Source organism: Dipodomys merriami, unplaced genomic scaffold (genome assembly GCF_024711535.1).
Source record: "Dipodomys merriami isolate MVZ:Mamm:240054 unplaced genomic scaffold, mDipMer1.0.p SCAF_11, whole genome shotgun sequence".
NCBI classification, from domain to species: Eukaryota; Metazoa; Chordata; class Mammalia; order Rodentia; family Heteromyidae; genus Dipodomys; species Dipodomys merriami.
In genome coordinates this window covers 8927178-9055096 of record NW_027202382.1, presented here as the reverse complement: position 1 = coordinate 9055096, position 127919 = coordinate 8927178, and the positions used below count along the sequence as shown (strand labels likewise).

General features: G+C 38.4%; 1 protein-coding gene and 1 pseudogene across 3 annotated transcripts; one reads left to right on the top strand and one right to left on the bottom strand.

The window, feature by feature from the left end:
• Window positions 1–5053: 5053 nt before the first annotated feature.
• Window positions 5054–5491, bottom strand: LOC138816012 (large ribosomal subunit protein uL24-like; annotated as a pseudogene).
• A 3961-nt stretch (window positions 5492–9452) lies between these two features.
• Window positions 9453–91400, top strand: Caap1 (caspase activity and apoptosis inhibitor 1). Of its 3 annotated transcripts, XR_011368909.1 has the most exons (9): window positions 9453–9844; window positions 14827–15027; window positions 17055–17139; window positions 18001–18076; window positions 28475–28548; window positions 86110–86211; window positions 89454–89615; window positions 89940–90090; window positions 90473–91400. XR_011368909.1 is itself a non-coding variant. In XM_070008205.1 (7 exons), exons 1-7 carry the CDS (start codon window positions 9560–9562, stop codon window positions 41531–41533), a joined length of 978 nt encoding a protein of 325 aa, XP_069864306.1. In that variant the 5' UTR covers window positions 9453–9559; the 3' UTR covers window positions 41534–42727. The 3 variants fall into 3 exon arrangements, 2 of the variants coding, with proteins under 2 accessions (XP_069864306.1, XP_069864296.1); XM_070008205.1 differs by lacking the exons at window positions 86110–86211; window positions 89454–89615; window positions 89940–90090; window positions 90473–91400 and adding an exon at window positions 41187–42727 and having other exon boundaries at window positions 14827–14896; window positions 14987–15027; XM_070008195.1 differs by lacking the exons at window positions 86110–86211; window positions 89454–89615; window positions 89940–90090; window positions 90473–91400 and adding an exon at window positions 41187–42725.
• The last annotated feature ends 36519 nt before the right edge of the window (window positions 91401–127919 follow it).

Sequence of the window (127919 nt, the reverse complement as noted above, 5' to 3'; positions counted from 1 at the left end):
TTTATTGTTCCTATATGACAAACTGTTCATTGTTGACAGTTATCATCTGTTTAACTTGTATACTTATTTCATTGTTGGATGCTGTCAACAGACTTGACATATTTCAGGGTCTTGTTTAAGGATTTACTTTAAAACTTTGAAAAATTATGTTTCTTATAAATTTATATATTGAAGATATGTAAAATAATTTCTTGATTTTAGGTCATTTGTAAATCGAAAGTATATTTGATAGTTCATAGTTAGATGAAAAAACAAATTGGTAAGCTATGTTAGATTCAATTCAGGCAAATGTTGCCTCTGATTATAGGTTATAGTTTCTTTTTTTTTCTCATGATATGAAGTTATTTCACTTGTCATTCCAATTTTGACATTGGATTGTTTATTTTTGATCATTTTCACTACAAGTTAGATGTAGTTTCTTTTACTTTACTATTTGCGGTATCATTGTTCATTTCAGTTTTAATATTTGTGAAGTTTTGGTCATTATTTCAAAAAGAATTTTGGAATGTTTTTGTTAGGCAGTTACGCAAGCAAGCACATATTCAACTATGTTATTTAAAAGTCCAGATCCTATCACATGAAATTAGTATTTTTGAGCTCCCATTATGGTATAGGCAGCACATTACACATCTTGACATTTACTCCTCAGGCCAGCTTTAAATGAGAGCTGATATATTTGGTTTCAAAAGTAGACATAATAAAATGGATTCTGATAAGAAAAAAGTGAAGTCAAGAAGACTTAACTACTCAAAGTGCTTACTGTGCTATGTAGCTCCCTAAAGAGAGCAGTTGTTTCTGAACACCCTACCAATGAACACAAAGGAAACTATCCATTAATCTCACAAGTTATTATATCTAAGGTAATTACTTTTATCTTTTTAGGGAGTTGGTACTAAGGTTTAAACTCAGCCTGGTGCTTGCTTAGCTAGTCTAACACTTGAACCATCCTCTGCCCATTTTTGTTATAGTTTGTTTTCTGGTAGGGTCTCTTATTTATGCTTCCTGAGTATCTGGAAGACAGGGTGTTCTGCTGTAACCAGATTATTGGATGAGGTTAATCTTTTCCTAGGCTAGCCTTGAATTGAAATTCTGGTGTCTGCCTCCCTAGCTGGGATTATAGTCATATGCCACTGTACTTGATACATATCACAATTTCTTAATAGACATATTTATTTTCAGTCCTAGAATCAAATTCAGGGCTGCACACATAGCCATGTGCTCTGCCAACTGAGTTATATCCTTAGCCTTGGAATTTCTATTTTTGCCAAGAAATCTTTGCCTAAAATAGTAAGCAGCATTCTTAACATTTACAATGTAAAAATTATAGATTGCCTGTAATCCTAGCTATGCAGGATCAGGGTTCGAAGTCAGCTCAGGCAGAAAAGTCCCTGTGAGACTGACACTCAAAAAATGGAAGTGGAGCTGTGACTCAAAGTGGTAGACGGCTAGCTTTGAACAAGAGCTCAGGGACTGCACCCAGGTCTCGAGTTCAAGCCTCATGACCAAAAGAATTCTACATTTACTTGCCAAAAAGAACTTGGGAAATGTCAAAAGTAAATGAGTAAAGTATAAATAAAAGATCTTGTACCCTGAAAAATTTAAATTGCAAATTCCTAGAGTGTACCTAGCGTTAAATATTGCTTGCTGTTTCAGTTAGGTATTTGTGCTTTAACTTTTTTAACTAGGATTTAGAGTGGCACTCGGAAGTTAAATGACAAAATAGTTAAATCCAGGTCAGTCTGATTCATTACAATACACTGCTTTCTTGCTAATATATCCAGTTTAACACGTAATTATAAGTACAAACTATGCAATGTTTGGACAGCCTTTGAATAATGATTGGTTATGGTACTATTTTAAATGTTTGTAATGTAAAGGGTGGCTAATTGTAAACTGCTTGCTTCCCATCACTGCATGTCTTTATTACAACTTTATTTCATTGTTTGTACATCTTATCAAAAGGAAAGATAATCCTATTTCAATCATATTAATTATTGGTTTAGTCATATTTGAATTTATTTTATTTTTGCCAGTCCTGGGGCTTGAACTCAGGACTTAGGCACTGTCCTAAAGCTTCTTTTGCTTAAGGCTAGTGCTCTACCACTTAAGCCACAGCACCACTTCCAGCTTTTTCTGAGTTGTTTGTTGGAAATAAGAGTCTCACAGACTTTTCTGCCCTGCTGGCTTTGACCTGTGATCCTCAGATCTCAGCCTCCTGAATAGCTAGGATTATAGGCATGAGCCACCAGTGCATGGCCTTTTTTCTTTTCTTTCTTTGTGATATGGGTGTGTGTGTGTGTGTGTGTGTGTGTGTGTGTGTGTGTGTGTGTGTGTGTGTGTGTGTGTGTGTGTCTGATTAAGTGGGCAGATTTGAACTCAGTCTTGAACCCACTAGGTAGGTGCTGTGTCACTTGAGCTATACCCTCAGTGCTAGGTTTTCTTTTAAGGTTTTCTATGATTACCTCCTCCACCCCAATATTAAGGACATCTATTGAGTGCAACACACATAACACCCAAATAAAAACTCTGTAAACTAGGTATTGGCTCACACCTGTAATTCTAGCTTCTTAGAATGCTGAGATCTGAGAATCATGCTTTGACACTAGCCTGAGAAAGACTTTATATACAGTGCTAACCTTGGGTGAAAAATTAAGGTACAGTATACTGGCCTTGAGTGTTCAGACAAGTTAGTAGGACAGAGGTGAGACAGAGGTAGGTTTCTGCCTATGGTTATTTTGTGAGGAAATAAATGATAGACCTTTAGTCTCCTCCCTATAAATCTTGAGAGAGAATTTTCCCAATTAAAGTTAGAAAGAGTCTTCATTCTTTAATAATGAATTTCTAATGTATTTTTGTAGAAAATTATATGCAAGATAGCTATGGCTGTAATTACAGCTTTGAAGATTTTTTCCATTAAACATGTTCTCATGATTTTCCCTTGAATGTTCATACATGAAAATTGAAAGTACAGTGAATATTCAAAGTACAAGTGTTCTCCAGTTTATGATGGGATTTGTTCTGATAAACCTATCAGAAATTGAAAATATCTTAGTCAAAAACACTTGTAAGGGCCAGGCATGGTGGCTCATACTTATAACTCCAGCTTGGCAGACATCCATAGGATCTCCATTTGAGGGTAACTTAGACAAAAAGTTTTCAGGAACCATCTTAAGCAATCAGCTGAGTATTGTGGTTTATTTCCATGTTCTGACTACTCAAGAGGCTCTAGTCTGAGCGCCTGTGGTTCTCGCCTGTAATCCTAGCTATGCAGGATGCTGAGATTTGAGGATTGCCGTTCAAAACCAGCCTGGGGAGAAGTCCGTGAGATTTCTTTGTTATTGTTGGTTGTGGGGCCTGAACTCTGCCTGAGCGTTAATTGTCCCTAAGCTCTTCAGCTCAAGGCTAGCACTCTACCACTTGAGCCACAGCGCCACTTCCAGCTTTTTTTTTTCTGCTTATGTGGTGCTGAGGAATTGAACCCAGGGCCTCATGCATGCAGGACAAGCACTCTACCACTGAGCCACCTTCCCAGTCCCTCCATGAGATTCTTATCTCCAATAAACCACTAGAAAACTGGAAGTGGTGCTGTGGCTCAAATAAGTGGTAGAGCACTAGCCTTGAGCTGAAGTGTTGAGGGACAACACCTAGACCCAGAGTTCAAGCCCCATGATGGAAAAAAAAGAGGCTCTAGATAGATGGATCTCAATCCAGATGGACTAGGTAAAAAATGAATTCTTAAATAATCTTAAGCAAAAAGAACTGTGGCTCAAGCCTGTAATCTTAGCTATGCAGGAAGCTGAGATCTGAGGATCGCAGGTTTGAAGTCTGCCAGAACAGAAAAATCCCTGTGAAACTATCTCTGGTAAACTTATTAAAAATCAGGAAATGGAGCTGTGGCTCAAAGTGGTATAATGCTACCCTTGAGCAAAAGAGCTCAGAGATAGCACCTAGGCCCTGCTCAAGCACTACAACTGACAAAAAAGTAAATAAAAAAAGAAAAGCCAGAGGCATGGCTGAAGTGGGAAGACCCTCAGTTCAAACCCAACTACTGAGTATCACCCAGAATGAAAGTCACATGTAATACATCAAACCTACTGGGCATAATAGCTTAACAGTACTGGTTGTTTGCTGTTGGGCTTGCATGGCTACCTTTGAGCTCTGGGACCTGATAATGCCTATCACCATGAGAAGAATCTTAACACATATCCATAAAATGGCAGATTTTCAGAATTTTTCTTATTTGCCCTATAAATGTCTTCACAATCTTGGCTTTAAACATATAGTGTAAATCAAGGCTTTATGTTTTGGTTATATATCTTTTTGATCTGTTTCTCTAGAACAGTCTATCTTTTAAGAGTCTATTACAAAATAAATACTCCACAATTTTAAATTGTAAAATATTCCTGTAATTTTATAGTAGTGTGTTTAATTGCTTATTAAGTTACCTCAAAAGAACACGTACAAAGACTGGCATTAGAGTCTAATGTGGTGCAAGGCCCTGGGATCTATTCCCAGTTCCACAAAACTAAGCAACCCTTATACCACCCATATTTTTTACCATGTAGTTTTGCCTCATATGAAGCTGTAATCAATATATTGACCAAGGAGAGGGTTTTAAATACATGACAAACTGGGAAAGGATCCAATTTCAAATTCACATGGTTGGTGTTCAGCTTTTTGGGGAGTTATTAGACTGAGAACCATAGTTCCTAGCTAGCTGTTGGCTAGAGGCTATCCTTGTTGTTTTCAGCATGACATTTTGTTTCCTCAGAATGATTAAGGGAGAGAGCATGTAATTGGGACTGAAGTTGATGTAATAACAACTGTAACATCTCATGGTCTGCTAATGGCTAGAGGTAGGTTAATCTAGAGGACTGGGTTATTCAAGGCTGTAAATTAATACCAGGGGAAGGAGCACAGGGAGCTTAAAGAGCACATATGGTACCTTCTATTTCCTACCAAATGACAACTAGATCTACAGCTTGAGAACTTAAGTAGCAAAATAGTATTTTTTTCATTTAAAAGTTTTTTGAATGTTGTATATAACATTACTTCATTCATACATCTTCTCAACTGTTTTCTCCTTATCTTTGCCTGTTTCCTTTCCTACTTGGTGGGATTTGGCTTTCCATTCCAGGATCTTTTTGTGGTCTTTGTCCAGTTTCAGCCTGGTGATAACTACTTTTGTGGGGTGAATGCCCATGTGGACAGTGGTGCCATTGGCCTTTCCCCACTGTACCCATTCAGTGTAGATGGCATACTTCTTCCTATAAACCTGGACCACTTTGCCAGTCGGTTGACCTTTCTAGTGTCCTCATACAACCTGCACCTCATCATCCTTTAGGATCGGCATTAGATCACATATTGTACTTCTGACTCAGCTCTTTGGAAAGAGGGGAAGACAAATTTCCTGTGAATGTGGAAAGGTGCATTGAAATGCCTTTACTCGGTTCTTGTTTCAGTCAGAAGTGACAAAGGGATTGAACTTCATTTTGGCCATTCCTGCTTCAGCAATGGCTGAAGGGGAGTAAAATAGGATATAGGATAAGGTAGATAATGCAAGCTTTAAAGGATGCTCAGGTTTATCTGTAAAAGAGATAATCTGATACCTGCCATAGGACTAAAATGAGGTGCTGAGGCTTTAAACTTACCTGTGAAACACTTTAGTCGCATAGGGAACCCCATAAAATTTTAGACATTTGTCCTTAGCTGGAAGATACACTTAAAGGCTAGATACCTGGCACCTCCAGCACCTCACCACAGGTAATTGGGTTTCTGAAATTGGTAAAAGAGCAAAAATTGACACAAGGTGACCTTGTGTCACTCTTGAGGAACTGAGGTCACCTTGAGGAATTGAGGTCAAAAGTAGCATGCTTGATTCACATCCCCACACAAACCCTGATACTTGGTTTCAAAATATTACCAATTCATTAACAACTAATGTATCTTTAAACTTTGTGACAGACTTGGGCAATTATATATCCTTTCTGGGAGTTTTATTGTTTGTAGATACAGAAGGCCTGGATTCAGTGCTTTTCATCATAACTACACCTTTCACTATCTTCAAATTCATTGTCCAAGGTTCTCTTCAATATCATAGTCTCAAAAATATCTCTATCTATCTATCTATCTATCTATCTATCTATCTATCTATCTATCTATCTATCTATCATCTATCTAATGTGCCATTCCTGGGGCTTGAATTTATGGTATAGGCACTGTCCCTGAGCTTTTTTGCTCAAGGCTAGAGCTTTACCACTTGAGAAACAGCTCCACTTTCAGATTTTTTTGCAGATTAACTGATATGAGTCTCTTGGACTTTTCTGCCCACTGCAATCCTTTGCCTTCTGAGTATCTAGCATTATACGTATGAGCCAGCAGTGCTCAGCTGAAATGTATTTTAAAAAATTACTGTTATTAGGGCTGAATGTGGCTTAGTGGTAGAGTGCCTACTATGCATGAAGCCCTGGGTTCAATTCTTCAGTACCACATAAACAGAAAAACTTGGAAGTGGCACTGTGGCTCAAGTGGTAAAGTGCTAGCTGTGAGCAAAAGAAGCTCAGGGTTAGTACCCAGGCCCTGAGTTTAAGTCCCAGGACTGGCAAAAAAACAAAAATAAATTAAAATATTATATACATCTATACATACATACATACATACATACATACATACATACATACATATATACATACATACATACATACTGATATTAAGTAGTTTTACAAAGGGATTTCAGTTCTATAAGTCAGGTAATGAGTATTATAATGCTTCCTTTGTTCTCCATTTGCTCCCTGAAATAGACTTTAAAAAAACTGCACAGAGGGACAAAAGGTGAACAAAATGCAGCATTGGTATTCAGTAGATACTATGTTGAAAATGAATTATGTAACTTATGGGCAGGGGCAGGATAAGGAAACTGGGAAAGAGCAAAGGAATGACATTGCGCAAAACAAAAAAATGTAGGGGCCGGGAAGGTGATTCAGTAGTAGAGTGCTTGCCTTGCATGCATGAGGCCCTGGGTTTGATTCTTCAGCACCACATAAGTAGAAAAAGTCAGAGGTGGTGCTGTGGCTCAAGTGGTAGAGCACTAGCCTTCAGTTAAAGAGCTGTGGTACAGTGCCCAGGCCCAGAGTTCAGTCCCCACAACCAGCAAAAAAAAAGAAATGTACTCATTACCTGATTTTTTTTTTCGGTCGGTCCTGGAGCTTGAACTCTGGGCCTGGGTACTGTCCCTCAGTTCTTCAGCTCAAGGCTAGTGCTCTACCACTTGAGTCACAGCGACACTTCTGGTTTTCTGGTGGTTTATTGGAGATAAGAGTTTCACAGCTTTTCCTGCTGGCTTTGAACCATGATCCTCAAATCACAACCTCCTGAGTAGCTAGGATTACAGGCATGAGCCACCGGCACCCGGCTCATTACCTGATTTATAAACAGTACTCCATCTGTACATTAATTATAACAATAACAAATTAAAAAATAAGAATTTGTTTCTTTTCCTTTGGTGCCTTTATAAGTAACATGGAACTGGATACTAGTGGCTTAAGCCTGTAATTCTAGCTACTCAGGAGGCTGAGATCTGAGGATGGCACTTTAAAGCCAGGCTGAGCAGTCATGTCCATGAAACTCTTACCGCCAATTAATCACCAAAAAGCTGGAAGTTGAACTGTCTATGGCTCAAGTAGTAAAGAACTAGCCTTGACCAGAAAAGCCCAGTGATGGCACCCAAACCCTTAACTCAAGCCACAGAACAGACAGACACAGACAGACAGACAGACAGATAGACAGACACACACACACACACACACACACACACACACACACACACAAACACACACAAAGTAACACTATTGAATAAAGCCTACACATTAGTACTAGTGAGGAAAAACAAATACTCACATGAACTCCAATCTTCTACAACTCCTTGAAATACACTTTCTAAAAACAAACATCCTGATGATGAGTGAATGATGAGCAGAGACTCCTTTTTTCTCATTTTTTTATTGACATTATAAAGGTGATGTACAGAGGGGTTACAATTTCATAAGAAACTCCCTCCCCCCCATAATTAAAAAGCAGGTGTTCTTTTTTATGATGTTACTGTGGAGACCACCCAACTTTGATAGGTTTATAGGTAGGCCAGAAACAATGGAATATGATGGATATAAAGTAAGCTAGAATTGACTTTAAATCCTCATTCTGTATGACCTTGAGCACAGATCACTTTGCTTAGCCAATTTCCACACACATCAATGATATTTTCTCAAATTGTGATTCTAAGAGTTAAAGGAAATGATATAGAACATATCACTTTAGTATCTCTGCATCTCTTGGTAGAACATGACACTTGACCTCTCATTCATTTTTGTGCTGAAAACTTGGAAAATAGTACCCAGCACATTTAAAACTCATTGTGTGTGCTGAGCACCAATGGCTCACACCTGTAATCATAGTTATCAGAAGGCTGAGATCTGAGGATTGAGGTTCCAAGCCAGCCAGGGGAGGAATATCTCCAATTAACCACCAGAACACTGGAAGTGGTGCTATGGCTCAACGTGGTAGAGCACTAGCCTTGAGGTGAAGAGCTCAGGGACAGCACCCAGATCCAGAGTTCAAGCCCCAGGACCAATAAAAAACGAAAACCAAAAAACCTCATTGTGTGAACTCTTTGAAATGAAGGAGAGATCATGTTAAGCAAATACAGTATATGCTGTATTACTACTCAGCAGACTTAAAATTAATCTGCAGTTAAGAACCTAGGGACTGGGAATGTGGCTTAGGTGTAGAGTGCTTGCCTTGCAAGTATGAAGCCCTGGGTTCAATTCCTTAGCACCACATATAGGGAAAATGTGGCTCAAGTGGTGGAGTGCTAGCCTTGAGCAAAAAGAATCTCGGGTACAGTGCTCAGGCCCTGAGTTCAAGGTCCAGGAATGGGGAAAAAAAAAAAAAAAGAATCTAGCAGGTCATTCTGAGAAATGCTAAAACTACATGCCTGTGAAAAGCCTTTTATAGTGACATTTTGTACGTGGTCTCTAAATACTTATTAAATATGTCCACAAAATGCTCCTAATTTAGGTACGCTGCATATGTGGCTCAGATTTTCAAAGAGAAACTCTTTTTCTCAATTCTCTTTTGTCACTTAGTTTTCAGTATCACCAATGATCATAAAGTACACTTTTAATCGTTCAGGATACTTCCACCTTCCTATATATCTGTAACGTGATGAACACTGAAAAGAGGTATTAAGAAGGCACAGAATTGTTACAAGGTTCCACTTGCTGTCTCGTAGAGGAAGAAAAAAACAAAAATGACCCCCATGGAGACAAGCGACACTAGGGCCCTCGCCTTCAGGCCCCACCTCACTAACACGTTCCTCGAGGAAACGGCTCCGCCTCCGGAAATGGCTCCGACGCGCTGCGCCACGTCCGGAAGTGACGTAACGCAGGCGACGGGCTCAGCCCACCTCCCGCTGCCGCTCGCCCGGAGACCGGGTTCGGTTGCTGCCGAGACGCCGAGATTTTGTTTTTTTTTTTTTTTCCCGGATGACTGGAGTCGAGGGATCATGACGGGGAAGAAGTCTTCCCGGGAGAAGCGTCGTAAACGGAGCAGCCAGGAAGTGGCGCCTTCGCTCACGACCCCGGACGTGGTCCCGGCCCTGGCCAGCAGCGGCAGTGGAAGTACTAGCGGCTGCGGCAGCGCCAGCGGCTGCGGGAGCGTCAGCTGCTGCGGGAACGCGGGCTCCGGCGGCGGCGGCGCGGGCGGCGCGGGCGGCGGCGCGGAGCGCGGCGAGCGCCGCAAGCGGAGGAGCACGGACTCGTCCTCCAGCGTGTCGGGCTCCCTGCCGCAGGTGCGTGCGCGCCGCCCCCGGGGCCTGCGGAGCTGCCGCGCCCGAGGGGCCGCTCCTTCTACGAGGTTCCTCTTCCGGAGTCCCGGGGGCCCTCCTCCCTCGGGTCCTGAACTTCTGTGTGTCTGGGTTTACGAATAAGTCCAACTTGCAGTGTGGTCTTTCCGAGTTTCCTTAGAGAGCCTTCTGAGTCGCCGGGTCACTGTCCTGATGAACCTGACGCTTGTTAAATAGTGTGTGTGTGCGCGCCTGTGTGTCTGTGTCTGTGTGTCTGTGTTTGGTAAATGCTGATTAGCTTCATCGCTATTACAAATGAAAAACAAAATTCAGGTTCAGGGGTGAAGGAACTTTCCTTCCCTCTCTTCCTCCCTTCCCTCACTCCCCCCCCCACCTTTCCTTCCCACCTTCCTTCCCTCCTTCCCCCTCCCCGCCCCCTTTCCCTTCTTTCCTCTCCCTGGAGCCAAGAGTTTGTTAATTTCTCCTTGATTTGAATCCAACGTTTGACCACGAAAGCCATCAATCGGCGGAGATAGCCACCACTTTAAAAACAAAGTTTTATTACTTGTTGTTTTAAAGCTTAAGATTTACTTAAAACTCATTCATCGCAGAAATAAAGGCACAAGTTTGGAAGTCCCTTTTCATACTTTCACATTACTAAATGGTACGCAGCCAGGCACCTGTGGCTTAAGCCTGTAATCGTAGCTGTTCAGGAGGCTGAGGTCTGAGGATGGTGGTTATAACCCAGTCCAGGCAGGGAAAGTCAGTGAGATTCTTTATTTCCAATTAACCACCAAATGCCAGAAGTAGAGTTGTGGCTCAAGTTGTAGAGCTCTAGTTTTGAGAGAGAGGGAAAAAAAGATAAAGGACATATCCGGCCCTGTGTTCTATCTCCTAAGTATACACACACACACACACACACACACACACACACACACACACGCAAAAAGTTGATATGCAGCCTATTTAGATTGTCCCCTTGTTTTAGATTTATGTGCTTAAATTTCTGTACATCAGCTCTACTTAGTTGAGTAATATCACTTAATTAGGATGATTTCTATATATGGTATGTTACATTGTAGCGACTGCCCAGTATTCCATTATATCTTTAGGTGTTCACTTTTTCTTTTTTCACTACACACAGTACCAAATCGAATGCCCTTGCATATATAACGTGCAAGAATTAGCTTTAGGACAGAATCTCAGAAGTGAACTTGCAAGGTCAAAACATATGCACTTAAAACAAAAAAAGCTGCGCACTGGTGGCTGCCACCCCAATACGAGATCTGAGGATTCCAGTTCGATGCCAACCAGGGTATACAAAATCCAAGAGATTTTGGGGGGAGGCTTTAACTCTGACTTCCGGTTCTGCTCACAACTAGCTCTCCACCACTTGAACCACATCTCCACATAACGGCTTTTTTCTGTGATTAACTGGAGATAAGTCTCATGGACTTTCCTGCCTGGGTTGGCCTCAAATTGCAGTCCTCACCACACTGGCACCTGGCTTCTAAGAGATTCTGATTTCCAGTTAACTAGCAAAAAACAAGAAGTGGAGGTGTGGCTAAGTGATAGAGCAAGCAAGCCAAACGAAAGCCTTCAAGAATCCCACTACTAGCCACTAGACAAAATAGTCATGAGTTAGCACCAAATGCTTTCAAATAAAACTTTAGCAGTTTACTGTCCAAACGTAGCATGCCATTGGTTTCTGCATATCTTCACTACTATTGGATATCCATTTTTAAATGATCTGTTAAATTGATGGATTGAATTAACATTGCATTTATTTTAATTTCTATTTTTTGATGAGTAGTGAGCTTGAATTCTTCCATATTTTTGTAATTTGATTCTTGTGCACATATATATATGTGCATATATATATATATATGCACACATACACCTGTTTTTTTTTGGTTTTGAGTCTTTCTCAGAAATCTTACAATCTTTAGGTAAAGTTTTGATTTTAAGCCTTCTTTTTATTGTAGAATATGCTGTAGATGTTAATATAATGTCCAAAATGTACATTCAGTTTCTTTGAAGTCAAAGCTAATATTTTATCTTCTGTTATTTTATTTATTGTTTAGAAAGGTTTTTTTTATTCCAAGATTGTTAAACTGTTTGTATTTTAATACTTTTGAAAATTACAGTCTTAACTGCTTTTATGGCTACAGAACATAAAAGGGCATTTTTAGTTTTATGCTTTCTTCTACCTAGCACATTTTGATACTAATTTAAAAGTGATTTCTCTCAGAAACATGGTTTCAGTGACTTTTATCTTTTCTAGCACTTGTATTTATTCTGTGTCCTTTTTGCATTTTGAGGGCTTCTGATGTGGTATGGGATATTAGCAGTGATAATAGGGAATGTTTTTGTTTCCTCCCTCTGGCCCTGCCCCTGCCCCTGCCCCTACTCCTACCCCTGCCTCTACCCCTACCCTGCCCCTGCCCCTACTCCTACCCCTTTCCGTCCCTTTCACTCTCCTTTGCCCTTTTCCTTCCTTTTTCCCTTTCTCCTTTTTTGAGATTCTGGGTATTTACCCCCTCCCCGTCCCAAACCAGGTTCTTGCACATACTAAGCAAGTGCTCTACCCACCTGTCAGAACATTTCTCATGTGTGTTTGTTATAATTTATTTACTTCTTGTTTTGTAGATACAAGCATTTGAATGCGGGCCTTGCGTGCACTTTGCTTTCTTGCTGTCCTGTCTATTACTACTTGAATTATGCCTCTAGTTCTGCTGGTTAGTTGGCGATGGAGTCTTGTGGTCTTTTCTGCTTTGGCTGACTTTGAATCTTAAAAGCTCTGGATCTCAGCCTCCGAGTACTTAGTATTACTTAAGGCATAAGTCATTAGTAACCCAACGCTTGTCATTAATTTGAAAAGTTAGGGAATGATTAGGTATGGATCAGATTGGGAACTTTCTCCAGTTTTCTTCCTAATTTACTGGGAGTTATATTTTTATCAGATGGCTTTCTGATACATTGATCACAATTTTTCTCCTCTAATCAGATTATGTAGTTTTTCTAAAAGTTAACTGCCCTTGCAGTCCTGGTGTAAGTTGTACTTGATGTGTTGGTTTTGTTTCTTGTATAAAGTTGGAATTTATTATGTTTCATTTTTTGTAAATTTTCTTGAGTTAGATCAGCCTGTACTTTTTATTGTTGGTTGGTATGTTCGAAAATACTTTGTACTGGTCCCTCAAATATTTGTCAGAACTTTTGTTTTATAGGATAAGGTTTTTTTTTTTTCCTTAGCTCTTTCAAATAAAAAAAAAAATAGTTGTGTTTTAAATTTGAGACCTCATGCTTGCTTAGCCTGCTGGCTGGGTTGGCCCTGTACTACTTGAGCCATACCTCTAGCTTGGCTTTTTGTTGGTTATTTTGGGGATTTGAGTCTAATGAGCTTTCCTGCCTGGGCTGGACTTCATTGTGTCTTTGAACCATGATCCTCAGACCTCATCCTTCTGAATAGCTAAGGATAACAGGCATGAGCCATTAGTATGTGGCTTATGGTAACATTTTGGGGAACTGTGAACTGTTTTCCTTCTAAAGCTGCAGTACCATTTTCTATTTCTATTATGTTCCAGTTTTTCTATATCATTATATTCTGAACCATGATATTAAGAGCTGATCTGATTTACTTTCTAGTCTAATTATCATACCTGACCTATATAGTCAAGGGAGAGAATCTTTGTTGTTGTTGTTGGTTATGGGGCTTGAACTCTGGACCTGAACTCTGTCCCTCAGCTCCTCAGCTTAAGGCTAGTGCTCTACCACTTGAGCCACTGCTCAACTTCCAGTTTTCTGAGTGGTTTATTGGAAATATGAGTCTCATGGACTTGCCTGCCTGGGTTGGCTTTGAACTGTGATCTTCAGATCTCAGCCTCCTGAGTAGCTAGGATTACAGGCGTGAACCACTGGCGCCCAGCAAGGGAGATATTCTTGAGGAAATAACTTCAAATTCATATCTGATAAACATCTGGACTTGTTAATTTTATGATATAATGTGGGGTAGAAGAAGGAAAGAGAAGGTAGAGGATGAGAATGTACAAGCAGGTTCTGTTAGAGTTATTCCAAGAAGTTCATATGTCTAGAACCAAAAAAATGAGACCAGGTGGGCCATACTCCAAAAGCCATGTGAAATCACTGAAGCATTTAAAGCTATTGCTGTATTTTAGGGAAGATCATGGTAGTTTGGGCCAGTATTATGATAATAGATTTGGAGAGACTGGATAGAGTTGGGAGATGGGAAGTAAAATCCTCAGAGATGTTTAAATTACTGAAATGATTTGCCTCCTTTTGAGTATTATTAAATTATATATTGGTTTAAAATAGAAATAGCTTATTATAGTATCACTTTATAATACTTGTCATTTGTAACATTTTACTGCCATTTCATTTCTCTATTTAACTGAATGGCAATGCATACATGTATGAAATATAAAATAAACTTAGATGTAAATGGCCACCTGAAGAAGTATCCTAGTTCTTCAAAAGTCTAAAATTGTAGGAAATCTTCAGTGTTGAGAGTATTTTCATTTGTGTGTCTTATATTACCTCTTTTATTTAGCTGTCCTTGAGTTAATTGTAGTGTTAGGAGTAAAAGAATAGTAAACATGAAATATTCTTTTTTTTGGTTGGTTGTGGGGCCTGAATTCTGGGCCTGGGCGCTGTCCCTCAGCTCTTCAGCTCAAGGCTAGTGCTCTACCACTTGAGCCACAGCACCACTTCAGGCCTTTTCTGCTTATGTGGTGCTAAGGAATCGAACCCAGGGCCTCATGCATACAAGGCAAGCATTCTACCACTGAGCCACCTTCCCTTACAGTAGCTTTAGATAAGTGTACAAACAAGACTTTGGGAAATAGTTGATGAAGGATAATTTATCAAATGAAAATATATGATGTCATATATGTTATATAATATTTGCAAACTGTATATATTATAGTATTATATATCAGAGTATTAATAGTTCTTTGTTCTTCTAATTTTAGGAAACCAAATCTCTCTTGCCAACTTCGGAAAAAGAATTACTTTTGGCAGAGCACAGTGACCTTGAAGAAGGTGGACTGGATTTGACTGTGTCATTAAAACCAGTTAGTTTCTATATATCAGATAAAAAAGAAATGCTTCAGCAGTGCTTCTGTATTATAGGAGAGAAGAAGTTACAGAAGATGCTTCCTGATGTGTTAAAGGTACTTTACTACTGTACACATACATAGAAATCAAACATTTTTTGTAGCAATCATTTTACTGAATGTAGTATGTAATTGGATGTTCTCATTTAAAATAAGCATGAAAAGAAATAAGGGAATTTGGAAAAGTATAAATGGCCTTGGATATTTAAAAAATTGTGAAGAAAAATGTATAGTTAAGAAAATTACTGCTGGGCACTGGTGGCTCATGCTTGTAATCCTAGCTACTCAGGAGGCCGAGATCTGAGGATCGTGCTTCAAAGCCAGCCTGGGCAAGAAAGTCCATGAGATTCTTATCTCCAATTAACCACCAGAAAGACTGGTAGTGGTGCTGTGGATCAAGTGGTAGAGCGCTTAGACAGTGCCCAATCCCAGAATTCAAGCCCCACTACTGACCAAAAAAAAAGAAACTTACTGACCTTATGGGAATATTGTTAAATTCAGGCAATGATAGTATTTAAATAGGAGTGTATTCAATTTCCCTTGGTACTTTAAAATACACTGCTGTAAAACAGTGACAGTTTATAATAACTTAATGGTGTTCTTATATGATTATTTCTGAAATCATATAGGGAAGTGCATGTTATTTTAATTTTACAGTTGTAAAAATAGCTATGGGACAAGCTAAGCCCAAGATGAAATACTTGACACATAGGGGCAGGTCCAGACCATTTAAGCCTTTGGAAGAATTACTTAACATATAGGCTACTATTAACATGTAGAACTATTTTTATTTGTTCTTCCATAATAAACATAACTTTGTGTATTACCATCAGATTTCCAATTTTTTATTTTTATTTTGTGTGTGTGTGTCGGTCCTGGGGCTTGAACTCTGGGTTTGGGCATTGTTCCTCAGCTCTTCAGCTCAAGGCTAGTGTTCTCCCACTTGAGCCACAGCGCCACTTCTAGTTTATTCTTCTTATGTGGTGCTGAGGAATTGAACCCAGGTCCTCATGCATGCAAGGCAAGCACTCTACCACTGAGTCACCTTCTCAGCCTCTCTAACTAGAATTTTAAAATTTATTTATTTATGTATTTTTTATGCCTGTTTGGGGTTTGAACTAAGGGTTTGAGTGTTGTGCCTGAGCTGCTGCTGCTGCTTTTTTTTTTTTTTTTTTGTCAGTCATGGAGCTTGAACTCTGGGCTTAGGTGCTGTCCCTCATCTCTTCAGCTCAAGGCTAGCACTTTACCACTTGAGCTCTACAGAGCCACTTCCAGCTTTTTTGTTTATGTGGTGCTGAGGAATCGAACCCAGGGCCTCATGCATGTGAGGCAAACACTCTACCACTGAGCCACCTTCCCAGCCCCTGAGCTTCTTTTTTTTAAAATATTTATTTTCAAATAATTTTTATTAATATTAACTGATTATATAAATTTCACATATTTCACAGTATTGTGGGACAGTAGTACATTTTAACCTTCATAAGGCAAATTGTCATTATCATGGTTTATAAATTCTGTGAATTCTATAAACTGATAATACAATTATTTCTTCCTAACTGTCTGAGCTTCTTTTGATCCACAGATCTCAGCTTTCTGAGTAGCTAGGATTACAGGTGTGAGCCACCAACACCCAGCTTGGAATTTTTTTTACAGTTGTAGTTTTCCAATTTTTTTTCTTTCTTTTTATTTTATTATTATTTTTTTTGTGGGGGTCTGGTCATGGGGCCTGAACTCTGGGCCTGGGTGCTGTCCCTCAGCTCTTCAGTTCAAGGCTAGCGCTCTACCACTTGAGCCACAGCGCCACTTTCGGCTTTTTTCTTTTTGCTTATGTGGTGCTGAGGAATTGAACCCAGGGCCTCAAGCATGCAAGGCAAGCGCTCTACCACTGAGCCACCTTCCCAGCTCTTTTTCTTTTTTATTATTATTGTTATTCTAATGCTTTTCTTTGGGGTTGGTGAGAAGAGGGAAGTACAAGGTGAGAGGGATGAGAACAGGTGATCTTTTGTTTTAGTTTGAGTACTAATTTTCCAGTTTCTATTGAAACTATCGCACATAAATGCAATTAAAAATATCATTTCCTTTAGAACTGTTCAATAGAGGAAATTAAAAAACTATGCCAAGAACAATTAGAGCTACTATCTGAAAAAAAAATCCTGAAGATTCTTGAGGGTAAGAATATTTCTACATTCTGCTAACTTATTAAACTGTGTATACCATAAATTCTGAAGTTTTTTTCTCTTACTTGGGTAATCATTGAAGAATATTTGCTTTTGTGCTGGGTAATACAATTTACATACCAGAATAGAATCTCCTGAAGAGATTTCCTGTATAGTTAAGTATGATATATAGAAATAGTATTTATATATACAGAAAACAACATAAGCTTGTATACTGTTATAAAGTTAGAAAAAATGTCTATGAAAAATACTGTAAAAAAATTACAGGGAAGGCAAAGATGTTTCTGAAAATAATTTTAACAATTTTCTGCTTTATAGTATTTATAGATTAGTTAACTAATACATATTTTTTCAGCTCTACTATGGTTCACATGTAATTAGAAGAATTCCTTGAAATTTGCAGATGCTTATCTGAAAGAATTCTCTGTGATCCTAAACCTTCTAGAATGTTTGATTTCCGCATTTTCTCTTTCAGCTTTCCCTCCCTCCCTCCCTCCCTCCTCCTCCTCCCCCCTCTTTCTTTTTTGGAACTTGCCAAGGAGTTTAACATTTGCACCATAGATGAAACAAACAACAGATACTTGAGGTTCCAGAGAAAAATAATTTAAAAAAATAAATTATTAAATAGATTTTATAACTCTAGAAATAGATTTTTAGGAATGTATATGAATGCATTTTTATATAGGGCAAGGCAATGAAAAAAATTGAAAAACTCATAGTTTTAAATATAAACAATTGAAAAGACTTAACTATAAAGTGTTCAAATGTGTGTTGCTTTTAAAAATGGACCTCTGTTACTAACTGATTTTTACTTTCTACAAGCATGTTTTCAATAGTTTGTTTCATTTATAAGGTGACAATGGTGTGGACTCTGATATGGAAGAGGAGGCAGATGATGGCTCCAAGATGGGATCTGATTTAGTCAATCAGTAAGTTTAAACACTTCCATTTTCACTTCTAAGTTTCTTTGTTATTCCTTTGGAGGTTTTCCTCTACATCAGAGATTCGGTGTTTTAATTATATGAAATAAGTTCTGGTATGCTGTGACGCACAGTAGGATGATGATAGATAATGGGCATGTACTATATATGCCAAAAATCTAAAAGTCGTGAATAATTTTACCATAAATGAATTATAAATGAGGCCAGGTGTCAGTGACTCACACTATAATCCTAGCTACTCAGGAGACAGAGTTTAGGAGGATGGAGGCTAGCCTGGGCGTAAAGTTCACGAGACTCTCACCCAATAGCTCAATGAATGCAGTGATGCAAACCTATCATTCCAGTTACCTTGGACGCTGAGATCAGGAGGATCAAGGTTCCAGGCCAGCCCAGGCGGAAATGTTCACAAGACCCCAGTTCAACAAAAAAACTAGGCACGGTGGTATATGCCTGTCATCCCAGCCATGATAGGGAGCAAAAATAGAAAGTCTAGGCTGGCTCCAGGCAAAAAGCAAGACCTCATCTTAAAAATATTCAGAGCAAGCCAGGCGCTGGTAGCTCATACCTATAATCCTAGCTGAGATCTAAAGAACATAGTTTGAAGCCAGCCCAGGCTGGAAAGTCCATGAGACTCTTTATCTTCAGTTAACCTCCCCAAAAAGGTCAGAAGTGGAGTTGTGGCTCAAGTGGTAGAGTTCTAGCCTGGAGTGAAAAAACCCAGGGATAGTGTGCAGATGCAGAGCTCAAATCCTAGGACTGGCACACAAAATAAAGAAAGAAAGGGGTGGGTGGGGGGAGGAAAAGAGCAAAAAATGCCAGAGGTGAGTAAAGTGGCAGAGTGCCTTCCCTAGCATGCACAAAGCCCTAAGATCAAACCCCAGTACTGAAGAAAAAACAACAACCAGTAAATAAAAAAAGAATTATAAATAGAGTGGAGGCTAGCATGGGCATAAAGTTCACAAGACCCTATTAATTCAATTTAAACGTTGTGTAATTTTTACATGCATGCAAACACAATAACCTGTTAATAGGTTTAATTTGTATGTGTTTATTTTAATGTGTTTATCAATTAAAATACGTAGGATAACTAGAAAAATAAACTTGGTTGCATTTAATTTTTCCCACCTATAGGCTATTGTATGTATTCTGAGCATGTTTAAGGTAGGGTAGGCTAATGTCCATGTTTGGTAGGTTAAGTGTGTTAAATTCATTTTTGACTTAATATTTCAACGTAAGAATGTGTTTGAGTTGGAAGTAACTCCCATCTAAATTGAAGGAACATCTGTACTTGGCAAGCAAGACATAACAATGCTAGATGTGCTTTGGAGATTGAAGAAGGTACCACAAGCTAAGGAGTGTAGGTGTCCTTTTGGGAGATGGAAAATATAAGAAATGAATTTTCCCTGGAGTTGCTAGAAGGAATGCAACACTGGCCCTATCTTGATTCTAGTTCTCTAAGATTCACTTTAAATTTTTGACCTCAGATCTATTCAAGAATACATTTCTTTTGTTTTAACCTATTATATAATTTGTGCACATTGATGTATACACACCTGCTGTGGTGGTACATACCTAGTGTGCTATCATCCACCTGTAATCTCATAATTCATTTGTAGGCTTAACAGGAAAGTATTATAATTGCTTGGTTTCTCTTGTTTTTGTGTGTATGCTAGTCCTGGGTCTTAAACTCAGTGCCTGCATGCTGTTCCTGAGCCTTTATATTAAAGGTTAGTGCTCTGCTACTTGAGCCACAACTTCACTTCCAGCTTTTTGGTGGTTAGAGATGAATGTCATAGACTTTCCTGCTTGGGTTGGCTTTGAGCCATGATTCTCAGATCTCTGCCTCATTAGTTGCTAGGATTACAGGTGTGAGCCACCTGCACTACCTGCTACCTGCTTTGTTTAAAACCTAGTCAGTTAGCCAAAGTTACACATTGGTTGTCTAAAAATATAAAGGGTTTTTTTTTTTTTTTTGGTTGGTTGTGGGGTTTTAACTCTGGGCCTGGGCACTGTCCCTCAGCTCTTCAGCTCAAGGCTAGTGTTCTACCACTTGAGCCACAGCGCCACTTCCAGCTTTTTCTATTTATGTGGTGCTGAGAAATTGAACCCAGGGCCTCATTCATGCAAGGCTAGCACTCTTAACACTGAGCCCCCTTCCCCGCCCAATAAAGCACCTATTTAAAATAAAACTAGGAAAGATTTGGTACTCCTCCCCATCACTGTTGAATAATGGAGATTCTGAAGAGTACCTAATTAGTTAAAACTGGGGTGTAAATAATTCAATAATGTATCTCAAAAGATGAAATGTTAGAATCAAAAGACCTGAAATCCACCTTAAAAATTATCAAGCAAGGTCTTCTAAATCTCACAATGAGGAGAATGAAACTCGGTGATGTTTAATTTTAACCAGCACATCAATAAGAACTGGCAGACTAAATATTAATGTCTCTCACTGTTTTTCCCTTGGTTCCTTTCCTTGCCATTCTTCTTCTTCCACCATTCACATTTTTCATTTCACTCCTCCCTGTTTTTCTTTCATTTCACTTTTTCCTTATAGAAGGATTAGGGAGTTGTTTTTGCCATACTGTATATAAAGTACATTACACAGCATGAGAAAAAAATAACATTTACATTTAAAAAACCCTTTATAAATCCTAGCTCCTCAGGAGGCTGAGATCTGAGGACCGCAGTTCAAAGCCAGCCCGGGCAGGAAAGACTGTGAGACTCCTATCTCCAATAAACCACCAGAAAACTGAAAGTGGCGCTGTTTAACTGACTAGAGCATGCACATCTCAAATGTCAGTTTTCCTTTCATTACTCTTAGTGAAAGTTAGAACCTTAGTTTTGCATGACTTATTTTATCTTTTTTAATATTACTAAATGTTTAAAATTTTTTGAAATAGTTTCCAACATTAAAATAAAAATACTGGCCAGGAGCTAGTGGCTCACATCTGTAATCCTAGCTACTCAGGAGGCTGAGATCTGAAGATCGGTGGTTCAAAGCCAGCCCAAGCAGAAAAGACTGTGAGACACTTATCTCCAATAAACCACTCAGAAAACCAGAAGTGGTACTGTGGCTCAAGTGGTAGTGTGCTAGCCTTGAGCTGAAGAGCTGAGGGACCGCGCCCAGGTCCAGAGTTCAAGCCCCAGGACCAACAAACAAAACAAAACAAAACAAAACACCTGGGCGGGGGAGAGTGAAGGGATAGTAGGAGAAAAACAAAAGTAAGCGTTTACATTGCTCAACAAGGCATGTACTCATTACCTTACTTGTTTAACTGTAGCCCCTCTGTACAGCATCTTTACAATAAAATTAAAAAACAAACAACAAAATGCAGCAGGTTACTGGGCACCAGAGACTCACTCTTGTAGTCCTAGCTGCTCAGGAGGCTGAGATCTGAGGACTGTGGTCAAAGCCAAACCTGGGCAGGAAAGTCTGTGAGACTTCAGTTAATACCAAAAAGAGCTGAAAGTGGAGCTGTAACTCAGGTGGTAGGGTAGTGCCAGGCTTGAGCCTGGGTGCCAGCACCCAGGCCCTGAGTTCAAGCCCCAGGACAGGTACCAAAAAAACTCCAAAAAGGACTGGAGGTGTGGCTTAGTGGTATACCACCTGCCAGCGAGTATGAGACCCTGAGTTCAAAATGAAGTACCACCCTCCAACAATTGAATAGGAATTAGATTTAAGAATTATGCAGATATGATATCCGTAGTTTCTAAATATTTGTATTTAGCAAAAGCTAAGGGATGGTATTGTCACCCTAGAGAAACAAAAAAAAAAAAACAACTATATTGTAGATAGTTGAAAAACTTTAGCATCTATAATTTTATATTGTTTAAAAGCTATTAGCAATGTATCAATACTTGTGAAAGCTAAGAATTAAGATAAACTGTGACAAAAACAATACTTGTAATAATAAGAATAAATAAGATAATATGCAGATCTGGAACTATGAGTGCTATCTCCATCTGGAGACAGGCTGGCAAAGAAGCTTTATTATAGTTAAATAGCACTAATAACGAGAATAGGTATTTGGCTTATAACGTTAGATGATTAAGCTCTAAGCAATGTGTTTGTAATGAAATTTAAGTCTTGAATAGTGCAGTGAGATAATCAAGACTAAAATAATAAAAGTACAAACACTTCATGGAAATCTTAGCACTGCTTTAGAATTGCTTTTGCTAAATATCTTTAAATGAATATACTTTTATTGAATGATATTGAGGGAGATGTCAGTGGAAATGAAGCTGTATTTCCCTGTAGATAATAAGTAACATTGAGATAATTTTGTAGTTTTAGAGGACAGATTCAAAAATCCAGATTCTCAATGTTAGTTATATCACAAAGTAGGTTATTTATGAATGTTGTGGTATAACTTTTCCTAGCCACTCCTAGTTTCTTAGCAGAGTATGGACATGTTCTAAATTGGCTATCTAATTTCTAGTTTTGAATTGTTTTTGAAAAGTGAATTAACTTCTACTTGGATTCCAGTGGCTTATACCTATAATCCTAGCTAATCAGGAGGCTGCAATGTGAGGATTGCAGTTCAAAGCTAGTTAGAGCAGCAAAGTTTGTGAGACTCTTAATCTCCAATTAACTACAAAACAAAATGAAACAACAACAAAACAATTGTGAAGCTGTGGCTCAAGGGAGCACTATCCATGAGTGAAAAAGCTAAAGGAGATTGCCCGGGCCTGGCATTTGAGACCCAATTCTGGCACAAACAAACAAACAAATACATAAATAGGCCTGAGTTTAGGAAATAATGTGTGCAAATTAAACTGCTTTATTTTCACCATATGGTTTAAATATCTCAAAATTTATAGAGAATTGTAAGAATTACTTTAAAATGTCCATTTAAGTTAGTGTTTTAAAAATCTAAAATGTGGGGCTGGGAAGGTGGCTCAGTGGTAGAGCGCTTGCCTTGCATGCCTGAGGCCCTGGGTTCGACTCCTCAGCACCACATAAGAAAAAAGAAAAAAGCCGGAAGTGGTGCTGTGGCTCAGCATTAGCCTTGAGCTGAAGAGCTGAGGGACAGCGCCCAGGCCCAGAGTTCAAGCCCTATGACCGGACCCAAAAAAAAAAATCTAAAATGTGAACAGCTTGTTTTAAAATAGAAAGTATGGTTATTAAAATGTTGACAGGATTAAAAAGAGCAAGTGGGTGTCATCTACTTACTACTTACATGGTATTATTCATTAGACTGAATTAGTTTAATAGTCATGTTTCTTAAATAGTCTACACCCTTCAAAACAAGAATGTTTTTCTGTATACTGTTTATAGTAAGGGTAGGTATTTGAGAGAAGATAAAAGAGTATAGTAAAAGTATAGATGTAATTTTCTCCATCTGTATATGTTAAAGTCCCTCAAAGATATTCAAATTCTATTTGCTAAGTCATTAAATGTTACTGTATCCATTAAAAGGGGACTTTGCAAATATGATTTAGATGTGTATTGAGGTGAGATTTTCCAGGATTATCAGGTTGAGCCTTGAATGCAGTCATATGTATCTTTCACATGAAGTATGAATTACATTTGACACAGAAGACTATGATAAAGGCTGGGAAGGTGGCTCAGTGGTAGAGTGCTTGCCTTGCATGCATGAGGCCCTGGGTTCAATTCCTCAGCACCACATAAGCAAAAAGAAAAAAGCCAGAAGTGGCACTGTGGTTCAAGTGGTAGAGCGCTAGCCTTGAGCTGAAGAGCTGAGGGACAGCGCCCAGGCCCAGAGTTCAGGCCCCACGACTGGACCCCCCCCCCAAAAAAAAAAAAAAGACTATGATAAAAGCGTAGGGAAGCAGTTAGCTTTGAATGTAGATGAAGGGGCCATGAGAATGGGAATAAGACTGTAGCTACAAATGCTGGAGCAGTCAAAGAGATAGTCTTCCTGAAGCATTGGGAGGGAGTGGGGCCCTGCTAAGGCATTGACATTGGCTCAGTGATACATATTTTGGACTTCTTCCCTCCAGAATTGGAAGAGAATAAATACTTGTGTTGCAAATTTGTTACAGCAGCCATAGGAAGCAGGTATACCATGCAAACTTACACACCACCTAAATTCAATCCACATATCTGGTGTGTGGCTGGGAAACGGGGAAAGATTGTTTATGGACTCAAGTTAAGATTCCCTGCTTCAAAGCTAACCATTATTAACAGTTTTCTTGTGTTCTTTTGCTGGGAAATGTTATGCTTTCCTAGAGTGACTGTTTGTCTTTATGTATCTAGTGTGCTATTTACTATCTTACTTATTTGAATTATAAATATACACACATAGCACAATGAGATGCAGTAAGAATAAGTTTACTGCCATTTATCATTCTGCCTTTCTATAGAACAGTCAGAGCAAACCATCCTTTTGTATCCTCCTAGAGGTATTCCATACACTTACAGATTATTGTATGTATGTTTACATGTATATATGTGTATGTATGTATATGTATAACATGTACATATATGTATATACACATATACATAACACATACATGTATATATAAATATATGTTACATATTATTTATATGTGTACATATAATCTACTTACACATATATGCATATATATATACTGTAGACACAAATGGTAGCACATTGTGAGGACTATTCTTTTCCTATTTATTTTTTTTCTATATAACAATATGCCTTATTTTCTTTTTTCTTTTTTCTTTTTTTTTTTTGGGTCCGGTCGTGGGGCCTGAACTCTGGGCCAGGGCGCTGTCCCTCAGCTCTTCAGCTCAAGGCTAGGGCTCTACCACTTGAACTACAGCGCTACTTCCGGCTTTTTTTTTTCTGCTTATGTGGTGCTGAGGTATCGACCCAGGGCCTCCTGCATGCAAGGCAAATGCTCTACCACTGAGCCACCTTCCCAGCCCATATGCCTATTTTCTTAGATTTTTGAAGGCGAGTCAGAAAGATGTAACTTGAAGCTGGGAATGATCCTCAGTTTAGAGCCAACATATAATCAAACCTTTATATTAAAATTTCCTAATATTTTTCATTTGGACAAGAAATTGGTCCTCAGATCTTCTTTAGAAATGTTTTTTAAGCCTTTATTAATTTACATGTGTGGTTGTTCTTAATTAAGTTCCAAAGATCTCCCCAGTGTATTACTCTGATAAAAAAAAAATATCTTGGGGTTGTGAAAATGGATAGAGTGGGTAATTAACTGTATTTGGGTAAAAGAAAATAAATTTAATCAGTGTTAATTTGATAAATTTAGGCATACAGATAGTGCTCTATAATTCAAAACTTGCTTTTAAGTTAATTTGCTTAAAATAAAGAATTGCAGATGGGAAAGGGAGTTAGAAAAATAAAATAGGATTTTTCTTTTGTTTTAAATGGAGGGAAATACAGAGATCATGATGGAACTCTCAACCCAAATTTTCTTTGAGTTCTTTCCTTTGTCCTCTCTTTTCTCTCCTTTTTTTAAATAAAATTTTTATTTAGTTTCAGAGTGTTTGATAGAAGTATTTAAATATAAATTAAAACTACTCCTAGTACTTGTACCTAATTTTACATGAGAGTAAACTTTAATTTTCATAACTAGAAACAAAAAGACAAATGTATATTGAAGATTTATTAGACATTAAGTCATTTTTTATAACACCTTTTCATGCTATTTAATGCTTTAAAAATCAAGTAGATAACTCTCATTTGTAAAATAATTTGAGTTGTAATGTCTACATCTTAGAAAAATTAGCTAGCATAGATTTTAAAAAATTTAAATTTTAAATTAAAAAAATTTAAATCTGTTGGAAACTGTTTCTGGGTTTTGCTTTGCTGTGTTTTGCCTTTCGGTGATACTGATGTAAAAAGTGTTCACCATTTCACTTTTCTGCCACAGGGTGGTACACTGTACCTACTGTCTGAAATTCAATAGCTTGATCAAACCTAACTTTACATAAAACAGAATTTTATAGACATTTATAGAGTAGATAGAAGTTTTATAGAGTATAAACAGATGATTACATATAACAGATAGTCTTTATACAAGAATCTTAATTTTATTTAAAGGATAGTTAATGATATTTGACTAGTTTTTATTATATTTTAGTCCTTAAATGTTTTATTTGGAAATAATCTCAGACAATGATATAGAGTTCTATAAGAAATATCCACATGGCCCTTATATTGATTTATCTATTAACATTGTATTCCATTTGTCTTTCAGTATTCCTGAGTATTTTTAATGAAACATTTGAGGTATAAGTTACATATATCATGACACTTTGCCCTTAAATATTTCTCCAAAGGACGTTGATATTCCATTATATAACCACGAGTATCAACTTCAGGAAATTCAGTGTTACTATTTCAACTTGTTCAGCTTAGTTAAGTATATCTTTTATAACATTTTCCCCTTCTGTTCAGCAGTGTCAGGTCAGTTATAACATGTCATTGTCATGGTTGTTTAGCACGCCCCCCCCCTTTTTTTTTAATGTTGGTGTGGGGCCTGAACTTTGGGCCTGGGCACTGTCCCTCAGCTGTTAAGCTCAAGGCTACAACTTGAGCCACATTGCCACTTCCAGCCTTTTCTGCTTATGTCGTACTGAGGAATCAAACCCAGGGCCTCATGCATGCGAGGCAAGCACTCTACCACTGAGCCACCTTCCCAGCCTTGTTTAGCTTCCTTTAATGGAAATATTTCCATAGCCCTTTTTATTTTATACTACATTAACATTGAACTCCTCTTACTAGAATATTGATCATTTCAATTAGAGTTTGTGTGGTATTCATAATACATATTATACGTTCTGGGCCACAATGCATGGATGATATTTCATTTTCATTACAGTATTACATGTGCTCACTTATTTATGTTCATTTATTTATGGTGGTACTGGAATTTGGACTCAGGATGTAGCACTTGTTGAAGTTTGGTGTTTCATAAACTGGTTTCAGTAGTTAAATTTGTTAACTACTGAATAAAAGCAAACATTTTAATATACTTTATGGGGCACCATATCATGTTTAGATTTTTTGTAAATGTAGCTAAATATATGTAGATGAAGAATGAATTGCCATTCGGAGAGGTATAAAAGCAAACCAAACATTTCCTGTAAAGGTTGATATTTAGATTAACGCTCTCAATAGGTAAAAGTCTCCTTTGTCTGGAATACTAGAAGTGGCACACTTTAATATGATTCCTTGCATTACTTGTTATTTTGCTCCTGAGTTGCCAAGGAAAATTGTTGTTGATTATACCCTTGGGATTTGCCAGTTGTTTGGGTGAAAAAATAAAATCTGAAATAGGTGACTTTAGACAATGAAGAAGTGTGAAGAATTGAGCCAGGGCAATTATAAATCTCTCAAGTGTTAAAATTAATTAATATCAAAGCTATGTAATTCTTTTTTGAGAAAGATTTTACCACATAACCTAGGCTGGCCTGGAACTTGAAATTCTTCTGCCTCAGCCACCAAAGTGCTAGGATTGCTGACATACATCACCATGTCTGGCTCCAACATCAGATGGTTTTGAGTCTGTTTGAATTTGTGCAGTATTAATACAAGCTTTTTAAAGTACAAATTTTTTTTAAAGTACAAATAAACACACAGAACCAATATATTGACTGGAAAGAATATTATAAACTTTTGAAACAAATGATCATAGTCACTCCCCACCCCCTTAGGCTATTTGAAGGATTTATTAATGTTAACTAGATAGAAATTGTTTACTGAGCAGGAAAACTTCCTATATATTTTTAATGTGTTAATCTTAGAGTGTGTATGAAAGTTATGAGGTTATGAGTTTTAGAGAAAGTAGTCATTTCATCTGAATATTTGCACTTAGTTTATTGACTTTTTTGCTGAAAAGCTATTTGTAGAATCAATATTAAGGTGTGCAATGCTGTCTTAAGTGGTATGATGCTGTCTTAAGAAATCATCAGTTTAGTTTTCTGTTTCTGAACTTGGTGAATTGAAACTTTTTTATAATACTTTTAACACATGTACTTTGATTATATAGTATATTGAATATAAAATATGTATTTTCATGTACTGTAGACATCAAAGCATTTGAGGTATGAAATTAGACGAATATAATGTAATTTGAATTCCAAATTCCCATTAAATTTAACAGTGGAACTTGAAACATTATTGCATACTGCTGTGAGTGGTGATTTCTCCCATTAACTGCCCTGCAGAGTATTGGAAGGGAGAAGAAAATTGCCTCCATGTTCCTTCTGGGTTTACCCCTTGATTTTTCAAAGGAATATATTCCTTAAGTTGGTTTGTCGCTGCTGACACTTAGTACATGTTTCTGAGTCTCAGAATGTACTACCTTGTACCTTGGGGCTTACAGGAATCCATTGTGTTTTCCCAAGTGTCTCCCTTATTTCTAGGAACTTGGGCAGTAAATATTTCATTAAAATTTTCTTAATGTATTTTTATTCCTCAGACAAGATACCTGTATAGATTCTACTTCTTCCCTGAGAGAAAATAAACAGCTGGAATGTGTGGAGTTAAAACAAGGTATGGCTTAAATACATAATTCGTTTTTACCTTTTGCCAATGGTAAGTTTACAGTGTTCCATATCACTCCAGATACAGTACCAGATAAAGTTACAGATAAAGTACCAGAGTGATTTATTTGGTCCAAAATAAAAAGAGGAAAGAATCTATCCTTTATTTTATGATATTCTTAGCTACTGGAATAACCTTAGTAATGCTTAGTTGATTGTAGGCATCACCAGAAAGATTTTGTAATCTTGAACAGTTTTTAGTTGAGTAATTTCTGTTATATAGTCTTACCTCTAAGGCACTAAAGTATATATTAACTGAGTAGCTTAGAGTTATAGGTGTAAAAAAGCCAATAACTTTTGTTGTTTTTGTTGTTGTTTGCTTGCTTGCTTTTTGAGACAGGGTGTTTTGTAGCTCAGATTAGCCTTGAAGCTCCAGTTCTTTTGCATATTCTTCCCAAGTCCTGGAAGTTACAGGCCTGTAACTTTTACAGGATAACCTTTTCCCCCAAGATATTTACTTTGTCCTCATTTAATTTCTTTCTTGAAGAAATAAAGTATTAAGTTTAAATTTATCTTAGCCTTGTAGATTAATAGGAATAATCTTTTATATGCCTTTTGGTTCTCATCTCTACTAGGAAAAACTCAAGAGTGTAAGAAGTTATTTTTACAGCTACTCAAATATCACTTCACATTTTCCCATTTCCTGTAAAATTAATTCAAAGCATCAAGTATCTGTTGCAAATAAGAGGATTGAGTTTTCTGCTATGCATACATCTAATCTTTGATGTCTTAGGATAGTTTTTATAAAACTAACCATAGGAAAGAGAAGCAGATCGACAGACTTTTAAAACTGTAGTCTGTTATTAATGCTTAATAAGGTAAAAATGTATAATTTATATGTACAAGGAAAAAGCCCTAGATTAATATTTCTAATGGTCTTGGGAATTATTTATGCTTTCCAGAAGTTCTTTTATATTAGTCTCAAAAATAGCCAGACAAAATGTACTATGATTACTTCTGAGCAACTCCACAACTCAGATTTTGTTTGACTGGCATGTTAAATATTAACACTTTTTTCATATAACTTAATCACATAATTCCTCCTATACTTCATGTATAATTAAACAGCACTGTTTCTTTTGTTTCTAAATGATTTTGTATCAAGCGGTATGGATAGTATGCTGTTATTTCATCTGGGGAGAGACTTAGTCATATAAAAGATATAAAAGACTGTAATGAGTCAGGTCATTCCCATTCCAATGGAAAAAGGAGTAGAGACTGTATTACACAAGTTAGCTAAACCTGCCTTCTTAGGTAAGATAGTTTTCTTGAGTTAAGGTACTCAAGAGTTTTATAGACCTCCCTTCCTAGTGTCAACAGCTTAGTTTCTGTGATTTTCTTGTGGTACCTTTAATTATTTGTTTGTTTTTTTTTTTTTTTTTGGGGGGGGGGTGTTCCGGTCGTGGGGCCTGAACTCTGGGCTTGGGCGCTGTCCCTCAGCTCTTTAGCTCAAGGCTAGTGCTCTACCACTTGAGCCACAGCACCACTTCCAGCTTTTTTCTTTTTGCTTATGTGGTGCTGAGGAATTGAACCCAGGGCCTCATGCATGCAAAGCAAGCACTCTACCACTGAGCCACCTTCCCAACCCCACCTTTAATGATTTGGAAACCAGTCATGGAGGTACAAAGAAAAAAACCTCAGAGTATGCCAGTGTCGTAAGTCCAGGCCTTTAATGCTTTCAATCCTATAAACTACAGTAAGGATCTCACACTAATTACCTCAAGTCTTAGTAACACCTATGGCATCAAGGAGAGAGGGTCAAGAACTGATATCAAAGTTTGCCACTTTTGATGGCAGTTTATGATCAGTTATTCTTAGCCTGTAATAAAGGCTTAAATTAAGTTTCAACTTCTACATAAATTAAGAGAGTAAGTCAATAATAAAATGACTAATATGTAAACATTGCATAATGGGATAAACATAACTCATCTAGAAGGTTTATTTATACAGAATATCTTTCATATAAATACTAGCATAGTTGTAATCTGAACCAGATAGTAAGTAACTTGTATGGAGTTATCAAGATGCTGAGGTGTCAGGAAATACAAATCTTAGCAAGTTAAATAAAGATCATTCCTTTTTTTTTTTCTTTTTTCTTTTTGTCAGTTATAGGGCTTGAACTCAGAGCCTGAGTGTTGTCCCTGAGCTCTTGCTCTATGCTCTACCACTTTGAGCCACAGTGCCACTTCTGGTTTTCAGGTGATAAATTGGAGATAAGAATCTCATGGACTTTCCTGCCTGGGCTGGTTTTGAACCATGATCCTCAGATCTCAGCCTTCTGAGTAGCTATAGGCATGAGCCACCAATGCCTGGTTCAGTCCCTTTTTTCTAAATGAACAAATGGTTATCTGTTTGTAACATGCAGAACTCTCAAAATGTTACACTGTTTCTTTAACTTTTCTTGCATAGTTAGCTATTCTTCTCACAATGAGCTTCATAAAAACAGTAAAATGGTCCTGTGAGTGCATTGGCATTTAAATAGCTTGACCATTTAAGAAAATTCGTTGAAGCTTATTGAGTACTAAAATGACCTTTTTTGTTCAGAAGACCAGAATATAAAGTAGCATTGGATTTTCATTTTGTTTTTTTATTTTGTGCTAGTCACAGGCATGAACTCAGGGCCTGTGCACTGTCCCTGAGCTTCTTTTGCTCAAGGCTAGTGCTCTACCACTTGAGCCACAGTACCACTTCTGGCTTTTTGGTAGTTAATTGGAGATAAGAATCTCAGATTTGGGGCTGGGAAGGTGGCTCAGTGGTAGAGTGCTTGCATCCCATGCATGAGGCCCTGGGTTCGATTCCTCAGCACCACATAAGCAGGAAAACTGGGAAGTGGTGCTGTGGCTTACGTGGTAGAGTGCTAGCCTTGAGCTGAAGACTTGAGGGACAGTGCCCAGCCTGGAGTTCAGGCCCCATGACTGACAAAAAACCCAAAAAACTCAGACTTTTCTGCTTAGCCTGGCTTTGAACTGTGATTTTCAGATCTTAGCCTCCTGAGTAGCTAGGCTCATATAGTTTTATATTTAATATATTTGCTAAGCAATGAACAACCTTCCATCTAATTTTAAAAAATTTCAGAAATTAGTAAGGCATCAGTGTTTTCCCGTCTAGCAGTATAGTATGACTGACACATGAAAATTAACGTTATTTATAATATTTATGATGTAAAAATACATAAATATATTACGTCTTGGAAATTGTCATTAAAAAAATCTTTAAACTGTAAGAAATGACTGAGTTAAGTTTAGATATTTAGATTGGAGAAAGAAATTGAGTTGAAGTTTCTAGTCATTATTATACAATATTTGAAGGGTTGTCAAAAGAAGAGTGATTTGTTCTGCATGGTCCCCAGGAATAAAAATGGAATCATAAGATAAAATTATCATTGGACCAAAAATTTTGGATCCATTTATGTCAAATTATCAGAGCTGTCAGCCCTCTAAGTGAAATTCCTATTGCCAGTGGTATTCCAACAAAGATTGCATACACCAACACCTGGTGGTGCTGTTGTACAGCATATTCAAACAGTACTCTGGGGTTTGGCCTTAATCTTAAAGTTGCTTTCAAACTGGAAGAATTTGTAAAGACTAGTGCCTAGCAAATTGTTTGTACTTGGAAGAGTGCATACATATATAAATTAATATTTTTGTTTATTTTGTACCAGTACTGAGGCTTGAAGTTGGCCTGAGTCCTGTCCCTGAGTTTTTATGCTAAAGGCTAGCACTCTACCACTTGAGCCACAGCTCCACTTCTGGCTTTTTGATAATTAATTGGGGATAAAGAGTCTCAAGGCCTCTTCTGTCCAATCTGTCTTCTAACCTCAATCTTAAGATATCAGTTTCCTGAATAGCTAGGATAACAGGCATGAGCCATCAGTATCTAACTAATAGATATTTTCTTAAATTGTTCAATGGAAGCCAAGTGAAATATTCAAACTTTTTTCTGTTACCTCTAGATTTTAAACTTCTATTAAAGAAAGGATGCTTTATTTAGCTTATAGATTATTTGATGGTTCTTTGAAACATTTTCATTTGAATATAGTCATTAAGTCTAACCAGTCATAATGTAATCATATGCTATATAAAACGATCAAAGTTTCCAAGCCATTTACTACATTTTACTGTGAATCCTATATATTATTTTTTCATTTGAAAATTATTCTTCCTTATTAGAGGTATGCAGAACATAAAATATACATATAAAGTTTTGTTTTGGTTAGGCATACATTTTGTATTGACAATGATCTAGTTAGCTGGGTATGAGTGGCTTATGCCTGTAACCCAAGCTATTCAGGAGGCTGAGGTCTGAGGACAGTGGTTTGAAGCCAGCCTGGGCAGGAAACTGTGAGACTCATCTCCAGTAAACTACTCAAAAAAAAAGAAGTGTCGCTGTGGCTCAAGTTGTAGAGTACTATCCTTGAGCACAGAGAGGCTCAGGGACAGAGCCGAGGCCCTGAGTTCAAGCCCTGGGACTGGTGCGCAAAAATAAATAAACAAATAAACAAACAATTTAGTTGTCTTCTGCATTTTTATTTTGGGCTTCAAGTTTATGAGTTGGTTTATTGCTAGATGGCTTTAAAATTGACCTTATTAAACTGAAGCTGTATGGTAGAGCACAGCCTAGCTTCATGTAAATGGTCCTGGCCTAGGTTATCTCCAGAACTAAAATATTTTTTTTCCGGCTGGGAAGGTGGCTCAGTGGTAGAGTGCTTGCATGAGGTCCTTGGTTCTATTCCTTAGCACCACATAAGCAGAAAAAGCCAGAAGTGGCACTGTGGCTCAAGTGGTAGAGCATTAGCCTTGAGCTGAAATGCTGAGGGACAGCGCCCATGCCCAGAGTTTAAGCCCCTACTTTCTTTTTTCTTTTCTTTTTTTCCTCCTAGAATTTTACTGGGAATTGATGTCACATTTCCTGTACTGTTGTCTTGTAGGAGACACTTTCATTTGACAACCAGAGCTGTGTTGCTCTGTTACATTTAGTTCCAGTATATCTTGGAATAGAAATAGAAATCAATTGTGAATTTGAGTTTTAACACCTCTAATCCAGTCTGTCCACATCTGAAGTATCAATTCATCTACATCAGTAGCAAACTTAGATCAAGCTACAAGTCCTCCTTTGGTTTTTTGAGACAGTTTCTTACCATGTTCCCAGATTGGACTGGAACTCACTGTGTGGTCCATGCTGGCTTTGAACTAAAAATTCCTCTGCCTTACATTCAGTTCTAAGGATTAAACCTTGGGCCTTGTGCTGGCTAAGCAGTCATTTTAGCATTTGAACTATGCTCTAGCCCTTTTGTTTCTGAGACGGGATCTTGTTACCTTTCTGATTATTGACTTATGATCCTCCTGCCTCTGCAGGTATGAACCAGCAGCATCTGGAACCATTGGATTACTTTAAAGTAAATCCCAAATATATTCAGTTAATTGATAAATATTTTAGTACAGATGGTCCCCAATTTGCAGTGGTTTGATTCTGTGATAGTGTTAAAAATAATTTGTATAGAATAGAAAGCCATACTCTGTGTGTGTGTGTGTGTGTGTGTGTGTGTGTGTGTGTGTGTGTGTGTGTGTGTGTGTGTGTGTGTGTGTGTGTGTGTGTGTGTGTGTGTGTGTGTGTGTGTGTGTGTGTGTGTCCACATGCGCACACGACAGAAAAAGGGATGGGGGAGAGGAGAAAGAGAGGAGAGAGGAGAGCTTGAATCCAAGGTTGGGTTATTGTCCCTGAGCTTTTTTGCTCAAAGCTAGCTAGCACTCTATCACTTGAACCATAGCTCTACTTTTGGCTTTTTGGTAATTAATTGGAATAAAAGTCATAGACTTTTCTATTTAGGCTTGGCTGTGAACTGTGATCCTCAGAGTCTGGCCTCCTGAGTAGCTAGGGATTACAGGTGTGAACTACAGGAGCCTGGCTGGAACCATACTTGGAATCCAGAATTTTGACCTTTTGCAGGGCTAGGGACATAGTGATGCCCAGTATAGAGCTGTTTGTACTGCCCAGCCAATATAAGTGTTCACAGCATATTTAAACAAGGCTAGGCTAAGCTTTTTAGGGTTCATATGTTAGATATATTAAATGCCTTTTCAATTTATGATATTTTCAACTTATGATAGGTTCATCTGTATATAACTACATTGTATGTTGAGGAGCATCTGTAGTGTGTAACTTCAAAATAAGAGATCCATCTATATGTATCTCTGTTGTCTTTTCTTTGCAGTTTATTTCTTTTAATTTTTTAAATTAAAAAAAAATTTTTTTTTTGGGTCTGGTTGTGGGGCCTGAACTCTGGGCCTGAGTGCTATCCCTCAGCTCTTCAGCTCAAGGCCAGTGCTCTACCACTTGAGCCACAGTGCCACTTCCGGCTTTTTTTCTTTTTTGCTTATATGGTGCTGAGGAATCGAACCCAGGACCTCATGCATCCAAGGCAAGCGCTCTACCACTGAGCCACCTTCCCAGCCCTGCAGTTTATTTCTTGAGACTGAGTTTTTTTGTTCTGTAAAATTTTTTCACTTCCTTGATTGTAACTGTTTATTCCTTCGTCTCTTATGTTTTCTGCAAAGTAGTAGATTTACAGGCTTGATAAGTTTAAAGTTGGGGACATGGCTCTAAGAGTAGGATACCTGCTTTGCAATTACGATACCCTGAGCTTAAATTAAAATGTTGCTAGAAAATAAAACCCCAGTTATTTACTTACTTGAACCTGTTTTGAACAAATTCAAGTTTGAAGTTTTTGGCAAGAATATTTAGAAGCACTGTTGTGTGCCCCCATGAGGAAGCACAGAGTATAACATTTCCACTTTTTTGTGATCCTATTCTTATTATCGTATATTGTCTGTTATCACTGATGAAAATATCCCTGTTCTCCGAAGTTAGTTACTATGGTTTGTCTCCCCAAAAGTTTATGTGTTGGACATTTAATCCTTAAATTTGTTAATAGTATATGGCATTGAGCCTTTGGGAGATAAATGAGGATTAGATAAGTCATGAACGTGGAGCCCTCTGTTTCTTCAGTGGGTTCTTGGCAGGGAAGGGAATATATAATATGTATGTGCCATCTTTAGCAGAAATTCAGACAGCAGTTTACTCCCTGTTGACTTAATATAATAATTCATTATCAAGAGGTTTCACAGGCATGTTGTCATTCCGAAAATTAGGCAATCTTCCTCCCCTCCCCTCCCCTCCCCTCCTCTCCCCTCCCCTCCTCCCCCTTTCCTCCCTCCCTCCCTCCCCTCCCTCCCTCCCTCCCCTCTCTCCCTCCCCTCTCTCCCTCCCTTCCTTCTTCCCCTCCTTCCTTCCTTCTTTTGTCAATTGTGGGGCTTATATTCAGGCTTGGGTGCTGTCCCTGGACTTTTGTGCTCAGGATAACATTCTACCACATGAGTCACAGCTCTACATCTGGTTATCTTGTGGTTATTTGGCGATGAGAGTTTCACAGTCTTGCCTGCCTGGGCTGACTTTGAGCTGTGATCCTCAGTTCTCAGCCTTCTGAGTAGCTAGGATTACAGGTGAGAGCCACTAGTGCCTTAGATAATCTCTTATTTTATAAACAAGAATAGTTTTTTTGTCAGGCTGAACTATTAGCAACTAAAATATTTTATAAGCACTTTTAAGTTTAAATTGCTGGTATAATTTGAAAGTCCTTTTGAATTTGTTAAACTCAAAATATTTGAAGTGTGATTAGTAATTCATATATGTTTGTTTGCTTTCATTGGATATCCTACATAAAACATCTAAGAAAAATCAAATCTGTGACTTAGCATATTTCCCTTATACATAACTTAGAGGATCCATGCTGCTTTCAAGCACTAAAATTGGTTATCAATATAGGTATTAGTAGTAAAAATATAGGTATTGCATTAAAAATTTTCCCATTTCATAGTATACTTTCATTTGTACCAAAGTATATTACTTTTAAAAGCAGAATTCTATTGTTATTATTAAGGAATTGTACATAAAGTTTACAAAAGTCAGATAATGAGTACAATTCTTTTTAACATTGTCACTCCTTTTTTCACTTTCTTCCACTTCCCTCTCTCATCTCTGCCCATAAATAACCTAGTTCATTTTTTACATAGTGTATATTGGATACTATGATTTAATTTGTTCACCTTCCCTCCCTCCATTTCTATGCTTCCTTTGCCTTCCAAAATGACAAAAAATAAAAACAACATCAATAATAGCAGCAACAACAAAAAGTATATTAGTTTTAAAGTGATTTGGTATGATATAGTTTGTCTTCCTTTCAGTGTTAAGAATTGGGAGTGTTCTGTGTAGAAGCCAATATTTTGTCTTCGTGATTTTAACCCATGTTCATAACTATGGCTCATTGAATAATATAAAAATATTTCTCCAATCAATTATTTCATGTATTCATCTGTTTTAGTGGTGTAGTAGAGTGGTTATTGATTCATATTGCTGTCTAGATACTGATTCTAGATGGACTATTTAAACTCTTTAGTACTCGGTAGCAGAGTTTTGGCTGTGAAACAAGTTGGCAGAACAGCAGATAGAAGGAAAACAAAAGAGAAATGGTGAAACTAGAGTGAGCAGCATTGGTAAGCATTGGCAAATAGCTGGTTGGAGTATCAGCTGGAAGAGATGAATGCTTGAGAAAACTCAGCACTCTTTACTACCTTTTCCTTTAAATCTTAAAGTCCTTTAATCTTTCCCCATATGCTGTCCACTTCATTTTTTCATTTGTGTTGCTTTTCTCTGAAGTGCTGTAAATGGTATGTAATACTTTAGAGGTCATTCATTTACCTTAATGGAGGAGCAAAATTAATAGAAAGTATGTATCATAATCTCTTGTTTCTTTGTGAATTGTATCAAGTTATTTTTAGTATTTCTCTTCCAAAAGGACAGTAACTCTTATTTGCTTGCTTTTTCCTACACTGCTTATGATTACAATGCTTTTTATATTTCATAGTTCGAACTTTATTACTGTTATTTTAAATTGAAGTTAAAATATTTTCAGTCAGCTATATCTATTTCATTTTTCTTGTGAGATATCAATAATCTTATGTCATATGTACATCAAACAAATTTTTTTCCTTTAGGGCTGTAATGAAGCTTGAATGATTAAGTAGTATTAAGTATAATATCTTTGTAAAGTGAAAACACTTACTTAGTTCATGTAAATCATATTGTGTATTACTTCTAATTATTGAGTTTTTTTAACTTTCTCAGAATTAATTCTAAAGCTTTATTAAAATAATCACATTATTTGTATTATCTCAGTACTAATTTGATTTTATTTAAAAGAATAAGGATAATTTACGTGTGTGTGTGTGTGCGCACGCGTGCGCGCACGCGTGTGTGTAGTGTGTGTGTGTGTGTGTGTGTGTGTGTGTGTGCGCATCCTCTGGGGCTGGAACTCAGGGCCTGGGAGCTGTCCCTGAGCTTTTGTGCTCAAGGCTAATGATCTACCACTTGAGCCACAGCTCCACTTCTGACTTTTTGCTCATTAATTGGAGGTTAAGAGGCTCATGTCCAGGCTGGCTTTGAGCCACAATCCCCAGATCTCAGCCTTCTGAGAGTAGCTAGAATAACAGGTGTGAGCTATGGGCTCTTGGGAATAATTTACCGTTTGATGATTATTAGTGTTACTCAGAATCAGGGCTGTGTGAAAGCTTGGTTCAGAAGGACAGAACATGACCACACTGAAATTGTAAGGAATTTGAGACATTTGGGGTTAAATAACTTCTTTATTAAAAAAAATTATGTTTTACATTCTATACTTTGAAGGTCATAATTGATAGGAAACTCCCTAAACTTTCTACTACTAATAATGAGAGTAATTATCTTTGAAAATATATTTATATGTTTGCAAATGATGCTTTAACAAGTAGTATCAGGGCTGGGAATGTGGCTTAGTGGTAGAGTGCTTTTCTAGTATGCATGAAGCCCTGGGTTCAATTCCTCAGTACCATATAAACAGAAAAAGCCGGAAGTGGCAATGTGGCTCAAGTGATAGAGTGCTAGCCTTGAGCAAGCTCAGGGACAGTGCACAGGCCCTAAGTTAAAGCCCCAGAACTAAGTTAAAGCCCCACCCCCCCAAAGTGATTCAATATGATGAAAATTAAACAGTAAAAAGATCTGATTATCCTATAAGACCTTCAAGTAATTTTATACATTGTTTATGATAAATCATTTCAGGTGTACAATTTACAACATTTTGGCATATGTAATCTAATAATGGACAGATGGAATCTATGAATGCCTTCTACAGTATTGTGTTACAGAGACCTCAGACCATTTGGATTTTTGGATAATTCTGAATGTAAACAGAAAGTACCAAATTTACAGAGCACTGTTTCTTTAGTAATAGATGTACTGTTATTGATATAAAAATGAGTAAAGCAAGGCCTAAACTTTTGTCCCTAAAAAGTTTGAAGCACACTCATACAAATGAAAATGTCAGCCGGGCGCTGGTGGCTCACGCCTGTAATCCTAGCTACTCAGGAGGCTGAGATCTGAGGATCGCGGTTCAAAGCCAGCCCGGGCAGGAGAGACCGTGAGACTCCTATCTCCAATAAACCACCAGAAAACTGGAAGTGGCGCTGTAGCTCAAGTGGTAGAGCGCTCGCCTTGAGCTGAAGAGCTGAGGGACAGCGCCCAGGCCCAGAGTTCAAGCCCCACGGCCGACAAAAAAAAAAAAAAAATGAAAATGTCTTGTCCAGGTATTTCTTCTTGAAATATTGAGACTGTGTATGTAAATCTTTTGATCCTACCTCTTATGCTGATAGCTTTATATAAAAAATAATATTTTGTAAGTTTGGAGCAGAGTCTTTTTAGCTGTAGCTCATCAACAGAATATTAAAAAGCTTAAAAATGATCAAAATAGTATTTGAAAACTGACTTTTCCCTACTCAGGGTGGAGGGGGTAGGAATACATTCTGTTATCACAATTTTCCTTTGGCAGAAGTATTGTAAATGAGTTTACTCTTATGAAAGCCAACATTAAAGAACCATTCCAAGCTAGGTGCATGTGGCTCACACCTGTAATTCCAGCTAATCAGGAAGCTTATATCTGAGGATTGAGATTCAGAGCCACTCTGGGCTGACTCTTAATTCCAACTAACCATACCACAAAAGCACCTAGAAGTAGAGCTGTGGCTCAAGAGCTAGAGTGCCAGCCTAGAGTGAAAAAGGACCTTGTCCAGGCTCTGATGTGTGCATGTGCATGCATACGCGTGCACACACACACACACACAAATTATTCTTTAAACAAAAATTATATTAGGGGTTGCAAATATAAATAATAACAAATAGTACTCAAAGTTGTAAATTTGTCCAAAGTTGGGTAATATCCACCCACATCAAAACTAAGGTGATTGAAAGTCATGAAGTACATTTGTATTCAGTTTCTTAGCATCAGTTACAGAACTTTTATTACAGATACATTTTTTAAAATGATGATGTATTATTATAACTTCATTAATTAAAATCCCCTTTATAAGATTTACTTTATTTTTGAAAATAGCTGTAGGCATCCTCTTTAATTCACTGATTCAGAACCAAGTGTTTATAATAAAATGAAAAGCCCGGTGCTGATGGCTCACACCTGTAAAATCCTACCTACTCAGGAAGCTGAGATTTGAGGATCCTGGTTCAAAGCCAGCTCCAGCAGAAAGTCCATGAGACTCCTATCTCCAATTAACCACCAAAACACTGGAAGTGGTGCTGTAGCTCAGTGGTAGAGGGCTCACCTCGCCTGAAGAGCTCAAGGACAGTGCCCAGGCCCAGAGTTCAAGTCCTATGACTGACACCCCCCCCCCCAAAAAAAAAAAGCCTGGTGCCAGTAGCTCACACTTACAATCTAGCTATTCAGGAGGCTGAGATCTGAGACTCAGTTTCAAAGCCACCCTGGGCAGGAAAAGTTTGTGAGACTCTCACCTCCAATTAACCACCAGAAAACCAGAAGCAGAGCTGTGACTCAAGTGGTAGAGCACTAGCCTTGAGCTGAAGAGTGCAGAGACAGTGCCCAGGTGCAGAGGTCAAGACCCATGATGGACAAAAAAAAAGAGAGCGGAAGTGGTGCTGTGGCTCGAGTGGTAGAGTGCTCGCCTTGAGCTGAAGAGTGCAGGGACAGCGCCCAGGCCCAGACCAAAAAAAGAGAGAAAGAAATAGCATGAAAAAATTGGGTATAATAGTGCAGTGTCCAGCTTGTTGATACTATTTTTCCTTTTAGTTCATAATAAGCTATTTTAAGTATCTTCTAGAATGAAAATTTACTTGTTAATAATACTCTATCCAAAGGGTGCCTAAAGACACCATGGAAGTGTTACTGTGATAAAACCACTGTGATACTTTAATTAGGAAACTAGAGAATGGGAACTCTAGATGGTGTACACATTTTCTAGTGCTTCTTTGTTCTAAATTGGAATGACACATACATTAGGATTTCTATGAAATTCAGTCTTGAAATTGAAGCTTCAGGGAAGCAGGAGGTGAAATGGGTACTATGGACTTCATGACAGGAAGTGGGTCAAAGCAGCCATGTAGTCACAAACAGCAATGGTATTTTGACCCAGGGCTTTCAGGTTACATGGTTCTTTCCTCCCCCTTTTTTGTTTGTTTGTTTGTTTGTTACAGGTAAAGGGGAAGATAGTGATGTACTCAGTATAAATGCAGATGCTTATGACAGCGACATAGAAGGCCCATGCAATGAAGAAACTGCTGCTCCTGAGGCCCCAGAAAATACAGTCCAAAGTGAAGCAGGTCAGATAGATGACCTGGAGAAAGATATTGAAAAAAGTGTGAATGAGATTCTGGGACTGGCAGAGTCTAGCACAAAGGAACCAAAGACAGCCACCCTGACTGTTCCTCCACCAGAAGATGTTCAGCCTTCTGCTCAGCAATTGGAGCTGCTGGAACTTGAGATGAGGGCAAGAGCAATTAAGGCCCTGATGAAAGCTGGTGATGTAAAAAAACCAGCCTAGATATTTCACTTCACTTTGAATTGTTGGTGTGCTTGAATGAAGCCATGTCATGTAATTTTGTATCTGAAATTTCTTTTTGGTCTTTTGTGGTGTTTCTCATGTAACCCTTATTAGATAAATTCATCTTAGGTCTGAAATACTTTTTTTTAAAAAAATCTTTTATATTTTATATGTATGTCTAAATTCATGGCAAATATAATTGGATAGCCTGATACTTTTTTAGATGATTATTTAGCTATGTCTGCAAATGAATCTTTTAAAAGCCATTAGGAAAGAGTCCTAGGATTCACCCCCCCCCCCTTTTTTTTAAACTATTTTGGCCAACACACCCAAATGCTTTAAGAAAGATTGATCAAGCATGTTTATCTTATGGCTACCTATATTTTGCGACTGAAGGTTAAAATTATTGCTCCTAGATTTCTTAACAATAAAATTTAGTTTTGTGTAAATGTACTTTAAAATACGCCTAATTTTGAAGATGCCTTCTATGGATTCAGACTTCCTGGTTCAGATTGAGTAACAGTTTGCATTATAAGTCTTAGAGCTCTGAGATGGTTGTGAAAAGTTGTTTTGTGTGTGTGTGTGTGTGTGTGTGTGTGTGTGTTTTTTGTACAGAAAAAAAGACCTCAATGTATGGCATTTTCCAATAATGCAGAACTATCTGCCCATGCTTAATTCCAGCAGACAAACCATTCTGACAGGTGTTTGATCCTATTGGGCTCTTGGTTTCATCATCATCATCATCATCATCATCATCATCATCATTATTATTTATTTTTAATTAAAAAAGGAACAAATTTTCATTCACATTCCAAAAAGCTACCGGGAAATGCTGAATATTTTATTATAAAGGGTTTATCTGACAACATTGCTTAAAGATCTGATGTGCTATAATTCAATGAATTAAAGTAATAAAAAACTATAATTCTGGATCTGAAGATTTGATACTTTTCCCAAAGCAAAATTAATTTCAGGAACCTTTCTTTTATAAGTTGATGTTAAAATTAATTTTGTATAGTTTTTGTAAACAGCATCTTGCCATAAATATAGATGCTTTTTCCCAGTACCAATTTCAATGTTTGATACCAAAATAGAATTAGGCAGGGTCTCTTAGTTTAAATAAATTAATTTTTTTCTAAAATATAAATCTGGACTTGTTTTGTATTTGATAACAAATGTAGTATATTTTATTTGTAAGCCATTCTATATTGTATGCCTATTACTTACACAAGGATTCTCCTTATACACAACTTGAAGAGATTGTGTTTTATTAGCTAACTTAATTATGTTAATTTTAGAGAATTTTCTCAGTGGACATAGAGTTAATGGACATTAATGAGTTATTGGTGTTGCAGAAGAAAGTTTTATTATTTATTCCTGAATATGTCTTTAACCATCTCTGTTTTTCCTCTCTGAATCTTTCTAATGAAGCGTAGAAGCCTCTGTCATTTGAAACACTTCTTTTAGACTAGTAAATATGGGTATAATCCCAGTAATTCTCATTGTTATTGCTTCAAGATGAAAAAATGATTATAGTAAAATATTTTTTCTATTACTCCTTAAACTAAAAGTTAAATAAAGTAGTACAGAATAAACAGTAGTTCCTACAAATTATAAAACACAGTAGATGGCATTGTGTGATTTAATATCCAAGAGTAGAAAAACATTCTGAGTATTGTTAGGTTAGTTACCACTTTCATGAAGTATACTGTTTGTCTCCTCTATTTAGTGTACAGAATGGGTTAAAGGACATTTGATTGGAGTGGATATGTGTGAGATAGAATGCACTGGAATGAATTAAAGGTTACTTTGATTTTTACCTTATCAACTTTTTATCTTACTGTTCATATTGAAAAACTTGAGAGCTTTCCAAAGATGCCTGGTTTTAAAGAATAGGAATAATTTTATTTTAGTGCATATTGATTAGATGCTGCTATTTAAATAATCAGTTCACAGGTACTATTGAAAGCCTCTAGGTCTTTAATCTCATTCAGATCTTAAACACAGTAATGTTGCAGTATAGATTTTGGTGTGGAATAGACTGATAAAGATACAGGTGCTGCTGCTTTTCATGCATCAATCTTTCCTGTTAAGGTAAGGAAAATGTTGAGGCCACATTTGGGTAGTAAGTATGAAAACACAAAAACGGCATCCATTTAATGTGCTATCTAACTAACTTTACCCAAATCTTCTTTTTGTTTGTGTTACTGGGGTTTTAAACTCAGGGCTTCATGCTTCCTAGCAGGCAATTTACCACTTGGACCATGTTCCTTTTTTTCCCTCTGTTGGCAGGGTTTGGACTCAGAGCTGGCTTGATTGCTTGGCTGGTACCCTGTGACTTGAGCCACATCTTTACTGCCATTTATTTATTTATTTATTTATTTACTTACCTACTTATTTATTTATTGAGATGAAGTCTTATGGACTTCTTTGCCTTTCGTTGGCTTTGAACTGTGACTCTCTGGATCTCAGCCTCTTGAATACCTATGATACAGGAATGACTTCTGATAACTGCCTTTTTTTTCCTTTTTTTGAGAAAAAATCCTATGTCATCAGGCTGTCCTTATTTGGTTGGGGCTGGTCTTAATCTTACCGTCCTCCTATTTCAATCTGCCATGTGTTAGGATTATAGGTGTCTCCTGGCTTTGACCCAAGTTTTTCTGTGGTGACTGGTAATGGGCCCTCTCTGCATTTATGAGCAGTAGTGCCAAGGAGTAGGCCATAGCTCACTTTTTGACGTTCCTTAGTATTTAGACATATCTTGAAAACTAGATTCCTTGTAAAACATTGAGATTATGAAGAATGACCCAAACAAACCTTTACATCTCTTCGTTGATCACTACCAATTCCTTAAAATTACCAGGCATCATATCTTTTCCTAAGTCTTTCTCCCCAAACATATTTTCTGCAGAGCTCTAGATCGTAAGGCATGATATCTGAGTTAAAGTGTTCTGAATCATTTGAACAGGAATACAGAGTACAGTAAAGTATATATTTTTCAATGCCATTTTCAAGGTAGATATAGAAGGGATAAACCTGAAGTTGGGGCCAAGTATTTGTGCAGCCTTTTAAAGACCTAGTTGTGTCTCATAAAAGAGGAAGAACAGAGTTCAGATACATACTTCCTTCTTTTTAAACTATTTGCTTTACTTATTTATGTAGACAGTGTCTTGCTTAGTGGCTGGCCCAGTTTGTCCTTGTCAAGGTCTTGCCTCAGTCTTCTGAATGTTGGGATTCCATCATGTCCAACTTCTGTTTAACTTTTATTCTTTGCTTATTTTTTTATTGTTTTTAATGAAAATAGATCTTATTGCAGTTATCAAACAGTGCTCCCCAGGGTATGTATAGAGGATGATAGCATATATAAAAAGGGTGATGGCATTCTGGTTGAAGATGAATCACACATAGTTTAGTTTGTGAAAATAACCTTAATTCTAATAACATCAATATTGCTTGCTGGATGATCACAAAACAAGTATTTCTGGATGCAAATATTCCTTGCATGTAAGTAGACTTGTTGGGTATACCATGAGAAGTTTAGTTAGAGCAAGAAATGTTCATTCAAACAAGGAGACACATTATTCAGGCCAAGGTTACAGAAGAAGATAGCTAGTATGTATCCAGGATGCTGCTTTCAGATCTCACTACATTGGGATTAAGGAACAGAAGGCCAAGGTTTGGAAAAACCCAGAAACAGCTAGTTTGAATGAGTTTTGATTTTATTTTCCACCTCAGATCTTAAAACTTAAAAATACTTGGTTTTCGGATTTCCATTTTTTTCTTTTTTGCTGGTACTGGGCTTGTACTCTGGGCTTGGGCACTGTCCCTGAAGCTTTTTCAGGTTGAAGCTAGTGTTCTACCACTTAAGACAAAGCTCCACTTTTGGTTTTTTTTTGGTGTGTGTGTGTGTGTGTGTGTGTGTGTGTGGTGGTGGTTAATTAGAGATAAGAGTCTCCTGCCTAGCCTGACTTTGAAACACAATTGTCAGATCTCAGCCTCTTGAGTAGGATTACAGTACCAATGTCTGGTAGTTTTTTTTTAATTATTATTATCTTTAAGAAATTGTACCAAAGGGTTACCATTCACTTAGACAGTTTATGCATACAATACATCTTTATCACTATCATCCCCTTTATCATCTTCATTCCTTCCAACCCTACCTGTCCCCTCCTGTTTATTTATTTAATTATTTAAGTTTTATTAGGTCTGAGACCAGGACTTGAACTTAGTACCTCATAGCCTGCTTAATATTTTAAAAGTAAAAGATCAGGGATTTTTTTTGTTTTATTTTTTGGTGAAAAAGTTGAAGTTAGCTTGGGCACTGTCTCTTTTTCGCTGAGGCCTAGTACTTTACCCCTTCCACAGCTTCACTTTTGGTGGTTAATTAGAGATAACAATCACACAGACTTTCTTGCCCAGGTTGGCTTTAAACTGTGATCCTCAGATCACAGCGTCTTGAATAGCTAGAATTACAGCTGTGAACTACTGGCATACAGCAAAGATCTTAGTTTTAAACTTCAAACTTGGTCCTTATTTTTCCATTTTCTCTGTATGCTCAAGTAGATTTTTTTGGGGGGGGGTGAGGACAAGGCTTTTTCTATCTCAGCAAACTTTATAAAGTTGTGATCCTGCTTGAGCCTTTAAGTGTTGGATTACAAGCATGTACCACCAAGTTTGGCTATAACCCCTATTATTTTATTCTATTTTATTTATTGTTTTGTTTTTTGTTCTAGTACTGGGGTTTGAATTTAGGATCTGGAGCTGTTCCTTTGTTTTTGTCCCAAGGCTGGCATGGCATGCTGCCATTTGAGCCACTGCTCTATTTCTAGCTTTTGGTGGTTAACTGAAAACAAAAATCTCTTAGATTTATTTGTCTGAGCTAGCTTTGAACCTTGATTCCCCAGCCTCCTGAGTACCTAGGATTATAGGTATGAGCCAGTAGCACCCAGCTTAGACCCCCCCCCTTTTAAAACAAAAAACTATTAATGAATGTCCCAATAAAACTCAAATACTTTTTTTGGGGGGTATTTAATAATTATGCTTTGTGTTGCAAAAAAGAGAATGTGGGAGTTAAGAGCATAGGGTTCTGATTCTGCCCCAACCAGCTGTAATCTGGTTTAAGTAACTATAAAATGAGAGAAATAAATTGTTAAATATATAATACCTTTTGGTTAAAATAATCCAGAGTTCCAATATAGAGCACTGTGAAATTTATGGAACATAGAATCTTTTTTTGTGAATGTGCCAGTACTGGGCCTTGGACTCAGGGCTTCCCTTAGCTTTTTCACTGACGGATAGCTACCACTTGAGCCACTTTGAGCTTTTTTCTGGTTAATTGGAAATTAAGAGTCTACTCAAATTTGTCTGCCTACAAAAGATGGTGGCTTTGAATCACAATCTGATCTTCTGATCGCAGCCTCCTGAGTAGCTAGGAATATGGTTGTGAGCCATATTAAATTGAAGGGTTTGTCTTCGTTATTCTCCTCACCCTTGAAATTCAAAATGAAGCAATCCATTCAATCTGTCTTTGTCCCTTGATACTGCTTAGTCTGAGCAATCATCAGATTTTTTTTCTCCTACCTATTATAATCTTCATTGTCAATGATCCCTTGGTAAGTATAATAGTTGAATTACTCATTTTGAACAATAAACTTAGGTCATTATTAATCTGATGTTTTATTTATTTCAAAATGTTATATAAATGATTTTAAGTTAAACAAGATTCCCCCCCCCCACACACACACACATACAAAGTTTATTGTGAAAAATATCACTTTCCTTTCTTTTTAGGTAACCATTTCAGATCTTTTAGTTGTGTCTTGTATTTATTTTACTGTTTGATGGCATTTCAGCTGTAGGTTTTATTTATTGATCTATTTAGAAATATGAAGGTTGAGCTCTAGTTTGTCTATTTCTCTCCTAAACACATACCTTCCTTCTTCATTCTCATATCATGAAATTATTTCTATTAGTGTGGCTTGAACTTGAAGCCTCATGCTGGGCAGATGCTTTAGCCTTTGAGCCTTGCCTTCAACCATACTGTTGATTTTTTTTTGGGGGGGGGGTCTGGTCCTGGGCCTGAACTCTGGGCCTGGGCGCTGTCCCTCAGCTCTTCAGCTCAAGGCTAGCGCTCTACCACTTGAGCCACCTTCCCAGCCCCATACTGTTGATTATTTACTGTTGATTATACTAGTTTGATAATAGAATTACTATTCACAACTGTGCTATATAGTAGCTCTATATTACAGTCTTTGGTACAATGTTTGTTTTAAGATTCTTGGAGCCAGGCACAGTGGCTCAACCCTGTAATCCTAGCTACTTAAAAGCATAGATTGGGGGAATCTTGGTTTAAGGCCAGCCTGGGCATAGAGTTTTTAAGATCCATCTCAGTCAGAGGTTGTTGGGGTGGCTTGTGACTTGTCAGTGCAGGAAAGCACACGTAGGAAGACTTGTAAGCAGAGTAGCTAGGATATAAAGTAAGATCTTGCCATGAAAAAATAACCATGACAAAGCAGGGTGCTGGTGGCTCCCACTGTAGTCCTAGCTATTCAGGAGGCTGAGCTCTGAGGATTGCAGTTCAAAGCCAGCGAGGGCAGGAAGGACATGAGATTCTTCAACAAAATTACTCAGAAAAAGCTGGAAGTAGAGCTGTGGCTCAAGTGGTAGAACACTCACTTTGAGGAAAAGAAGCTCAGGGACAATACCCAGGCCCTGAGTTCAAGCCCTAGGACACACACAAAATAAACATAATAACCAAGACAAAAAGAGGTTGAAGGCATGACTTAGGTGGACTCAAGTGGTAGAGAGCCATATTAGTGAGTGCAAAGCCCTAAGTTCAATCTGTTACTGTCAAAAAAGAAAAAAAGAAAGAGATATTTAGAATTAGTACTTGGCTGTATTCCATTTTGTCAGTGTTCTGTGTAGTCAATTTATACGAAGGCTGACCTCTGTAAGTGTAAATCTCTCTTTCCTAAATTCAGACACATTGTCTAATCTGTCATATTTTCTTCTAAGTCATTCCTCCTGGAGTTGTTAGTCTCTAGGTAAAGCAATAGCAAAATAATTTGTTTTTATAGGCATATTTTGTTGTCAGTTGAAATATTTTTTAACACAAAGCAGGTTATAATGATAAAAATATACAACTATAAATTCAGAAGGGCCTGCATTTTTATTTTTATTTCTTTTGCCAATCCTGGGACTTGAAGTCAGGCCTTGGGTATTGTCCCTGAGGGGGGTGTGTGTGTGTGTGTGTGTGTGTGTGTGTGTGTGTGTGTGTGTGTGTGTGTGTGTGTGTGTGTGTGTGTGTGTGTGTGTGTGTGTGTGTGTGTGTGTGTGTGTGTGTGTGTGTGTGTGTGTGTGTGTGTGTGTGTGTGTGTGTGTGTGTGTGTGTGTGTGTCTGTGTGTGTGTGTGTGTCTGTGTGTGTGTGTGTGTCTGTGTGTGTGTCTGTGTGTGTGTGTCTGTGTGTGTGTCTGTGTGTGTGTGTGTGTCTGTGGTGTGTGTGTGTGTGTGTGTGTGTGTGTGTCTGTGCAAGGCTAGCATTCTACCACTTTAACCACAGCACCACTTCTGGCTTTTTGCTGGTTAATTGGAAATAGGATTCTATGGTCATTTCTGCCTGGCTTCTAGGGATAATTCTCAGAGCTTAGTCTCCTGAGTAGCTAAGCTTATAGGCATTAGCCACTGGCTCCCAGCTTTTTTTTTTTTTTAAATAGAACTTACTGTGTCACTTTTAAAAGAGACAATTTGTATTTGTTAATTACTCTTCCATTTTAGCATCTCTTCTCTTGGATGGATATATATATATATATATATAGTTATATATCCATAAATATCCATATATATATATATATATATGCATACATACACATATTTTTTGGTCAGTCATAGGGCCTGAACTCTGGGTCTGGGCACTCTCTCTCAGCTCTCAGCTCAAGGCTATAGTGCTCTACCACTTGAGCCACAGTGCCACTTCCAGCTTTTTTCTGCTCATGACCACATGAGCAGAATCGAACCCAGGGCCTCATGCATGCAAGGCAAGCACTCTACCACTGAGCCACCTTCCCAACCGATCTGGGATATATTTTTTTAAAGTTCAGAAAAGAATGAGAACTCTTGTCAACCTATTCCCAATACATTCAACATGGAATTATTGAGTTTCTGTTTCTAGTGTAATGATAATATTAATGGAAATTTGGTTTGATCAGTCTACTGTAATATGTTTTCAAGAAAAACTAAAATCTAACCAACCAAAAAAACCTCTTGCCTGAAAAGAAATTCTGGAAGCATCAGTAAGCATATTTTTATGTCTTTAGTGAAAAAGGCAACTTGGTATAGTTGATACCTGTAAAGCGATTCTTTTATTGTTAAGCTCCTATACAATAATAGCTTTTTGTGGGATTTTTGTTGTTTGCAAATATGGAAGAAAGAATATGGTATCAACAACACTAAGATATCAAATTACAATTTGATAATAAGGTCCTTTGACTTATTTGTGATTATGTAAACCTTCATGTTTATTTCTACGATAAATCTGCAATATGTAGAAAGAGAAAAAAAGTTAATGCTCCCTATTTACAGCCAAATTTAAATGTTAAAATACTGAATTTTTATGTTGTTTTCTGTTTTATAGTTCTTTCTTGCTATTAATATTAAAATATGTAAACAGAATAGTATGTATTCTAAAAACTGGAAAGGTTTCTGTTGTGCACTAATCTTACTGCTGTCGTCACTGGAGAAAGAACCAAAGACTGCCTGGTAATGAGAATGTGGAGAATCAATAATAATCCTTTGTTTTTAAAATACATGTTCATATAGTCAACTTTTTTCCAGTATACTTATGATGTCATCTTTTCACACATACTCTGTAGGTGCAAAATTGCCTTTGTCAGAATTGAAGATCACTAGCCGGGTGCTGGTGGCTCCTTCCTGTAATCCTGGCTACTTAGGAGACTAAGATCTAAGGATCTAAGGATCATGGTTCAAAGCCAGCCTGGGCAGAAGAGTCCCTATGAGACACTTATCTCCAATTAACCACTCAAAAACTTGAAGTGGTGCTGTAGCTCAAGTGGTAGAGTGCTAACCTTAAGCACAGAGAGGCTGAGGGACAGTGCCCAGCCTCTGAGGTCAAGCCCTACAACCGGCAAAAAGAGAGAGAGAAAAAGAATTAAAGATCGCTGTTGCCAAGATAAGAATTTTAACCCGTGTGTCACATAACTTACTGCTTTCCATGTTCAGCAAATGAAATTATCCCTCCATGATACAGAGTATGCTTACATGAACCTATGGCAACCCTAAGAACATGGTTTTCACAGCTCCACTCATCTATGAATTAGTGCTAATTGATATTTTAAAAGTTTGCTTGGCCTAACTAAACAATCTGTAGTTATTTTTTTAGTCTCTAAAATGAACCTTTACTAGAGAGCATTGATGTAGAGTTCATGAACTCAGTTTGAGAGGAAATTTGTGAGTCATCAGCATTAAATACATTTATTACTAATTATTTGCCTAAATTACTTGTGAGAGATCACAAAATTGAAATTTGAATGGTTGGTATATTTTAAGCTTATGGGACCTCAGGTGAGTAGAAAGGGGTGAATGTGAGCCATGTTTACTTGGTTGCTCTAGCGGCTTTGAGGCAGCCCTGCTGGACCAGGCTACTGCTAGTCTTCCTTCCCTTTCCCTTTCCCTTTCTCTTTCTCATTCTTTCTCTTTCACTTTTTTTTTTTGGTACCGGTGCTGAGAATTGGATTGAGTGCTCTCACTTGACTGTTTTTCACTTGAGCCATACTTCCAGTCTGGCTTTTTTGCTGATTCTTTTGGAATGGAGTTCCATGGACTTTCTGCCCTGAGCTGGTGTCAAAATATCTTCAGATCTCAGCCTCCTGAGTAGCTCACATTGCAGGTGTGAGACACCAGCCTCACTCACTCACCTCGTTCCTAATTCCTTCCTGTCCCATTTTCTCACCCTTTAGTTTCTTTAACTGATCATTGACCATAAAAGTTTTTTTTTTATTTCTTTTACTCATAACTTAGAAATTTAGAAAAATAAGATAGATGCCATCAGCCGAACTTCAAAGCTTATTTTTGAATCTTAAGTAGATAGTTGAATATTTTATACTTGTAGAACTGATAGATTTTTTTGCATGAAATCTACCTTCAGATACCCACCAATTTAATGATAATTGTGTGTAGTTTTCAAAAATATTTCTTTTGAATTATTGATTTTTTTTCTTTTTAGAAAGGTTATAGTTTTGTGTGTGTGTGTGTGTGTGTGTGTGTGTGTGTGTGTGTAATCATGCCACTCCCCTCATCCTCCACAATCATTTCAGTACATGTGATCACTCAAATATTGTGTTATTTTCCTCCTACCTTTTTCTATCAACCTGAGGGCACAAAAAATAATGACATTTTGACTTTTTGAAAATTATTAATTCCTAACTTATTTCACCATTTTTATGTGTTATTGCAAATAACTTGGACAAAAAAGAAAACTATAGAGATGAATCCTCCTGCCTATAATCTGTTGTTATGTCTTCTCTAACATTTAAAATCACCTGCTAAACACGTTATTGGAAAGCAGACACTTTTTACTAATCAAATTATATGTTTATGCATATATGTATATATACTTATTATGGCACTCAGTGCTGGCAAGAATATAAAAAAAGGCAAACTATAATCTGGACTGAGAACATTTGCACAAATATGAAAGCCATAAGAATGATACCTATAAGATTTCAAGACCTCCTACAGAGAGTGAAGAATGTAGAAAGTCTTAATTCCTACAATTATAAGTTGACTGTAGTTGCTCAGAGAATGTTGGAGGTGAGAGAGTGCTGAGAGGTAGCGCAAAGGAAGCACAGACAGCAAAGAGAAATGACAGCTGACAGGGGGAGAAGTGTCAGCCATAGTGACGAAGCTCTTGGAGACATAAGTTGCACATGGTAGTTTTATGTAAGTATCATAATACATTACAGTTGATACTTCTTTTTGTGGTGTTAAGGATCAAACTTGGGGTCTTTTGAATTCAGTGACCAAAAAAATTCTTGTTTCATGCCAGGCAGTACTCTACCACTGAGATACATCCCCCCACCTTTTTTCTTTTATGTTACTTTTAAAGTGATGTACAGAGGGGTTACAGTCAGGTAATGAGCGCATTTCTTTTTGAACAGTGTCTCCTCTTCCTTCATTGTCTCCCAATTTTCCCCTCCTGACCATCCCCACAAATTGTATAGTTCATTTTCAACATAGTGTCTAGTGAGTATCACTGCTTGTCTTTGTTCACTCTTTGTCCCACCTTTTCTGTGCTCTACCTTATGCTCCCCAAAACAGATAAACTCACAAGACAAAAGAAAAGAAAACCAGTGACAGAGGGGTAAAAAAAAAATCCCCAAATAAAACTATAACAAATAAAACTCTGTTTCCATTTCTTGGAATTCATTTTGATAAACATCATTTCATATAATCATATCACATAGCTATTGAGCCATTGTCATCCTCTCCTAAGAATATTGTTTCTATCCCTTGTTTTTGAAACGGGATCTCACTATGTAACTAAGGCTTGCTTGAACTTGTTATGCATTCTAGGCTAGCCTACTTGTGATTCTGCTACATATCAGTCTGTAAGAAATGGGGTTCATGCACAATTGCATACATATAAGTTTTGTTGTAAAAGTGTATAAAAGAGGGCTGGGAATGTAGCTTAGTGGTAGAGTGCTTGCCTAGCATGCATGAAGCCCTGGATTCGATGCCTCAGTACCACATAAACAGAAAAAGACAAGTGGCACTGTGGCTTAAATGGTAGAGTGCTAGCCTTGAGCAAAAGAAGCTCAGGGACAGTGCCCAGGCCCAGAGTTCAAGCCCCAGGACTGGTTAAAAAACAAAACAAAACGAAGTATAAAAGATACTGTTTGGTATGGGATAACTATGGAGAGCTGATTGGTTTTTGGATTATTGGAATAATGAGGCATCATGAAACTTTTGGAAACATTGTTATATATGCTTACATTTAATTTTACTCTTGGTTCCAACCACATTCTTAGGAATTATGTTTTGTTCACTGAAACAGTAGAATAAGACTTGTACACTGTGATACATAGCATTTAATGCATAAAATATGTTTATCACTGAAAGCTGAAACCAGTCCCAGAACTAGTATGCTATTTTTGATACTTTAAAGGTAGAAATTCAGTAGGGAATGTAGTAAGGGCTGACAGACTTTTATTCTTGGTAGGGGTCAGTAGCACATTTAGTTAGCCTGCATTGCTTCAAGATGCTCTTGACAGATTCTGGAATTTTTTTTTCAGTAAAAGTAATTGCCATTATGATTCAGATACCTAATATTAACAGGATTCTTTCTCCCTGTGGCTGAGTTTAGTAAGATGATGAAAAGCCTGTGACTGAAGTGAAATAAATATAATAATATACCTAGCATAGTATAGGTACCTTATCTGAAAGACTTCCCTAATTCTGTAGTTAAGAAACTCCCTAGATTTGCTGGCTCAGGCTTCCTCACAAGTCAGTGCAGCACTACAGTGAACACTGTCAGCGTGCCTTAAAAAAATTCCATTTGTATTCTCCCAAAAGGAAAAGTCTCAGATTATATTTTCATAAATGGTCCCTGAAAACATTTAAATCTTAACTAGTCAGTGCAATGAATCTTTTGTTGCAAATGTATAAAAACAACACTTTGGTAAAATAAAAACAATAAACTTAAAATGTACCTTCTAAATTTTGTGTCATGCTTTTTTAAAGTATGGGGCTGGGGAGAACAGAGACTTGGAAGATTTTTATATTTAATTGAACTAACAGCATATGCTGACAAGTAATAAATAACAGTGATTTGCAGCGACTAAATAAATTGGTTTTCACAAGCAATGATTCATCTTCTGTCTTTCATGGCCATCAGACTAAGAGACAGCTTTTTTGTCACCTTATAGGGAAACAATTTGATGGCATAGCATTCCTTTCCATTCCTGCATAGCACTATTACCTTCTATTATAGATGCACCTAAAATGTTTTAGTTGAGTGATTTAATTGTTTTCATTTACGTAAAACATTGTGTATTATTTTGTAACTGCTTAGGTATGCATTTGTAGTATTCTGGCAGAATGGTTTTCCTTTCAATTTTTTTCTTTGCCTATGAGTTACTTGAAAGTGTGTTATGCTGGCATTGCTCTTCACTGTACAGGATCCTATTGGTTTGTGTTTATCACGTTGTTGTTATGTCATTCATATACCATAAAGTTCACCCCATTAAAGTGTACTTGTCCAATTGGCTTTTACAGAGTTGTGTATCTGTTAACATCGACTTAACTCCAGAATATTTTCATTATCCTGAAATGATACTTTCTACTCAGGGCAGTCACTTCCCAGGCCTGCTTTTCCCTCATCCCCTAGCAACCAGTAATATACTTTTTGTCTGTATGATTGTGCCTACTCTGGACTTTTCATGTAAATGGATCATAAAATAGGTGCCTTTTGTGTCCAGATTCTTTATTTTCAAGGTCCAACCATCTTGTCACATGTATCTGTTCACTCATTCCTTTTTATTGCTAAATAATATTCCACTGAATTTTCTTGATTTCAGGTTTTGTGTTTATTTTCATTTTCTTCCTAGCCCTTTCATTTGGGGTCACTGAGACTCTTGGAGTTGTGAGCTAATTATTTTTATAAAATTTGAAAAACTTTTGGCCATAATTTCTTCAAATATTTTATTACTCTTCTTTCTTTGGCAACTGCAATTATACAACATAGTAAAAAAAAAATTTTTTTTGTCAGTCCTGGGGCTTGAACTCTGGGCCTGGGCACTGTCCCTGAGCTTCTTTTGCTCAAGGTTAGCACTCTACCACTTGAGCCACAGTGCCACTTCTGTCTTTTTCTGTTTATGCGGTACTGAGGAATCGAATCCAGGGCTTCATGCATGCTAGGTAACCACTCTACTACTGAGCCATATTTCCCAGCCCTGATAGTAAAACTTTTTAGCATGTCTCACTAATGCTGTCTTTATTTAAAAAATTGCCTTTTCTTTGTCTTTTAAGTACACCACCCTTATTCTGAATCATTGAACCTACCATTCATTCCATCCAATGTATTTCTCATGTATTTCACATTGTTATTATCGTTTTAAGAGCTTGTCTTTTTGAGATATAGAAAGCAGTTTTAATGATTGTGTTTAAAAGTCTTTGTCTTCTTATCCTAGCAGCTGTGTCAGTTCTGAGCTTGTTTCAGTTGATTAGTTTTTCTTATGATGAGCCAGTTTCCCCTCATGATTTTCTAGTTTTTTTTTCTTTTTACAAGTCTGGCAACATGTGATTGAATGCCACATATATTTTATTTTGCTGGGTACTGGGTATTTTTATTTACTATAGATAGGCATGAGCCTTTTTACTGAGCCACAATTAAGCCTCTGTACATAGCTTGATCCTCTTGATGCACTTGAGAGAGGATCCACTTCCAAACCCACTTGATTTGGACAAGTTTTAGTTTCTGGTGGGTTGTAATTTCTAGGCCTTAATCGCTCACTGGCCATTGGGTAAATGCCTTTCCTTATTTTCTTGTTGTCATAAAGGAACATGCCTTCTCCCTTCCATTAGAGTTAACAAAGAAGAGAGCAGGCAAGATATTTACCCTGTCTTATCTTAAGATAAGAAAACATAAAGAAGTGGTTTTGTCATGTCCACCATTTTTGCTGTAGTCTATATATTAAAAGTAATCTATTAGATCCAGCCCATTTTTAAAGGAGGAACCTATGCACAAGAATATCAAGGGACGGGCTAGGAATGTGGCTCATAAAAAAAAAAAAAAAGCCAGAAGTGGTGCTGTGGCTCAAGTGATACAGCGATAGAGCTCTAGCCTGTGACAGTGCCCAGGCCCTCAGTTCAAGCCCCAGGACTGGCTAAATAAATAAATAAATAAATAAATAAATAAATAAATAAATAAATGTGTATATATATATATATATATATATATATATATATATGCCAAGGGGGTGGACTTAATAATCAGCTTGTGGGGGCCCTTTGTTCTACCCAGATAGAAATCATGAGCAGGCAAGGAGATGCTATTTAGTATTGAGTACCCACAGCATAGTAGTTGGACTGGCAGACACAGAAGCTTACAATTCCATGCTGTCTTGAGATCTGAAGGCCTATTATTCTAGGCTTTAGAGGCCAGAGATGTAACTACTAAGTACTCAAGGTAGAAGGTAGAGGCTTATTGCTCTGGGCTTACCACTGGCACTAGCATTCAGCAGCTGTGATTATCCTTGGTTCCAGCATCACTGAGCAGCACCAAGAGACTGCACTTCTGGTGTTATAGCTCCTGGGTAGCCTTGGATGTTGGGACCCTCAGCTCCAACAGAGGCTAGTGATGAAGCTCTCACTCCAAGGATGTCCAGATACCTGGCCCTTGAGGCTTGGTATATCACTGAAACTCTTCCCTCAACCAAGGGCTCATAACCTCTTATCTGTGCTCAACTGTTCTACTTCCTATCATTTCTGTCTCTGGCTGTTCTATGGAACTCTGCAGCTTCCCTTTGGCCACTCTTACTGCTCCTGCTGCTGCTGCTGCTGAACCTTTGCAAATGCTTCTGTTCCCCCCTGTTCCTTCTACCATCTCTTCCTGTTACTAGTGTAGCCCCCTCTGCTGATGGTAAAGATCAAAAGTAGACAAGAAAAGATGACTTGAGAAAATATTTTTAATGGCCCTAAGGTTGCAACACAAGGCCACAGCCCAAGAGGTCTATCTCCTAGCCAACTCAAACCAAGCAGGATAGCCTGCTTATATAGCCCAAAGTGGATGTCTTCATAGGGTTTTTGTACCAGTCATGACACCACCTTCCATACAAATATGGATCGTGTTTGTACCAACCATATACTTCTCCCAGGAGAAGAATTTCTCCTTTGGCCCGGGTGATAGACTTTTAACAAGGTTTGTGGACAACAAAAAGTGTGGGACAAGCTGTTTGAAATGGTTTGAAATGGTTGTGCCTGAAAATAGTGGATCTAGAGGTAGCCTTCGTCATCAAGAACCTGTAATTACCCTGTAACTTCCTCTAGGAATCAGTGAGTACAGTAAGGTTGGCTGCTGAAGAAAGGCTGTCCTCTGGTTAGGGAAGGGTCTAACAGCTGTAATTGGGAGGTCAAATTGCTCTGTCCTCCAAAATCTTAGCTCACTTAAAAAGAAAAGGTAAATATTAAAGAGGTGCTTACAATAAAGGCCTATCATTAACCTTAACATTGTTTTAATAATATTTAAGAACATTCTACTCTTATCCAAGTAACCATAGACAGAGTTGGGTCATTTCATCTACCTAAGGCATTGGTAGCCATCTTCTTGTTGCTATAAGTAACCAAAATGGCATTATACACAACTTTGGTTTATAGTACATATCAGAATTCCTCTCCTCTTCCCTTCCCTCCCCTCCTTTCTCCACCCCTCTCCTCCCCTCCCTCTTTCTCTTCTACTTCAGCAATGACACCATTTTCTGAGTAGTTTATGGCAAATAAGAATCTCACAGACTTTCCTGACCAGGCTTGCTTTGGACCAATATCCTCAGATCTCAGTCTCCTGAGTAGCTAGGGTTATACTTGTGAGCCATCAGCACCCAGCTACCAGAGTTTGTTTTCAATGAGAATTTTCCTTTGGCTAGTTTATTCTGACTTCTGTTCAGAATAACAGAAAAGTACTCTCTAGGCTGTTTCTATAACATGTTTTCTAATAAGGATGCTTTGGGTCAAGCATACTCTATTTAGGAGACAAGACTTGATCTCTCCACAGCTATTTACCCTAGATTTTTTCCCATTGCTTTACCCTTTGGAGCAAATAATTATCTTTCTATTTATTTTATATGATAGATTATCTCATTCTGGAAATATACTCATTCTGTGTTTCGAAGAACTAGAGAAGTAAAATGTAGAAGCATTCTCCACATTCTGTTCTTATGCTGGAAGACCTTTGCTTGTATATGAGCAGAAGTTGTAGCTGTCAGCTAATAGTGTTTCTACCACTCTCATTGTTTTTAGCTGTGTTTGGATTTAGAACATTTTTTTATTGTGAAAATACTGTACAGGGGGTTACAATTACATGGGCAAGATAATGAGTACATTTCTTATCAAGCATTGTAGCCTCCTCCTTTGTTTCCCCTTCCCATCCATTCCCATACTCCCCCCGCCCCCCCACCCAATCTTGTCTCTCATTTTCTCAAAAACAGATAATTGATGCTGCTAGTAAAATTTTAAGAATCTCTTGAAAGTCTTCATTTGCAATGAAATACTATATTATCATCTGTTTTGCTTAGTGTTCTAGGTAATGAATTTTTAAAAAGACTTGAAATGATGCATGCTTTTGGCCTATATTAATCATCAAAGAAAAATTACTGGGGAATATATGTACAATTCTATGATTGTTTTCTAGTTATAAAATAATGTTTATTTTGTACTGTTTAATACGAAGGCAGATGGTTAATAACTCCTGTCTGCAGCCATAAAAGTAATAAGTGTAAATGTTTTTTTTTTTAAATCAAGTGGACAGGTGGGCAATGACTCTATTACCATCTTTGACTGGGAAGCAGATTTAAAATAATATGAAAATATTTAGAAAGAATTTCTTGGTGATGAAGCATAGTCCTTATCTGTGTTACAGCAATATTTCTTTGTTCTTCCTGGAAATGCTGAAGTATGAGATCTTTCTTTTCTGTAGTGGATGGTCCTCCCTTTTACCCAGGAAGAGATTCTGTGGCCCTTCACTGAGTCAGCAGTTATTTTGACTCTTACTGAGTGAACAAGAAAAATACATACCCCTCAGTGCTGACTGGCTAGTAATTTCTGGAACATGATGCTACAGTTCCTCATAAATAACAGAGTAACAGAATCACGGAGAATTTGGCAGAGATCAATCTCTAGATGGATGAGTTAGTCTGTAAGCAAATAGCTCCTCAACTTCTTTTGACTTTTAAGGATGTTCTGTATGTTTTCTAGCCAAGAGTCTTGACTTTCAGTGAGTCCCTAGAGATCATAAAATTTTTACAGACTAACAAAGATGAACAGAACAGCCAGTAAGCATTGCTGTATGAGTACATTGTGTTTTAAGTGGGAGACAGGGAGGGCATCCATACACTTTCTAGAATATTCCCTTAACTTACTATAGTTTTTTAAGATTCTAATTCATTTAATTCTCATTTAGTTTTAATTATTTCTTTCCATCTACTGGATTGGGGTTTAGCTTGCTGCTCTTTTTCAAGGAGGTTCAGATGTCTCATTAAATTATTGGTTTCAAATCTCTCTAATTTGTTGATGTAGGAACTCAGAGCTATAAACTTGCCTCTGAGTACTGCCTTTGCTGTGTCCCACAGGAGCTGGTAATTTTTGGATTTCCTTTCTAATCTCTTCCATGACCCACTGGTGATTCAACACTGTGTTGTTCAGTCTCCATGTGTTACAGGACTTTCTTTGGTGGCTTTTGATGTTGAGTTCTAATTTTATTCTCTTGTAGTCTGAGAGAATGCAGGGCATAACTTCAGTGTTTCTGAATTTGGACAAGTGTGCTTTGTGACCTAAAATATAGTCTATTTTGGAAAATGGTCCATGTGCTACTGAGAAAAACATGTATTCTGATGCTGCTGGGTGAAATATTCGGTAAATGTCTGTTAAATCTAGTTGATCTGTGCAGTTGTTTAGATATACGGTTTCTCTGTTGAGTTTTTGGCATGTTGATCTATCTTGTGGGGATAGTGGTGTGTTAAAGTCCCCAACAATTAATATCTTTGGGTCTATGTGAAATTTGAGGGAAAGTAGTGTTTCTTGGATGAATTTGGGTGCTCTGTTGTTTGGTGAATAGATATTTAGAATTGTGATATCCTCCTGAAGGAGAGATCCCTTAATTAGTATGTAGCTACCTTCTTTATCTCTTCTTATTAATTTTAATTTGAAGTCTATTTATCTGATTGCAACTCCTGCTTGTCTATGAGGGCCATTTGCTTGGTAGATTTCATTTCAGCCTTTCACTTTCAGAATGTTTGTTTTTATGGGCAAGGTGTGACTCTTGAAGGCAGCAGATAGAAGGATCTTGCTTTTAATCCAACTAGACAGTCTGTGTCGATTAATCGGAGTGTTAAGTCCATTAATGTTGAGAGATAGGACTGAGAGGTGTTTGGTAGTTCCTGCCATGTCACCACCTTCTTGGGGGCTTTGACAACTGTGTTCTTCCTATGATTCTTGGATTCTCAGTTTGGGTGCAGTTTCTTGGCCTTTATTGTGTTCTTTTTGGTTTTCTATGTGTAGGGCATCTTTAAGTATCTTTTGTAGGGCTGGTTTGGTATAGATATATTGTTTCCATTTTTCTTTGATATAGAAGTTTTTATTTGACCTTTGGTTATGAAGGAGAGTTTAGCTGGGTACAGTATTCTTGGTTGATAGTTGTTTGTCCTTAGCGTGTGGCATACATCATTCCAGGCTCTTCTTGCTTTAATTATCTCTGCTGAGAAATCTGAGGTTATTTGAATTGTTTGCCCTTTATATGTGATTGATCTTTTCTCCTTGACAGCTTTAAGGATCTTTTCCTTGGTCTGAATAGATCCTGTGTGGATTATAATGTGACAGTGGGATGTCTTGTTTTGTTCTGGTCTATTTGGGGTTCTAAAAGCTTCTTGTATCTGAATAGGCCTATCTTTTTGCATGTTTGGGAAGTTCTCTGCTAGGATCCTGTTAAATAAATTTCCTAGACCATTAACTTCTTTTTTTTTGTTTTGTTTTGTTTGGTCTGGTCGTGGAGCCTGAACTCTGGGCCTGGACCTCAGCTCTTCAGCTCAAGGCTAGCACTCTACCACTTGAGCCACAGCACCACTTCTGGCTTTTTTCTTTTTGCTTATGTGGTGCTGAGGAATTGAACCCAGGGCCTCAGGCATGCAAGGCAAGCACTCTACCACTGAACCAACTTCCCAGCCCCTAGACCATTAACTTCTGTTTCTAGTTGCTCCTCTACACCCATTATCCTCAGATTAGGCCTTCTGATAGTGTCTTCTAAATTTTGAATAGATCTGTCATATTTTTTGGATTTCTCTTGGATAGTTGTATGCGTTTTCTCTATAGTATCTAGGCTGTCTTCAATTCCCGATATTCGATCTTCTGCATGGTTTAACCTACTGTGAAAACTTTCTACATTGATCTTTATTTCCTTTCCTTCTAATTGGTTGGCTTTGATAGCTTCAAATTTTTTCCTGGAGCTTTGTTTTAGATCTTGTATGGACTTCTCCCATCCAAGTACTAACTAGGCCCGACCCTGCTTAGCTTCCAAGATCAGACGAGATGGGGGCGTTCAGGGTGGTATGGCCATAGACAAGTATGGACTTAATTTGGTGTTCAGTTTTTATTCTCAAATCCCTTTTCTTGACTGGTTATAGTTACATTGGACTCCCTTTCCTTCTGATGGGCTCCATTCAGCATGCCCTTTGTGGTCTCCCTGTATTCCTTCAGCTGTCTGTTTATGGATTCCATGAACGCCTCTATTGATCTTTGTCTATTCTTATCCCTCTCATGCAATTCCTGTATTACTCTTTGATTAGCTTCCTCCCACTTATGCAATTCCTGTATTTCTCTTTGACTGTTCTCAGCTGCTCACACAATTCCTGTATTACTTTTTGACTGTTCTCAGCCTTGCTAATACCATTCCTGTATTAATCTTTGATTAGCTTCCTCACATGAGAGTCCTGTATTAATTTTTGGTTAGTCTCATCATGTTTGCAAAGTTCCTGTATTGATCTATGGTTAGCCTCGTCTAGCTCCCTATCATGCTCACATTGAGTCCTTTGCAGGCTTTCAATCTTTTCATTCACCATGTTTACCAGTAGTGTTTGTAGAGCTTTTTTGGGAACTCTCCTCTGGATTATTCATTAACTGTTCTGTCACCTGATTATCATGAGTGGGAGTTGAGATACCTGGACTTGCCATTTTTCTTGTGTTTCTCTGGCTTGTTCTGATAGAACACTTGCTCATGCTAGAATACTATTTTAAGGCAAGCATCAACCAGAGTCCTGTAGTTTCACAGTCAAAATGGCTGCAGATACAATCTAGTTCAATGGATACAATCTGTTCAACATCAAACAACTATAGATTAATGGGCTAAAAACAACAAAGAGGGATTCAGCAGACCAGAAATTAATTAATAGATTTAGGGAGAACTGTGGGGAAAAATAGGATTATAGGGATGTGGAAGATAAAAGGAAAGAGTGAATTTAACCAAGTCCTAATCTCAGAGAGGAAATGGATAGAACAGAATGAAAGGAGAGAGATAAAGAAACAAGAAAAATGAAAAAACAAAAATTTAAATTAAAAAATGAAACACTTGAAAATCATGTAAGTATAAAGAAATAATAGTGATTGAAGGAAAGGATAGGATGAGAGGAGAGAGATAAAAAGGAAAAATGAAAAAATAAATTTAAAAATGGAATTCTTAAAGATTAAGCATAAAGAAATAGTACTGGTCTGGGAAGGTGGCTCAGTGGTAGAGCGCTTGCCTTGCATGCATGAGGCCCTGGGTTCAATTCCTCAGCACCACATAAGCAGAAAAAAAAAAAGCCAGAAGTGGTATTGTGGCTCAAGTGGTAGAGTGCTAGCGTTGAGCTGAAGAGCTGAGGGACAGCGCCCAAGCCCAGAGTTCAGGCCCACGACCAGACCCCCTGTCCCCCCCAAAAGAAATAGTACTACTATTAAAGAAGTTAAGCCTAAGAGGTTGTGAATTGAGTAATCAATTTCTGAATTAAATATGTACATCTACTAATCGATGACAACCGATATATATCTGGGGATAAGCAGAACAGCAATTAAGTATTAAAAAAGAAAAAGGACCAAAAAGTTAAGAGATTAAAAAAAACAAAACAAAACCACACACACACACACACACACACGAAATAAAAATTGTGAAAGAAAAAAAAGAAAACAATTTTTTAAAAAATTAAAAAAAGGTAGGAAAACAAGTTATTTGATTTTTTTTTGGGTGGAGGGGGTGGTGGGAGATCTTGTTTGTTTTTTTTTGGGGGGGGGGTCCAGTCATGGGGCCTGAACTCTGGGCCTGGGCGCTCTCCGTCCCTAACCAGTCTCTTGATGGAGTCTCCATTTTGCTTGTGGTGTTTGGTTTTCATGTGGCTTGATTGGTTTCTTAAGTCAGTTTGTTTGAATAGGCAGAAAAAAAGCTCTGCTTTACCCAGGATTTTGTGATCCTCCTCCCAGGCTAGTTCAGTGGGAGGGAGATCTGCTTTGAGTATCACAAAAGAGGGAGATGGCTGTTTCCTCTATCTGGAGTTGCTGTGTTGAGGCTAGGTTCTGGGTAGGGTTGAGGGCTATCGGCAATCAGTAGCTTTTCCCTGAAGGGCTACCTCCTGAGATACTCACAGAGCCCAGCCAGGGGCCATTTTCGGGACTTATGTTAATGAGTTTCTGTTGTCTTTTACCCCCTCCTGCTGTTGGGGCTGCTGTCGAGGCTGTAGTGGGGAGGGGCAGCCTCTGGCTCTGTTAGCCCAGTGAAGAAAGTCCCTCTTATGGAAGCAGAAGCAGAGCTTCCTCTGCCTGGGAAGGGTAACTTTTCCCTTGGTGGAGCTGAGCGGGACAGGTCAGGTCAGGTCAGGTTCCTGTGACCTGGTGAATGGCTCCTATTGTTTTCTTCCAAGGCCTGAGTTGGAGCTAGCTACTTGACCCTGCCTTTGTCAGTATCAAAGATGGAGTTCTTCTCCAGTGATGGGGGAGGGGCTACCTTCTCACTGCTGCTCTGTGAAAAGGGGTGAGGTTGTCTTGAGGGTACTTACCCAAGCCTATTGGTTTCTGGGCTGTCAGTCGGGTCTGTGATCAGCAGGATGAAGATTTCTGCTCCTTGTCAGTTCTTGCTGGTGGTGAGTAGAATCCGCTTGCATACCACATCTGGTGCCGCCATTGCTGGCGCCACTGCTGGGACACTGGCAAGTGCTCAGATCTGTCTCCTTTGACCAAGCTGCCTGGAATTTTCCTCTCTGGCCAAACTCTCTGTACTGTGATGGCACACTTGGTGTAATTCCCTAGCCTAGGGCTGTTCACTAGAATACTAAAACTGCTTTCTATGCCAGAGCTTGTTTACGGTCCAGTTTAGCCTCTGCCATCTTCCTCCAGACTCAACAAATCTTTTTTATTTGCACACTTGTATTCACTGTAGCATTATTTATAGTAACTAAGAAGTAGAAGCCACCTAAATATCCATTGATGAACAAAGGGTAAAGAAAATGGGGGTATGAACATAAATAGAATATTATTTAGTTTTTAAAAAGGGAAGTTATCATAGATCACTGCAGGAAAACACTTGGAGGACATTGTCCTAGTGACATTAAGCCAATTACAAACAGCAAATACATCTCCCTGTTTCCCACTTAAGACACAGTATGTTTGAACACCAATGCCTAGTGGCTGACTGGTCTGTTAGCCTTTTGTTAGTCTGTAAAAATTTTATATCTCTTGACATGTGAAAAGTCAAGGGTCTTTTTTAGAAGAAATATGGAGCATTCTTAAAAGTCAAAAGATGTCAAGTAGCTATTTACTCACAAACTAACTCATTCATATAATTCCATTTTTATGAGCCATCTAGAATAATCAAACTCACAGAGACAAAAGGCAGAGTGGTGGTTCCCAAGACTACCGAAGAGGCAAACCGGATTGTGTTCAGTAATGTGGAATGAACTGTGTCACTCCAAAATTCAATGCTGAAGTCTTAATCCCCAAAGGCATTGTATTTTCAGATAAGGCTTTTAAAAGGGTATTTCATATTAAATGAGGCATAATTGTGGGTCTTACACTCAATGTCCTTATATGCATGAGAGATAGGAGATGCAAAGTAAAAAGAACAAGCCATGTGAACACAGGAGAACATGGAATCCCCAAGCCAAAGGAAGAGCTTGGAGAATGTAGACACCTTCAAATTGGACCTCAGCCTCCATCCTGGAGAAAATAAGGCTCTGTTGTTCAGGATGCCCAGTCTCTAGTATTTTGTTATGGACCCCAGAGCATATGAATACAGAGAATTTCAGAAAACCAGACTCACATGGACAGTGCTTGTTTTCTCTCCTGCATGTAGAACCTACAGGTTTAAAAAAAAAAAAAGACATGAAAGAGTGGAGACTGGGAAGAGAGGTCTAGGAGTTGTGTGTATGGAAGAGTGGAGACTGGGAAGAGAGGTCTAGGAATTGTGTGTATGGGGGTGTATGGATATGATTCATGCATATACATATATGTAAAATCTTAATAAGTTTGTGTGTAATGAGTATAATCTCTACATCTAATAACAACAGGAGAGACCTACAGCTCAGATAGCCCCTTTAGCATTCTAGAGAGAAGTGGCAATTTTCTGTTGATCTGGTTTTTGGTTATTTTGTTCTGTTTTGCTGGTCCTGGTACTTGACCTCCAGCCTTGATGCTGTCCTTGAGATTCTTTTATTGAAGGCTAGTGCTCTACCACTGGAGCCACAGCACCACTTTGGCTTTTTATGAGTAGTTTATTTGCTAGTTTTTCTGAATAGTCTTTCCTGCCTGGGCTGGCTTTGAGCTATGATCTTCAAATTTCAGCCTCCTGAGTAGTTAGGATTACAGGTATGAGCCACTGGCTAATGACTAACAGCAGGATTTTATGGCTGTGTGTATGTGTTTGTGTGAGCATGCACGCATGTGTGCATGCATGCAGTATTAGGGTTTGAGATTTATGCTTGTTAGACAAGAGCTCTACCACTCAATCCACCCAGCCCTTTTTCTTTGCCTTATTAATTTTTTAAATAGGGACTTACGCATTTCATCTAGGGCTAGATTCAGCCCACAACTATTCTACCTATTCTTTCTGTGAAGCTGGGATTACAGGTGGCTTGTTTGAGATGTGGTCTCATTAACTTTTTACCGAGGCTGACATATATCACAATTTTCCTAATCTAGTTCCCAAGTTGCTAGAATTATAGTTATGAGTCACCAAGACTGGCTTGACCAAGAACTCTTTATTATAGTAATAAGCCATGACAATTATTTAAGGGATGTTTTGTTTGTTTAACTATTTTTCATCTTTTCTGTTAACTTGGGATTGAACCCAGAACATTGCATTTTCTAGACAGGTGCTTTGCCACTGAGCTACATTCATTTGGAGAACTCTGAGGATCTGAAGTAGAGCAATCCAGATGCAGAAAGTATTAGAGAACAAAACCCAGAAGTTAAGTATTGTCTCTCTCCAACCTTCTCTTTCTCTTCTCCTTCCCTCTTATAAACTTTTCTTGAAGTATAAAGAGAATCAGATCATCTGATATTTTCTATTGATTCTAGAACTAGAAAAGGCTAGGAGTATACCTGTAAAGACTGAAGTTAGAAATTAAGAAATACCAAGCTGGGCACTGGTGGCTCATGCACATAATCCTAGCTACTCAGGAGGCTGAGTTCTAAAAATCGTGGTTTGAAGCCAGCCCAGGCAGGAAAGTCCGTAAGACTCTTAATTCCATTAAACTACTCAGAAAAAGTTGGAAGTGCTGGGTGTCGGTGGCTCATGCTTGTAATCCTAGCTACTCAGGAGACTGAGATTTGAGGATAGCAGTTCAAAGCCAACCTGGGCAGGAAAACCTGTGAAACTCTTATCTTCAATAAGCCACCAGAAAAACTGGAAGTGGCGCTGTGGCTCAAGTGGTAGAGCACTAGCCTTGAGCTGAAGAGCTAAGGGACAGTGCTTAGGCCCAGAGTTGAAGCCCCATGACCGACCAAAACAAGAAAGAAAAAGAAAAAGCTGGAAGTGATGGTGTGGCTCAAGTGGTAGAGTACTTAGCCTTGAGCACAGAGAGGTTCAGGGATAGCACCCAGACCCTGTATTCAAGCCCCAGGACCAGAAAAAAAAATTAAGAAATATCTAAATAAGTTATTGTCATCTTTAATGTCAGCAACTTTCTCCCTTATTTAGCTTATTTAGTGTGTTTTTACAAAGTGTGGTAGTGTTTAGCTTTGCATACCTTATCTTGTCTCCTGTCTTGGTTCTCCAACCATTAACTATAGTTAATTTGGACATAATTACTAAAATTGCATAATCTCAATTTTTGAGACTGTAACGGGTTACCAACAGCTGTACGAAGTGATTGTGGTGAGATCTGAATGAGTTTAACATGAATAGGGCCTGGTATGTAGACATGATCTTTTGGAAGCTATGCTTGAACTTGACCACTTGACCACTTGAGCTATGACATTTTGCTGGCTAATTGAAGATGAGAGTCTATTTGACTTTTCTGCCCAGTTTGCCTTTGAGCTATGATCCTCAGATCTTAGCCTCTTGAGCAGCTAGGATTGCAGGTATGAACCACTTGAAGCTTGATTTATTTATTTTAGACGATTCTCAGATAAGTTTGGTACCCAACTAAGTATAGATCAATGAACTCTATAAATTTTTGGAATTCTGTCCATTTTATTATTACTGTTATTATTATTATTATTATCAGCAGCAGCAGCAGCAGCAGCAGCTTAAAGGCAATGTAGTAAGACAGCTTATGTTAACCAGTTCTAGAACTAGTTTATCTATACGTTTGGTCTTAAGCTAAATTATTGGAGACATTTGTGTTGCCTTTTAAAAAAATATATATTTTTAGTATCTTTAAGTCGTACAAAGGGGTTACTATTCAACAAACCAGTTTATAAGTACAATACATATGATTGGTGTTACACCTTTCATCATTCTTTCCCAGCCCTCCAATGCAATCCCTCTTTTTACATTGCTTTTTTATACCTCGCTTTCTAGAAGCACTGAACTCATCTGGTATAGACTCATATGTGATCAAGTTCATTCTGCCTTGATTCATTTATCACATACTATATGCAGAACAGTAGTAGGTGCTCCTAGTCAGTTAGAAAGGCAAAAGTACCTGCTTGTGGCACTTAAGAAATTTAAGCTTGTTGGTGTATTTCTAAGAAGTAAGCAATTAACCTTTGCTGTAATTGTAACTTGAAATTTAATAAATGACTCAGTAGTTGCCATAGTCACTTGTTGCCATAGTCACTTAAGATATACTTTTTTCCCATTATTTCTAACACTTTTAAGAAAGTTTCAAATACACGGCTTCTTTTAATTGGGTTGTTTGTGAAGGACTTGCCTCTCCCCTGTTGGCCCCTTCTTTCTATGTATCCAAAGATGGGTTATGAAGGATTGACTCTCACCCCGTTTTCCCAGGTGCATACAGATACAGAAAAGCCACCAAAGATATGTGCAGACTGTCTGATGCAGGCAGGGCAGTCTACCTGAGCCTAGCTGTAAACGTTCCATTGTGGGCCCAACAGAAAAGTCCCCACCTCCCAAGACCTACTGGCTTTTTCATTAACCTCTGCCTTCTTGTTCAGACCTCATAAAAACCCAACTCCTGTCCCATCTCTTTGCACAGTCACCAAGCCTGCAGGAAGACTGTGCCTCTCGCTGTTATATCAATACACAGTCCTACTTATGGGCGATCAAGTCTGGCCTGTTTCCTTCCTTTCTCCTCCATTTTCGTAGCAGTTTGTCTTCCCATTGTAGTGTCACAGCTCTTTCCATGATTCCAGTCCTTTGTCAGATACACGTTTTGCCAATATTTCTTTTAAAGTATGGTTGCCTTTTCCTTTTCATTCTTCAGTGAGCAAAGGTTTTTAGTTTTGATGAAGTCTCATTCATATTCCTGTTTCCCTTTATGATTTTTGCTTTCTGTGACCTAGGAACCTATTCCTTCTTTGCTAAAAAGTATTTATTATTTTAGTATGTATATGTAGGAATATTTATTTCCCATTTTATTTCCATTTTCACTATTACACAGAATTTTCTGAGAGTAGATCTTCTAAACAGTTTTAAACAGTTAAAATTTCATCTATCTATCAATCTATCTATCTAAGCAACTAAATGAAATATAATCAGGTTATAAGAATGCTATTATGTGTCATTTCTAAGGAAATACTGACTCATTGAAGAGAACAGACCATCATCCATAGTTTTGGTTGGTTGTCAAGCATGTAGTTTAAGAATCCTTAAGTCTTCTCTGATAAAAGCTCAACCTTGACTTTAGAAGGCCGGGGAAGGAATGAGACTATTGTGTGCACCATGTAATAAAGAATGTTGAGAAAGCAGTTATACCCATGCCCCCATGCCTTGTCTTGCTCAGGGAAGCAGGGAGGAAAATTAGAGAAGAAGCCACATCCTCCTGCATATACCTCAGGGTCCCAGTTGTCTTCACATCTGTTCCTTCAGTCTCACAACTTCAGATCAGATAGAAGACAACTTTGGCCACACTCCTTCCAGCAAAGATTATGACTTGTATTCTTTAGGAGGCTGGTTCCCAGCTGTCACATCCGTAGAGTGTAACACACTGATGAGTGAGCAGGCCCTCTGATAGTCTATCGAAGTGAGCGATGTGGTCCATTTAAACTCTCACATAACATTTGCTCTGAAAATGGAGTTTTGCAAGGTTTCCACTTAAATAACTGTGGATTAACTTTTAGTATGGCCAACACAATAGAAGCTAAGCAGAGCATTCAACCCCAATGTGTGTTTGTTGCCACAATTCAGCCTTAATACACTGCAGAATGCTTCCTTTGAAATTTGCAACACTATTTACCTTTTAACATCTAAATACTGAGAGTATTTGGCTATTTGTTTAAGCCATACTCCTAGGCAGTGTAGGGATATATTTTGCCAAAATGAAGCTTTCTCCTGTAAAAGGCTACACTGGCACAGTCAAAATGTGCTCCTGACTTACACAAACCATAGAACACTAGGAATCTGTGTGTGTGTGTGCGCGCGCGTGCCTTCCTATTGGTGATAGCATTCTATGTTGTGATAACTCCCACCAAAGTTTTTTTTTTATGAACTTAAAAAGTTTTTAATATAAAGGTTATATTATCAACAAATGCTTGTTTGAAAGAACCAAATAGGATTTTGGAGATTACCCTTCTTTAACAATGCCTTAAATTTTTATCTCCATATCCATTCCTCCTTGCTTTCTTTCTCAAGACATTATGGTTTATTGTGTCTCCATGAGGTACCTTGCATGTGATTTACACAGTGAATGGTCCTGCTTTCAGAGTAAGTTAATGATATAATATCCCCATTTATATTCAGAGCAGTCAACACTTTCTAGCTCTCAGAATAATAAAAGCACCTGCATTTAATATACATGGAAGAATGGGGAAGCAAATAGCAGATAAGGCACAATCAGGTAAGTGTAATCAGATAAAATATCACAATATTATAGTAGATCAGCATCTGGTAATGACTTGAATTTTGAAAGACTGACAAACTGCATCGCCTAAAGCAGCCAGGCACCTCATTCAGCACAACTCTTCCCAGAGCTGATTGCTCCTCTCATGTGCTTTCTGGTACATTAAGTAGGTAGAGTTTCTTACTTTAACTCTTCTAAAACTACACGGTGCCATTGGAAAAACACTAGCAATATTCCTTTTTGAGCCCAGATTGGAAAGAAAAACAAATGACTTATTTCTAAAAGCAAAACCTTATATCTCTGCATTTATCGCAAATTGATCCAAATCAATTTTTATTAAAGAAACAAAGCTGGGTGGCTCATTCCTGTAATCTTAGCAACTCAAGAGGCTGAGATCTGAGCATCATGGTTCAAAGCCAACCCCAGGCAGAAAAGCCCATGAAACTTATAGCCGTAACCACCTAAAAACTGGAAGTGGATGGAGCTGTGGCTCAAGTGGTAGAGAGCTATCCTTGAGCAAAAAAGCTGAGGGACAGCACCCATGCCCTGAGTTCAAGTCCCAGGACTAGAATAAACAAACAAATGTTGCAATATGAAGCAGAGCTTTCATTTCTACCTCTATACTTTGCCTGCACAGTGTTGACATTTTGTTCTTATTTTCGTGAATATCAGAAGAAAACTATGCTATTGGAAACAGATTGTTCTCAGAGGATGTCCTGGGCCTAGGAAGTTGGTAAACCTAGCTGTGCATCTCAGTCTTGGTGGAGCCTAAAGGATCAGCACCACATAGATTGGTAGACGCTTTCAAATTGGCCCAAGTCAGAATGAAGCATGTCTGGTTTGTAGAGTGGAATTTAGCAAGTTTCTTTTTCACTTAAGTTATTCTTTGTTGGAGGCCAGTGATCTCTTCATTGAACCCATTTCAGCTTCCCAGGTAGTGCCAGTGAGTGAGGATCCTGGTACAGTGGGACTGGGGTAGACATATGCCCAGTCAACACTGTGACACAATGTTGGCATCTTCAATCACATCAGGCCCAACCCTCTTCCAAAGAGATTGGGATTTGCCTTTATCTGATGCAGGTGAGTTAGGATATAAGAGAATGGCATTGACAGCTGCATCCTCTAAGAAGGGCTCTGTTCACTCTCTTGCTCCTCAATTTTATGCTGCTGTTTGCTGTTGTAAAGGTGACAGCCCTTATGACGATGAAGGTGATGAAATAACTGTTGCTTTTGGAACTATGGTGTGTGTGTGTGTGTGTGTGTGTGTGTGTGTGTGTGTGTGTGTGTGTGTGTGTGTGTGTGTGTGTGTGTGTGTGTGTGTGTGTGTGTGTGTGTGTGTGTGTGTGTGTGTGTGTGTGTGTGTGTGTGTGTGTGTGTGTAATTGTTCTTAAAACATCTCTTCTCCACCTGTCTTGCTTGGACTCCCATGATAATATACCTTAGATTCTGTGACTGAAACAATAGCAATTTATTTTCTCACAGTTCTGAAGGCTGAAGGCTGAGATCAGGGTGATAGTATGGTTGGATGCTGGTAAGGCCTCTCTTCCTAGATTTCAGGTAGAGGTCATCTCACTTGTGTGCCCCATGACCTCCTTTTGTGTCTCCAAGTGTAGAAATGATAAGAGCAAGCCACCCCTAGTGTCTTTTCTTACAGTTATACTAACCTCATCATCAGGGCCTGACCACCATAACCTCATCTAAACAGATTCCTTGTCAAAGACCCTATCTCCAAATACTAACACAAGTAGGGGCTAGAACATTCTATAAATGAATTTTGGAGGGGACACAATTCAGACTACAGATCATTTAATTGTATTTTTGTGGCAAAGTTAGTAAGGATGAGACAGAGTGCTATCTTCAAAAAGGTGGATATGAAGAATATTAGTAGTTCAGTGTATAATGGAGCAATTATCAGTTGACCTGAGGTGTTAGAGTCATGTTCTTCTCTTCACTCACAACCACTCATCCCTGTTGCACCTACTTTGGGCTTATAGAGGTTAATCAGAGGAGAAAATGTTTGTATCAGGAATTAAGAGGGGGGGGACTGCAACTTTCAGAATGCTTATGGTGTCAGAAATCTCTTGTACTTTCTTTTCTTTTTTGTTGGAGTGTTTGAACTCAGGACCTAGTATTTGCTAGGGTGGCACTCTAGCACTCTAGCCACACCTCCAGCATTACTTTGTGCTAATTATTTTTGGAAATGGAATCTAGCCAATATTTCTACCTGGGCTGGCCTCTAATCTCCCAGTCCCCCAGATCTTAGCTTCTTGAGTAGCTATGATTCTTGTACTTTCTATTATACTTTCTACCCTTGTTGTTACATGGATTGGTCACTCATTTAGAAATGATATATTAACCCATAGAGGCAAATTTATTTAACCAAGGAAATTTTCAGTTATGTTTTGAATACCATGGTTGCCAAGACAACTGATTTTTCAGAAGATTTCTTATAACAAGAGTAGAAAGCAAGAACGAGTTTATGGAGAATCATGGGTTAATTACAACACCCTGTATCCCAAGCATTCCATTTTGTATAATTTTTTTTCTTTCACTTAATCCATCATTGAATGCTTTGGGGAGATGGGTTGAGATTTACATTTTACAATTGAAACAGTGAGCTTCTTCAAGGTCATGAGATGAGATCTAGATTATCAATTTAAGCATGAATTGCACAATATTGAAAGCTGAAAATGCCTTCCCCAACAGCTTTTAAAAAATATCTAGTCTAAAAGGAACAACCAAAGAAGCCTGTTATCATTTTAAGTTGTCATTTTGTAAGTCTGGGCTGTAAAGAGCAATGTTAGCGACACTAAAAAAAGAAAAAAAAGTATTGCTATCTGATTTGTGCTGATTTGTAGCATGCAGCTTAGATAAGGCATGATTAGCATTCTTTCACCTTTTAACTTAAAACATTTCTGCTTCTGCATGAAACTACATAAAGAAACATTTCATAAGTAGAAGTGGAGAGAATGCCATCAGCCCAATTGGTTGTTAGTTCAACCTCCATTCTTCAATCTTCAGTGTTCTCTTCTTGGAAGGGATGCTGATACAGTAAATAGTAACAGAGCTATCTAACATATGGTCTGAGCTTGATCATCCTGGATACTAAGATACAGGTTGTATTAAAGTATAGCACAACTGTGTTGTAGTTGAGTGTGAAGCATAAGCCTTTCTAATTTAAGACTGAGGCTTAGGCATTTTGCCTTTATCATCCCATTTTGGGTTTTTGAAGTACGGATCTCTAGAAATGATAGTGGGAAATAGACTGAAAGCAAATACTGGGAGATGTGTGGCTTTAATGACATTCATTCTTTTTTGTTTTGCATTCAACATATTTCATTATGATTTTCAGTGTGACTTTATTTTTAAACATTGGTTATACTGACATTGAGCAGAAGTGATCAGGGAATTAGTTCTAACTAATTAATGTAATATTTATTTTTTATTAAAAGTTTTTTTATTGTGAAAATACCGTACAGAGAGTTTACAGTTACATGAGCAAGGTAATGAGTACATTTCTATCAAGCATTGTTACCTCCTCCTTTGTTTCCCCTTACCATCCCTGCCCTCCCATCTCAACCCTCCCCCTCCCCGCCAAAGATGTAAAGTTCGTTTTTCAACATAATGTCTTGTACATCTCATTGTTTCAATGGGTCCACCTGTATCCCTATTTAAACAATTTGTTTTTTCCCTTCCCCTCCCCAAATTATACCAACATCAAATACAGTGAAAACAGGGGTTATACCATGGGGGCGGGACATACAAAGCAACAAAAAAATCATCTTATAAATATGTTAGATGGGCTGGGAGGGTGACTCAGTGGTAGAGCACTTGTCTTGCATGCATGAGGCCCTGGGTTTGATTCCTCAGCACCACATAAGCAAAAAGAAAAAAGCCAGAAGTGGCGCTGTGGCTCAAGTGGTAGAGCGCTATCCTTGAGCTGAAGAGCTGAGGGACAGTGCCAGGCCCAGAGTTCAGGCCCCATGACCCGACCCAAAAAAAAAAAAATGTTAGAAACAATAGCAAGAACCAAAAACCATTTGAGTCCTTATCTTGGGGTTCATTTCACCTAGCATCAACTTATCTGACCGTTTCTGCTTGTCTCAGACGTATACTACTTATTGCAAATAAAGGAAACCATGGGACCTATGTTTCTTTGCACCTGGCTTACTTCACTTAATATAATTTTTCCAAGTCTTTCCATTTCCTAACAAATGGGGCAATGTCATTCTTTCTGATGGAGCCATAGGATTCCATTGATCCATTCATCTACTGAGGGGCATCTGGGTTGATTCCATATCTTAGCTATGGTAAATAATGCTGCAATAAACATAGTTGTGCTATAGTTGGTAGCTTTAGTATGGTCTTGTTTGTGATCATTCAGGTAAATGCCCAAAAGTGGGATTGCTGGGTCATAGGGGAGCTCTATGTGGAGTCTTTTGAGGAACCTCCATACTACTTTCCAAAGTGGTTGAACAAGTTTACACTCCCACCAACAATGCAGTGGGGTTCCCTTCTGTCCACATCCCCTCCAGCATCTGTTGTTATTAGAGTTCTTGATTATAGCCATTCTCACTGGGGTGAGGTGGTATCTCAGTGTTGTTTTGATTTGCATTTCTTTTATGGCTAGGGAGGTTGAGCATTTCTTCATGTGTCTATTGGCCATTCTTATTTCCTCTTCAGAGAAGTTTTTCTTTAAGTCTTTACCCCACTTATTTATTGGGCAGTTGTTTCTTTGAGGATTTGTTGTTGGGGGATTTAATTTTTTGAGTTCCAAGTATATTTTAGATATGAGACCCTTGTCTGTTGTATGGCTAGTGAAGATCTTCTCCCAATCTGTGGGCTTTCTATTGATCTTGCTAGTTATGTCTTTTGCCATGTAGAATCTCTGCAATTTCATACAATCCTATTATGACATTCATTCTTTTTTTGGGGGGGGTCCGGTTGTGGGGCCTGAACTCTGGGCCTGGGCGCTGTCCCTCAGCTCTTCAGCTCAAGGCTAGCGCTCTACCACTTGAGCCACAGTGCCACTTCTGGCTTTTTTCTTTTTGCTTATGTGGTGCTGAGGAATCGAACCCAGGGCCTCAGGCATGCAAGGCAAGCGCTCTACCACTGAGCCACCTTCCCAGCCCATGACATTCATTCTTAAAGAAGGTAAAAATTACCAGCTTGAAAGAATTTGTGATTACTTCCTAATGACTGAATATATAGGTCTTTTTCTCTGCGTATAATTTACATTGATATATATATATATATATGTATGTATATATATATGTATGTATATAGGCGGGGTGGCAGGGGGGCTGGTCCCGGGGCTTAAGCTTTGGGCCTGGGTACTGTCCCTGAGCTTTTATGCTTAAGGCTAGTGCTCTATCACTTGAGCCATAGCACCACTTCTGGCTTTTTGTGGTTGATAGTCTCACAGACTTCTGCCTAGCTGGCTTCAAACTGTGATCTTTGGATCCCAGCCTCCTTAGTAGTTAGGATTACAGGTGCAAGACACCAGTGCCTGGCTTGATTATTTTAAGTGACCAAAAACAAAGATTCTTAATAGTTACCTTTGTCAACTAGATTTGAGTACTATACTATGACCAAGGGAAATGCTTGAGTTTTCCTTTCTTTCTTTCTTTTTTTTTTTTTTTTGGTTGCTCATGGGGCCTGAACTCTGGACCTAGGCACTGTCCCTCAGCTCTTCAGCTTACGGTGAGCACTCACCACTAGAGCCACAGCACCACTTCTGGCTTTTTCTGTTTATGTGGTGCTAAGGAATAGAACCCAGGGCTTCATGCATTTAAGGCAAGCACTCTACCACTGAGCCACTGTCCCAACCCCTTGAGCTTTCCTTTCTTAGTGCATAGTCAAAATCTAAACTTGGTACATTGCAAGCTTCTGGAATTAGAAAAGATTAGATCCTCCAATCTATCAGTTTGGGCCATCTGTTCATGGGAAGCCACTTAACTTTCTGCTTCAGCTTTCTCTTTTTAAAAGCATGCTATATCTCCTGGCAGGCTAGATGTCTTGACTTTTGCTTTGAAGGTAGTTTGATTCTCTGTGGTCTCTCCATAATATCTAATCTGATATTATAATATCTAATAGTCATTGATACCAGAAAGTTATAAATTTCCAAGCCTTGGAGTGGAAATACTGCTGCTAAAAGGTTAAGGGAAACCCTCTGAGTCCCAAAGATGAGAATGATCTTAACACATAGCAGAGATGTCTCCAACCAGAGATACTGGCCCTGAGAAATGGGCCCTGGACCTCGTTGGCCTTACCATCGGATAACAAAATAACTAAAGAAGCAAAGAAATACTATTTTTGTGCCTGCTTTAATAATAATCTATTCATTGTGTAGCTTGTTTCTACATATTTATCAGAGAAACTTGTGATTACGTAATAGGTTTAAATATTATCCAGTAAACTATTGTTATAACATATCAACAATAAATGAGTAAGTAAGTAAATCTAAACATATGGCCAGGGAATCATACTTCATTGGGGATAAGATATTGTTAAAATACTCAAAAGATTAGTAGAGAAAACCCATCTGAAAAAAATAGTAACTTAGCTGAATAATGAGTTACAATTAACATATTCTACAAATCTATCAATACTATGGCTCAGCATGTCCTGTTCTTCTCTGAAATTAATAATGACAGATACCAAGACCCTATTAATATTTTAATAGTCTAATAGGCACCGTCAAGCATGCAGCAGGGAAGAATGTAAATCAGTGGTGAGGGATGCCTGGCCATCTCTCATGTGGGAGAGCTTTGCTTTCTTAACCTCAGCCTATATTTTGTCCCATTTCACTACCCACTTCCAGCAACAGCCCTGCTTTTGAAGAAGAAGGATGTGATTATGCATAGCAAACCTCATAGAGTATTTAGGATACTTTAGGCTCACTATGTATTTCAGGAAATTCTAATGTTCATATTATTGTAAATCCTCATGCTCTGTTATTTGAAAAATAGTAGAAACTTTTGCATATGGTGGCTCATGCCTGTAATCCTGTACGAGGCTGAGATCTGAGGTTCACAGTTCAAAGCCAGCCTGGACAGGAAAGTCTGTGAGATTCTTATTTCCAGTTAACTACCAAAAAGCCAGAAATGGCATTGTGACTCAAGTAGTAGAATGCTAACCTTGAACAAAAAGTTCAGGGACAACACCTAGGTGCTGAGTCCCAGCCCAGGAATAGGAAATCTCTCTCTCTCTCTCTCTCTCTCTCTCTCTCTCTCTCTCTCTCTCTCTCTCTCTCTCTCTCTCTCTCTCTCTCTCTATATATATATATATATATATATATATATATATGTGTATATATATATATACATATATATATATATATATATTTCTATCCGTCTGTCTGTCTATATCTATGGAACTTTTACAAAGACTATAACTGGGAGTTTAAAGAAATAGATTTGTTCTTATTCTAGTCTTGGCAGTCCCCTTGTTCCAGTATCATTTCCAATTGTTTCTCAATAGAAATGATATAATGTATGTAGACTACTAGAATACTTGCTTACAGGAAACAATAAAACTGAATGAGAGAAAGGAGTGGCATTGTCCAAAAAGAAAGGTACTCATTACCTGAGAATATTTATATAGCTGTAACCCCTCTCTCTATACATCACCTTTATAATAACAATAAAGAATAAACATTATAAAAAAAACTAAATGAGGAAGTGGCGCTGTGGCTCAAGTGGTAGAGCACTCGCCTTGAGCTGAAGAGCTGAGGGACGGCGCCCAAGCCCAGAGTTCAGGCCCCACGACCGACCAAAAAACAACAACAACAACAACAACTAAATGAAAGGAAAATCATAATTACTACATGTAAAATACTTAGAGTGGTGTCCAGCCCAAAGTAGGTCCTATTTTTTGAGCTTTTTTGTTTGTTTGTCTTTTTTTTATTCTGAGAGGTCCATCTCCATAGGACACTTGCTTTGCCTTCCTGAGTGGGTCATGATATATATATATATTTTGCATATTGCATGTGACTTGCCGCGGGTAGAGTTTGGAGTTGAAGATATGTTAATAGTTCTCTCCTGTAGGAATATTCCCATATAATTTGATACTAATAGAGATTGCTCTTCAGAGATGCAGGGTGGCTCCTCGGACGCTGTTAGTTGTTTTTGTAGAATCATTAGTCAGAGACCATATGAGACCAAGAGAAATAATGGTACCAATATGGAGTGTTTCTCAGTTGAAATTCCAAATCTAAATATCACAACTGAGCAAGATGTAGGAGGTGAGGGTAGAAGGAGAAGCCAGTGGCAAGAGAGACATGATTCCAGAACAAAAGTAGAAGAAATGGATTTTTATAAATATTTGATTGATTGATTGATTCATTCATTTATTTATTTATTTATTTCTAAGAGGCCAGAGTCACTATGCTCACCCAAGACTAGTAGGTTTGGTAGTAGCTCCTGGAATCAGCACAAGATCAGACTTTGTTTTGTTCTTAGAGAATTCTTCTGTTTTTTGCCAGTGGTGACTCATTTTAATCATTTGATTAAACTTGAGGGTTTTTTTCTTGTTTGTTTTTACTTTACTACTAGTTTTCCTGACTAGGATTAGGATCTTTCTTTCCACAAACCCTACCCAGTTCCCACATTAAATTTTTTCATAATTTCTGGTCATTGTGAGAGTTTCAGGTCTCACCAACTCTCAGGAAACCTTTGTGCCAGGCACATATTATTGGAACAGGTCACCTTCTTGCCCATGCCTGTTGTTCTAACTTTTCTTTATGCTCTACTCCAGCATCAAACCAGTGAAGCTTTCTTTTCTTTCACATGTCCATTCAGTTCTATTCTCTTTAATTCCATGACACACTGAACAAAAGTGTATTTATAGGATTATTCTGATTTGTTTTTCTCAGGATACTCTATAAGGCCTTGGTGACAGGGTCTGCGCCCTTTGTTTTTCTATGCCTCACACACAATCGGTGCTGATGGGACATTGTGGAACAAAATATTCAGCACGTTTTCTTTGGCAAAAGAATACCTCAAAGTCATTAGGAACTTCTGATATGAAAGATTAATATATAAAAAAAAGTGTTCGTGCAGGGTGCCAGTGGTTCATGCTTGTAAGTCTAGCTAGTGAAGAGGCTGAGATCTGAGGATCCTGCTTCAAAGCCAGCCCTGGCAAAAAGTCTGTGAAATTCTTATCTCCAGTTAACTACCAAGAAGCTGGAAGTGGAGCTGGGGCTCAAGTGGTTTGCGCTAGCCTTGGGCACAAAAGCTCTGGGACAGTGTTCGGGCCCTGAATTCAAGCCCCAGGATTGGCATGCACACACAAAGTGTTTGCAGTTTATAGTATGCTTTAAAGCTTAAAGAGCTTCATATGTTTAATAAATGTGAGTAAAATAATTGACTTTGTGATGGTAATGGGACAACTTGGCAGTGGCATGGTGATGAGAAACTATAAGATCATTGGTCTCAACATAACAACTTGTACGTCTCGTTGTTGCAATGGGTCCACCTGTATCCCTATTTAAACAATTTGTTTTTCCCTTTCCCCTCCACAAATTATACCAACATCAAATACAGTGAAAGCAGGGGTTATACTGTGGGGGAGGGACATACATAGCAACAAAGAAATAATCTTATAAATGTGTTAGAAACAATCGCATGAAAGTAAAAAAAAAACATTTGAATACTTATTTTGGGGTTCATTGCCCTAACATTAACTTAACTGACCTTTCTGCTTGACTCAGACACATACTAGTTATTGCAACCACTTTGGAAAGTAGTATGGAGGTTCCTCAAAAGGCTCCACATAGAGCTCCCCTATGACCCAGCAATCCCACTTTTGGGCATTTACCCAAATGTTCACAAACAAGACCACACTAAAGCTACCAGCACAACTATGTTTATTGCAGCCTTATTTACCATAGCTAAGATATGGAACCAACCCAGATGCTCCTCAGTAGATGAATGGATCAAGAAAATGTGGTATATATACACAATGGAATTCTATGCCTCCATCAGAAAGAATGACATTGCCCCATTTGTTAGGAAATGGAAAGACTTGGAAAAAATTATATTAAGTGAAGTAAGCCAGGTGCAAAGAAACATAGGTCCCTTAGTAGGGGAGGAGGAGGGTTGGGTGTGGATGGTGGGGGGAAGATGGCATGGGAAAGGAAAACAAAGGAGGAGGCTACAATGCTTGATAAGAAATGTACTCATTATCTTGCCCATGTAATTGTAACCCCTCTGCACAGTAGTTTCACAATAAAAAAATAAAAAGAAAGTGGGTGAATTCCAGAGGTATAGATTTATTAGTGCTTGATTATAGAGATGAGTATACAGACAAATGGAGAGAGGAAGGATGGGTGAATACTGCCATAATATTCAATGTACCCATGTGTAAATAGAACTAGGTAAGTGAGAAGATGATTGGAGTTGGGAAAGATGGGGGAGAGCAATGGAAGGGGTGATACTGATTAAGATTCATTGTACTCATAAACTGACAATGTTGAATTGGAACAAAGGGTTGGACAATGACTTAAAGACAATAAACCATTTTTTGATGAAAAGAAAAAAAAAAGATCATTGGTCTCGGGGTTCATAAGCAGGAATTCCAGGCATAGTTCTAGGAAATTTACGCTTTTTGTTCCTGATTCTTTTCATCTTATTAAATAGACAGGTTGAAGTAGTCTTAAATAAATTCCAGGTCCTTCCAGCCCTGAAATGTACTAGTATGAGGTGACTTACTGCCAAAACCCCTAGTCTTTTTAGCCCAGATAAAGATATTCCAACAGTCCTTGTACCTATCAGATTTAGGGTTCTTTAGTGCTTTTCCTTTGTTTCCTCCTTTTGTAATCATCCCCCATTTCCCTCTAGTCCTGTGGGGTTTGTCTTGAAGCTGCAGAATATTTTGAACACAGTATGGTGTTCCATGGCTCTCCCGTTCTTCCTACAGTGCGACTTTGTTTCCCTCTCCACTGTCTGCCATTGCTCATTAAACCTCCCCTCTCCAGCCACCCCCCATTACCAACTGGTTTGCACCATTTTCAAGGGCTTTTGCCTCATCTTCATTTTTGGTGTGAAAGCTATATTGGGCCATTACACCATCAACTCATCTTCCTTTTATATATTTACTTGGAACTCTCCCACTTTTAATATGGTAACAGTACTAAGTACTGTTTACTGAATGTTTATTATTATGGGCCATTATTCTGATAAGCATTCACTTATGTCTCCAATAACATCTCTGATCCTTTGCACTGTTCCTAACCAGTAGTTATGGTAATTTAAAAAAGGAAGCACTCTCAGAATGTTTAAGTAACTTGACCAGAATGTCCACTCCAAATTAATGCAATTTTCAGCTTCGCATACTTAGGTCTTATAAAATCATTGGAGAAAAAAAAAAGGTCCTGTGCAGTATTCTAGCATTCTGAGAATACCTTAAGCTTTCAAGGTTGTTTTTTTTTTTTTAAACATCTTTGTTTACTCTACTTGTTTGGTTGGTAGATGAGGTTTAGTAAGATTGCAGCTCAATTTTATTAAGAAGGAACATGTGTTGAGTTGTCTTTTACACTTTGGGATCAACTTTAGCATTCTCAGAAAATTTTACTGAGATTATAGTCTTCCTTTTATAGTCCTGCTAAAATCACTGCAATCACTTGGTGGCGGCCGAGGTTGGTTTAACAGGAACATGCATGGGGTGGCTCATGACAAGAGCTTCAGAGAGGGACAAGCTGTTACTTTGGGGACTAAATCCAAGTACCTGAATATTTTTAGCTTATTTTCTTGGACAGGCTATGTAATGGACACTTTGAATTTTGTCTTTGAGCCATAAGAATACAGAGATTTTTCTCATTCTTTCAACTTATGCTGTTCATTTATTATTGCATTACCATTGTATGGCATGGACAGTGTCACGGAAAACTCAATCACAGAAACTGAGGTTGTATAAACATAGTTCCTTGTTTAAAATTATTATTATTATTTTTTGGGTCCGGTTGTGGGGGCCTGAACTCTGGGCCTGGGCGCTGTCCCTTAGCTCCTCAGCTCAAGGCTAGCGCTCCACCACTTGAGCCACAGCGCCACTTCTGGCTATTTTTTTCCTGCTTATGTGGTGCTGAGGAATTGAACCCAGGGCCTCATGCATGCAAGGCAAGCGCTCTACCACTGAGCCACCTTCCTAGCCCTTAAAATTATTTTTGGCCACTATATTTTTGCTAAGGTAAGCCTCAGTGCTAATCATTTTTCTTTGTCTCTCTTACTACATGACTTTACCATGTATTAGCTCTTACTGGAAATCCTATTACTTTTTGGTTTTGTTCCTCATTGTCCTTAGGTAGGTCTCTTTGGACAACTTTAAGGGTATAAACAACTCTTTCTTTACAATTTGCACTCTTAGCTGTATTCTATCTCTTTCTTGAGCCATATGGTTCTTAATGTGTTCACATGGCAAATGTAGGTGGTGTGAATGAGGAGTAGTGTGAGTACAAGTAATTAGTGTGCAGTAGACACTGGTGAGCTATCCTAACTGTGAGTACAGAGAGCAGCATCCTATTTCTTTTCAATTTGAACAATAAGGAAAAGAAGTGAAATTAAGAAGAGGGTGTCATTTTAGGCTTGAGTTTTTACAAAGAACTACAATAGTTTTAATGATGCCTTTAAATGTTTTTGTTCAGTATTCCTTATGGGTAAAAAAATCCAAGGCTATAATGTTACAAACTGGTTAGACTCTTTTCTTTTTTTTTTTGGTCCAGTCGTGGGCCTGAACTCTGGGCCTGGGCGCTGTCCCTCTTCAGTTCAAGGCTAGCGCTCTACCACTTGAGCCACAGCGCCACTTCCGTTTTTGTTTTTTTTTCTGCTTATGTGGTGCTAAGGAATCGAACCCAGGGCCTCATGCATGCAAGGCAAGCGCTCTACCACTGACCCACCTTCCCAGCCCTGGTTAGACTCTTAATATTTTTGCCTTCTCCATGATGAAACTTAGATAGATACTTAGTTGCTAAGTCTAGCCATAATTTTCCCAGTCTCTGTGTTTTGTTAAATTTAGTCAGTTTTGACCAGAAATGACACAAATTGACATTAGGAAATATTAAATCAGTTTTCATCTTAACCTTCCTCATATTGTAATCTTAGTAATCTTGGTTTTGTCTTCAGTATTGTCAGTATTACTATTATTGAGTAAATATGAAGAAAATTTCATATATTTGGGCCTTAAAATATGTGAGACTGTGAATCCGTCTACTAAATACATGGCAGCAACAAGTAGATTCATTATGTTATTTTCATAAGCATCTACTACATACAAACACCATGCAAGTGGGGCAAATATGATTCATATATGTACAAGTTTGGTGATTATATTGAAGGTCAGTCAAAAGTCTCTTGCCTCTCATACTCTCTGTATAGGAAATATGAGGAAACTGGCTCCTAAAATTAAGAATCTGTCTTTTTTTTTTTTGTCTTTGATTTGTATACATATATGTCTTAGCCAGAAGAGGCAAGTATCCTTCTACCCTGTGTGTTTAAGGTTTAGGTTGGTTTTGTTCAGTGTCTTCCTTGTAGTGAGTTCTTTTTTCTTAAATTTAATTTTATTGTCAAGGTGATGTACAGAAGGGTTACGGTTACATACATAAGACAGTGAGTACATTTCTTATTAAACTTGTTACCCTCTCCCTCATTCTTCTCCCACTTTCCCTCCTCTCCAAATCCCCCCTCCCCACGTTGTAAAGTTCATTTCCAACTTAGTGTCTTGTGAGTATTGCTGTTGCATTGGTTCACCTTTTGTCCTTTGTATCACCATTTAATTGTTCCCCTTTCCTTCCCTAATTCAGATAAATGTATCCTTGTATTGAATTCTTTTTTTTTATTTATTTTTTAATTTTTATTTCATTGTAAAGATGCTGTACAGAGGGGTTACAGTTACATGAGTAAGAAAGATAATGAGTACATTTCTTGTTGAACATTGTTATCCCCTCCTTTGTTTCTCTCCTACTATCTCTTCCCTTCCCCACTTACCCCACTCCTCCCCTACCCTGAAGTTGTAAAGTTTTTTCCAACATAGTGTCTTGTGAGTATCATTGTTGCAATGGGTCATCCTGTGTTCTTGTTTCAGCATTTTGCTATTTCCCTTCCCCTCCTCAAATTAGATAAATGTATATACAAAATGCAGGGTACCAAAATCAAATAGTGACAACAGGGGAAGAACATACAAAAGAAACAAAAAAAATTTACATAGTACATCAAAACAACAAAGACAAAGAAAACCTCTGTGTCCATATCTTGGGGTTCATTTCACTTAGCATCATCTTGTATGGTCATATGCACATAGCTTTTTGGCTTTTCTTCTCATTTGATAAAATTATCCTAGACTTAAGAATTTTTTTTTTTGGGTCCCGTCGTGGGGCCTGAACTCTGGGCCTGGGCGCTGTCCCTCAGCTCTTCAGCTCAAGGCTAGTGCTCTACCACCTGAGCCACAGCGCCACTTCTGGCTTTTTTTCTTTTTGCTTATGTGGTGCTGAGGAATCAAACCCAGGGCCTCTGGTATGCAAGGCAAGCGCTCTACCACTGAGCCACCTTCCCAGCCCTGACTTATGAATTTTTATCCTCTCCTTGACCTCTGCCTCTAGAAAGACCCTTATGTTGTCCTTGGGCAAAATTTTCTTTTGTCTTACATTGAATTGCTGCATCCTTCTTTGTGAATGCATATCATTGTTAACTGGGCGGTTGGTATGACCAGTGTTTAGTCTATATTTACTTCTTTCCACTCATAGGCTGTTCTGGCTTTTAAGAAAGTAAGAGAGTAAGTTTCTTTATATTTGGATGCAGTTGAAATATAAAAGCTTAACTATAAGACATGAATCAAATGTGCTGTGCAGACTAATCTATTATTCGGGTATATCTGAAACTATATGAATTAATCTTAATCATGTCTATTCTTTCAAATTGCATATCTTATTATTAGAAATACTTTGAGAGCTGAGATGTAATCTCCTAAATGAAGGAATAAAAATAAGAGCAGGATGAGCCAGTAACCATTTTTCTTCCTAAAAACTTGAAATAAATGGAAACCAAGAAATGTTAGACATCGTTAAATAAATCAGAGGTCTTATGACATCTCTGATATTTTATTAACAAAATTTTGATTTGATTTATCTATTTAAAATAACTAGCAAGGTATTCTCTAAGTGCTAGAACATAAATTACAAATGCAAACCCTTGATTTATGTTAATAGTGGATAACGTGTAGGGCATGGTGAGCAATCACAGAGTTTTGCAGTGTTCCTTGAAGCAGGGATAAAGTCATAGAAAAGTACTGAAGAAAGTACTGCCTGTGGCTCCATTTGCTGATATATAGAGGGTGTCTTCTCAGGAATGATAAAATTGTGATGATGTGAACTTTCATTTCTCTTTCAGACATTTCCAGATCGGGGCAGTTCTAAATGTGTGCATGGATTTCTGCAAGGATAACATAGAATTTTTTTTTGTTTTTTTGATTTTTGTTTTTTATCTACCCAGGTAAATCTGGTCTTTTTTTTTTTTTTTTTTTTGTCAGTTGTGGGGTTTGAACTCTGGGCTTAAGCACTCTCCCTCAGCTCTTCAGCTCAAGGATAGCACTCTATCACTTGAGCCACAGCGTCACTTCCAGCTTTTTGTTTATGTGGTGGTGAGGTATTGAACCCAGTGCCTCATACATGCAAGGCAAGCACTCTACCACTGAGCCACCTTCCCAGCCCTCTCGCTGATCTTTTACTGTAACAATTACACTTCTATATTTCTCAAAACACATTCAGCTCCTCTAATTTCTAGACCATGTACAATGTCTGCAAAACTACCAATTCCCAATTCTGTTCTATCTCAAATAAACTTTCTGGACTGCTGAGAATTACAACAGAGAAATCACATGGTTATGCAAATTGGCACCACTCTGTGTTTTCACATTTAGTTTCAGGAACTTTTGTTGGGTTGTATAAAGCAGCCATCCTGCTGTTTCTCCTGGTTGCTCCTTTCTGATCCTATAGGTCTTACCTACAGTTAAATACAACTGCCTTGGAGAACTTTTCCCAATCTCCTTGTCCCAGTAGGTTCTCTTCTTTATCCAGTGCCCTGTTTATTTCAGACACTTTCTGATCTTTATAAGTGTGTGTACACACAGGCACACGCACACGCACACACGCATGTGTGGGTACTACAGCTTGAACTCAGGGTCTAGGCATTGTCTCTAAGCTCTTTTTTTCAAGGCTAGCACTGTATTACTTGAGCCTCAGCTCTACTTCTGACTTTTTGAAGGTTATTTGGAGATAGGACTATCATGGACTTTCCTGCGCTGGCTCGCCTCAAACCATGTCTTAGATCTCAGCCTAATGAGCAGCTAATATTATAGGTGTGAGCCACTAGTGCCTAACTATAATTCTATTTACTTGACTTATATTTGTCCCCACAAGTAACTTATTATACATAGGGAAAGAACCTATTTTGTTCATTGCAGTAGAAGTACATTTCCGGCATACAGTAAGCACTCAGGAAAAATTATTGGATAAATGAATAAATTGTAAGATTTCATTTGAAAAGAAAAGCATTGCCTAATTTAAAAAAATGTAAGCAGCATTGCTTCAAAGGAACATGACTGGAAGCCCAAGAGCTGTTCTTTTAGAAGCTAGGTTGCCTTCTTTTTCATATGAGCTTCTTATGGGTAGTAGACTTCTACTACATGTGGAAGTCACAGCTGTGAAGTCTCTTTGTCTTCCAGTGAAACAGGACCAAGCTGTGCTGCAGGGTGCCACAGGAACACAGCCAAGGTGAAGGGTGATTCCCAGAGCACCCAATGTGCCTGAACCTTTTCCCCACTCAAGAAGTCATATTGGAACCGGGCGCTGGTGTCTTATGCCTGTAATTCTAGCTACTCAGGAGGCTGAGATCTGAGGGTCACAGTTCAACGCTAACCCAGGCAGGAAAGAAAGTCTGTGAGTCTCTTATCTCCAATAAACCACTAGAAAACCCGAAATGGCACTGTGGCTCAAGCGGTAGAGCGCTGGCCTTGAGCTGAAGAGCTGAGGGACAGCGCCCAAGTCAGGAGTTCAAGCCCCATGACCGACAAAAAAAAAAGTCATATTATGATGAAGTGAGCGAGGGTGAGTATAAGGTCTTACAACATCTACCTTGAATCAATGCTAATTTATACTAAGAGGCAAAATCAAAGCAATTACAAACTTTAGAGTGTCTTTTTTAGTAACAATGAATTAATTATATGCTGTACATTTTACAACTCATTAATACATATCAGTATGTCATTATGTTTTTTTTTTTTCTGTGCCTATTCTGGGGCTTGAACTCAGGGTTTTGGACTTTTGCTTGGCTTTTTCTGCTGAAGACTAGTGCTGTACCACTTGAGCCACACTTCCCATTTCTGGCTTTTTAACCTGTTAACTGGAGATAAGATCCTTAGATCTCAGCTTGCTGAGTAGGTAGGATTACAGGTGTGAGCCACCAGTGCCTGGCATGATGTAGTCTTTGATTGTGTGTTTTAGCAATTAGTATCAAATCTTTGGGGAGTATTTTATTATTTACATAGCCTTTAGAAGAGAAGAAAATGCATATAATTAAGAGAGTAAAGAGGCTCTCTTAGATATAATAATACAATAAAGTCTATATTGATACTTGCTAGGTATTGCCTTAGTAGCCCTGTCTTTCAAATTAACATTAACTGTATTATTTACAGTAGCCCTGTCTTTCAGATGAACATAAATGTAGTATTTAAGCAGAGCTATATAAATGCAGATATCAGACAGCTTTGGCCTAAAAATGCAATTTTACATGTTTCAAATAAATTTATCTCTAAAATATTTTCTATTGTTCATCTAAAATGCAGTTTGGAGTGATTTATAAGCTTTTGCAAAAAGGAGAAAAGAAATAACAATTCATTTTGATATCTCTTAGTGTCTTCTTTTACAAGACAAGTCAACTAGACTTAGTCAAGAACTGGTCTATGAGCCGGGTGCCGGTGGATCACGCCTGTAATCCTAGCTACTCAGGAGGCTGAGATCTGAGGATCACAGTTCAAAGCCAGCCTGGGCAGGAAAGCCTGTGAGACTCTTATCTCCAATTAACCACCAGAAAACCAGAAGTGGTGCTGTGGCTCAAGTGGTAGATACACACTAGTCTTGAGCTTTAGAACTTAGAGACAGTGCCCAGGCTCAGAAGTTAAGCCCCATGACCCACCAAATAAAGAAAAAGAATAACTTTTCTTCTGCTGCTATGACTCCTACTATGACTTGGTATATTTAGAACATTTTGTTTTAAAAAAATATCCTATACCCACAGTTACAAAGATAGTATAGAGAATTACCATATATCTCACTCCGCCTCCACTTTATATAACTATGCAATATTTATGAAAACTACCATTACCATTGGTATATTACTATTTACTAAGCAGTAAACAATAAAAAGTACTTTATAAAAACTCAGAATTTACTTCGGTTAGTATTTAGGTATAATTATTAACATTAACATACATCACATATGTTTTAGGATCAGACCACATGCTTAGTTTTGAATCCATTCTTTAATCAGTTAGCACATATCAAGTATTACCCTACGTTGTCTTGGTGTTTAGCTTGTGCATATTTTTTTATTATGCGAACATAGTTCTAGTTAACATGAACAGATTATTCAATGTTTGTTTCAATTTTTCCTATTTCAAATGATATTCTTGTGATTTTCCTTGCACATGAACTTTATGAAATTTTGTATTTTTATAGGCAGATACCAGGGAAGAAGGCACGATGTGAAGATCTAAGGATTTCCCTTTTGTTTTACTTTTAATTCAAGAGGAACACATTTAAATGATACTGCAATCTCTAAAACTGAAAATGAGAATCTTCTCCTTCTCTGGTGGACTGACTGCCCTGAGGGGAAAAAAGGTACAGTGAGATCTCTGGCTCTCACTGAGCTTGTGAAGCAGAAATGATTAGCAGGATGCTCATGTTAAAATGCAGCCCTACACCTAAGCCTTTCACAGGTGTTCAAAGTTCCACCAAGTTCTCAGGAAGAATATTACAGCCCCATTATCTTTTGATTTGTTACCAAGGTTGGCATTGCCAGAACATTTTCTGTGGTTGTGATTGGCCATTTTTATTTTCCAGATTTTATTTGCTACTCCTTTGTCACTGAAGAATAAGTTTTATTACTGAGTAACAGATATCAACACTAGGGAAAAGTACTCTGAATTGTTCCTTGTCTTCTAGAACAGATCATTTATCTTTTCTGAGACCTGAGAACTCAAGAGCCAACACCTGTCAAGCTGCAGGCAGCAAACACTCATCAGCCAGGAAGCAGAATCAGAGAATCTGCTGAGTTAACTGACTCCCAAAGCTACATGCCATATGGCTGGACATGGTGAGTTCTCTATTGAAGTAAGAGCATACTCTTTCCTTAAGAGTGTGTGAACAATGGAAAAAATCAAGGCCTCTGGGTTTAGACCTGGGTTCAAATACTGGATCCACGATCTGCCAGTAGGTAGCTCTTTGAATTTATATGAGAGTAATTGAGTTCTGAAGCCGAGCTTTCCCAACTATGAGAGTTCTGTACAGGCTCTTGTAATACTTGTATAAAATGTGAACATGTGTGATACAGCACCATAGCACCATTGGAGAAATATCTTCAATGTTCCTTCTTGCTGGTTGAACATCTTTTGTTTTAAATGTGGCTGTTTGTGATCATGAAAACATAAGTATCAATGGAATGAATTAAATGTCTACTTAATTCTTTCCTCCCCCAGGGTTGCAGTCAACAGAAACCAGCTCTGGATAGAATTTCTTGGCCAAACACTTACATCCTGAAACCAAAGAGTTAAAAAAGCCAGTTGTTTGGTGGACCAAGGAGGCATGGAGCTGCGGGGAGCACAGAAGGAGTGTTATGGACCCTTTCTCTGGATTTGTAGTCAGATGCCTTGGCTCTGGAGAAGAAGGGAGGGTCACATGGCATAGCAGGGCTGCTGGGAAATCCTTGTCTGTATTGGGCACTTCAAAAGGCAAGGGGATTGTTGGAAGTTAGATATCCCCAGTGTATTATAAAGGAGACACATGGAAAATATTTACATGATGAAGTTTCAGAACTTTAGCAGAAATGTTTAAGGTTTTATTGAGGAATAATTGGCAGGCAATAAACTACATCTTTTTGAAGGGTACAATTGATCATGTATGTGTATGCCCACCTGTGAAACTACCACTATAATGAAGATAATAAATCTATTAACCCCAGATACTTCCTTATGCCCTTCTGCCAATCCCTATGTAGCTATCAAACTGCTTATGTCACTGAAGACTGAGAAATTTATATAAATGGGATCATACAATATGTACTCTTTTGCATGATTTTTTTTCACTTGGCATAATTACTTTGAGATACAAGTACATATTGTACGAGGTATAAGTATAGTCATTTGAAGAAGGCTATAAAAGCTCAGGTTGGACACACAGAAATTCTCTTATTACTTATAATAACCATTTTTCTGTAAAGTTTCCACTGTGGTAGGTTTCTATGAGTCACAGTGGCTACTGGGGAAATTTGATGTAAATTTGACATCTGTTTTGCCCTAAAAACTTTTCCAACACCTAGCTTTGTCTGGATGCCTCTTGACGGCAGTATTCAAAATGTGGAAAATTCACCAAGGTTTTATTGATTTAAGAAATACATAATTCTGTTTCCTCATAATAAATTAGAACAATTGTTTTCTTAATCCGATGGATCTCAGTTTGAATCACTCTCCTATTTCTTAAATTATGTGATCCTGGGCTAGTTACTAAATGCTTTGAGGTTTGATTTCTTCAATGCATTGAGGTTTCTCTTCCCAGTTTATAAACTGGGAATAATGTACTAGTTTGTTGTCTTAAGGGTTAGTTGATGTATATATAGAGTTTTCCACCATGTCTTTTACTTGCTGAAGTCTCATACCATAAACCCATAAACCACCAATAATGACACATAACCAAGTAAGAACAGGTATGCTAAGCTTTGTGCTCACTACAAAGCTTGAAATACTAATTCATCACTAGCTGATAGCTTGTATCCCTTGGGGGGACTTATTCTCTCCCTTAAGAAACAGTAATCCAAAGGCAAATGATGACATTTATTTCTATAATAATTATTAGGAAGTAAATGAAATATTTGTCCTTATAAATATTAGAAACATTCTGTGGAGAAAAGATGTAGGGCTACGGTTGAGCCCTATCAGTTGAGTTTCCATATGGAGTTTTAGAGTTCAATGATGAGATATGCAGGAATCACAGAGTGTAAAGGAATCAAAGTAAATGTAATAAAGAGCTCCATGGAGTGCTGTTACTCATGCTAAGATGACAAACCCAGCTGTGTTTGCAAGCCTTGAAAAGCTTATCAGACACCCACACTTGGCATGCTCCTGCCATTCTCTACTTCCTGCCAGGCTACCAGCTTTCCCCAAGCCTCTGTAAGTGCTACTTTGTTACTTCATCCTATTGGACGTTTTGGAAATATGGTCAATGTTATCTGTCAGTACTTGGAGACTGGGCTGAAGTTTCCTCCAAGCACTTGGCTGTAGGAGAGACAAAGCAGCATCTCTACTGGGTTTCTCCAGCAACTTTGCTCTGGTCATCTAGTAATGAGTTGTCTCTGCAGAGGAATCCTAAAATTCTACTGGTTGATACCGATGCCACCACACAAACTTCCAAGAAGATTGACACTGAGCACAAAAGTTCTTTTCCACTCGTATTTAGAGCAATGGAATCAGACAATCTTTGTTTTCTTCTAGCTGTGACTATTTGAGTAGAAGGTCACTGGGAGGTCTGTCTCCTACAGCACAATTTAAATGGCTTCCAGTTTTTCTGGCTTAATCTCTGAGCCCCCAACCCCTGTCCACCCCTGCTGGGACCAGAGGACAGTTGAGAGGTCAGAGGACTGCCTGTGTCTTGCTTTTTTAAGTCCAAATGTTGACACGTGTCTTCTTTGTGTGCCATTGTTGTTTGACCCTATCACTTTTGTAGCATAGAAATAATTTTGCTCTGTCATAATTTAACATAAAAGTAAGTGTGTAACACTTTCAAGCAAAGCTTAAATCTCCCTGGCATCTCTTTGTGTTGTAGAATTGTTCTTTTGTATCATTAGTGTTTAGTTCTTAGTGACAGGAGGTCTTGCCTTTGTTATAACACATCTATCACTTCTACAAGTCTCTGTTGACTCATTCTAGGTTAGGAACTGTGCTAAATGCTTCAAGGGTGAATCTTCCAGACCATCTCAGTCTCATTGCCAATATAAGCATGAGGGAAGGAGGTAAAGTGTGAAAAATGGTTATTATTTAGCATAGAATAAAAATACAAAATAACTTATTAGAGTAAATTAGCATTATGTGTTTATGTTTTGACCCTCTGCCCCTTTAGGGGAAGAGTCCTATTTATCTTTGAGACTTAGCATGAACAGAGATTTGGGGGCTTAGTAAGTATTTAATAAATCTTGGTAAAATGTGTGAGTGACTGGCCGGTTGATCTGAATATCCTTAAGAGTTTACGATACAGCGTAACTCATTAATGTCAAGTAGAAAATGGAGCTTTAAAGTATCTGTATGTGTATGTATGCATACGCGTTCATGTGTTGCTCCTAAGACCTCCTACTCTGAGCTGTTTCGCTTATGGCGGTACCTCTGTTTTGCTTGAGCTGTATGTACCTCTAGTCCAGCATGGTCTGGTTAACTGGAGCTTTACAGATTTCTCTGCTCAGGCTGGCTTTGAACTACAACCCTCAGATCTCAGCCTGACTATCTAGGATTACAGTCATAAGCCTATAATCTGACTATATGTTCCTAACACAAACACGAACAATTCCTCTCATATGATCATGTAATCAGATTATCCTAGAACAATTAGAGCCCTGCTCTTGGGAATATGGAAAAAGAGAAATGTGAGTAACACAGTGACGGTAGATTTTCTGGTTTTTTTTTTTTTTTTTTTTTTGTACAGGAAAATCATCTCAATTTCAACCTCATTTCCATTTTCTGTTTTACTGGGGAGAATGACCTTGGAGGAGAGAGAACTACACTCTGAGCAGATAGAACATCCTTGGCTACTGCCCAGCTCCACCACGGGAGCACAGAGGAGAGCCCTCTGATGTCTCCTGAATGATTTAGCTTTATTGCTATTGTCTCTCCCCAAATTGCCTTCAGGATGAATGTTCCAGCCAGGAAGCATAGAGAAGACACCAGCTTCCCAAGCACCTCACAAGATGCAGATGCTCTTTTTATGGAACATCCCTCACTTTGACCATTAATGGGGGCTGTATTTTGTACCTTACAAAGAGAAAATTACACTGTATTAGAAGTTCTGCATTCTGGCTTAAGCAGTGAATTAGATGAGGGATTCAGGCTGGGTGCTTTCCTACTGGGCATAATACTCAATTTATTTTCATTTACATTAATTTCTCTACATCACTGGCTGCACAGACATTAAACTGTTAAATGCAAGCAATTCCCCATTGCTTGACACAAATAGAAGTGTTTAATGAATAATAATAAAAAGAAGCCTATGGATGAAACCAATATACGAAATTGTGAGAATGCAATTTCCCATTGCATAGACTTAGGAAACTCCTCTCTCCCTCTCCTCCTTCCTTTCCTTCTTTATTCCTTCCTTCCTTCCAAATTTTCTTTGAAAAGACAAAATAACTACGTTTAAGTGGTGCAAAACAGAATAGAGCAGTATTGTTAACCCAAATAATAAAAAGCATGGATGTGAAAAATCTTTATGGAGGATTCCATGAGATTAACCAAAACAGTAATGACAACAATAATCAGTCTAACTCCTTTTGTGGTTGCTGATATAAAAGAAAGTTTTAATTTATGAATTTCAACTACATTGATCTTAAACCCTGCTTCCTTCATTGGCCTGCTAGTACTGGAGTTATGTCAGGAAACAGAAAGTGGCTTGTTTGAATTAACACTTTTCTCCAAAGCAACCATTTCCTTGGGTTGCCTGTAACAGGAACAGAATCTTAAATCCCTTGTCAAAATGGGTATCACCAAGCTTGGTGCCAGTGGTTCATACATGTAATCCTATTCTGGAGGCTGAGATAGGAGGATCATCACTGGAAGCTATCCCAGGCAGACAAATATAAGAGATTCTTATTTCCAGTTAACAACCAAACAGCCAGAAGCAGAGGTGTATGGTTCAAGTAGTAGAGTACCAGTCATGAAGACAAAAGGCTAGTAAACAAGAGTATGAGGCCCAGTATTGGCACCATAATTGGTAGATTCATACCCTCATAGTTTTATTACCACTCACCAACTTTACTGTATGTTGTGGTATTGTGAAAGAGGTGAGGGCCACTGTAGAAGCAGCCTCCGTTCTTCATGAGCAGGATAACGGCACAAAATTGTCTTTCTTTTTTTAAAAAAATTATTGTAAAGGTGATATACAAGGAGTTACAGTTACATAAGTCAAGTGAGTACATTTTCTTTTGAATACTGTCACTCCCTCCCTCATTCTTTCCCAGTTTTTCCCCTCCCAACTTCCCTCCCTGCAAATTCCTTATCACAAATGAGTAACAAATGCCTGCTGTTCATGATTATTTCCTACTACCTGGCAGTAAATACTGAAGTACACAAAATACTTTAAAAAAAGAATCGGGGAGGAAGAACAATAGCATGTCAACAAAAGCTGTTTATCTTTTTTTTTCCATACCATCCAACTTTCTATTATAAGCAGATTTTATCTTCCATTGGAAAATTATGTTCCCCATTGTTTCCATGGTTTCTTTGTTCAAGCTCACATCGATTAAAATTTTATATATTGGTTTTATTTTTCTGTGTGTGTGTGTGTGTGTGTGTGTGTGTGTGTGTGTGTGTGTGTGTGTGTGTGTGTGTGTGTGTGTGTGTGTGTGTGTGTGTGTGTGTGTGTGTGTGTGTGTGTGTGTGTGTGTGTGTGTGTGTGTGTCCATTCTGAGGTTTGAACTCAGGTCCTGGGTTCTGTGCATGAGTTTTTTTGCTTAAGGTTAGTGCTCAGCCACTTGAGCCACAGCTCCACTTCTGGCTTTTTGGGGGTTAATTGGAGATAAGAATCACACAGACTTTCCTGCCTAGGCTGGCTTTAAATTATGATCCTCAAATCTCAGCTTCCTGAGTAGCTAAGATTACAGGGGTAAACTGTAATCTGCTCTATCAGTGCCTGGCTTCAAGTTTCTTTTTCTTTTTTTCTGTCCTTTACGAATTTTCAATTGAGGAAGAAAGGAGTAAATACCTTTGAAAGAAAGTGTATTAGTTTCTTATCAATGCTATAGTAAATTACCACAAATAGCTTAGCTTAGTGGCTTAAAGTAAGACAAATTTATTTATGTATCTTTTACTCCTGGACATTACATTTTTGAAATAAATCTTAGGATGCTAAAATCAAAGTTTGGGTATGTCTGCTTATTTCTGGAGGCCTTGAAAGAAGAATCTTTCCTTGCCTTTTTTGTGGCTGCTCATATTTTTTTTGGCTTGTGGCTCTTTCCTCCATCTTCAAGGTACATGATTCCTATCACTGCTTCTGTTATATTACTATTTCTCCTATGAGGACCCTTGTGATGATAGCAGATATGCCCAGATATCCATCGTACTCTCCTCATTTCAGGATTCTTAAAAACAACTGAGCTAGCTGGGCGCTGGTGGCTCACACCTGTAATCCTAGCTACTCAGAAGGCTAAGATCTGAGGATCGCAGTTCAAAGCTAGCCCTTGCAGGAAAGTCTGTGAGAACTCTTAGCTCCAGTGAACCACCAGAAAACTGGAAGTGGTGCTGTGGCTCAAGTGGTAGAGCGCTAGCTTTGAGCTGAAGAGCTGAGGGACAGTGGCCAGGCCCAGAGTTCAAGCCCCACATCCAAAACAAAACAAAACAAAACAAAAAAACATCTGAGCTAGAACTGGGTTTCTGGACTCCACTACTTGGGAGGACCACAGGGGCAAGGCAGAGAGACTTTGTAAATAAATCTTGCAAAGCCAATTTACTGTAGTAAGGCAATTCATGGGGGAGGGGTAGCATTCATCTTTCTGTAAGGTACTTATAGAAGAAATGAGGGGGAAAAAAAGAACTGTGCAAGGAAAATCCACAACAGTTTCTAAGCTACCTGTGCAATTCCTACAGATCATAAACAAATTTGACAAATGATACTATCAGGATATTTAAAGCATTTGGACCTAATGTGAACCCAGGATTTGACATATCCTACCAAAAAAAACCCAAATGGCTACATCTAGTGATGAAAATCTATTCAGTCATCTTCTCTCAAAATCTGTAAAAGGCCAGAAATCTAGTCTAAAATTATTCTGAGTTCTGTTACTGTTTAAAGGCATCAGAAAGAACTGCAGCTAGGATTTACTCCTTGATTCATAAGTGAGCTTTTTTTTTCTTTCTCCAGTTTGGTACTAAGATGTACCAAGAAGAATTTTTTAAGCAAAAAGGTTTAAATTATTATTTTGTTGCAAAAATGCCACAGGTTATTAAAATAAGATCAGGAATGGCTATAATCAGATTGCATCTATTATTAATGAGGTTCTGCCTTAATATGATCATTATAGGTATATGCCATACACCTAGAAGCTATCAGCTAACATAAGATCAACCTGGAATAATGAGTTGCTCGTGTGATATTTTTCTTCTGTGAAGGGTTTTACCTATAGGGTTGCTTTTTTACTATTCTTATAACAACAATAATGTAGCATTTTAGACAGCCACAGGTTTAAGTTTTATTTGTAATGTTTACTGCTTAACAGTGTTACAGTTACAATTTGCTATAGAATCAACTCAGAAATATATTGAAAACTGTTATTACTACTCAATGATCTCAGTGCTAGAAAACCTCATGACTTTCTATAATATCTGTGGGCAGGTACATGTGTATGTGTATGTGTGTGTGAGAGAGAGACAGGGAAGGAAGAGGGGGAAAAAGGAAAGGCAGGAAGGCAGAATCAAAATATGATTACGATTGTAGGTTGATATATAAAGACATTTTAGAATATTTTTCTGATATAGAATTTTTTAAAAGTTTTTTGTGCTGGTCCTGGGATGTTTACTTAGAGCCTGGGTGATGCCCTGAGCTTTTCTTTTGTTCAAGGCTAGGACTCGACTACTTGATTCACAGCTTTACCTCAGGCTTTTTGGTGGTTAATTGGAAATAAAGAGTCTCATGGACTTTACTGCCTGGGGTTGGCTTTGAATTGTAATCCCCAGATCTCAACCTCCTGAGTAGCTAGGATTACAGGTGTGAGCCACCAGAGCCTAGCTTACAACACCTTTAACTACAATCTCTCTTCTTCTCTAAGGTATAAGCTAAAAAAAAGCCATAAATGAAAAGTCAGAAAAAATTCTGCCTTTGCATATAGAAGCAGAGAAAGAGAAGGAGGGAAGGAGAAAAAAAGAGGAGGGAAGGGAAAGAGAGAAGAGGAGAAAGGAAGGGAAGAGGGAGTACATTCTGAGTAGTGTAGCTTCCAAGACCATCCTTTTAGCAAGTTATTACAAATGGTTGTGCTGAGGCTTGCTCACAGAGTCCTATTTAATCCTTAATGCAGTTGGATTCTACAGGATACCATTATCTGGGAACCAGATTAGTCAAACACCAGTGTCAGGTATGAGAATGACTGCAGAAATAGGGGGCTACTCAGGTATCCAAGTGCCTGACCATAGCAAGAATCAGTCCAGGAAAGGTCACTGGATGGCTAGGTCACTGTTTCACTGCCCTCTCATTTCACTGTGGGGATCCAATTCCTCATAATCTGCTCACTCCCAACTCTGCAGTATGACTTCTGCTGTGCTGACCTGCTTTCCGGGCAGTCCTCAGTGAGCTCTGCATTATTCATCACATGCCATCTCCTGGTAGCACTTAGTGGTATTGGCGGGTGATTGCCTCCCGATTTTTCCTCTCCTTTGGCTTCCTCAGTATAGGCTTTCCTGGTCTTTTCCCTGCTTTTCCTTCCTGGCTTTGGTGACTGTAGTCTTGTCTGTACCTACTAATGAGATATAGATTGAATTTCATTCCATTCACTGGATGCTCCACTTGAACAGGGCACAACAGCATCTCAACTGCACTGCAGTATTATATAAACCCCACTACTGGGGTTTGAACGCAGGGCCTCACACTTGGCTAGGTAGACATTCTACCACTTGAGCCACATCCCCAAGCCCCTTTGTGTCTGACTAACAGGTTAGAGTTTCTTGTTTTTAACTCTATTTCAACCTCAGATTGTGATCCTTGAATCTATAGCCTCATGTGTAGGTAGAATCAGGCATGTATCACCATGTTTGTTAATTTAAGAGAGGCCACACTGGTTTTTTGCTGTCTGGCATGTCCTCAAACCCTAGTCCTCTGGAGCTGGCTAGTTTCTATCCTGACCTTCCCTTGAGTAAAGACCTACTCTTCCTCTGATTTCTTCAGAATGGAAACACCTTTGTCTTTCTTTGCACTTGCTAGCTTCTGTTGGTTCCTGTTTGATCAGGTATTATGGCTTTAGATCTCTCCCCTCATTTGTAGCCTTTCACTGTGTGGGCAATGACAACAACTCCTTCACAGGTGTCTCTCTGCCTCTGATCCAGCCTTCGTTGCTGGTAGACTTTGTATAACACTCCTAGAATCATCACCCTGATGGTCGGTAGCTTCACAGAGTTTCTTTGTAAACAATACCTGATCATTTCCTTAGCTTCAGTGACTTTATCTGGTAAGTTGCAAGATTTAAGGTAGCTCTGATGTCCAGACTTGGTCAGATATTTTATATGTAACTAAGATATGAAGGATGGGCTTTTCACTTGAGTTCTTAAAAAAATCTTACCAATAATTGTCTGGCCTCAGGTCTAAATAGGGATCTCAGTGCTTGGGCCCCTCTACCTTGGGACTTTGCCATTTTCTGGGTAATTCAAGCTCTAAAATCAATGATGCTTAGAAGATAAAATATATTCTATTAAGAAATAGGACGCTGGGCCATTTTCTGTGGGGTAGACTATGTGAAAAGCCATTTCCTTATCTATAAAATAAGGAGGTTTAGTGAGCTCTAGGGTCCATTCTCCTGTGAAAAGCTAGTGTCTCCTCAGATACTAATATGCTAAGTTGGTTTAAAATGATTTATGACAAAGACACGTTTGTGTATATGTTCTTTATAATTATAGTTTTTCTTTGAAGTGGCCATGAATATGTATCTCTCAGATCTCTGAGCACAGGTAACATAACTACTAATGTTCTAGTTGCTGGCTTTGGAAATCTACTACTGTTTTGTCCTGGCCAGACATCCCAAAGCTGCTATTGCTTAGTGAGTGATTTTCCCCTGTGAGACAGAATCCTGATTGGTGGCTGAGGCTCCAGTCCTGCCCATCTGCCCTACCCTAACTTCCCTCAGAATCTCTCCTCTTATTTACATCTGACTGTTGTGGGCCTTTTCTGGCTCCATCTTCATTTTCTCTCACACTCTTTCCTCCAAATAAAGTTTTCCTGTGATTGGTGACCACTTTTCAGAGGACTTGGGCTAATATGTATCCTGTAATAAGAAAGTTACCGTTACTTAGGAAAGAAAAGGGAACTGTGGCTTGGTTTTAGCATTGGTACCGTTGAATGTGTTCTCGACAAAACTCAGGTGTTGAAACATAGTGGGCAATGGGATAGTATGAAGAGGTGCAAGCTGTTGGAAAATAATTAAGCTCCTCCTTTCATGAAGGGGTGGGGGCCCCTGTTAGAGAGGCTTCAAGGAGCATTTGATGTCCTTGCCTTCCACCCTTTGTTTTGTGAGGACACAGCGTTTTCCTCCCCTGCAGAAGACATAGTGTCAAGGCGCCATCTTGGAAACAAACTGGATCCTTACCAGACCACAAAGATGCTGGCTTCTTAATCGTGGACCTGATGCTGGCTTCTTAATCGTGGACCTCGAAGCCTCCACCACAGTGAGAGACACATTTTTGTTCTTTGTTCCTTGCTTAGTTTTAGTTATATTGTTGCAGCAGTGCTGACAAACTCAAGCAGAATTTGTACACTGCTGTCAGTTTTGCTGATTCTCTTTTCTGTAACAAAGGCATTAATCAACTTTCTTTTTCTTGCAAAATTCCCTATAAACAAATACTTCATGTATGTATAAAAATAGTTTTATTGTTAATGTTCATAGAGTTAAACTTTGATGTAAAACTTGAGGTTTTTGTATCTTTCTTTATTCACAAGCTTTGTAGATTAGAATGATGATGCTTATTGTGAATGTCAAATTGTGTTTGTGACTTTAGCTAAGTATAACTACGTCACAGTACTGTGAAATTTATGTAATTACTTAATCTCAGTAAAGAAATCTTTGGGAAAAAAAGAAAATACACATGTAAAAAGAGAATAAAATTGCCTGTAATATCTCACCTCCTATTGAAAGGTTAAAGTTTGAGGCAGTGACCATCACATGTTGCTTGTTTCTGTCTAGCAAAGCAACACATGGTGGTAATCAAAACACCTGGTTGATTGTGTGCCTATATAAGACCTACAAATCCTGAGCTCGGGGCTCTCCTCCTAGGCTCTGCTGTGTCGGACAAGGCCCGAGCTGCAGCCCATTTAAATAAAACAGCTGTAGAGTCTGACTCTCAGTGGTCTTCTTGTGGGGGGTCCTGCAACCTTGGCATTACACTATCTGACCCTTCCTTTGGGGCCTTTTCTACAAGAAGTAATTCTTTTACAACAAGAAAAAGAAAAAGTGAGGCATAGTGCGATGTAGTAGAAGAGTTGACCAGCACTTGCAAAGGGCTGCATTAGTAAATATTTTAACTTTCTTGGTCATGCAGACTCTGTTGCAGCTTTTCCAGTCTATTCTGGGAGGGTAAAAGCGGGCATGGCAAAACAGGAAAATGAGGCTGTATTCCAATTGGAAAATCAGGTGTTGTCTAAACTTATCCTTGGTCCCATAACTAACTGACCCATGACTGATAAAAGATCTCTTAAAAAGCTCAGGGAAATATATTTTGAGATGTTAGTATATTATGCACTAAGCATTCTGGTGATATAGATAACATGGATTTACTTACATTATTGGTTACATAATTTCATAATAAATTATGCATCATTTCTAGGAACGAAGAACCTGAAAAGACCTAATCAATGGCTATGGGAGAGTTTTTAGAGTGTATTTAAAAAATCACCCAGTGTGACCTGTAGAAAGTAGCAGAGGGACTTTTATAAAGTGGTGGCTAATTCAGAGGTTTCTACCAGTGTCCAGGGAACAGTGTCTTGCTCACCTCAGGGGATGGGCCAGAGAGGCAAACCATCGAACATGGGAGAAGCTCATGTTTGTCTGGAACTTTCAGATGAAGAGCTAGCTGAATAACAAAGCTAACAGCTCCATTGTGTTCCTCGGTTATTGTCAGGCATGAGTTGAGTAGGTTGCAAACCCTTCCTAAGGTGCTTTTCCCACTTAATTTTGTGGCTGCACAAACTTTCATAACAAATAATGAGTTGGGGCTGTAACCCAAATGTTATGGACTCTACGTATCTGGAGAGGCTGCAGAGTGAGCCTTTGCATTCTAATGGCCTGCTTAGCCCGGCACGGCTGGCGAGGCCAGCAAGGTTGTCTTGGCTCTGAGAGGGATTCTACAGAAATTTGAGGGGAGCCCACCAGAGAGCTCCTTGGCCTCACCGCCACCCTTCCTGCTCCACAGAAGTGATTTTTCTTCAAGATTTGACAGCTCCTCCTGGGTCAGAGTGAATTTGTCCCTCAGCTAGAATTCCGACTGTGTCTGTCTTGATTTGAGTGTTGAAGGGTAAATTCTTACCTTGGAGTCCTATTATCAACACCCATGCTCACATTGCTGTTTATCCACAGAAATGAACATTGACTACCTATTCTCCAGCCCATCTGTGGCCATGGCACTGTGCCTGACTCCTGGCCGGGCAGGTTTATGACTCACGAGAGTTTCTGTGTGCCCTGTTAGAAGGAGTAGCTGCTAAAGGAAGGAAAAGAAGGGAGTGGGGATGGGAAAGGAGAGGCAGACAGCCACTTTTTCTTGCATTTCCCTTTATGTCAGCAGATAGACCCTGCTTTTCTCAGAGTCAAGTCCTTTAGAAAACCCGCACATGGGAGCTAGACATGTGCCTGGATAATGAATGTTGGACTCTGGCTCCAAGCTTTCCCTGGTCATAGACAGACAAAGGAGTCAGCACCATAGCTATGAAAGAATATAGTGGAAAAAACAGATTATAAAGTGATAATGCCTAGTGGTGTCTGTATTTGTGTGTGTGTTTATATTTTTTGGATGATTTTCATTTATCTTTTTTTTTTTTTGCCAGTCCTAGGTTTTGAACTCAGGACCTGGGCAATGTCCCTGAGCTTCTGTGCTCAAGGTTCATGCTCTACAATTTGAGTAACAGTTCCATTTCTGGATTTTTGGTGGCTAAGAGTCTCATGGAATTTCCTGTCTATGCTGGCTTCAAACTGTAACCCTTAGATCTCAGCCTCCTGAGTAGCTAGGATTACAGGCATGAGCTACCAGAACCCAGCTGAAGAGAAAATTTCTAAGTGATCTGTTAATCAATTAATTGGTGCTGGCTAAATTCAGATTAGGACTTCAGGACACTAAAGACTAAAGACTAAAGAAAGGATCTGGAAGCAGAGAATGGGGTAGCACAGCAGTGTGTATTTGTGCGTGCACATGCACGCATGTGTGTGTGCACGCACATGTGTGTGTGTATGTGTGTGTGTAATGTCAGTTCTTAAAGAACCGGGGTTGGGGTGGGAGGAGCTTTTAGGTGAGACATAGCAGGATCTAAGTACCCACTCTCCCCTCCTTCTGGAGGAGTTCATTTTGGACTGCTCTCATTTTGGACTACACAGAAACCTTCTGTAGGCAGTGATCAGTTGTTTTACCCAGTGGGATGTCCACTGGTACCCTGCAGAAGGAGCATGGGCTCTTGGAAGATGAGAATGTTCTCAGCACTTAGAAGAGAACCAGGTTGATGGAGATGCTTAAAAGGTTCTCTCCATTCCTCCTTGCTTTTTTCCTTTTCTTTGTCCTACTGTGTTATTTTTTTTGGTAGTAAAATATAGATACTATAAAAATGTCCATTTTACCCATTTTAAGTGCACTAATGCATTAGCATTAAGCACCTTCTCATTGTTGTGCAGACATCTCTACCCAGCCAAGCACCTCTTCATCTTCCAATAATGATGTTAAATGCCTACTGACAAGATTGACCAACCCATCTTCCCCCCACCCCCATTCTATATTGTTTATCAATTTGCTTAGTCTATGTACTTCATATAAATCGAATAACTTGACTTTTGTCATTTGTGACTGGATTGTTGTAGTTAGAAGTTCATCTGTATTGCAAATATTTCTTCTTTTAATCCTTTCTATCCATTCCAGGATCCACTTGTCTTCTGTCTTGTCCCTTGCTCTGCCTAAAACATAGTGGGCTGTTACATCACACTGTGAAGCCCTTGCCTGTAAGACACATATGTCAGCATTTGTCAGAAGTCCTTCCTTATAGAGTTGGGTTAAGTTTTCATGTCTGTTTTATCCCATTGTGTTCCTCCATACATCTGTTGATGGGCACTTAGCTGTTTCCATTCTTTTGGCTACTGTGAATCATGCTGCGATGCACATGGGCATACAAACATTTGTTCCAGATCTGCTTTCAGTTCTTTGAGTATGTGCTTACAAGTGTGGTTGGTCAGAAAACTGCTTTTTCAGTGTGAATGTAGCTGTCAACGAGGAAATGACTTGCAAAGGGAGTCATCACTGGAGTTACAAGTCTAAGTGTAGTTGAGGAACTATGCACCCCTGATTTATTGAATTGGGATCTTTCTTGGGGACTGTGGATATCTGTACTCATAGGTCTTCTCAGGTGATTTGATGACCATCTAGGCTGGGACACCACAAAGCTGCATTATGAAGGTCTCACTCTATATTAAAATAAAACTGTGGTATTCTTCCTACCCACAGGGATTTTATTTTTTACAAAATCCTTCATTGTTTTCCAGTCAGATAGGAAATAATTTCACTAGATCGATGTCTAATTCTCCAGAAGTCAAAGTGCTAAACCAAATTATACCTACTTGGTAGGTGCCGGTGGCTCAACCTATAATCATAGCTACTAGGAAGGCTGAGAGCTGAGGATCTCATTTCAAATCCAGCACAGGCAGCAAAGTCTCTGAGACCCTTATCTCCAATTAGCTACCAAAAAGCTGAAAATAGAGCTGTGGCTCAAGTGGTAGAGTACTAGGCTTGATACAGAAAGCTAAGGGACAGCATCCAGGCCTTGAGTTCAAGCCTCAATACATCAAAACACATCACCACAACAAAACACATCAAAATACATCACCACAACAAAACCAGAAAGGAACAAAGAATTATGGAGATGGGTTGCATCACAATGTGGAATGTACTTTAATCTATAGAACTGTATACTTCAAAATGCATAGATGGTCATTTTTACATGCTTGTATATTACATATACATTTTAACATACTTAAAAAATAAAGAGTTCTGGAGTTAGGAGTTTTATGTTATTCATGTTGCATATCTAGCCATATTTATGAGTCAACTGAGAACCTGAGGCAGTTTCTTTAGAGGAAGAACACCATCTACACTACAACAGGTGGGAAATAGCTTCATAATTTTTAGATTAGCAGACTTTCTGCTAATGTCTTCCTAATTATCATCTAGACTTAGCATTGAACTATAATTATTATCAGTTAATTAGACCTTAAAATGTATCTTTGATAACACCTCTGGCATTTAATTATGTAACTGGTAACTTATGAATGTTATTAAGGGAATATATGGCTACAGTAAAGTGTAATTAGATCTCATTTTTGTTTCTTGATATCATTGATTAGGGTAATAGTTTTGGAATTTTTGTAGCTTATTTGAAAATGGTCACATTAAATTGATAGTCTTTAAAACAAGCATGCATTTTAACAAATACTTTTTAAAGCATGTTAAAAAGAGAGGCTATAAGAAAAGAAAAAATGGGTAATCATTTTGATTGCATTTAACAAGAGTTTACAATAAATAGTTTGTTCTCAAAACCATTTTTTAAAATCTAAAAACAAATAATTTAAGAATTTGTGTCATAAAAATGAATTCCTGCTGTTGGGAAATAGAAGAAAGGAACTAGCACACTATTTTGGTTATTACAAAAGTAACAAATACATTTTTCTAAAAGTTGTATACATTAGCCAGGTGCCAGTGGCTCATACCTGTAATCCTAGCTACTCAGGGGGCTGATGTCTGTGGATTGCAGATCAAATCCAGCCCAGGAAGAAAAGTCTGTGAGAATCTTATCTCCAAGTAATCACCAAAAAAGCTGTGGAGCTGTGGATCTAGTGGTAAAACATCAACCCTGAGAAACAAGCTCAGAGACAGCACTCAGGTTCTAAGTTCAAGTCCTATGATGGCACCAAAACAAAGCACATGCAGTCAATCTTCTTATTAAAGAAAGAATCTCTTTTAGAGCATTATGGTTAATTTCATAATTTTGTAGGAGAACTACAGGTTAGCTAGAAATCACTTCCCTCTAGTAGGACTAGCTGATGGAGTCTAAGTCCCTTCAGGGCAAAGTCCTGTCCCTGTTGCATCTTAATATCATTTACAGCTCCTAATGATGTGGTCCTCACAAGCTGGGTACCTAATGAATATTCACTATCTGTTGAGTTAGAGAGCTTGGGGATATGAAGGAAACTCTGCTTTATGCACTTGCTTTTGGAAATTGGGACAATGAAATTCTGACATGGGAATTTGGAGGTTCCAGAGGAGACTAAATGAATAGGCATAGCAGTACAAAATGGTGACCTGAACAGACAGGAGAGTCAGGTATGCAAAGAAGTGATAGGATAGGAAACGTAGTTCGGTGTGTGTGTGTGTGCATGTGTGTGCATGTGTGTGTATGTGTGTGTATGTGTGTATGTGTGTGTATGTGTGTATGTGTGTGTATGTGTATATGTGTATGTGTGTGTGTATGTGTGTGTGTGTATGTGTGTGTGTATGTGTATGTGTGTGTATGTGTGTGTGTGAGTGTAATGGGACTTGAACTCAGAGCTCAAGCTCTCACTTGGCTTTTTTAACTAAGGCTGATACTCTACCATTTGAACCACACACACCTCTGCTTCCCATTTCTAGATAGTTAATTGGAGATAAGAGTCTCCCAGATTTTCTGCCAGGGCTAGCTTCAGACTGTGATCTTCAGATCTCAGCTTCTTGAGAAGCTAGATTTATAGGTGTGAACCACCAGAACCCAGCTATATTTTAAATTTTAATTTATATAACTAATTTATCATGGGTAGATGGGTCAGTTTATACACTTTTAAGTCCATGTCCTGATTTGTAATAAAAATATGATAATGCCAGGCACTGGTGGCTCACACCTGTAATCCTAGCTACTCAGGAGGCTGAGATCTGAGGATCACAGTTCAAAGCCAGTCTGGATGGGAAAGTGCATGAGACTCTTATCTCCAATTAACTACTAGAAAACTGGAAGTGGTGCTGTGGCTCAAGTGGTAGAGCCCTTGTCTTGAGCTAAAGAGTTCAGAGACAGTGCGCAGGCCCAGAGTTCAAGCCCGTGACTGACAAAAAAAAAAAAAAAAGAAAGAAAGTAAAAGGTAAATTGGCTGGAATTTGGGGTAGTCTTTGAAGTTTAACATAGATATGGAAGCTTACTGCTGAAAGACACAGAGAATAAAAGAAATAATTATCCAAAAACCATAGAAATACATGCATCCATGAATACCATACACATTTGTAAATATGATTCTCACTTTTCAATTGAGACTAAATGAGAAGAGATTAAAACTTTTTGTTGTTGGTGGTGGTGGTGGTCATGGGGCTTGAACTTGTCTTGGGTGCTGTCCCTGCGCTCTTCAGCTCAAGGTGAGCGCTCTACTGCTTGAGCCACAGCACCACTTCTGAATTTCACAGAATAGCCATGGTCCTGATGGCTTCCTTTAAAGAAGATTTCTAGTTATGCACAATTTAAGGGACCAGTAGGGAAAACAATCCCCAAGATTTTATCCAATACAAGCAGCCTTGAGTTGGGTGTTTGTGTATGATTAGTGATTCTTTTGCTGAAATGAGCGCTTCTTGGGATGGACAGCATGTAGACAATCCGTCTGCTCCAAGAGCTGTGCCAGAGGCTGAGGGCTCAGTGAAAAGAAAGCTGAAGGAGGGGAGATCCTAGTATAGAGATCTCTGAAACTGTCGCTGCCTGAAAATGGAGCAAAGAGCAAACATTGTCAAGTAGGCAGTGGCATTGTGCTGATAAATTGATCTGTTGAATTAAAACCCTTTTGTACAACTACTTAAAATAATAATTTTTATTTAAGAAAGCATGGAGTTGGTGTTAATAAATGGTAGCTCACTCATTTTTCTCTATCCCTGAAAAGAGAAACCCATGGCAAATAAAATAGAAGCAAAATCAGAAAGACCAAAATGTTTAACTCAGGCTGTGGCTGCACTTGGGGAAGAAACTACATTTGCCCTGAACCATGGAGATGAATTTTTAGAAGACACACTCTGGCCTTGAGTTGAAGCTTCAGTACTCAAGCGTGCCTGTATGCACGCATGTGCACACACAGAACTTTAGATGGTATTCAGTAGTCTAACAAAGAGGATAGAGTGGAGACACACTAACATTAATATTTCCTGCTTATGTAATCTGGCTTCTGCCCTCTGGTGCTGATGGTGTCAAGTTATCTTATATCTCACAGAAATTCTGTCCCATATCTAGAGTTGAGTCAAGTGTTGGTATACATTAAACGTGCACCTCTCCAAATCAAACATTGCTGGGCATTTTATGACAGATGAGGTGAAGGGACAATCTAGAGACCGTCTACACAGGCGGAGTGACTTCACCTTTTAATACAAAGCATCCATTTCTAAGAACCCATTGCTGGCAATTTGGTACAATTGAACTTCATCTTTAACCTTTTACTGTGATTTATGTGATTAGGCCACTGGAGGAAGTGGCTTTCCACAGCATGATTAAAACACTTTGAGGAAATCATTTCTATCTTCAAGTACCTTATGTGCACTATTAAAATTTTCTGCCAAGTGTTTGTCCTTTGTCATCAAAAGAAGAGCCAGGAAATAGAGCAACCTTGACTTTTAAACATTGTCTTGGCAAAAATGAAAGATCAGAAGACAGCAGGGTCAAAGTTGGGGCACTAGTCTTTAGCATAGCTAGATGTCAACAGACACCCAGAACCGGGGCACCTGAGATTCATATTTCCATTTACTGAGATTTGTTTTTTTCCTTAAAGTTGGGGGGGAAAGTTAAATTTCACCCTGCAAGAACTCATTTTCTTTTTGGCAGTAAGGAGGTTTGAACTCAGGTTCTTGCAAACACTAGGTAGGTAGTACTGCTGAACCACACCGTTAGCCATTTATTTATTTATTTATTAAGCACTGGTTGCAACACTGAGCGAGGGGCCAGGTTGAGAATTCCCTGACCTTCTCAAATCCAATTCAGACTAATTTTAGGCCCCTCACTCCCATTCTTCTGCTGTATTTGTCACCTTAAATGATGTGCAGAGGGTCCAAATTAGTCTTCAATGTCAGTGAAGTCTACAAGCAATGTAAGTTGTCACAATATATTTAGGCAATGTATTTTAGAGAGGAGTGTTATAAGAATACAGGCGAGTGTCCTGAGATTTGTTAACCTGAAGGGGCTAAATTGTCGTGCTGAGCTCTGCTGCTCTTTACCATTTTCTTTAGAGAAGTGGGATCTCCTGCCTGGGTTTCATTGCATTACATATCATCAAGGAAAAGGATACTCCTTTCTAGAGGGAGTAGGTTGTTGGTGACCTATCTGGAGTTCATTGGCTCACTGAACAGTGATTAACATTTAAAATGTATGCAAACTAGACTTCTAATTAAAGTCCAATAATGTAAGACTTTGAACCTATTCACTGCCTTTGGAAATAATCATAGATGCCCGCTGCTTATCATGAAAAAGTCATTATGGCAAATGACCAACTCCCCCACCTTCTCCTTTCCACCAACTGCAAAAGTGATTCTCCATTGCAAAGGATTTGCAAATGGTGCGTGCTGCAGAGTCAAATGTCTCCCGCTAGCTGTAATTGTTATGCAAATTAACTTGATTACTAGGAGAATAAAAATTACAGAGCTCCTAGCACAGGTGAATTTGCAAGCATGAACCAAATTAGGGGAAGGGTGGGCATTGGCTTTGAGCTGAGTGGTCATCCTGAACTCTACATGGCAGTGATACGAAGGAGCAGGAAGCATCCCTTCCCTGACCTTTGCTGACTAGGGGAGAGTGGGAATCAGTAAAACTGAGGGAGCAGTGTTACACCATTATAGTCCTAGCTAGTGTGGAGGCTGGAGTGGGAGGATTGCTTGCTGGAGTGCAGGAGTTTGAGATCAGCCTAGGTAGCACAGTGTGATCCATCTCAACAAGACAAACTCAAAAGAGGTCAGAGGATAGGAATGGCCAGGAGTTAGATATTAGTTGCAGATTGAAAATTCTGTAAAGTTGTTTGCTGAAGGAGAGAGAAAATCTACGTAACAGAGACTTAGTAGGACAAAAGAAAAACAACCCATTAATTATTGTGTACTAGACAAGACTTTCCTTATTCACACACACACACACACACACACTCACACACACACATTACGAAGTAGGTTACAGTAATTTCCAAATTAGTAATATGAGGTAAAAGTTGGCTATACATGTCTCAGGGCTAAGTTTCAACTCTATATGATTTGAAAATTCATGATGTTTTCCACCTCCAAGTTGCTTCTTAAAATTGCTTTAAAAAGTCAGGCACCAGTGGCTCATGCCTGTAATCCTAGCTATTCAGAAGACTGAGATCTGAGGATCAAAGTTCAAAGCCAGTCCAGGCAGGAAAGCCCAGGAGACTCTTTATCTTCAATCAACTATTCAGAAAAATCAGGAAGTGGCACTGTGGCTCAAGTGGTAGAGTGCTTGCCTTGAGCACAAAGAAGCTCAGGACAATGCCCAGGCCGAGTTCAAGCTCCAGGGCTGGCAAAAAAAAAAAAAAAAGCTCAAAAAATGCACCCTTGGAAATGAACTTTTAGAGTTCATTTGTGTTATGATTTAGATATGAAATTTCTCAAAAGGTTCATATATTGAACCTTGATTCAAGCTGGTGGCATTATTGAAGGTGATTGGACCACAAGTGGCACTAACACCATCAATGGGTTAACCCATTGATGATGTCATAGCTTATACTGAAGGAGCTACTAGCAGGGTTGCCTAATGAAAGGAGGCAGTTTTAGAAGGCCATCGCCATGTCCTCCTCTCCTCTCCCACCCCCGCCTTTTTAATTTTTATTTTTGTCAGTCATGAGGCTTGAACTCGAGGCCTGGGCACTGTCCTGGAGCTTTTTTGCTCAAGGCTAGAACTCTACAACTTTGAGCCACAGCTCCACTTTTGTGAAGTGGTTTATTGGAGATAAGAGTGTCACAGGACTTTTCTGCCCAGGCTGGCTTCGAACTGAGATCACAGCCTCCTAAATAGCTAGGATTATAGTCAGGGACCACCAACATCTTCCCCCCTCCCCACCTTTTCTTTCCTTTTAAAGGAAAAAAAATGTCTTACCATCTCAGAGGATTCCATTTTTTGGTTGCTTGGCCTGGACAGGACATCATGATGGTAGAAGTATGTGGCAGAAAAAAAAAAAATCTTCCCACTTGGTGACCACTAAGCACAGAGGGAGACAAGTAGACAGGAATAGCATACCCCTAAGGACCCCATTCCAGGGTCCTAACTTTTCCTGCTAGGCCCCACCTCTTAATATTTCCAGAACCTCCAAAAGGAGCACACCAAGCTAGGAACCAAAAATTCAAAACAGGAACACAGAAGTGACATTTCTCTTCCTTCCTCTTCTCTCCTCCTTCCTCTTCCTCTTCCTCTCTCCCTTTTCTCGGCTTCATAGGTGCCATGAGGTGAACAGCTTCCCCCTTCTTCCATGAAGTTTCTGCCTTGTCACAACCCAAGAGCAATAGAATAAAATTTCTGAAACCATGAGCCCTCCAAAATGTTTCTTCCTGTAAGTTGATTTTTGTTCAGGTATTTTGTCACAATGATGAAAAAAATAAAACCGAACACATCTGGATTTCAACACCACACAGACAGTCATGTGGCTGCCATGGCTGATGCAGCTATTGACATGACTAGTACACCATAGCTCTAGAAGGGAACCCAGGGAGCTGTGTGGTTACAATGAGGCTCAGAAGAGTTCTTCAGTGTAGTTATCAGAATCTCTTATCATAGTCCATGTGGTAGATGAAGGATGGGCAACTTAGTATTTACTTGTTATAAGCAAATATTGACATGTGAAGAGTAAATAGATTTATTTCCACCTTTGGGAAACTATCCATTTGATAATGACATTTAAGGAATTTGGATGATTTTGGGGGGAGTTATGAACAAAAATGTGATGGGAACATCTTTGTACTTGTTGAGAATGTCCTCTCTCTACTTTCTCCTCCTCAGTTTTTGATAATCACTATTCCAATCTACTCCTATGAGATCAACTTAATATTTTTGTCTTCACATACAAGTGAAAACTATGCCTATTCCTTTAACATTGTACCTTCCAGTTCTATCCATGTTGCAATCAATAATGAGATTTTATTTCATTTAAAAAATTTTTTTTTTAGTACAAAGGCTTATATGCTAGGATCTTGCATTCTAGGCAAGTATTACACCCCTGAACTATACCCCTAACCCTCTCTCTCTTCATGGCTGACTATTTTATATATCTCTGTCTGTCATCACATTTCTTTATCCATTCATCTAGCAATGCCAGCCTAATGTTGCTGTCATGTCTTGACTGTATGTTGCAGTAAAAATGATATTCTACATTTTTTTTTGGTGGTCCTGAGGCTTGAACTTAGGCCTGAATGCTGTACCTGAGCTGCCTCTGCTCAAGGCTAGTGCTCTACCACTTGAACTACAGCACCATTTATGGGCTTTTCTGAGTAGTTTACTGGAGATAAGTGTGTCACAGACTTTCCTGCCTGGGCTGGCTTTGAACTGCAATCCTCAGATCTCAGCCTCCTGAGTAGCTAGGATTACAGCTAGGAGCCACGAGCGCCAAGCCAGATGTTATCTTATTACACAAGCAATGTCTTCTCTACCAGAGACCTTGGCAGCACACAATGTGCATACATGTCCATGTCCATACCTTACCTCACCTGTGGCTCCTCCTAGGGGACAACTTGACAAGAGACTTTTTTTCCTGCACTCCTGATAAAATAGTTGTTTTATTATCAAGTAAAGATTACATAGTTTCTGATTTGTTCATCTTTTGTCTTTTCACTATTCTATTTATTACATTAGTCTACTCAGGAACAAATGAGAAAACTTGATTTATTTTTTAACCTTTGGCTTGTATCACGAAGGCCTGTGTCATGGAACCCAACACAATAATATGAATACTCTTATCAATGATCAAATAACATTCTAATGTGAAAGATTTAAGTCACATGACTCAGACAGGCTCAGTGGTAACAAAATATACAGGGTAGTAAAAGGGCCAATATTTTATTTTAATTTCTTTTTGTGCAACTAAACAATGGGGACTCCATTTGTTTGTTTCTGTGTATTAATTGTATTTATCATCAATCAGATATCTGGTTGATATCTGTCAGATATCTGGCGATAGAACTCAGTACCTTGCCCTTGTGTATTCTGCCACTGAACCACATTCTTAGCCCTACTACTGTTCTCTGGTAGCTGAACTGCTCCATAAGCTAAGGGCAGTTTAGGACAGAGTCCAAACTGTGGATCCAGGATTTCTGGGCTCAATTTCTAAATCTTATACTTGGCTGTTATAAGATTATGGCATTCTGGAAATTGGATTCCCAAAGAATATCTGGGCCCTTACCCTGGAATGTATAAATGTTACTACCTTCTATGGAAAAAGCATCTTTGCAAAACAAGATAGGTTAAGATTCTGAGATGGCATCATCCTAAATTTTCCGAGTGGCTCCTAATTGTAATCACATGTATCCTTTTATTGATAGGAGCTAAAGGAAATTTGATTAACACAGATGAGATGATGTGAAAACAGGACAAGTTTAGAGCTATGTGGCCATAGACCAAGGAATGCCGGCAACCAGCAGGTTCTGTGGGAGATAGAGGATGAATTCTCTCAGAGAGCTTCTGGAGAAAGTGTGGCCCTGCTGACACTAATTGGCCCAGTGGTGCTAATTTTGGACTTTTGTCCTCTAGAAATGTAAGAGTATACATTTCTGTTGTTTGAAAATTACTGCTGTTGCTTAAATAGACAGTGTCCCCCAAAGGCTAATAATGTGTTTAAGTTTAGTCCCCAGCTAGTGGTGCTATTTTAAATTACTGCTTGTGGCATTGAGTAAAATTACATTTATGTATTCACCCTACATCTGTGTGTGAATTTAATCTTCACAAGATCTCTATAAGGTGGATATTATTCTTATTCATATCTCTCTATATAATATGCTAATTACATATCTATGTTTCTCTTGAACATTCTACACACACTCCAGGATGACAGAAGACTCTAAGGCCCCAGGGAATAGTAGCATCATAAATTATGAGAGACCTAGCTAGGTCCCTTATTCACTAACTGGAAACACCAGCATGATATTGATATATAAATAGATAGTTATTTCTGTCTATTGTAATCATGAATTTAGTGACTTATTTTTACATTAATGATCATCACACTAACAACCTAAAAGTTCTTCACACATGCAGAAAATGTAAAGGGCATCAACTCTTTTATTTTCCACATCCTGTCTCTTGTTTATAGGAGAGTCTGGCAGGGAAAAAGTTGTTGATGCATGTCCTTGGATAATTTTAATCTTGAACTTATTGGAAAAGAAAAAAATGAGCATAAAAAATGAGCATTGAATCCATAAAGGCCATTTCAAAGAGTCCCTTTTCCGATTCTAGTTGCATTCTAATTAATAACATGGAGCATTAGCAAACTAAGGAGCAATTATTAGCTATCAGATTCTGGGTTTAGGAGAGAAATGGCAGGGTAGTGTGCATAATTTTTACATCATTAAAAATTAAATCCCGTAAGCATAATGACTCAAACACCAGTCACTGACAGTATCTGCAGATGATAAACTATGGTGGGGAGGAATACAATTTGCTAAGTAATAATGCAGTATCTTTTGAATTTAGACAGAGCTTTTCCCCCAAAAGACAAAAAAGGTATTTCATATCAAATTATTTTTAGTCAGAATCAGCAGATGAACAACAATAGTTACACAATCGCATTTTCTTCTATATTCAAGTGCACAGAGGCTAAGAGTTGTATAGAAAGCTTAATATAGGAAAATTCCTTAATGTGTCTATTTTATAGAAAGTAACTTAATGAGAAGATAACGGATTTCATTCTGAGATAGATCCAGGTTTGAATCTTAGGTGCACAACCTTACTAACTGTGAATCTGAGCAATTTTCTTAATCTCACACGTTTTCAATCATATGTCAAAATGCAGTACAGCCCCTTGTCTATGAGAATAGAGTTAAAGACCATTAGCACTGGTGCAGCAGCTGAAGCTTAGTGAAGCTTAGTGAACGCTAAGTCCTTCCTACCTTCTTTTCTGTGTGATGATGTCCAGCTCTCTCCCTGCTGCCCAAAGTCATGCTCACAGCAGAGATTGAAATCGACTGAAGTCTTCCAGGAGATCCTGAAGACCTCCTTGTGAGACCCCTGAGTGCTAAGCCAGCCACTGATACTAGCATGGACAGCCTCTGTGGAAGCGGGGGGCGGGGGTTGGGGGGGGTAGGGAGGGATGTGGGGTATGGCGGGGTGCAGGGAGGAACTGCTGAGACTTCCATGGGCGAGAAGAATCACTGCCGTTTATGCCTGTTGGTCTGCTTTTACCCTAGGACTTCTTGTAACTCCCTCAGTGGTGATTATCAGCTTTCAACAAAATAAAATGGAGCTTAAGTCTGAGACCCCCCTCAGAGGATTAATAATGTACTAACCAGAAGAAGCCCATTGGTTTTATGGAACTTACACCACTGCCATTCTCACCCTTGACCACACACACAAAAAGCCAATTTTAGAAAAGAGATTAGGCAGAATGAAAGAGTTCCTTCCAGGCATTCAAGATTTGAAGAAGTCTTAGGGGCTTCTAAAGAACTTAGCAGGGTAAGAACCAAAAGAGAGAAGATTGGCTTGAGACGGAAGGGATCAAAACATTTTCTGGATTCTGGCATTCCCACTTTTTTTTTTGTCATTTGTCTAGCTTGCATCAGTTCTCTGGGTTTGGATTTTATCTTTCATAAAATGATAATGAAGGATAGATGTTACCCAGATGTTTTTACTTATTTGGTTCATGTCTTGAACCTATTACATTCAATACCTAACTCACCAAGTGTTTGGGAAATTCATTGCTGGAGGTTTAAAAATAGAGTTCGGTGGGGGGAAATGATGCATATGTAATGAGATATCTATTTTGTTGTTGAGGGACTCAGGGTAAGAAGCTAGGGAACAGATAACCATTATATTCTGTTAAGAGAGTTGATGTAGAATATTGATATAGTGAAGTTGAAGTTTGCTATGTCCTACCCAAAAGAAATGACATAAAACCATACAAACTCACTCAAAGGATCAAGTAGAAAGATTATTCTTCCATTTGTAAGAGTGTTTATCTCCCTCACAATTTCTGTAGCAATATAGTAAATATAAATAAATAAGTGGGTTTTAAAAAATAAGGACAATTCACCAAATATTTTATATATATATATATGTACACACACACACACACACACACACACACACACACACACACACACACACACACACGGAGATAACTACAAAAGCTAGAATTTGATACCCCTAACTACATATGACTTTTCATGTAATGATGAGCCTAAGTGCTTTATCAAACAGTAGATCACAGGAAAAATTGAAAGTAGAGTGCTTTTAGAATGAAAGAAGGTTAGGCATGAGGACACTGCCTGAAACCTTTGAATACCTCATATCTCGTTGTGTCTTTGAAGTTTTGTTTTTCTATTCTAATATTAATGGAGAGACAGAAGACTAGAAAGGGGCATATGACCAAGTTTATACTTTCTTGCTCAGAATGAGAAAATAGCAGATTTGAAAGGTTAAAAAAAAGAAGGAATTTGGAAATAATGGAACAAAGAAGATTGACAGCTGCGATAAATGGAGGTCTTACTCATTCCCTTGTTTTTACCCAGTGCATATTTATCAGGGTCCTATTATGAATCAAACCCTAAAAACCTCACAAAGGGGAAGCGAATGGGCAAAGAGGGACTTATTGTCTATTGAAGAGAGGTGTGACTTGACGTGGAATTATTTTAGCAATATGTTGATTTCTAGCAAGCAAGAAAATGAGGATGCGGGTGAGACTGTGTAGGTGTCAGGATGTGGGGGTGTGTGGAGAAGATGACAGCTCCCAATGGCACAGAAGAGAAGCGAAGCAGGAATGTTTTAAAGAAACATGTCTAGCAATGAAGATAGGCTGTCTGAAAGAAGGGGGAATGAATATGGTTAACATGGAATTGACTGGTTGAAGGCATTATTATGGTGATTGCACCTGGAATTAGGCATCATGGAGGAGTTATTGAGAATGATTTAGAGCTACAATGGCACAATATAAGTTGTCAAGAAGGAATGTATTTATTCTCAGTAAGGAAAGAGCATAACTCTTATGTGTTATAAATGGAAGAAATAGAACCTACAGAAAGTAAAAAGGTAAAAAGAACCACATTTTTTTTAGAGGGGGGGGAGGGAGAATCTTCTTACGTTTTAGTTGTTTAACATAGATAATCTCATTAATCCTGACCACACTAAGGGTGTTTTACATGCAGAGAAATGGAAGGTCAGAGAATTTTCAAGTAATAATGGGTCAAGGTCACACAAGGGGTGAGTGGTAGGAAGGAGATTGCAGCCTCAGTCTATGTGTTAACAGTCACCTAGAAGAGTGAAACCAACACTAATTAATCTAACAGGATTGAATAGTAAAAACGACATGAAACATGTTAAAGGGAATGGGTTGTAGTGTAGTGGTAGAGTGTGTGACTAGTATGTCTCAGACCCTGGGTTTGCCAGCAGGGAACACCTCCTCCAAAAAGTGTTAAAAGAATTACAAGTATATTTAAAAAAAAAAAAAAGACTTCATGGGAACCACAGAGATGATAACTGCGGGAAGTGATGACTAGTCATCAGGTTGGGAGAACAAAAGGAGGAGTTTCTAATGATCAAGCCTAGAAGCCTGGAGGAAGAGTCACTTGGGTTGGAAACCCAAGCCCATTGGAGAGGGTGCCCACTGCTGGCTCTGTGGTATCTATGAGAATGTGAGTTGAGGCTGCTCCTGGCAGTGCTGGGGAAAAACTGCAAATGGGAGTCAACTGTGCATGCTAGGACAAGTTTTCATTGTCAGGGTGATACATCAATGTAGGGGTGATGTTCAAAGGGATATGAAGCCAAAAGGACCAGTACGTTCTTTTCTTTCTGTCCTCTGTTTTTTTTTTTAGTGCCCCCTGTTGGCAGAATCTAGCAGAAAGCTACTAGCAAGTGAGCAAGGCAATCCCACTTTAGGATGAGGAAATCAGTCTACAGTAGGTCTGAAGCAGGGTCTGTACTTTGAATGATTGCAATGAAGAAGAGAAGCTGAGATACACAAGTTCATTATTACCCACCCCCAACAGTTTTGAAGGGTTTTATGTTTAACAGAAGGCACAGCAGATTTTAATAGTGGTTGTGAAGACTGGGACCTGAGTAGCCAAGATTCACTGATTTCTGCAAATTAATGGAAGCTTGAAACTACAGAAGGACATATAGCTTTAGAATTTTCAAGTATATATAGAACAGCTCTAGTTGGGTGTGGAGTAAAAACACATATTAATTGCCCTGTGTTGTGAGGTAGAAAAAAAAAGAATTGTTTAGCTGCCGAGGATGCTCTTTTATTAGAACATAAGGACAATTAGTTTTAAAAGCATTTAAAACTCAGAACATATACTTTTCCTTCTCTTGGCCAAATGTTTCCATTTTCCAAAAGAGAACAAACCCACTCCCCTCATTTTTTAAAGAACAACACTTGTGCAAAAGCAAATGCTCAACAGGAATTAGGAAAGAGAAAACATCCCGCAAACCCATGGGAATGACAATCCCTGGTTAACTGTAAAAAATGGGGAATGTAATTGAGACAGATGACCAGATTTAGGAAAAATAAACCTCACCATTAAAATCTAATTAAATATTTGCATTTCAGCATTAAGTTTCCTCTCCAAAGTTTTATAAACAGCAGGGTGACAGTGAAGATTATTGACTATAATTTGCCAAAGTTTTTTAAACTAAATTAGTTTTGTGCAATGTATGGGAGGTTTACTCCACTGCACTTAGCCAGTGGCTGCTTTATTATTCTTTTTAAAGTGAATCATTTATAACTGTTCTCAGAGATCTTCTATCAGCCACTTATCTCCTTCAACTGGACTTACGATGCCAAGGGATAAAATGAATTGCTGGCTAATATTGTGAGAATTAATCAGACCACAACAGCAGGAGAGTAATGACTTACTTACAGTTAGGTATTTGCATTTGGCAGTAAAATCACAACAAAAATATAAGGATGTTTAATCTTGGGCTTCAACATGAACACAAAGACATGTTGGCAGTGCCAAAAAATAAAAAATAAAACCACCTTGAAGGAACTGTATTTTAATTTTGGGTGATCCCTAACCTGAGGCATTATTTCAGAGGAGAAAGATATTTGATATAAAGATTTTTTCCATTCTGTAGTACTTTTGAATCGAACTGGTATAGCTTCTTGAGATTTCTTCCTTTCTTTATTAAAGACCTTTGAAGTGATGAAGTGAGTCTTTTCTCATCTCACCTTTCTCCAAAGTCTGCCAGTACTGTTTAGTTCTGTTTTTGTTTTATCCCATCACACCACAATAACATAGAAGAAAGGAGAGCAAACCCCTAAACAAGGTGGTGGGAATATTCCTGTTCAAATGATTTCATATACTGCCCCTTTTGTTTCCTTAGAGTCTAGTATCATCAAGGAATAAGATTAGTTTTGCAGTTGCTATCTAAGAATCAGAAAAAGTGTACAATGAGAAATTCTTGATTTTAGTACACTTTTTTTTTTGTCAGTTGTGGGGCTTAAACTCAGGGCCTGGGTGCTGTCTCTGAGTTTTTGCTCAAGGCTAGTACTCTAAGCCACAGCTCCATTTCTGGTTTTCGGTTGGTTCATTGGAGATAAGAGTCTCAGGTACTTTCCTATCAGAATTGGTTTTGAACCACAATTCTCAATCTCAGTCCCCTGAGTAGCTAGGATTACAGGTGTGAGCCACCAGTGCCTGGCTTTAGTTCTCTTTTGAATGTGTTAGAGATTATTCCTATGACCAGAAGCCACACACTTACATCGATTCACCCACAGCTAGTATGCAATGGCAATCACTACTCTGTTCCGGTTATTTGTAGAAATGCAGGTGTCCTCTTTAGGACACCTGGCCTTTGCTGGTAGCATGCCCATCTATCTAGATAAGTGCTCCTGTTCACAATACTCACATTCATAGTTTTCCCTTTGGGAGGGTCATATGATATCATGCCAACCATGTAGACCTCCATTTGAATTTCATTTCCTGGTCAATTAAAGGCTACTTCTTGGTCAGGTAACTTTACCTCTTGGAACTTTATTTTCTTTGAGAGTAAAATGAAGACAGTAATCATACCTTGAGATGCCCCTCAAAAGTTGCCCCAAACTAAGTGACTTAAAATTTACATTCACACAATCAGGAGACTGAAAGTATGTGATTAATGTGACAGGGTTGATTCCTTCTGGAGACTCTAGCCCCTTCCTAGTTCTCTTGGATACAAACGTTCTTGGCAGTTCTTGGTATGAAGCTATGTTACTCCTATCTATTCCTCTGTCTCACACGTGAATGCCTGGTACCTCCTTGTGTCCTCTTCTTTTTAAAAGAAAGACATCATTTGGCTCAGCACTGGTGGCTCATGCCTGTAATTCTAGCTACTCAGGAAGCTGAAATCTGAGGATCTTGGCTCAAAGCTAGTCTAGGAAGGAAAGTCTGTGAGACTTCTATCTCCAATTAACCAGTAAAAAAGCTGGAAGTAAAGCTGTGGCTCAAGAGGTAGATTGCCAGCATGAGTGAAAAAGCTAAGGAACTGAGTTTAAGCTCTAAGTACTGGCACAAAATAAAATAAATACTGGATTTTAGTTAACCTCAGGATTTTATCTCAAGGTTCTTCGTTATATCTGAAAACATTCCAATTTTCAAATAAAGTCATATTCTGAGGTTTTAGGTAGATATGAATTTGAAGGAGATATTATCCCTCCCATTTTATTCCAGAGCTAATCTTCTATTGTCTGAATATTTTATGGTTGTGGCCTATCCTGTACTGGTGATAATATTGGTTCCTTCTAGATTTTCACTAAATACATATCATTTTACTCCTATGTAGGATAGCTGGGTAATAGGAATTAGCATTTGCCATCTTGATACATATTGTCAAACTATCTCCTAGGAAAAGTGTGCTACTTTACACACCCCAACAGTGCCTAAGTGTGTACTCACAAACCTAGAGTTTGTCCTTTTGCTCTTTTTAAAAAAAAACCTATATTTTGTTATCAACTTGGTATGTGGGAAACATTTTATATTAGTGTTTTTTCAATTATAACTGGATAGAGTGAATTTTAAAATAAAAGTATGTAAATAGTAGTAGAAATAAGAGAGAATAGGGAGGAATGCTTGAATGCTGAGGCTCAACAGTGATTCAGATCAAATAATTTCAACGAACACCACTTGTATCAAGTAGTTCAGGGGGAAAGCACTAGAGAAATGCTATTAATCTTCTACATGTAGGGTATATACATTACACTGTGGGATGCTTATGGTAGAAAATGAATGCCCTGCAGATCAAGGAAATAACCTCTTTAAGTTTCAGTGGACAATTGTAACAAAATGTTCAATCTAAAGGAGTTATTGCCCATTGGAGGTCACTTCTTTAACCAAGGGGCAATACTTTTTCCAATTACATATTTCACAGCCAGGTTGTATATTAGCCTTTTGTTCATTTTGAAAAAAAAAAGCAAAGACCATTCTAGATTTTCTTCTGCTCGTTTACCATCAGTCAGACCTATCAGGTTAGCTAATAGAATTATAGGGCACTGTCATTTCTCTGGCTAAAGGTCAAATGGCATTGGAGACTACAATCATCGAAAAGGATCATTTAAGGCTTCAACAAAGCCAGACTTTGTCCTAGATTTCCCCTTTCTTCCATTTGTAGCTTAGATTAAAAAAAAAAAAAACCCAAACCAAAAAAATGTTTGTTGTGTAATTACCAAAGAAGTGCATGTTTGTGTAGGATATTTAAATTATGAAGAAATTCATATAGTGAAAAGTGAAATCTTCAAAGCATAGAATAATTTGGAATGTATTCTAGCATAGTATAATTTGTTTTGTTTTGTTTTTTGCCAGTCCTGAACTCAGGGCCTGGCACTGTCCCTAATGCTTCTTTTTGCTCAAGGTTAGCACTCTACCACTTGAGCCACAGTGCCACTTCCGGCCTTTTCTGTTTATGAGGAATCGAACTCAGGGCTTCATGCATGCTAGGCAAGCATTCTACCAATAAGCCACATTCCCAGCCCCTGCATAGAATAATTTGGAATGTATTTCTCAGGGTTTTTCTATGAAATATTATATTGTTATTAATTTCCTTTTTCTTTTTGGTGTCAGTTGTGGGACTTGAACTCTGACCCTGGGAGCTGTCCCTGAGCTCTTCAGCTCAAGGCTAGTGTTCTTCCAACTGAGCCACAGCGCCACTTCCGGTTTTCTGGTGATTAATTGGAGGTAACAGTTTCACAGACTTTCCTGCCTGGGCTGGCTTTGAACCGTGATCCTCAAATCTCAGCCTCCTGGCTAGGATTGCAGGCGTGAGCCACTGGTGCCCAGCTATTAATTTCCTTTTTAAAAACAGGCTTATTTTACTCTAACACTTCTTTTTTTCACTTCTTTTTTTTGTCATGGAAGTATAGATGTATTTCATGTTAAAAGCTTCAATGGACACTATTGGAGGATGTGTCCTAATTTATTTAAGCATTTTTCCATTGATTTGGGTTGTTGCTGATTTTTTAATTTTTGCAAACAGGAATAAAATTCTACATTTTCATATAGAATTGCTCATTTCTGAAGGTGTTTCATAGTATAAATTGTTAGACAAACAATTGCTATGTGAAAGAGTAATGTGTGTATAACTTTCTGTTGAGTTGTCTCTTCCTCCCTCAAGAAAGCTTGTTCTAAGCTCTACATCTGTAATAGTGTGTCAGAATCCCAAATATTGTCTTTCTTATTTTTGCAACCCAGATAAACTTTTTTTTGCTTGAACTCAGAGCTTTGTGCTCTCATTCAGCTTGCTTGCTCACAAGTTGGTGCTCTACCATTTGAGGCACACCTCCTGTCTGACATTTTGCTCATTAATTGGAGATAGAGTCTTATAGACTTTGCTACCCAGGCTGCCTTTGAGCGGCCGTTTAGATCTCAGCTTCCTGAGTAGCTAAAATTACAGGATAACAAATGTGAGGCACAAGTGTTCAGATGGACAGTATCTTGGATTATGTTAAATCAAGTTCAACTTTTGGTTTTTGGAGCTACTTTGCACCTATGCTGTTCTTTCTGCTCTAACTGATGACTTGTAAGACAGTGTACCCAGGAGATCCATCCGACCTCCTGGAGGAGTTAGGGACTTCACCATCTCGGAGCAAGTAGTGCTAGGTCAGCAGCTTTTGTACTCCTGTGCTCAGTCAAATATCTTCACCTAACAGACAGTAAACTACATGACGACAGGAAATATTGAATATTCATTGAGTATCTACAATGTGTCAGTTAGGATGCATACTTTATCCAATTTCATCCTCACAGCCAACTTGAAAGTGCAGGATTATCCTACACATTTAGTAGAGACTCTTAAGTATCAGAGAAATGGAGACATTTCCCCACAGAACAGCTAACTGTGACATCTAGGATTCATTCATTTATTATTGTTAACTAATTGTACAAAGGGGTTTCAATTCAACATGTCTCGTGGTGAGTACAGTACGTCATGATTAAAATCACCCCTTCCATCATTCCCCTCATCTCTCCCAATCCTCCCTGTCCTCTTAATTTTCACATATGCACATGGAGTGTTCTAACTGCATTTGCCCACCCTTTCTCTCTATTCATTAATGCTTTCCCTTACACTCTCCCCTCCTGACGACACATGTTTCAGCTTCCTGGGTATTCATTTTTGAACAACTGAGTTGGTCAAAGGAGCTGCGTGATTGGAATCCTCCCTTGCCCATATCATACTTTAGTTACTATGTTTGTATATATGCACAAACATGAGAGAAAGCATGCATCCTCTGTCCCTCTGAGTAAATCCAGGATTTAAGTCCAGTGCATAGCCCAAAAGCCCACATTTTTTTTAATGGCACAGAGCTCTTTCCAATATCAGTAGCTGTAGCTGAGGCATTGGTTGAATTTCAATCAGCTATTATAGTTCAGCGATGAGGGTTTTGAACACATCAGCAGCTTTTGAAGTTAACTGTTATCCATCCATCATTCATTCCTTTCGTTCACTCATGAATTCGTCAAGTATTTATTAAACAGATGTCATGGGCCAGAGAAAAGAAGTATGATTACTCCTCTTGAGGATATCAGGGGCAAGTGAGGGTGAAATCCAAATGGTTCCATTAGAGATATTGTTGTGATGAGAAATGTACACTAAGTCGTGGGATCCCAGAGAGAAAGTTCCCATTGTACACTTTAAGCAATTTCTGAACCAAGACTAGTCCTGTGTCTCCCATAAAACACACTTGGATGTACTTGCCAAAGATGAGCAGGGTGAGACCAGACCTTTGGCTTTTGAGTAGGAAAGAGCAAGGACTCAGTGTTTCAATGGAATGATTTTATTCTTTCATCTGATAATAGTTAAAAAATTAAATATTTCAAAGAATCTATAGGTACTTATAATTTCCAAATCTTTCAGTGTACATGCACACACCTAGTATAATACTACTATTTGCAATTTTTCTTTCATCAACACCCAGATAGCCATCAGTGCATTCTTCATATTTCATCTTTTAAATGGATGTAGACTTTCAGAATATGGGCTAGTCAATGTTTATTCAGCCACCATGGATACTGGGACACTGTAGATCGCCAGTTTTTTTGTTCCCTGTGCCAAGACTAGGGCTTGAACTTGGAAACCCAGGCTTCACTGGGCTTTTTTTTTCCCACCCAGGGTTGATGCTCTACCAATTGAACCTCACCTCCACTTCTGTTAGTTTTTTTAAATTTAAATTTAAATTTTTCCTGTGGGTCCTATGTCTTGAACTCAGGGCCTAGAGGCTGTTCCTGAGCTTTTTTTGCTCAAGGCTAGTCCTCTACCACTTGAATCACAGCCCCACTTATGGTCTCTTTTTGCATGGGTAACTAGAGATAAGAGTCTCATGGACTTTCCTATATGGGCTAGCTTGGAACCATGATCTTCAGATCTCAGACTCTTGAGTAGCTAGAGTTACAGGTGCAAACCATTTTTAAAGTTGCAAAATTACTTACAGTTGAACTTCAACATCCTAATATCTGAAATCCATTATCAGCACTTAATGGGAAGGATTGTATAAGTGAAGTAAGATAATCTTTATACATAAAAGATTTAGTTGAGTTCCTGGCACAAAGCAAGTAGTCAATATATGGTAATCTATAGAAAGCTAGACTTCTGGGAAAGCAAAAAGAACATACTTTTGTCTTTGTCACAATGAAGCAATGTCAGGATCCTGGTGTAATGAAGGAACTAAGGCACAAGGAGATCTTAGAAATGGCCTTTTTCCAGGGGCCTAATCCTGGCCCACACATGGCTTTGTATTCTATATCCTTGAATGAAGGTCCTCCAAGTAGCTCTCCTCCTCTTGCTCATCAGATTTAATGTGTACAGGACACACCACTTTGTGTTCATGAATGGCCAGGTTGGAGAATGTGGTCTTTTATCCCTCCCTCCCTCCCTCCCTTCCTTCCTTCCTTCCTTCCTTCCTTCCTTCCTTCCTTCCTTTCCTTTCCTTCCTTCCTTCCTTCCTTCCTTCCTTCCTTCCTTCCTTCCTTCCTTCCTTCCTTCCTTCCTTCCTTCCTTCCTTCCTCCCTCCCTCCCTCCCTCCCTCCCTCCCTCCCTCCCTTCTTCTTCTTTAATAATGAAAAGCTTTGTAAGATAGGGTGTGGGTGATGTATAATCTGAAGAAGTTTCCTGAAGTCGGAGATCATTGCAGTGAGATAAATTGGATCCGCATAGTAACACATTAAGAACAGGGACATCTGTACAGCTTCCCCCTAGTGCTTTATAACTGGTTACTTCCTTTTACATCCGCATCTGTTACATGGCTTCCAAGTAAATGGCATACATTTTGCTTAAAGACAGGACATCTCGTAAGGACTGAATTTTATTTTTTTCTGACCATTAATGCCTACCATCAAACAGATTGTGAACAGGCACACGTTTTTGAGCTGTAAGCAGATACTTTGTATGCATCCCCTCAAGGGAAACCATTCATTTCCCCTTAAAAATGTGTGTGTAAATTTGTTAATATACACGTGCTTCTTAATTTAGGAAATATTTAAAAATATGTGGCAGGGAATTCTGAATTTACACAGTGTTATATGATTTGAAGGAGGTTTAATGAAATGAACTTTTTTTCCTCCTAAGAATGATGTAATTTTAATAATTGTTTGATGGTGGCATGCATGGGATTGTTGCACTGTGCTCTTGATATTATGCATATTTAGAGTTTTGCTTAATAAAGTAGAGGGGGCAGATGATATATTTTTCTAAGTCAAAATGTATCCTTTTTCACGATTCTCTGTCCACAGCAGACATATACAATTCCACATTAGACTGAGAAAAGATCCTTATTGCTTAGTGTAAAATTAAATGTCTATAAACAGCCAATGTTCTGTTGCCCTCTGATTTGAGTCAAGTGTTTTTGTAGTATCACAATCTGGCTGAGCTATGGAGAGTCAGTGGAATTTACTTTGACTTGTAAATGTCCAACATAAGGATTTCTTAATCTCATTTGCGTTTTCATCTTTTGATTATTTGGGACTTCAGTCTGAGCCTCATTCATGTTTTTTCCACTTTCCCTGTTTTAAGGGCTATTTAGCTTTTCAAGTGAGAATAAGCCAAATTTGGAACATGAGTATTGGAAGATCTAGTTTGGAATCTCAGTTATATATAATTTTGAGAAAGATTTAATTTATCTGAAAGTCCATTTTTTCCTATAGAGATTGATGTAAAAAGAACCCAGCCAGAACTGCTATGAAGATTAAAGTAGAATGAATAAAGAATATCTTACAATCTGTAAAGCTCCTGCAGCTGGACGATATTGTGATTGCATTCTTATAGGAGCCTAGCATCACCAAGAATAAAGAACATGTGTGCACCACAGCCCAGAATATACACAGGACAGGCCAATATTCTTCCCTTCTGTGGGAGAACAATGGGAAATAGTTGGATAATCTTTACAGTAAGTAGTGATTTTTTTAAATGTTAACCTGCCCTTGGGAACTTTAGGTTTCAGACTCACAGACCAGTCTCTAGGATGTTTATTCCAGGGTGTAGGGTAAGGGTAAAAATTTGCATTTTATAAGCATCCCTGGTGGTTCTAATAGATATGCTCTGAAGATTACGATTTGTAGAACATGGCTTCTAAGGCCTAACAAATATTCTTTTGAAAGTTTTTTTTTTTTTTAGCTTGAAAGAAGTTAAGTTTTGAATCTAAAGGAATAAGATATTGGGAATGAAATATCCAATAGCAAACTAAAAAAAATTTGAGGGGAACATTACCAAAGTCCTTCAAATGGTACTCTACAACAGTGACAACTATATTTAAATAAGAACATCTTTGAAAAAATTGTGTAGCAGTTTTATATTAAAGCCCTTCCAGATAATTTTACTTCTGTTTTCTATGTGGATTTTTCCTTAAGGGAATGTTATTGTAAAGACTGTATTTTCTGAATTATCTTAAGTGTGATTACTGTTTTGTCAGAAAACTACAGCGTTTCCTTTAGATAATGGACTTTAGAGAGGCCTGTTGCATTGTTAAATGTGAATTTTATTTAGACTTAGGGCTAAAATATTTCCTATGGGGAAAACGTCTTTGGCTTTGTAATGTAAGTCAATGGAAAAATAGGTTTTGATTAAAAGAAAATTGCTTTATAGTTATTTTTT

Coding starts and splice junctions, on each gene's coding strand:
- Caap1 (XM_070008195.1), top strand. CDS start 9,560: ATGACGGGGAAGAAGTCTTCCCGGGAGAAGCGTCGTAAACGGAGCAGC. Junction 15,028..17,054: donor TGCTTCCTGATGTGTTAAAG/GTACTTTACTAC, acceptor CATTTCCTTTAG/AACTGTTCAATAGAGGAAAT. Junction 28,549..41,186: donor ATGTGTGGAGTTAAAACAAG/GTATGGCTTAAA, acceptor TGTTTGTTACAG/GTAAAGGGGAAGATAGTGAT.